The sequence below is a fragment of the Panthera tigris genome, chromosome C2 (assembly GCF_018350195.1).
Source record: "Panthera tigris isolate Pti1 chromosome C2, P.tigris_Pti1_mat1.1, whole genome shotgun sequence".
NCBI classification, from domain to species: Eukaryota; Metazoa; Chordata; class Mammalia; order Carnivora; family Felidae; genus Panthera; species Panthera tigris.
The window spans coordinates 12629983-12739113 of NC_056668.1; the positions used below are offsets into that span (position 1 = coordinate 12629983).

The following is a 109131-nucleotide window of genomic DNA, read 5'->3' on the forward strand; positions in this document are numbered from 1 at the left end:
TAGTGTATTATTATTTATTGAGCAGAAGACAGTGTTTGATTCCCATTTGAACCCCTGGGAATGTCTTCGTGATCAAATACACTTTTCCTTCTTAGACTATAATTAAAATGTTTTCCAACTTGTTCCTTTCAATAACAGTGCCCCTGGTCCCCTGGTGGGACCCTGGAATGGGTTTAATTAGCAGAATTTAGTTTTCCTTTTCCTGTGAACTGACTAGGACACTCTCCCCAATTCTGGTTTTTGACTATTCCCCTCTTCCCCCCACCTCTGATCCACTCTGTCAGTCTCCTCAGGCTTGGCTCACCTCCTCACCCTCTTCCTCTGCCTGGAAGTGTCCCTGTTCCCAACCCTCTGTGATGATACACCCGAGTTCTTGGGACCGGGCTTTCCTTCAAAATGGCAGCCAAATCTGACACCAGCTCTTCAAAGCTTCAAAGGTCTGGCACCGTAGATATAGATATAAATATACTTAGATAGATATTACTTTTGTGGTGATAAAACGCACATGACATAAAATTTAACGTCTTAACCATTTTGTAAGTGCAAAGTTCAGTGACATCAAGTACGTTCACATAGTTGTGAAACCGTCTCTCCCTCCATCTCCAGAACTCTCCATCTTGAAACCCTGAAACTCCATTCCCATTAAATACTAACTCCCCGTTCCCCGCCCCCCCCCCCCCCCCCGGGGCCTGACAATCACTATTCTACTTTCTGTCTTTAGGAGTTTGACTAATTCAGATGCTCATATAAGCAGAATCATACAGCATTTGTCCCTTTTGTGACTGGTCCATTTCACGTAGCAGTATGTCCTCAAGATTCATCCGTGCCTTAGCATGTGTCAGCATTTCCTTCTTTCTCATGGCTGAGGAACATTCCATCGTATGTATGTACTCCATTACCACCTCTAGTGACATCGTCTCTCCCCTAAAGAAGAAAAGGGGATGGTCGGTTTCCCCCTTGGTCAACAGCAGTAAAAACCCTTCAGCAAAAGTCTCAGGGAGGTGAGGGATTGGCCGGGGGGCCCAGGACTGTTGCACAGGCTCCGGGAAAGGAGAAAGCTGGAGCTTCAGGAGGTTCAATTACTGCTTGCCAGACAAAGAAATGCCACCAGGAACTGTCAATGGCGCCCTCTGTAGGCTAGAATCTTAATTTTTTTCTTCGTAATGGTGACAGGAGCCCATGAACTCCAAAAATAAATTTTTTTATTGTGGCAAAGTACACATCACACAACATTTACATTTTAGCCATTTTTAAAGGTATAGTTTAGTGGTATTAAGCACTATCACTTCTATCCACCTCCAGAACTTTTTCATTCTCCAAAACCGTGAGATACTATGCACGTTAAACACGAACTCCCCATTTTCCCTCTCCTCAGTCCTTGGCAATTCCCATTTTACTTTCTGTGCCTAATGCTTTGACGACTCTAGGTAGCCCATATGAGTGGAATCATACAATATTTGCCCTTTTGTGACTCGCTTATTTCACTTAGTATAGTGTCTTCAACGTTCATCCATGTTGTAGCAAATGTCGGAATTTCTCTTCTTTTTGATGTGGGCTAATATTCCATTGTATGGACATACCACATTTTGTTTATCCAGTCATCTATCCATGGAACTTAGGTGGCTTACACCACATTGGTTACTGTGAATAATGAACATGGGTATTAAAAAAAATGGTTTTAATTTAAATTATCGTTCCCAAGAAAAAGGGTAAAGCTACCAAAAGGAAAACAAACACAAGTCCATTGACAGGAATTCAGAATCAACAGAAGTGATTTCCAATTAAGGGTATAGAGCAGAGATTCCAGAACTTTTTCAGTTCATGGTGTCCTGAGTGTCTCAGTGATTTTGCGTAGAGCCTCTAGGTCAAAACAAACAAAAATCTGAACTGCTCTGTTTGTTAAGTAGCTAGATCCAAACTTAATAAGTATTTATGTTCCAACAATTAAGTAGTTGTTTGAAAAAAACACACATTTATTGAAAGAAAATGTTTTGTTTTTGTTTTCGAGAGAGAGTGAGCAGGGGAGAGGGGCAGAGGGAGAGAGGGAGAATTTTAAGCAGGCTCCACGCTCAGCACAGAGTTCGACGTGGGGCTTGATCCCACGATTGTGAGATCATGACCTGAGCTGAAATCAAGAGTCTTCCACTTAACCGACTGAGCCACCCAGGTGCCCTCCCCCCAAAAAAATCCATTTTTATTTTGTTCTTATCTAACCACCAATATTTGCTAGTGAGGTATGTGCACCTGTTGGGCATGTCACTAACTCTCCAACCTTGAAATCAGATTGGACACTGCCATCTTTATTTTCTGCCCTATGTTGTTTTTTCTCGGTACTTGCTTTTTATCAAAATTGGGCGCTTCACTGACTGAGCCACGCAGGTACCCCTAGCACCAAATTTAAATGGCTAAGTGGGACAAACAGTTCTGAGACTGTTCTCCCGTCACTGATTAATTTAGGGGTGGTACGTATTCAGGTTTGTATTCATTTAGCCTTCTGAATGTTCTGGGCAGACTTGGTGACCTTGCCAGTTCCGGCAGCCTTCTTGGCCACTGCTTTGATGGCACCCACATCACCGTCTCTCTCATGTCAGGAACAGCAAAATAACGCAAAGGAGGGTAGTCAGAGAAGCTCTCAACACACATGCATTTGTCAGCAATAATATCAACAATGGCTGCATCAACTGATTTCAAGACTTTGGAGCCATCTTCCAGCTTTTTCCCTGAACAGCCATCAATCACCTTCAGCTCAGCACATTCACAAAGTAGTGGGAGCTACGCGACCATCCAGCACAGGTGTGTAGCCAGCACTGATTTGGCCTCGATGGTTCAGGATAGTCACTTGGGTCACACCACCAGCTGCTTAGATTGGTGGGTCATTTTTGCTGTCATCAGTGAGGTTGCCATGATGAACATTTTTGACAGACACGTCCTTGGCATTGAAGTCCCTGTTGTCCCCGGGAAGAGCTCCTGGCAGAGCTTCATGGCACATTTCAACGCACTTGACTTCAGTTGTAATGTTGACTGGAGCAAAGGTGACCGACCACCATCTCAGGTTCGAGAACACCAGACTCCACTAGGTCCACGGGGACAGTACCAGCACCTCCAATTTTGTGGACATCCTGGAGGGGCAGACAAAAGAGCTTGCCAGTTGGATGAGTTGTGGCAGACGCAATACAGAATTTCCGGCAGCGTGGTTCCACGGGCATTGCCATCTTTGGGGGTGACTTTCCACCCCTCGAACCAAGGCATGTTAGCACTTGCCTCCGGCACATTGTCACCATTCCAACCAGAAATTGGCACCGAGGCTACCGTGTCAGGGTTATAGCCAACTTTTTAAATGTAGGTGCTGACTTCCTTAGCGATTTCCACATGCCTCTTCTGGCTGAAGAAATTCACCTTGTTAACACGGACAATTAGTTGCATCACGCCCAGTGTGTAAGCCTGAGGGCACGCTCTCAGATCTGCCCGTTCTTGGAGATACTGCTTCAAATTCACTGACACAGCAACAATCCCACAGTCAGCTCGAGATGTGCCACGATCACGTTTTTGATAAAGTCTCTGTGTCCTGGGACATCAACGCTGGTCACGTAATACTTGTCTCCAGTTTCTGTGGAGAGCTATCAGTGGTAATACCAACTCAGGTTCAGCTTTCAGTTTATCCAAGACCCAGGCACCTTGAAGGGCCTCTTTCCCATCTCAGCAACCTCCTTTTCAATTCTTCAACGATTCTTTGGTTGATCCCACCACATGTGTAGATCAGATGGCCAGTAGTGGTGGACTTGCCTGAATCTACACGTCCAATGATGACCCTGCTGATAGGAATCTTTCCCTTCCCACTTGGCTGAGATTCAGCGGTGGTTTTCACCACACCTCTGTTCTGGTGGCCAACCCGTGACAAAAAAGGGGTGTCATCGTCACCATGCACCAAGTTGCTATATATGCATAGGCATAGGTCTTTGTTTTGGATAAACTTTCTATGTTGGAATATTCTCGATTTACAGAAAAGTTGAAAAGAGAAGGATTCTGTATACTCTCACCCAGTTCCCTCTAATATCTGTATTTTTCACACTTCTACGATACGTTCGATAAAACTAAGAACCCACATGCGTACACTGGTATTAACTAAACTCCCGACTTTATTTGTAGTTCACCAGCTTTTCTCTCAGGGTCTTTTCTCTGTTCCAGATCCAGCCCAGGGTATCACAGTGCCTTTCGTTATCGTATCTCCTGAATCTCATCCGATCTGTGACAATTTCCAAATCTTTCCTTGTTTTGCATGGCTTTGACAGTTTGAAAGAGCACAGGTGATGTATTTTTTAGACTGTCCTTCAATTTAGATTTATTTGACATCTTTCATGTGACAGGGCTGGGTTATGGGTTTGGGGAAAGAGACTGCGAAGGTGATGTCCTTCTCATCATATCACAGCAAGGGGACAAGATAGCAACAGAACTTATCACTGGTGACGTTAGCCTTGATCACGCAGTTAAGGTAGTGTTTACCGTGTTTCTCCACAATAAAGCACCAATTTCCCTCTTTCCTAATCTAATCTTTGGAAGTTACTCAGTACGTCTACACTGGTGGAGGAGGAGGGAGAGTGTGAATTTCCATTTCTTGGAACAGGGAGTATCTACGTATATTATTTGGATTACTTGTATAAGAAAGATTTGTAAGGAAACTTGGTTTGTAAGGAAGATTTTCTCCCCAATTAATTTATTTTTGCAATCATTTTTATATCATTTTATATTATATCATTTTATATCATTTTATATTATATAGACTTACGTATACTTATTTTATACCTTAGGTGATAATCGAATACTATATTCATTATTTAGTCACTCATATTATTTTATTGGGAATTATTTCCGATTGGTTCCTGTGTCCCTCTGACATATTCCCTCTCCCTTGCTATTTTTTTTTTCTCCAGCATTTTGTACTTTATGGTACTACAAGATGCTCTAGGCTTATTTTATGTGTGTTCTGTCCCAACCTTAGAATCAGCCACTTCTCCAAGGAGTCATGGTTCCTTTTATTTGATAATGGTATTAAACCCCAAGTTCCGGGCACTGGGTATGCTAATTACTACCGGCCCCTTCAGTGAACAGAACTAAAAAATATATGCGTATGTACCAACCCAGGTAGAATGCACCCATATACTTATTTCAGTATCTATCCATCTCTGTTTACATTAAGCTAAACATGAGATCATACTGATGTCTCTAACTCTAATCCAGTCCTACAGGGTTCATTCTAGCCCAACCTTCTCGATTATAGGTAACTTTCCTTTCCAGTAGTGGGAAGCGTGGCCCACATCTTCTCCCATCCATTTACTGATTTCCTCAACCCCAGGATACATGAAAAGCAGTTTCAGAGTTGTTAACCCATATCGCCGTAACATGGGTCTGTTTTTGAGTCTATATTCTGTTCCACTGGGCTATTTGTCTAGTCTTCTACCATTCCCTGTAGAATTTGATTATTAAAACTTTGACATATGTCTTCATACATGATAAGGAAGATCTCCTTATTCTTTTTGGCTTAGCCATTCACAGACCTTTATCTTCCCGTACAAAGTCATCATGATTTTTTGAGTTTCCTAATTTTGATTGAAATGGCAATGGCTTTATAGTTTGATTTAGGAAGAGTTGACAAATTTGCAACATGAAGACTTTCTTCTACAAACACAGCATGTCTCTTTATTTAGTCAAATCTTTTACAATGTTCTCCTTAAACATGCTGTGCACTCTTTTTTAGTTTAATTCTGAGATAATTTACTGGTTTCCCCCACTCCCCTTCGTGAATGGTGTCTTGTTTTCTATTACATTTTTAAATTAGCTACTGCTAAAGTAGAGGTGACGATACTGATTTGGTAATTTAACCTCGTATCTGACAACCTTGTGAAACTCTAGTTACTATCTCTGTTGAATATTCTAACTAGATGACAGTTTTATCTCTTTTCATTCTTTCATCTTTTTTGTCTTACGTCATCTCATCACCCAAGATCTTTAGTAATAGACAGTAGCATAAACAGTGGGTATCCCTATCTTTCCTATTGTCCCCCGTCACAATTCAAGTGCGTCTACAGTTTTTCCATTACGCCTGATGATTGCTGCAGGCTTTGGGACATAGAGCCTTTATCAAGTTTTTTCTATTCCTAGTTTTATGTGAATTTAATAAATCATAGATTTTTTCAAAAAATAGATTTCAAAAAAGCCTTTTTTTTTCAAAACAATATGCCTTTTCCCATCTATTGAGATAATAACTTGTTTTTCTGCTTTAATCCATTGATGTGGTTAATGACAGACATGATATTAAACCATCCTTGTATTTCTTTTTTTTTTCAATTAAAAAAAATGTTTATTCATTTTTGAGAGACAGAGAGACAGTGTGAGCAGGGGAGGGGCAGAGAGAGAGAGGGAGACACAGAATCTGAAGCAGACTCCAGGCTCTGAGCTGTCAGCACGGAGCCTGAAGCAGGGCTCGAACCCACAAACCGTGAGATCATGACCTGAGCAGAAGGCAGATGCTTAACTGACTGAGCCACCCAGGTGTCCCTTGTTTTTTTAAGTATAGTGTTGGTTCAGGTTGGCTAATATGTTATTTACACATATGTATGTCCACAAGTGAGATTAGCCCATCATTTTCTCACTTTGTGTTACCCTTAGCTAGTTTTGTATTTAAGTTCTATTAGCCTCAAAAAAGACACTGGGATACTTTCCTTCTCTCTTGTTTTATGGAGCAAACTGAATAAGATAAAGATTATCTGTTTCCTAAAAGATTGGCAGAATTTACCTAAAAATTATCTGTACCTTGAGAAAGGCTTGATTATCATGTCATTTTATTTAATGATTGTTGGTCTATTCAAATTTTCTGGTCCCTTTTGTGCCAGTTTTGGTACGTTTGCTTTTTCTAGAAATGTATCCATTTCTTTCAGTTTTGAAAGTTTTGGGGATAGGTGTTTCTAATATTCTTTATTATTTAAAATCCTGCCAGTTTTGCTTACTTAATCTAAAAAACAAAAACAAATAGCTTTTGGTTTCTGGATATTCTTTAGGTTAGTGTTTGTTTTTTTTAAAATTCTCTTTGTAATTGATTTCTCTCCTCATCTTTGCTTCTTTTCCCTTCTTCTATCTTTGGGTTGTTTCTGTTGTACTTTTTCCAATTCTTCATTTGAACATGTATTATTAGCTCATTTGTTTTCAATTTTTCTTGACTTCTGACAAAAATATTTTAAGCTATAAATTTTCCTCTAAGAACTGTGTCCCGCAGATTTTGCTGTATAAAGTGTTCCTTTTGTTGCATTCCAAATCTTTCATGATTTTCCAGATGGTTTCCAAGGATTACTTAGATTTTTTCTCCCTCCCAGCCTTATGGGATTTAAAAAAAAAAAACACTATCTTCTTATTATCAAGGTTAAATTATTGCTTGGTGGCTAGAGAACATGGTCTGTAAATGTTGATTTTTTAAAAAATTTGTGGGGGCCTCTTTTGTGGCCTAGAACATGGTCAATTTTATGTCTTTCAATGTTATTTCAAAAGAACATATATTCTCTATTCATGGGTATAAAGTTCTATTACTAACTATCAACATGAATATATTGTTGTTACTCAAATTTTCTATATTTTCTAAAATTTCTGTGTAATGAGAAGACGGTAGGTAGACCAGTCTCCATAATACCCCTGAAATTATCATTTGATATTTTATTCTCTAAGTTGGGTGTGGATTTTGCTACATTTTGCTGTTCAAAGAATAGGGCCGTCAGTTCAATAACCTTGTATTTTGAGTGGTCTAGTCTAAGATTCTGGTCATTGACATAACACATGTTTATTGAGAACATGGCTCTTGTACCAGGATCAGTGCAGACTTCCTGAGTGGATTTGGAAGTATATTTTTAAAAATTGAGGGGCACCTGAATGTCTCAGTTGGTTAAGTGTCTGACTCTTGATCTTGACTCAGGTCATGATCTCACCAGTCATGAGATCGACTCCTGCACTGGGCTCTGTGCTGACAGTGCAGAGCTTGCTTGAGATTATCTCTCTCCGTTCTCTCTGCCCCTCCTCCCATTGGCGCCCACTCTCTCTCCAAATAAATAAATAAGTAAACTTTTTAAAAAAGGCAATAAAGGAAAATAGAGGAGGGTGAAAAGAAGGGGAGTGAAAGATGGATAGGAAGAGCCCACATGAAAGGAAAGTATGAGTCATGTGAGGTCTGGGCAGAGTTTCAGAAGAAACAGCAAGTGCAATAGCCCCATAAAGGATACCAGCTTAGAATGTCATGGGGGCAGTGGTGTTTATCTTTAACAGAGCAGAGTGTTCTTCGGGACAAATAAAGCCCTTTCTCTCCATGAAGTCCTTTAATATAGAAAGCCATGTCCCTACTTGGAAGTTTACTACTTGAAAGTTTGGTAAGCCTGATACATGAACGAGTGGGGTTAGGGATCTGGCATCAGTGACTCATGGCACTAGGCTGACTGAGTCTGAAGCATCCATCCACACACTTCTGAGCCACTTTAAGTTTTTACTTACTCATTTAAACCTCTACTTTACTGCAAAGCGTTTAATTCGGCTCTCAAGTCATTGACATCTTGCAAGAACGCAGAACTTTTTGTCCCCCGTCAAAGCAGTTTTTCATACACAATGTATCACTTTCTCAGCTCAGGACAGCCCCAAAGATTAGGTAGGGCTGGCTCTGCTGGCTCCATTTCAAGGACGGGAACTTGGATGTGGAAGCCGCTGCACTGTTCACGAAGGGTTTTCACAGAAGTTACGTCTCTCCTCGCACCTGCTTGGCCAGAAGGGCTCACGTCCTCCCATTAGTTTGGGGAAGTCTGGGATGGAAGCCAGTGTGGGGCGACATCCCACCAGACAAGTCTGGTTCGGGCTGTGAGACAAGGTGCGGTCAGAGTTAAGGGCACCTGCACGACCCTCGGCCCAGGTGCCAGAGGAAGACCTCCCGCTCAAGCCCGCCTGGCATTTAGCCAGGGGCGTCCACCCTCCCGGCCAACCCGAAGGCCGTTAAATAGGGAAAGCATCGAAGCCCGTTGTTTGACAAGAGAGTTCTTCTACCGGCAGGGTCAGGGCGCCCCAGGTCGAGAACTGATCGGACTGTGCGGCCGCTTAGCACCGGAGCTCGTGCCCCCAGGGAATGGAGAACCCGAGGGCTCCACCCGCCAAGACCCTCGAGAGAGCCGCTGGGGGCAGGAGGGCTCCTCCTCATTGTGGCAGGGCGGTGTCGGTTCGTCCTAAGTAGCGAGCGAGCCAGCGTGAACAACAGAAACAGGAGAAACCTTGGGGTTCAGCGCCTGCAGCACCTCCCCGAACCGGGTCTAGCTTCCCGGCCGCCCGCCCTGGTTCAGGCCCCGCCCCGCCACAGGCCACGCCCCTCCCGCCGGCCCCGTCGCGCAGGCCCGCCCCGACCTCCCACTGAGGCCCCGCCCCTTCCGCCGGTCCCGCCCCTTCCTGCGCACGTGTGGGCACCTGGCACGCCGAGGTTGTACTCCGCTGTCCGCGCGGCCTCTTGTCGGGTTTCCTGGTGTGTAGATCCCGGCGCGCCCCTCCCCTCTCGGCCATGGGGGTTCCCAAGAGGAAGGCCGCGGGCGGCCAGGACAGCACGGCTCTCCGCGCGGGCGCAGCCAAGCGGGCCCGCTCCGAAGAGCTCACGGGCGTGCGCTTCAAGGCTGAGCTGCGGGGTCCGCAGGGCGCGGAGCCGGGTGAGTGCGGGGCTGGCCGGGGCGGGGAGCGCGTGCGGGCGAGGCGGGTCGCGGCCGCGTGCCAGGCTCAGCCCTCCTCTGTGCACTGTTCGGTCCCGGAGTCTCAGAGCCGGGCCTTCCGGTTTGCAGACGGGAAACCGTGGCCCCGGTGCTCGGGCGTCCAGGGTCCCGGGCGGCCGGGGCCGCTGTAGGGCCGCGCGCTGCACTGTCTTGCCCTGGGCTGTCAGCTGGTGGAATCCGCCTTGCTCGGTCGTGACAGTTCTACGCGACTGCACGCCTCCTTTGGCCGGGCGGCATTCCTTAGCAACCTCTAAAACCTCTATTGCAATTGTCAGAGAAGCATATATGTATACTTGCCGAGTCCCAACTGTGAGTCAGCTCGGGGCCATTCATTGAGACAGTTTGCTGGTTCTGTGGCCGTCAGCGCTATTTTCAAGAGCTTTGAGCCCCCAACACTCACGCTGATCCGATGACATGTAATAAACTACCGCATGAAGCGTCCCAGGGACTGGTCAGTTGACCAATATGGAACTGGTCTAGTCACTGGACTAGTGACCAATACGGAACAGATTCTGTAATTTCACTTTCTGAAAAGTGTGATCACGCTTCACAACCTCTTGTAATCCATTGGAAAAGTATGTAGGTTAGGAGGAAAAAAATGCAATTGAATTTTTTAAAGAAATTTAAGGTGTTTATTTATTTTTGAGGGACAGAGAAACAGTGTGAGCAGGGGAGAGGCAGAAAGAGAGGAAGGCACAGAATCTGAAACAGGCTCCAGGCTCCGAGCTGTCAGCACAGAGCCCATCTTGGAGCTCAAACCCACTAACTGTGAGATCATGACCTGAGCCGGAGTCGGCCGCTTAAGTGACTGAGCCACTCCTGAGCCACCCAGGAGCCCCAACAATTGAATATGCTAGTATGTGAGAGCACTGGTAGTGTGTCAAAATAGAAGTGACAGCATTTCTCCCTGGTTAAAGAGATTATTAAGTTGATGGCCGGGATAGCCCCACTTAACAATTTGTCCTCCCATAAATTGTGTTTTTAAACATTTGATGCCTGCAACTGCCAGCCAGTGCTTTGAAGATGATACCTGCTTTAGCTCAGAGTGCTACATTTCAGTCATTCGTTCATTTCTGCGTTATTTACTAGGGGCTGTGATGTGCTAGAGATACAATGGTGAGTAAAAAATCAGACCTGGGCCTTGCCATTCTGGAGCACATGAATAGTGAGGTGGAGAAGGCAGGTGTCAATCAATATAATTACATATGAAGAGTTCCAAGTACCGGTCCTCCAAAGGAGGGGTACATAGGGCCTTCAGTCCTCAGACCTAATCTGGGGGCTCAAAGAGGTCTCCCCAGAGGGAGTGGCTTTTCAGCGGAGTTGTAGGTTGGGGTAGGAACAGGGACAGGAACCATTCTGGCAGAAGAAAGAGCATGCTTAGTTATTTGAAAGATTGTATTCATGTACGTGTTCACGGTTTTGCTCAGGCAGCTCCATGGCATTCAGGTGCTGCAGTTGAACAGGTCTCAGAAGGAAACTCGGGTTAGGGGCGCCTGGGTGGCTCAGGTGGTTAAGTGGCTGACTTCAGCTCAGGTCACGATCTCGCGGTCCGTGAGTTCGAGCCCCGCGTCGAGCTCTGGGCTGATGGCTCAGAGCCTGGAGCCTGCTTCCGATTCTGTGTCTCCCTCTCTCTCTGCCCCTCCCCCGTTCATGCTCTGTCTCTGTCTCAAAAATAAATAAAACGTTAAAAAAAAAAATTTAAAAGAAACTCGGGTTGACGGGCAGTGGGTACAGATGAGGTAGTTGGAAGATGCGGCGAAGCTGAAGTCAGTGGGTGAAAGTGTGAATCCGTTGTATGAGATTGTGTTGAATTTGTGTTTGAATCTGGTCTCTCTCTTGGATTCTGTCTCCCTTTTGATGTGTTCTCATAGCTTCCTGTGACGCGATCTCCTGACAGATCAGAGAAGTAGAATTGACAGATGTTGGGGGTTTTGATTTCATCCAGGCATTAGGAAAGGTTTTTTGTTGTTATTTTTGGGTTGTCTTTTTACGTAGCTTTATTGACACACGATTGACATAACTGATGTAAGTTTAAGATGTACGATGACAGGTGCCTGGGTGGCTCAGTCAGTTAAACATCCCACTCGTGGTTTTGGCTCAAGTCATGACCTCACGGTTCGTGAAATTGAGCCTGTGTCGGGCTCTGCGCTGACAGCGTGGAGCCTGCTTGGGATTCTCTCTCCCCCTCTTTATCTGCTCCTCCATCGCACGTGCTCTCTCCTTCTCTCTCAAAATAGAAAAACTTAAAAAGATGTACAGTGAGATGATGACACACATATACTGTGAAATGATTACCACAGTAAGCTTCAAGTATATACTACAGTACTGTTAATTACAGTCACCATGCTGTACATTAGATCCCCAGAACTTACTCATCTTACTCATTATTTTTTTTCTTTTAAGTAAACTCTGGCCGCAATGTGGGGCTCAGACTCTCCACCCCCAGATCAAGGGTTGCATGCTCTACCTCCTGAGCCAGCCGGGTGCCCCAGAATGTACTCATCTTTATAGCTGAAAGTTTGTACCCTTTGACTGACATCTCCCCATTTCTCCAACCCCCCCCCCCAATCCCTGCCCACCATTCTGCTCTCTGTTTGTATGAGTTTGGCTCTTTTAGGTTCCACCTATAAGTAGAACATACAGCGTTTGTCTTTCTCTGACTCACTTCACTCTGTGCCCTCAAAGGTCCATACGTGTTGCAAAAGGCAGAGTTCCTTCTCTCTTCTGGCTGAATAATAGTTCCTTGTATATACACTTAGCTACAGATCAGCTGCGCCACATTTTCTTTATCCGTTCTCTGATTTTACCCCCTTCATGGAGGTGAGTGTACAGCTTCGGGGTTAGATTGGTCTAGACCCAGAGGGTGCCCAGGAGTGGATCGATGTCAGCGGTGGGGAGGATCCCTGCCCCTAGAAGGCTTGGCTCTAAAGCTCTTCCTTTGAAAGTTGTTCCCCTTTACCTCGGTGGAGATAGAGAAAAGGCCATGTCAGAACTCTGGATGGCCCCGTCTCCGCATTGCTGCCGTGTTCTCCCTCCGGGTGAGCGGCACCTCCAGCCGCCTGGATGCTTATGCTGGAAATCTGCCTCTCGCAGCGGCGGCTGTGATTGTTGCTAAGGAGACCGTCCCTGTTAACGTTTGAACATTACTCTTATTTCAGCCTTGGAAGCATTTGTCGCTGCTGCCAAGAAGCTACCGAGGGAAGACGTGTATGATGTTGTGGAAGGGTACATAAAGATTTCGGTTGAATGTGCAGAGATTTTCCAGCTCCTGAGCGGGGAGAAGCGGCCGGAAAGTGAAGTATGTCATTCCTCACCTGGCTTGCTGAAGAGAAGACAAAGTTTACGCCACTATGGTGTTGAGCTTGATGGAGAGAAATGTGGTAGAAATTTCCAGAACATTATCACCTTCCTATAGAAGACTATGTTTTGTTCCTGTGTCATAGGAATACATCCAATTTTGCATCATGACTTTTTAAAGCATGTTAATGGAAAGTGCTAACTTCATGTTAGTGAGTGATACCAGAGGGAAGGACCATAGACCCTTAATCGCAATGCACTTGGTTTTGCCATGGTTTGTTTTTAAGCAATCTCTGCACCCAACCTGGGGCTCAGACTTGTGACCCCAAGATCAAGAGTCGCGTGCTCCACCAACTGAGCCAGCCAGGCGCCCCCTTGACATGGTTGGTTTGTTCTGACAAAAGGGAAATAGGTAGAAGCCGCATGTCATAATTGCACACACATATTGAGTCGAGACTTCTGATTCCAGAGAGGTTCAGAATTCGGGATATTTATGAACCTGTTGAAATCTCAGGGTTATTGCTGTAAGACTGTCGACCTGAATATCCCCAGAGCAGGGAGGTCCAGTCATGAGTAGAGATCACTCTTTTCATTTCATTTTGTGTAATTATAAGCCGGGAAGAGTTCTCCACTTAGCTGGACCGTGGGAGCAGGACTAATTCCAGAGCTGAGGGTCTGCCGAGCAGCCTGTGAAGCTGTCACCTTCCTGCCTTTGGCTCAGGACCCTGAGCAGGCCCGTCCTGCACGTTGAAGGTTTTAAATGACTGGCTAGGACAGGAGGAGCGTATGTATAGAGGAAAACAAGAAATGAGCTGATTCATAAGCATTTTAATTCTGTCTTTGCAGACGCTATTAATATTTCAAGTTTTTGAGGCCATACTATTGCGGACAGCGAGCGACCTTTCCCATTTTCATGTTGTGGGAACCAATATCGTGAAAAAGCTGCTGAACAGCCACATGAAGCTCATCTGTGAGTCCCTGTATGCCTCAGGCTACAGGTAAGTTGCCCGCTGTTATGTGACAAGACCAGCCGTGGGCTCGGTCTGCGTTCAGCTCTCTGGGAGTGCTCTTGACCTTTCCTTCCCTCGGAAAGCTCTGGCTCTGCCTCTCCTTCCCCTGGGGCCAGCCCCTCATGCCGTAGACTCCTACCACTCATCCTTGTCACGCCGGTGCTGCTGTTCTTTTTGCTGTTATGGGAATACTCTGGACATTCTTTATGTTTCCTGCCCTTCTGCCCTAGCAGCTCTTTGTGGTCACCGCAGTCTCCCTCCCTCTCTCTTTCAGGACCCTGTGGTCCAGAAGTGTCATCTCAGGGAGGCCTTGCTCCACTGTCCTCCATTTACTGTCACTTTCTGTCCTTTTAGCTGGCAGGCAGAAGTATCCATTTGCAGGTCTATTCGTGCAGCCAGACATTTGACGTAACATTCTAGGTCCGTCTGTTGACTGTCCACTTCCCTTTGCTGGAATGCAAGGTGCGTGTAGGCGGGTGCCTTGAGTGTCGTATGAGATGCTGTCTTCCAGCACCTCGAACGGGGCCTGGGGTGTGGTAGGCATGCAGTCAACCACGGGTTTTGGGGGGCAGGGGAACCGAAAGGCAGCTGAGAGCTTGCTTTTGGAGACACCCTCTCCGAAGACGTCTTCTGTGCCCTCGGTGGCGGGGATGAGCCGCGGGTCTCCCAGTTATGTGATGAGTTAGTGGGGAGAGACCTTGCCATCTTCTTTGTGTCTCACATTTTGTATTCTTGCATCCTCTTCAGACTCTGTTTTTAAGCTTTATTTGGAGATTGTGAAGTTTTGGTTTTGGGTTTTTTTGTTTTTGTTTTTGTTTTTTTAAGCATGCCTACTCATCTGTTTCCTTCCTTTTTCTGATTTGGGGACAGCAGACCGCACAGCCCAGAGTGCACTTGGCTTTGCAGTGACGTGGCTTTGTGCTTCTGCTCTTCCTCACGTGCCTGATGTTCCCACAGGATGGCTCGAGCCTGTCTCAACCTGATGGCCGCCATGGTGACCCAGGGTCCTGAGGCCGCCAGGGACGTCTGCAGCCATTTTGATTTGAATAAAAAGACCTTGTACACCCTGGCGACCAAGAGGGATTCAAAGGTGAGGAGCTCCCAGCGTCTTGTACCTCCCGTGTGTGTCCTTGCTCTCTGGAGGGCCATAGCAGTTTGTTTCTTGTCCTTTCTTCGACCTTGGTCTTCATGTGGGCGGAGTAGAAGGCCTGTATGTGCGGCAGAGCCTGGATGACAGGGACATCTGAGGACGGCTTCTCTGGGGGCTCAGCATCGCCGTGCCCTCCTGGCTCGTGAGGATGACATAGCTCGTGAGCGTCTTCACAGAGTAGACGGAATAACCTCCCACGTACCTCGTGGGGTGTCCCGGTCCTGATCCTATTCTGTCCATTTTGGAGAAAACCCTTGGAAGTTTCAACTAGGAAGTGGCATCATCAAGGAAGATACTTACGGCTTTTTAATGTTTCTTGTGCCTCCTGTTTGTACGTCTTATAAGGAGTAGGTGCTGGACTGTGCCAAAGAGAATGGAAGGGTGAATGGTTTTCAGGAGAGTTTTTTTTTTTTGTTTTTTTTTTTTTAAATGTTTATTTAGTTTTGAGAGAGAGGGAGACAGAGGAACTGAAGCGGGCTCTGTGCTGACAGCAGTGGGCCCAACGTGGGGCTCGAACTCACAATCCATGAGGTCATGGCCTGAGCCGAAGTCGGACATGCCCCTCAGGAGAGCTGTGTTTTTTAAAAAAAAAAAAAAAAAAAAAAAGTTCCCAGGCACCTGGGTGGCTCAGTCGGTTAACCGTCTGACTTCAGCTCAGGTTGCGATCTCACAGTTTGTGAGTTCGAGTCCCACGTCGGGCTCTGTGCTGACAGCTCGGAGCCTGGTACCTGCCTCGGATTCTGTGTCTCCCTCTCTCTCTGCCCCTCCCCCGCTCACATTCTGTCTGTCTGTCTCTCTCATAAACATGAAAAAAAAATAAGAGTTCCCTGGTGGCCCTAGAAGTTTCACTTGGGTTGAGAGAGGTTCTTGAGGAGAAAGCACAAGTTTGAGGACTCAGAAGCTGGAAAGAGTTGTGTGAGCCCTCCCTGCTGGCACGGCTGTGCCATCGACAGCTGGGGCTCCGTTCTCCACACCCCCATCCCGAGCACAGACGGCAGACCGACGGTCAGCAACCTGTCTGCCCAGGTGGAGGGCTACGTGAGCGTGATTTACTTCCGCACCTCGTTCTCTAACTCTTCAGGGATTCGGAGTTTCCGCACCTCCAGGTAATAGACTGAAGGTTAATCATAGTAACACCAAGTAACTTGTATGGCTTGGTGAGGTTGGGCCCCGTGTTGAGGGTTTTCCTGGAATTACAAACAAGGTGTTCCCTGAGGGAAAAAAAAAAAAATCCCGGGTCTTAGTGTCTCGCGGATTCTCTTTTTTTAGTACCGTGAATTATTCACATACTCTGTGTCAACAAATTCCGTTCATTGAGTGATGGCTCCCGACATTTAAATGCATCTCTAAAAAGAATCTGCGTGCCGTTTGCACATTAGGGCAGATGTCATGCTTCTTTGGTCTTACCTGGCAGTCAGCCTGTCAGTAATTACCCATCAGATTCCCTCCCTGCTTCCACTCCCTCTCTCTTGACCTCAACTAGCTCAGCCTCCTAAGTAAAATATGTCAGTGCCCAGACCACCCACCAAGACACGACTGGGGCGTCCCTGCCTGAACCCCGGCTGTAGGCCGCGCCCGCTTCACCTCGGGGTCTCGGCAACTTATTTTACGTTTCCTCGGTCTGTAAAATGAGAATTATCGTTAAGATGGGAGTGTTTTTACTTTGTGGCATACCTTAAATGTTTTGTTTTAGGAAATGGTTTTAGACGTTAATTTTTTTTTCCCCATATAGGGATGTCAGGGACATTAAAAAAGAGAGCAGCACAGAGAATCCCCACCTACCTGTCCTCCAGCTGCAGGCGCTGCCCCCTCTCCCACATGTTTGGTTGTTTCGGGACGGTCTAGTGCCGCAAATCCCACCCGGGAACCGCATTTCCCTGTAAAAATTTCAGCGTGTACCTTTAACAAAAAATGAGCTTTTAAAAAAAAAAAAAACCACACTACCATCACCACACCTAATACTGCTCACAATTCTTAGTATCAGTGAATGCCCAGTTCGGTCTCCGTTTTTCCCACTGTCTCAGAAATGTCTTTACGCTTTGTGATTCAGATCAGGATCCAGACAAGGGCCACCCATTGTGTTTGGTGGGTATGTTTCTTAAATTTCTTCCCTGGCTTTGAGTTTTCTCAAAGCCCCGCCCCCCAACCTTTTTCTCATGCCCTTCGGTTATTGAAGAAGCTGATAGATCTACAGATCTATTTTTTCTTAATGGGTGTGTTTTAGCATCTTGGAGGGAATTCTTAAAGCTTTGTGAAGAGAGTTATTTTTCATCCAGCCAAAGAAAGCACTGTTCAAATCCTTTGCCAGAGAGCAGTTTTACCAAATATGTTTTGGTCTATTTTAGACAGCGTTTTGCGGAACGAGCCGTAAAGAGCCCAGGATGCTTTCTTCCTAGGATAATAACGCTGTGAAGTCAGAGAGTAGGAATGGGGCATGTGGCCCTCTTGCCTCCGATGGAGCTTGCTGGGACGGAGGGCAATGGCCCAGGGGACAGTGAGGGGCTGTCTGGTCGGGGGCGTGAGCGGGAGGCAGGGCAGTGGCTGCTTGGAGGGGGTGTGCGCTGTGTCTAGGGTGATCTTGGTGTGTTCACAGTCAGGGGTCTGAAATTGGGGGCTGGCTGGGATATGCGAGATGGAGGCCAGGAGGTGAGGACCCACTTCCATATCAGTTCGAAATTCATTGCTGGGGGGACCCTTGAGGGGATCTAGTCCAGCTGCTGTGTACAAGCAGGATGGAAGGACCCAGAGTGGCACATAACTGCAACCGACCTTCCAGGGCCCTGACTCCCAGTACTTAAGTGGGCATCCCCCCCCACCCCCCCACCCCCCAAACTTGTAGAACCTTTCCAGCCAGCCAGCTAGCGGCACGTAGCTGCTAAAACTTACCAGGCAAGTTTTGGCATCTCACCGGCATTCTTGCGGAACACGAGACACACGTGGGTCGAGATAACAAGTTAACTGTGCTTGAGTTAGTTGATGTGTTTCTTTCAACGAGGCATCTAGATAATTCGGGAGCGGTGGCTCCTTTAAGCTTCCTGAGGACAGGGACGGTATCTTAGTCGTCTTTGAGTGGTCTCTCAGCCCGAGATTATGGCGTCTTGAATATAACTGCTGTTTGCACACCACTGAATTGTTGTGTTTTGAAGGCACTAAAGCATTGCAGGTACGCTGAGGAAAAGCAGCTCACTTTCAAGACCTTAGTGACCGTGGTACCCAAACTCTGTCTTGTGAGGAGGCCCACAGAGTCGTCCCCGGAATGGGGAGCATAGTTTTGAGCGCTTAGTGTATTTGGAATAAACCGGGATCGGCCTGAGAGGGTCTTGCTGAAATGCCGTGGGGCATGGATGGAAGTGGAGACCCAGTGAGGACAGCGAATGTGCAAGGCCTCCGTCTGGATGTTGCAGGGTAGGGGTCTGATGGCCTTTCTTTTCTCCCCAAGAAACAGACACCCGACACAACAAGACAGAATTAATTCAGTTCTCATGTAGAGGCCTAGGTGGTTCCAAGTGCGATCCTTGCAGATTGAGAAAAAGCAAGATGAAAATGCCGTGGCAGCTCGGAGAAGAAAGCACTTGTCCAGTCAGACGTAAAGTCGGGCACGAGGCAGTATGTTTGTACAATTATTTCCTGTTTTCCAGTTCCAGTACGTACTCACTTAGTAGCTGCATGTCCTTGAGTGAGTTTTTAAAGCCTGTTTCTTCATCTGTAAAATGGGTGTAGAAGGCGTCTCCACCTCAAGTTGTTCAGAGGAGTAAATGGAGTAACAGATGTGCAGCCTTTGACTTAGTGTCTGGTGTAGTGAGTGCTCAGTAAATGACACTGGCCTCTTCCTCCTCCTCCTCCTCCTCCTCCTCCTCCTCCTCCTCCTCCTCCTCCTCCTCCTCCTCCTCACCACCACCACCACCACCACCACCACCACCACCACCACCACCACCCTGCCACTACTAAACGGAATGGAACCATCTGGAAGGCGGACTTCTTAATCTTTGCGGGCATTCAGGGAACTAATTCTCCGTGGCATTAACTTATTTCCTGGCAACCAATTAGGGTACCTTTGGGATAACTCAAGTAGGGAGGAGGTGACAGTTGAAGCAGTGGAGGATCCCAGCGTATGAGCTGCTGCTGGTACAGCCGGTGAGCGATCCGCATGACTACTGGCGTGTGAACCCGATGAGGAGACACGCGTGTGTCTTAAAATTACCGGGAGGGAAAGCTGATCAGATGGCCCCCGCGACTTCCCCTGAAGTGTTGGCTACTGGTCATGGCCTGTGGGCCTCCTCGGGGACGCCCTCTGTCTTGGGTCGCGGCAGAATAGTGCAGATGTCAGTCCCAGGGAGGCCACGCAGGGTTGGTAACAGGGCAGCGTCTGGGCCGTGGTGTCTGGTGTGAATTTATAATACCTGATAAAACCCAGACAGCACCTCATTGGTGTCGGCAGAAGCAGAACCAGTCTTTCCATTGGCTCTGGATTTTCAAAAATGCGTATATTATTTCATTGGCAAGTGAAGTAGATGGTGTCTGGACAGGCTGGGAATCTCCTGCTCCATACCAAAGTGGTCCAGACACCCAAAATGTTTACGTTATGACCGGGAAGGGGACTCAGCCAAACTTTACCCATGCTTCTCTCTTTTTTTTTTTTTTTTTGATTTTTTTTATTAAAAAAGATTTTTTTTTTTTTGATCTTTATTTTTTGAGAGAGAGACAGCGTGTGAGCTGGGGAGGAGCAGAGAGAGATGGGAGACGCAGAATTCGAAGCAGGCTCCAGGCTCTAAGCTGTCAGCACAGAGCCTGACGTGGGGCTCGAACTCACAACCTGTGAGATCACGACCTGAGCTGAAATCAGACGCTTAACCGACTGAGCCACCCAGGTGCCCCTACCCATTCTTTTCTGTTTACAAACAGCTTGAAAGACAAGGAAAAGTAGAGCAGAAGATTGAGGGAGAAGAGCAGAGAAAAGGTTCCATGTTCCCATAGAGACATGACCATTGTTTTAGACTTTGAGCCTTCTGACGGCACAAGCCCCAAGGCCTCTGTGCCATTGGGACGGGAGGGGCGTGCGTGCCGCCAAGTCCCTGCTTCCTGCACATGACACGTGGTCTCCTTCGCCCCCCCAGGGTGTGCACGACGTCCGGCTGGCCTACATTCAGTTCGCCCTCTCCTTTCTGATCGCCGGCGATGACAGCACGATAGCACAGGTGCTGGAGTTGAAAGGTAGGTGCACCTCTTTGTCTCGTAGCAAAGCCTGGTGGCGATTGTGTTTTGGAAAATCTGCCGCAAAACATTTTTCCAGGTTGAACAGTCGCAACCTTTACGGCCGCAGCACACACTAGAATGTTGGACGCGTGTGCGGCGAAGCCGTGGTCGGTGCGGTTTTGATGTCGCTCGTGAGCACCGACAGAGGCATTCCTGTCAGGCTACCTGGAATGCTGGGCGACGTGCTGACAAAGGAGAGATGCAAACTTGAGACTCGCGTACGAACAAAGGAGGCTCTGTGGCTCCAGAACATGCACAGATACGTAGCCCTGGCTGCCCGGCCCTCCTTAGTAATTGACTTCGGAAAACTAAAGTTTAGTTACTTCGGTGGCCTTGCTGAGTGTTACCAGAATATCGGTAATGGAGCTTCAGAGAAGTCTAGCTGGACCACCTTCTGGTGGCTGTGGCCCGAGAGCCTGTTCGGGCCGCTTGCTCCTCATCGAGAGATTCAGTAAGACGGAGAACGATGGCACTAGAAGGAAGGCACTTCGCACGTAGCAGGTGTTCGGTGTGATACCAGGCTCTGTGCGCAGGTTCCACGTCCTTGCCAGAGCTCTGGGAGTCGGAGGAACAGCACGGTGCCTGTGGCCCGGGTGGCCGGGTCTCCAGTCCTTCTCTCACCTCCCCCAGGGTGGGAGCCTTAGAGCTGTCTCCGGACGACTGCCAGCGACCGTTTAAGAACAGGGTGGTGGGTGCCGGTCACTCCATACGGTGTCAGCCCTGGTCCACGCAGGTAGCCCCACGCAGGTAGCCCCATTGCCGGGGGAGGCGGTGCCACGGAGGAGACGCCTTCGTTGCACGGTGCAGCAGACAGGCCTTAACCGCTTGTGGCCGCTCCTGTGTGAGGTCTGCTGCTGCTGCTCCCAGGGCTAGGGTTTTTCCGAATTCCCGTGGTCGTCTGCGCCGTCCGGCCTTTATTAAAGGACGGCGGTTTGGGGTTACTTATGTGCGCTGCTGATGGGGCAGGGTTGTACTTCAGTTAATGTTTTTGCAGGGCACTTTGCAAAACTTGAAAAACGCGTCGAAACTTTAAAAATGTGTGATCCAGCAGCCATTCCACGTCTAGCCATTTATCCTAAGGGTAGAATTAAGGATGTGAGTAGAGGTTTTCTTAGTGGATAATTTTTTCACGTTCGCTGAAAATTGGACTCCTCCTAACTGTTGACCGTCAAGGGATTGATTGCACAAACAGGACTAATCGTAAGGTGGAACGCAGCTGTTAGAAATGACGTAGAAATATGCTTCCCGATGTCAGCCTTTTAAACAACATATGATGGGGTGTAGACTCAGTTATAAAACTCGAGTACCCCATTTTACTGAAAGATACATTTAACGGGATATGGATATATCAGAAGGTTAGCGGTTAACTAGTTACCTCTGGGTAGTGGAATTATGTTTGCTTTCAAATTTCATCCTTTTGGTTTGTTTGGTATTTTCTGATTTTTCTTCTTTTGAGAATGAATTTCCTTTGTAGAAAATATGTGTGTGCCCTTCGAGCACCTCTGGAGCAAGCAAAATTCTAATCGCTTTGATGTTTCTGCCCAGTGTCACCATTACGTTAGTCATGATACGGCATCGAGCTGTGGTAGCTGATTCCTTGGAGATCAAAAGCATGAAAAGAAAGCAGACAAACACATCATCCCGAATTCTACCACAGTCAATAAAATGATTTAAAATATAAATCTGGGGGCGCCTGGGTGGCTCAGTCGGTTGAGTGTCCAACTCTTGATTTCGTCTCCGTTGAAGACGGATCGAGTTCTACATCTGGCTCCGTGCTGAGCATGGGGTCTGCTTAAGATTCTCTTCCCCTCATTCCCTCTGCCCCTCTCCCTGCTAGCCCTCTCAACAAAAAAACATATATAGATAAAGATATAGGTATCAGCAAATCTAAGCAAAGAGAGAAATTCAGCAAAATTGTACGTACATTCTCTGTCAAATAGTCAATATGAAGAACAGTAAAACAGAACTACTGAACCTCTTTAATGGCTCTGTCATTGTTTTACCTTTAGATATTGATTTCCCATGTCATGAAGTGGTTTATTCCTACTGTGAACATGTATAATCGAAAAGGACAAAACCTTCAGAAAATAAAGGGAGCGAATGGCATTGTTTGCCGTGCCACTTTATGAAGTAATTTGTTCTCTCATCTGCTCTCGTGTTCAAAATATTTTTGAGTTTAATGCTTTGAACCTTTTCCTTTCAGAATTTATTCCTTGCATTTTTAGCTCGGGCATAAAGGAAGACAAGATTTCCACCGTCAATATTTTGTTGTCCACGCTGAAAACAAAGGTACGTGTTTGGTACTCAGTGTTGTTCTGCGGTTTGTCTTCCCCAGGGTGTGACAGGACCCTAGAGCCACAATGTCTTAGGGCACACAGGCTGGGGGATGGCAAACTGTTCCTTCGGGCTGCAGTTTTGTCACCCCAGGAGACATGCTGTTGCTTGCCCTTTCACGGGAAGCCACAGGGATAATTGGGAGCTGTAAGTTATGGCTGTTTTCATTTACACACCCGGCAAAATGTGACTATGTATCGCCTTATATATTCTGCCTTTTACAAGCATCTTGTAGAAACTTTAAAACTGGCTGAACGAATCACTGACTTTAATACAGAAGCAACTTAAATGCTCAGTTAGAAAAACTCTACGACTCTGCCAACACAAAAAGTCGTTAAAAGCCATGAACTGGCAATCCATATAAAAATGGCTGATTAGCATAGTATTTAAAACTGTGGTTCTCAGCTGGGGGTGGTTTTGCCCCCTCCACTGTAGACATTTGGCAGTGTTGGAAACGTTTCTGGTTGTCATAACCGGGGAAGTAACAACTGGCACCCAGTGGGTAGAGACCAGGCCCAGCGTCCTGCCCGCACAGGTCCGTCCCCTGCAGCAGTTATTTGGGCCAGAATGTCAGGGTGCTGAGAAGCCCTGATTTAAAGTAACACAGGTCATGAGGTACAGGTTTTTTTCACCAACCAAATTAGCACTGACCTTTTAAAACAATGCCGTTCAGTGCTGGCAAAAGTACCTTTGAGTCGGGTGCTTTTGTGGAGGCAGTGTTCTAGCAGGTCTGGCGGTGTGCGTTAGAGGTCTTCAACATGTTCCCAGACTTGGGAACCTCAGAACCACCCAGGACACCCTGGGAGGCACCGGGAGTGGGTTTGAGGGGAGCTGAGGCCTTGTGCCACAATTCCGAGTGCATAATCAGGGACGCAGGCAGGACTCGGCGCAAGGAAGCAGACGATAGAGTGCAAACAACCTCACTTTGCACCCCCTGGGGGACGGTGACATAAATTATGGTCGCTAGAATGATAGCCTTCCAAAATGGTGTTCTAAAGGAGTTTTTAATAATGTGGGAAAAGTTCATACTATTTAAAAGTAGGCAGAAAACTATATATAATCTCACAGAGACAAAAACAAAACACAACACAACAGTGATACACATACATCTTCTGTGTTGCGGGATGGAGGGATGAAAGGAAGTATACCAGATGCTAACTGTATCCTAGGACGGTTCAGATACCGATGAATTTTGTTTTTCTCTTTATGTTTTTCCTTTTTCTGGTCAAATATTTTGCCGTGGGCCCGCAGGATTTTGGTAATGATGAAAAACAATACACACTGTTGTGAAAATCGAGCTCCTTGAAATTCGTGTGTTTTATTGTTTTCAGGTAGTTCACAATAAAAATATCACAAAAACCCAGAAGGTGCGTTTCTTTACGGGGCAGTTGTTGAACCATATAGCAGCTCTCTACAGCTGGAATGGGATTGTTGACGTGAACCTGGAACATGGCAAGGTACAGTCCTGTTGGGTTTGAGTGGACCTCACTGTCAGTGTGTGAGCCTCACAGCTGGAGACTGGGAGCGTACCCCCTAAAGTCCCTCCATTCGATCTGTTTCTCTTGGCTCGTGGTTATATTGATTCTCCGCTTAGATGAAATATGATCTTTTTAAAGTTTTGGTTTTTTCGTTTTTTTTTTTTATAAGATTGTTTCTATTCTCTGAGGTATTTTGATATTAGACTTTTTTTTTTCTCCCTTGAAGGGAAAACCGTTGCTCCTTTTAGCTGAGTGACATGCTGGTTTTCCCTGCTGGGCTTGCCTAGTAGACGCATAGTATTGACCCAGGCTCTCTCCTCCTCTCATTTACCTCTTCTTTTCCTTCTTTCCATCCTGTTCACACCAGCTCTTAGAGTTTCAAGGCCCGTTGCTTTTACTTCCAAGTGTCTAGGAAAACCCCAATTTCCTCACCTACTGACATGTGTAATTTATTTTGTAATAGTTCCTCAAACGTTGAATTAGAACAGTTGCTTTCCAGTTGACCCAAGGCCAGTGTACATTTTAATCCTCATTTTGATTTTCTTCAGGGTGTTTCGGAACATGGACTTGGCCAGAGTAGTGAAGGCTCAGACTTCCTGTGAACTTTATAGTAATTTACCTCTCAAGAGCCCTGTGTTTTATGTCCTTTTATCTTTGTGACTGGCCTATGTCCTCTTGTTTTGAACATGTTTTGTATGCCCTATTATCAGGAAGCCTCGGGGGCTTAATAAAAACACTCCCAAATGTGGAATTTTATTCAAAAGACCAAGAGAAATTAAGTCATTCTTAAGCTTGTTTAAAACTACAGGTTTAAACTTGCCCCTCTTAAGAGTATTTTTTAATCTTTTTTTTTTAATGTGTCTGCTTTATAGGTGAGGACATTCAAATTCAGGGAGGTCAGTAATGCTCTCACTACTGGTTACATTCTGGTGTCCAGCCAGAAGCTGTCCAGGAGCCTGTTAAGAGTTGCCTCATTAGAATAAAAAATGTTCCTACCACGTAGAACATTCCAGGGGATTTTGGAGCCTTGTGTGAGAATTGGTGTTACCCCCATCACACAAGAAATTACTGGGGTCCTAGGGGCTCTCCGCCAGGAGCTGGGGTTGAAGACCAAATACAGTTGACCCCTGAACTATGCAGGGGCTGGGAGGGCCGACCCCCCTGCAGTCAAAATCTGTGTATAACTTTTAACTCCCCAGCATCTTAACTACTGGGGCACCTGGGTGGCTCAGTAGTTAAGCACCCAACTCTTGATTTCAGCTTGGTTATGATCTGGTGTTCATGAGTTCGAGCCCTGCTTCGGACTCTGTGCTGATAGTGCAGAGGCTGCTTGGGATATTCAGTCTCCCCCTCTCTCTGTCTCTCTCTCTCTCAAAAAATAAATAAATAAACATTAAAAAAGAAAAAAACACTTGGGGTGCCTGGGTGACTCAGTCAGTTAAGCATCTGACTTCAGCTCAGGTCATGATCTCACAGTTGGTGGGTTTGAGCCCCGTGTCGGGCTCTGTGCTGATAGTTCAGAAACCTGGAGTCTGCTTTGGAGCCTGTGTCTCCCTCTCTCTCTCTGCCACTCCCCTACTCGCTGTCTTTCTGTCTCTCAAAATAAATAAACATTAAGAAAAAAAAATTTTTTTAACTCTATTAATAGCCTACTGTTGACTGGAAGACTTATGCGTAGCAAAAACAGTTGATTAACACATATTTTGTATGTCATATGTATTGTAAACTGTATCCTTACAATAACGTAAGCTGGAGAAAAGTAAATGTTATTAAGGAAATCATAAGAGAATACATTTATAGTACTGTACTGCATTCATGGGGAAAAAAAGTACACATAAGCAGATCTGTGCAGTTCAAACCTGTGTTGTTCAAAGGTCAGCTGTATTTCTTTGTTTCTTTTTTTTTTTAATATATGAAATTTATTGTCAAATTGGTTTCCATACAACACCCAGTGCTCATCCCAAAAGATGCCCTCTTCAGTGCCCATCAACCTACCCTCCCCTCCCTCCCACCCCCCATCAACCCTCAGTTTGTTCTCAGTTTTTAACAGTCTCTTATGCTTTGGCTCTCTCCCACTCTAACCTCTATTTTTTTTTCCTTCCCCTCCCCCATGGGTTTCTGTTAAGTTTCTCAGGATCCACATAAGAGTGAAAACATATGGTATCTGTCTTTCTCTGTATGGCTTATTTCACTTAGCATCACACTCTCCCGTTCCATCCACGTTGCTACAAAGGGCCATATTTCGTTCTTTCTCATTGCCACGTAGTACTCCATTGTGTGTATAAACCACAATTTCTGTATCCATTCATCAGTTGATGGACATTTAGGCTCTTTCCATAATTTGGCTATTGTTGAAAGGGCTGCTGTAAACATTGGGGTACAAGTGCCCCTATGCATCAGTACTCCTGTATCCCTTGGGTAAATTCCTAGCAGTGCTACTGCTGGGTCATAGGGTAAGTCTATTTTTAATTTTTTTGAGGAACCTCCACACTGTTTTCCAGAGTGGCTGCACCAGTTTGAATTCCCACCAACAGTGCAAGAGGGTTCCCGTTTCTCCACATCCTCTCCAGCATCTATAGTCTCCTGATTTGTTCATTTTAGCCACTCTGACTGGCGTGAGGTGGTATCTCAGTGTGGCTTTGATTTGTATTTCCCTGATGAGGAGCGACGTTGAGCATCTTTTCATGTGTCTGTTGGCCATCCGGATGTCTTCTTGAGAGAAGTGTCTATTCATGTTTTCTGCCCATTTCTTCACTGGATTATTTGTTTTTTGGGTGTGGAGTTTGGTGAGCTCTTTATAGATTTTGGATACTAGCCCTTTGTCCGATACGTCATTTGCAAATATCTTTTCCCATTCCGTTGGTTGCCTTTTAGTTTTGTTGAGTGTTTCCTTTGTTGTGCAGAAGCTTTTTATCTTCACGAGATTCCAATAGTTCATTTTTGCTTTTAATTCCCTTGCCTTTGGAGATGTGTCAAGTAAGAAATTGCTGTGGCTGGGGCGCCTGGGTGGCTCAGTCGGTTAAGCGGCCGACTTCGGCTCAGGTCACGATCTCGCGGTCCGTGAGTTCGAGCCCCGCGTCGGGCTCTGGGCTGATGGCTCGGAGCCTGGAGCCTGCTTCCGATTCTGTGTCTCCCTCTCTCTCTGCCCCTCCCCCGTTCATGCTCTGTCTCTCTCTGTCTCAAAAATAGATAAAACGTTAAAAAAAATTAAAAAAAAAAAAATTGCTGTGGCTGAGGTCAGAGAGGTCTTTTCCTGCTTTCTCCTCTAGTGTTTTGATGGTTTCCTGTCTCACATTCAGGTCCTTTACCCATTTTGAGTTTATTTTTGTGAATGGTGTAAGAAAGTGGTCTAGTTTCATTCTTCTGCATGTTGCTGTCCAGTTCTCCCAGCACCATTTGTTAAAGAGACTGTCTTTTTTCCGTTGGATATTCTTTCCTGCTTTGTCAAAGATGATTTGGCCATACTTTTGTGGGTCTAGTTCTGGGGTTTCTATTCTATTCCATTGGTCTATGTGTCCGCTTTTGTGCCATGTATTTATTTCTTATATCACAATATCAATCACAACGCAAAAGCAAATAGAAGCTTAGGAAAATGATTTTCTAATTGAAGTGTATGCTGTAAAGAGAGACTCTTTTTTTTTTTTTTAATTTATTTCTGAGAGACAGAGAGCACGTGCACTTGCTTGTGTAAGTGGAGGAAGGGGCAGAGAGAGAGGGAGGCACAGAATCCAAAGCAGGCTCCAGGCTCTGAGCTGTCAGCACAGAGCCCGATGTGGGGCTCACACCCACAAACCGTGAGATCTTGACCTGAGCCAAAGTCAGATGCTTACCCGACTGAACCACCCAGGTGCCCCAAGAGAGATTCTTTAATGATGGGGGTACGGATACTGATCTGCTCCGTATTTGCTAACGCAGTGGGGAGTTCCACTATGTGATCCATGGTTTGCCCTTACATAAAATGGTGTAATCATCTCTACCCTGCCAGACTCATAGGCCTGCCATAAAAATTAAATGAGAACCCTTACTGTGGAGTGCTTGAAAACAATGAGACATGACTTAAAGTGTCCCCTTATCTGTTTTTTCTTGTTCCAGCAACTCCCTGTTTGTTCAGTGTTAAAAATAAATATTTTCTTTTTAAATTCAGCTTATTTAAACTAAAACAAAAACAGTTCACCCATTTTTTTTCACTCCCCCCAACCTCTACCTCTGGCAACCACCAGTCTCTTCTCTGTATCTATGAGCTTTTTTTTTTTTTTTTTTAAATTTATTATTCAGTTTATTCTTTTTATATTCCACATATGAGAGTATTTTTGTCTTGTCTTGATTGGTGTTTCTGTTCTTTGGGGTTTTTTTTGAATGATACCAAGCATGTAAGATGTTTTCTAAGTCATCATCAGGCACGTGGTATCGCCCAGTTTTTACTCTGTAGATGTTACCGAGGCTCATGAACTTGAGATTTTCATTGAATTTTAAAAAACTCTTGTAGACTTCTTCTGAGGACGCAGGGAAGATCCTGGTGAGGGAGCTTGTTCACACCTTCCTGATGGATCTTTGCTGTTCGCTCAAGCATGGGATTAATTTTTACGACGCATCTTTCGGTACCATCGGCAGGTAAAGTGGCACATTTGAGAAGCGCGGGCCTGTGTTCCGTCACGTACATGACTTCCAGCGGAAGTCTGTCGAATAACGGAATTGTGGTGGTTTACAACTAGAATTTTAGACATGACCTCACTCGTTACAGGGACGAATATTTGGAAGCCCAGAGACTCCCTGCTCATCACGTGCCCTTAGGGCACAGGGCTCAGGGTAGCCGCTGACTTAGGCACCCAGTAGGAGGTGTCTCACCCAGGGGGTGCTGCGGGTTTCACTCGAGACTGTGGCGTCGGCTGGGTCCGAGGAAAGTCTTACGGCCACCTTGCCAGAGAGGGTAGGCCCCTTCGCAGGCCTCTACACAGGCCGGAGGCGGGAGACACCGCTCTCCCAGTTTTGCAGGTGAGGGAAATGGGCACAGAGAAGTTGGGTCACTCAGCGTGTGTCAGAGTTCTTCTTTACACCCAGGGAATCTGGGGGCCCCTGGCTGACTGACACTTGATTTCAGCTCAGTCATGATCTCACAGGGGACCGAGCCCCATGTTGTGCACTGAGCTAACAGTGCTGAGCCTGCTTGGGATTCTCTCCCTCCCTCCCTCCCTCCCTCCCTCCCTCCTTCCCTCTCTCTCTCTCTCTCTCTCTGCCTTCCTCCTCCTCCTCCTCCTCCTCCTCCTCCTCCTCCTTCTCCTTCTCCTTCTCCACCACCTTCTTCTTCTCTCTCTCTTTCTTTCTCTCCCAAAATAAACTTTAAACCCAGGGAATTTGGTTCCAAGTCTGTCCTCATAACAGCTAAATAGTCCTTCCTCTCCTCAAAGTTGCTGATGTGCTGGGTTTTCAAAATTTTGTTTCATGTTGCACATTTATGGCAATGTTTCATCAGTAAGGAAACATAAAGTCCCTACCTGATGGTTTAGATGATATTCTTTTAGGTTTTCTCTTTTAGTCTAGCGGTAAACACATATCCATGTTACTATTTTTAATAACCAAACTACTCTAATGTTAGATTTATCAACCTGCTTTTCTTCCCTGCTGATGGCAAAAATATTAGGTATATTTTCTGTTCATTGTGAATACCCTCATTTTTAAAAATTTTTTTATTTTACCACTGTGGCACTTTTATCATAAGGATCTGGATGGTTTGGTTTAGTTTCTACCAGTTAGGAAATGACTGATTCCTTCAGAATGGGATAACACTGTGGAAATTTTTCTCCCTGCTTGTAACTTGTTTTGATTCTGAGATTATTATGACTTAATTTGCCACATTATTTCTTTTTCTTTCAACTTTGTTTCAGCGATAGTGTAACTTTGCTCTCATCAGGGAAAACAAGCTCACCTTCCTGGTAACATGTAACAGCAGACTTTTATCGTCTAGTATGATGTAACACCATGCTTAAAACACATTTTTTTCCCCCTAAGTAAGTAAGACCCATAAAATAGGTCATTTGATGAGTGTATTTGAATCAGCTTGTGGGTCTGGGTCTGTTCGAATAAGCTGTGGTTTATGTCAGTTTTTGAAGCCAGGGACAAAAGACAAATGTTTGCGCCTAGGGGAGAGGAAGGGAATTTTGTTTGTGGGGGCGTTAATGGAAAGTTTTGAGAAAATCGACATGTGCGGTTCCCCAGCAGAGGTGAGGCTTGCTCCCTCCCTCCCTCCCTCCCTCCCTCCATTCATTCAGGTGTCTGTGCACATGTCACCATATCCAGGAGGCCTTCCCCAGCAGCCCTTTTCTGAAATAGCCCTTCCACTGTCCCTGTCCTTTTGCCTTGCTCTTGACTATGACTTATCATCACCTTGCACATTTATCTATTTGTTTGTTCATTATGTGATAGATGATAATGTGAACAGAGGCTGGTCTGTTTGGGATCCCCAGTGTCTAGGACAGTGCCGGGCACCCAGTGGGTGTGTGAAAGCCGCCAGGCATTATAGTTGGTAAACTTCTTCTCTAAGGGAAGAAGTAAGTATTGGAGGCGTGGTGTGCGGTCTGTATTGTGACCTCTCAGCTGTGACATTGTAGTGCCGGAGCAGACATGGACATAAACAAATGGGTGTAACTGTGTTCCGATAAAGCTTTATTTACAAAGATAGATAGTGGGCCGCAGTTTGCCAACCCCTGGTGTGGAGGTTGAGAGAACAAATTCTGGGGTCAGCTCTGAGACCTTGACAAGTGCTACTGCTCTCTGCCTCTGTTGCCTCATCTGTAAAATGGAAATAAAGTTGGCATCCACTTCAGGGGGAAGTAGAGCATGGGAACTGCCTAGAGAAGTGCCCAGCCCACGTTGTACACTGTGGAAATACGTTACTTTATTGCATTGTCCGTTAAAGTAATGTGGGTGTTTATAGTATTTTTAGTGCACTTTGTAGTATTCAACGTGTTTGTTTGACAGCAAAAACTGTTTTGTTCGTGAAATTTTCATATTAGGAATTTTAAACTTTTTTTTTTTAAGTTTATTTATTTTGAATAGAGACAGAGCACGAGCAGAGGAGGGGCAGAGAGAGAGACAGACAGACAGACAGACAGACTCCTAAGCAGGCTCCACACCGTCAGTACAGAGCCCAGTCGGGCCTCAAACCCGCGAGACCAGGAGATCATGACCTGAGCTGAAACCAAGAGTTGATTGCTCAACCGACTGAGTCACCCCAGGCGCCCCAAGAATTTTAAGTTTTTGAAAAGATAGCTTTCTGATCAAAATTCCACTCTAATTCAATTTTTGAAAAATGTTTTATTATAGGTAAAGCTGTCATAATGCATCTTAATTTTAGTCAATTCACAAGGGGACACAGAACAGTGAGGATTCTGGAAGCCGTCAGTGTGGCATGCTAGTGATACATTCTGGGATGTTTTGGATTTGGTGACTTCCCAGGAACAGGCAGCTCTGAAAAGTCATCCTCCCTTAGAAGGATCTGGGGGTAACCCTAGAGTACCGTGGGCTTGGCTGTGTAGATCCTGGGCTAGCTCCTTCCTTTATGCAAGGTTTAATGTCTACAGGTTTTCCTGATTCTTATTTTTATGGTCTTTTGAAAACTCACTTAGGGACAAGTTTTGAGTATTTTCATACAGTAGATTTTTTTTTTTTTTTCTACGTTAGCTTCTTGCAGCAGCTCAGTGAAGGCATAGGAATTTGAAATACGTTAGAAACGGAGGAGGCAGAAAACCTGTGGAAAGACTTGGAGCCATTTTGTCGAGTTTTAGAAATAATTTATGGCACTGTGGACTGTGGGGCAGTTCATTCGCCCTTCTCGTAAAAGTCTTTTCAAAAGGTAAATGCATTCTCTGTTTTTTTATACCTAATGCTTACACGTCTATTTATTTACATACATGCCTTTTCGTGTGCAGTTGGAGGAAAGAGGTCAGGAAAATCCCACGGGGAAATTAGGGGAGTGGATTCCTCCCTGAGGGTTTGGCCCTTTCTTTACATTAGCCTTGACTTCTGGGTAGACTGGTAGGTGGCCAGGGTGGAGACAGAGAGTGGGTTTCTTCCTTCTCTTTAAAAGTCAAACGGAGGAGTGCCTGGGTGGCTCAGTCTGTTGAGTGTCAGACCCTCGATTTCAGCTCAGGTCATGATCTCAGGGTCATGGGATCAAGCCCTGTGTTAGCCCTGTGCTCAGCATAGAGCCTGCTTGGGTCTGTCTCTCTCTCTCTCTGTCTCTCTCTCTCTGTCTCTCTCTCTCTCCCTCCCTCCCTTCTGCCCCTACCCCCCGCTCCCCAAATAAATAAAATAAAAGTCAGATGGAACTCAAGGGAGCCAAGGAGAGGTTGGAGACAGGAGAGACTTTTTCAGCTACTCAGAAATAGAGGAGAGAGATTCAAGCCCTTTCTTGGGGAGCTGGAACCCCACAGGCCATGAAAACACCCCACTTAGTGTCACGAGGGAAATTCAAAGGTGAAATTTGCCGGTCGCCGTGTTTCAACTGTGTTTCCTGAGGGCAATTTCGAGGAGCTGCCGTTCTGACCCTGAGCTCTCAGTTTAAGTTTATTTATTTTGAATAGAGGCTTGTTTTTATTCTGAGATTATTATGAATGAATCATGAATTATGAATTATCTTAGTGTGCTGTGGAAATTCCCTGCCGACCCTTGTCTCTCTCTCTCTGGCAGAGGCGGGAACCTGACCCTCCTGCACTTACTGTTGGGTTTGAAAACTGCAGCAGACGACGAGCTGGTGGCCGAGCTGGTGGTGAACATCCTCAAAGTGTGCCCGGACTTGCTGAACAAGTACTTCAAGGAAGTAACATTTTCCTTTCTGCCAAGAGCGAAGTCCACTTGGTCAAATAACATCAAACTACTGAACAAGGTGAAACCCCCGGGGCTCTGGCCTGTGTCAGGGGCCGGGAGAGGGAGAGGGGGAGTGACGAGCCGACGGACCGCAGGAAGGACGGAGAACTCGTCCAGCCATTCTGCAGGGGCGACGTCAGCTCACGTGGGGCTGGCGTCCCGGTCCTCTGAGGACATCCTGCTCTTCGCTGAGCAGAACTTCGAGGTGGACGCCTTTTGCATCTGTTAAGACAAATGCGTCTCCTTCGTCCAGATTTTGCTTAGAGGGAGATCTCGGTGAATTTTGGCACGTTGAGGCTGACGTGAGCGAAAGGTGTGAAATGGAGAACCGCGTTTAAAGACCGCCGTCTTAAGTACTTAGAACGACGTAGGACACGCTGTGAAACGATGCTGTGTCTGTCTGGGTGCCGGCGTGCGAATGTCCTGATCAGAGTCCGCCCTCCTTCGCCCGCCACCGCGGACGTGCCTGCTGCACGTTCTTTCGCAGCGCTGCCTGGCTCGGGGCGCGCCGTCCGACTCGCGGTCTGGTGGTGAAATAGCGAGGGTTGCGGTCTCGTGCCTCCGCTAGGCAGGCGCGGGTTACCTGCCAGACAAGCTCTCGCCCACGCTGGCTTCGTTCTCCTTGAGCGCGTGCGGTCCCCACGTGGATCTTGGGGCGAGAAGGAGGCCGTTCGCCCCTTACGTTGGGGAGGGGCGGCCCGTGGCCACCCCCTCCCCCGCTGGGGGCTGCTCTGGTTCCGCCCTCCCCGGGGAGGGATGGGGGGGCAGGTGCGCGGCCTTTGCCGGCCTGGGTGCGAGCCCTCGCGTCACTGCTTCCTAGCCGGGTGCCCCCGGGGGAAGTTACGGGATCTTACTGAGATCCAGCTTTGTCATCCACGAACGCTTTTTACTGTTAGTGTCCAAGGTCCCTACCCTAAAGGGTCGTCATGAAGTGTTAAAAAGATGACACAGTGTGTCAGGTGCCACAGCCGGTGAGTAGTGCTTAGATTGGATTGTAGCGCTGGATTGTTACTTCCAGCGGTGACTTCCTCGCCATCAGAGGTTTTAAGAGGCTCCCCAGGCCGCAGGCAGAGCTCTGCTTTGAAGGTCACGGCCTTCAGGCCTCGTGACCTGACTTTTCTCTGACAAGTAGAGTTGGGGGTTGACCGTCCGGAGCTTGTTCCTTGGCAGTCCCCGGATGTCCGTCACTAGGACTGCTGCATTGGACTGGCTTCGCTGTGGGGTACCTACAGTTGGCCTGGTTTGCAACGAAACCTGTAGCAGCTCATGCTCTCGTCTCTTTGTCGTAGATCTATGAAGCCCAGCCAGACGTTTCCAGGGCCTTTGAGACCAGAGAGTTCATCCCCTTGCCTCGGCTCCTGGCAATGGTGATGGTGACCACCGTGCCCCTGGTGTGCAATAAGACGATGTTCACCCAGGCGTTAAATGTAAGTGGTCAGCTTTCTTCTAGAACTTTCTGTTCACTGCACTGGCCATGCTGGGGATTGTTCCGAGAACGCCTGCCTGGATTCAGCGGCTGGTATTTTGTCAGTGAGCCTCAGGCTTTCCATGTTTCCACTCACCTGGACAAGGGCCCCTGGAGCCCAAGGCATGTTCCGGCCAGGGGACCTTCCTGCTCCAGCACAGCCAGGACCATGGACCCCTGCATGGCTCTGCGCTCGCCTGAGGGTGGGAGCCTGTTAGACTCAGAGGAAGGGAAGTGTGTTCAGCTACAGCCCAGTGTCACGTATGAAAGTGTTAGCTCAGTGTTTGTGGAAGGGGTAGGACTGAAATTTGCCTGGCAAATCCTGTCTCTTGTGGTTTAAGTGAAGAAGCATTAAGGTTTCTGGGGAACATTTACTTTGAGGATGAGCTGTGTCGGGCATTTTGACAGGACATATGCACGGAGAAGTGAAATTCTGTATCATTCGTGATGGCAGTCCCTGAGTCCCTCCAGAAGCCACCTTCTCAGGGACTCCTGTGTCTCCCACCACAGCACCGTGGCCTCAAGCGAACGGCTGTGAGCTGTCGGCACACGTGGGTCCCGTGCCCTGCCAGCCCCTCCTAAACCCAGCTTCCTCAGCACTCAGCTGGGAAGGCCGAGTGTCCCCACGCTTCTAGCAGGCTGGGTTGTGGTGTGGACACAGCGGGACCAGGGTCAGCCAGGGTGGGCCGCACAGGCAGGAGGTGGCCCCGGCAGCGAGGGGGCGGTCAGCACAGAGTGGTGAGGACCCCCTAGGATATGTAGCCGGGCTCAGCATTGTTTTTAAAAATGCTTATTTTGAGAGAGAGAGGGAGAGCGTGTGAGCAGGGGAGGGCAGAGAGAGAGGGAGAGAGAGTCCCAAGCAGGCTCCACACTCAGCATGAAGCCCATTGTGGGGCTCGATCCCATGACCGTGAGGTCGGGACCTGAGCTGAAATCAGAAGTCAGATGCTTAACCGGCTGAGCTACCCAGGTGCCCTGGGGCTCAGCATTTTCGATGCCTGTCCAGGGTTTGTGCTGGCAGTGGGCTGTGGGCGAGGAGCAGGGAGGCCAGAACGAAAGGCCTTTTGTTCTGGTTGCCAAATCATAACAGTCAAAATTGGGACCCTGCTCTCTTGCCCATCTGTCTGGTGGGGGAGACAAAGTGTTTTATCTCAAGGGGCTTTCAGGGAAACAGCTGAAAGGCATGTGTCTAATGCAGTGCTACTTTAGCACACGTACGAAATGAACCCCCAGCTCGCTGGAACGCTGAGGGAATGGGGCGTTGTAGTTGTTAAACTGAAAGCCCATCGGGTAGCCGTTTTGTGTCTCCCTGCCCCTCACTCTGCTGTGGCCCAGCTGGCTTGCCCCAGCCCGTCCTGCCCCTGGGGTGCCCCTGGGCCTGAGTTGGTCGGGGCCGGGCCTGAGACGGCATCTCCCGGGGGTACCCTCGTTCTGGTAATCGCCCCGGTTCTTGAATTCTGTTCAACCTCTGCAGCGAGTGAGGATTCGGAAGTCTCCTGGCTGTCCTTATGAAGGTACCTGAGCCCATGTTTGGGGGCTGCACGCTTCCCAAGCCTGGAGGTGGTTTTTCCTACTAAGTGTGTGGTGCCTTTTCTTGTCACCTGCGCGCCTGACAGCGAGTGCTAGTTGGGGCTGGGTGGGTGCTGGTGAGATTGTGGCTGTTCTTGATGTGGATAATCCACATGAGGTCAGTGGCTGTCGGAAAAGACTTACCAAACACAGTGAAACAAAATTGAGAGTAACTCTCAGACTCTAGTAGCCACCTCTTCAGCAGGTGCTGAGGTCAGATCTGTGGCAGGTCAAGGGGGCAGGGTCCCCAGGCCACCTCTTCTCACGGCGTCGAGGGTACCCAACTCACGCAGCCTTCCCTGGGAGTGACCCCCGGAGAGGCCAGAGCCAGCCACACCCGGGGCTTGGGAGATCTGTGTCCATAGTGCAGCCTACAGACGTGTGGATTTAGCTCTTTTTCTTCCCAGTTGGACAGCATATCAGTGAAGCACACAGCCTTGTCCCTTGTTTCCGTCATTTTGAAAAGAGCATTAAAAACGATCGAGCACTGCCTGAATAAAGAGACGTGGCAGGAATCAGGCGTGTACACGGCCGCGGCGATAGAAGAGTTCGTGCGCCTCTTCAGAGAAGCCCTGAGCAAGGTAGGCGCGGGAGCCGGGTTTGGCCTTTCCGGGGAAGTTTCCGGGGCTTTCCTTACAGCTGTCACAGGTAAGCACGCCAGGTGGAAGAGGCAGCTCCGGGAGCACAGAGGGCAGGTGCGAAACGAAACGTAGCGTAGGGGTCGGGGTGCTCCTCGCTAGAAGCTGACGTGCTCTCTCACTGCCGCACGCACGAGGGCCAGGGCCAGGGCGAGGGGGTGGCTTGGGAGGCCTGTTCTGGTGAGTGAGGAAGGGCAGTCATCTGCAGACGGGGTACCTGCCCCAGAGGAGCCGAGGTCATGATGGATGCGGCCCCCGGCCCGTCGTCGGACATGTGTCTTCGTTTCTAGTGTTTGGCTCAGGTGAAGGAGGCCTCGGAGCTTTGTTACAATTATCAGCGCTTGTGTTTTCAACCACGTCCTTGTTGTACACAGTCGTGGGGATTACAGCGCAAAGCAGAGCTCACAGAGGGCGCCGGCCTGTTCTCCCTCCACGTCCCGTCTCGTACACACTCACACCACGTGTGCTCGTGTCCTCCCTTTGTGTTTAGCTTCTCTTTAGTGGATTCATTTCATCTGCGTCTCTCTCTTGTTTAACGTGACTGTCTTTTCCCTTTCAGGTCTTACCAGACCTGAACACCATCGTGTGGGTCTGGCAGTCACTTCGAAAGCAGGAGACAAAACAGGATGATGAGAAAGGAAAGAAAAGGGGCATCCAGACTCCTACTGCCTGCGTGGCTCCCCAGTGCGGTGAGGGCTGGTTGGGGCCCTGCTCTTTGCAGACAGAGGTGACACAGGCAGCCAGGGACCCCTCCAGCCTACAGGGGCTTTGGAGGCATCTGTTGCAAATGTGCCCAGGCTTTACATAAGCACCGTGACTCTCTAAAGACTTGAGCGATGGGCACCGTGTGCTCTGGCCTTTCCATGGGGGCCTCTCTTTGGCTGTGCAGGCAGAGGTGGGCTTCACGGTCCTCCTCTCTCCCCCCCCCCCCCCCAGTAACGAGATACATTGATTCAGACCTTGCTGTTGGCCTGCCGGGCAGTGGGCTTTGTACCTTCTGTCTATATCCTGTTTAGTCCCCGTTGTTCACACGAAGGCGCTGACACACAGAGAGACAGTCGCTTTAACCTGTCCAAGGTTACGGCCCCCAAATGAGGACTTACACCCAGTCTGTTTGAACGGGCTCGACTGTTCCCACGTAGACTCTGTAGGGATCCGTCCGCAGCCTCTGCCTGTGGCCGTTGACCGCATACCACCTGCTGACTAAGAACAGAGACCGACTGTGTTTCCTGATTTAAGGTGTTTTATCTTGGTTCAGATGATGCGGAAACCATTCTTCTGAAGGCTGTTCTGCTCCAGGTCATATGCCTGTACCAGAAGGTGGTCCCACACGTGGTCCTGCAGTACAACTTCGACTTCAGCAAGCTCCTGAAAGGTGCGTCTCGGGACGGCGGGGGCCCCTCTGCTCTTTCTGCCAGCGGGGATGAAGGAAACGCTCGCGAACCGGAGCTGAGCCCCCGGAGCTGAGGCCCGGGAGGCCGGTGGGCAGTTTGGCTGTGCACACGATCCACCTGACTGGTTATTTTTATTTGCACTAATGTTTTTTAAATCGCCAGTTGTCCTTAAGTAAATATCGGATGAACATTTGGCAGCAGTGGGCACAGCAGGGAGAAGCCAGGCTGCCAGAGGTTTCTGCCTTAGATAAGTGACAAATCAGATTGTGTGCATTAACGCTAAAGCCCCTCTTCAAAGGAGCAGGGGTGCAGAAATGAGAGCCCCTTAGAAGGGATGTCCCGTTCCCGCAGAGGCACTTTGGACGTAGTTACTCACGGTTTACCCAGTGAGTCAGGTTCAAACCACATCTTGTAAAAGTAACGTTACGCTTGTCTGGTCACGTTTCCTTGATGGAAAAGTGTGTCTAATAACTTCATAATTGGGCCCACGGAGGAAAACTTGCAGAAGCGTCATTCCTGGGGTTTATATAAGCTATTGGGACGGTTCCACTGAAAAGCTATAATTAACTTCTTAATCGTTGGAAGGCGAAAGGTTCTTTTTGCTGTGAGAGTACAAAATTTACTAGCACTGTGTCATTCCCAAGCAAAGGGAAATCCAGAAATCAGGCCAGCGGATGAGGACGCGGTCTTGGGCTCGCGTGGCCACAGTCTGTTCACAAAACGTCTGCGGTCTGGGGAGCAAGGCGGCGCCTCTCGCCCGAGACGATGTTAATGAGAGACTGCACCCAGGAGGCAGCGAGAGGTGTGGGCCTCACGCTGTAGGGAGAGGTCACTTCAGGCCAAGGGGCTGTTCTGGGCAAGTGGAGTTAGGGCTTATTGCTGAAGATTTGGATAGACCACAGGAGGGGAGGTTGTGCCAGGTGGGGCGCGTCTGGGCAGAGGAGAGGAGAGAGCCCCCAAGCCCCCTTCTTATTTCTACAGCTGGAGCTCCTCATCTGGCCCCCGTGGCCAGGGGCGGCCTTGCTGGGCGCCCCCCTGCACATGACTTCTGGTCTGTTTGCCTCTTTCTGCCACAGGAGTCATCTCCGAGCAGGGCCTTCGAGAGGAGGTGCCTCCCATTCTGCAGCACCACATCCTGAAGGTGGCTCTGGAGCTGCCCGCCAGCAAGTTCTTGTGGTTAAAGGCACAGGTAGGAAGCGGGCAGCTTCTGCGTCCGTTAACTAACTCCCGGGCATGTTTTGGCCTGGAAGTTTCTAACTGGATCAGAACCCGACAGTTGGTTATACAGAAGACATGCACGGTTTCCCTCTTAGACGCATCTAGAGCAGAGGCCAGGTTCCGATTCATGAACCAGGAGGCCTGTGAGTGTGTTTGCTTTTGCAAAATAGGATGTTGAGTGTGTCCTTACTGAAACAATATTGTTGGTGGGTATTGGGAGGGGTTTTGTTTTGTTTTGTTTGTTTTACCTTGATTACTTTATATTTTGTTTGTCATTTTAAAACCTTTTCAGAAATAGATACATTTTGAAATACAAAATAACTCCTCTTCGTTTGTCCTCATCCTGGAAGAACTTAAGACAGAGATGGAAATAGATACCAAGCCGGGAGAGGACCGAGGCTGGTGCAAAAACCAGTAAAGATTGCTGGAATTTTTTTCTGCCTGTCATAACGTCTTCTAGGACCTTCTGGAGAATATAATGCTGACTCATGAAGGCAACTCAGGCTGCAGCAGACACTTACCTGTGTGTTTAGGGACAGGACGCTCTATCATTTCTATCCAAGGAGGAAAAAATGACCAGGCAAAATTAAGCACTAAGTGTGTTTCTTAGTAGCTCTGATGGTGATTTTTTTCAGCGACTTAGATCTTATTTAAAATTTTATGGAACCACGGTGCCTGGGTGGCTCAGTTAAGTGTCTGACTTCGGCTCAGGTTATGATCTCACGGTTTGTGGGTTCAAGCCCCACACGGGGCTCTGTGCTGACAGCTCAGAGCCTGGAGCCAGCTTCGGATTCTGTGTCTCCCTCTCTCTCTGCCCTTCCCCCACTCATTCTCTCTCTCTTCTTCTCTCTCTCTCTCTCTCTCTCTCTCTCTCTCTCTCTCTCTGAAAACTAAATTAAAAAAAGGTTTTTTTAAATTTTATAGAACCAGTAGCATAGAAAAGTATGTAGGTATTTTTACATGGCATATTTCCAGAAAAGCGTGAGAATGTGGGAGCACTGGCATCTGTGCATGTTCCCCCAGGTCCTCTCCTGAGGTTCACCTGTGTCGTAGTTGAGGGTTGACACGTGTGCCCTGTGCATCCGCGCCTTTACCACCACTTAAAGAGGCAGCCGGGGCACAGAGTAGTACGGACACCCTTGCGGTGTGCCGGCTGTAACTGGAGGGTCCAGGGTTGGCCGTGGGCAGTGTTGCCCACGGCCCTGCTCTCAGCCTCTGTACCCACCATGAGGCCATTGCCACAGACCCCAGAGAGATGACCAGCCCGGGGAGCCATTGAGTTTTTTACTGCAGCTGAACAGGGCCAGTGGGATCCTGGTGATTCATTTGGGAAGTGAACAGAGGGAGGCCTCTTAACTTTGAAAGAACTGGTGTAAAAAATATTAATTTATATTCTGTGCCCCACCTTCTGCTTATAAGATGAAGTCTGCTGGGCTTTATGAACACCAGCACTTCCCATGTTCAGGGTCACCCTCATTGCCGGGGGCTGCAGGGACGCCAGCCAAACACAGCCTCGGTGGCATTTGGGCGGGGGATCTGGAGCTCCATGAACTCTGAGACGTATGTTCAAAGCTCACAAGCCTTTGTGAGAAGCTAAATTACGTATAAGGGATCGACTGTGTCGGCACCCGCATCTTGCTGAAATGCAGCAAATACAATTACCCAGCTGCTGTTGGGGCTTTGGTTGAGCACCTGGCCTCTGAGCCTCCTCGTGTAAAATCCCAGCCGTGTTGCCGAGTTGTAGTTAAAATGAGATAAGAGGCCTGGAGCCATACTGGGCTCCGTGTGTATCCGTGACCTGTGTAATGTTTATCATCTGTTACTGTTCAAACTCCAGGAAGGCCCAGAGGCAGAAATTATCGGAGGAGAACGATCTGTGTTTTACTTGCTGATGAAAATGTTCGTGACCAGTAGCCATCTACAGCTCAAGTCATCCACCAAACTTCTGATCACAAAGGTGAACGTTCCCTACCCATTCCTAGTTCTGGGAAGCGTTTTCACAGTCTTCGTTACAGAAGGTGCTTTGTAAACAGCTGTCGAATTCAGGAAGCTTCAGGGCTTCTGCAAATTTAAAACTCGGAGGTTTTAAGGCAGTTTTAATTTATCATGTCTAAACTTAGCTACGATCCCGAGTGGAGAACATGGGCTCTGAAGTCTTGTTCCTGGATTTGACTCCCAGTCCTACTTCTTCCTGGATGGCATTAGGCAGATGACCCAACCTCTCTGAACGTTGTCTTCCCAGATGAACGGGAAGGATGAAACGGTGGGGTTGCAAAGGAGGGCGCACGTGAGATCCAGCAGTAGATCAGGCCCGGCGCGTGGTAGGCTCGGTAACGTGTCCGGTTTCCGGCCCTCCGGGGAACTGTTGAATGGGCGGTGCCTTTCCGCACCTGTCCAGACTCCGCCTTCTCCAGGGGCTCAGCCTTTCTGACCTCCTTCGTCACCCGCAGCGCAGGTATCCTCACAGTCGCTGGAAGGGAACGGGGAGTTGGGCTGTTAGCTTCTCTTTCTCACACGCGATCCTCGCTCTATAGGGCCACTGCCCCCCGGTCTGGACGTCACCGTAGGAAATCTCGTTTCCGCCACCCAGCAAATGTCTTGGGTGCTACAGATGCAACAGACTGCACGTTCATTGTTTGCGGGGTGCAGGGATTTTATCTTTGCAGCGTTGATATAACCTCCTCACCTGAGCTGCTTGAAGAGCACGAACATCTCAGCCTTGACCTTTACAAGCTGCCGTTTCCCTGTAGGCGTGCACTTGACCCAGGCCTGATTTCGTGTTCGCTTAGTGCACGTAGGCGGGCTTGGCACCGTCGGGTCACTCTTCGGTGCGCTGTTGGGGCTCGTGCCGTGGGAGTCTGTGCCACCAAGCCATTTGGGGACATCATTTAATGGTGTTGGCTCAAGGTCCTGCCTCTTCACACATTCCATTCTCTTAGAAACACCGCTGCTTCTTGTCCCGGGTCTGCGGCTCGGGGGGCCGCACTGAGGTGACGTGACATGACTGGTTTGTTACCTTGGAGAACGTCACGCAAGCTGACGGTTGGGGGCTGTGAGGGGCCGAGTCATGCTCGTTTACCTGGTTGTGGAAATCCAGCTATAAAAATCAGCCTCTGAAGCAGCAGCTGGGTTTTGTTTTGTTTTTTTAATGTTTTTATTGTTTAGGAGTTGAAGGAAAGGAGTAAGCAGCAAGACCAAGGATTATGTGGTCTTTAAAAGAGCTCAGAATGGTCTCTTTTCCTCGTTTCCCTCAAGTCTGGGAGTGCTGTTGTGAAAGAGTGGCTTTTGGAGTAAAACTGCAGATGAGACTTTGACCCCGTCTGTGCTGTGCTGCTTTGTCTCCACGGGGCGCTGGCTCCGTCCTGACGCCCTGCCCCGGGTCTGCTTCCTGACAGATTCTTCGGGACACGGGGGTGTTTGAGCACACCTGGAAGGAGCTGGAGCTGTGGCTGGAGCACTTACATGACACCGTGGAAGAGAAGAGAGAAACCGTGATTCAGTTTTTGGAACGCGTAAGCACCTATTTCCAGTGTGAAGGAGCCTGTTAGTAAATGTGCCACGTGGTCTTTAGCGTGACGAAGGCATTTTTGGTGCACCGGTGCCAGTGCCAGAAGCCCTGTGTTTCTGGCTTCCTTCCTAATTCCTGCTGAGATGTCAGAATCTGCTCCGTTTTAGAATCTGTAAAATGGGACTCTATTACTGTGTACCGTGTAATTTCCTTTTGGGGATTTGTTTTTGCACCAAGAGAATAGTGGTGTGCTTAGAGCAATATTCAAAGCGGTGGTTTAAACCAAAAGGAAATTTTTTTTAATTCTGTAACAAAAAGTTAAAAAGAAACTTGGCAGAAAAATTGTTCTTATTGGGGACTATTAACATTTTAGCTCTTCCCTTTGTATTACTGGTGACTTTTTTTTTGGCTTTTTTTTTCCCATTTCATTTGTGACCACCTAAGTGTTTTCTGCTTGGCTCTTCAACACCCAGGTTTTACTGACGTTGGTGGCGAATCCCTATTCCTACACAGACAAAGCATCTGACTTTGTCCAGGAAGCCAGCACACTGCAGGCCGCGGGGACGAAGCAGGAGGCTGATGATGTCAGCATTCCGGTCTCCCACATCGATGGTAGGCGCCACTGCCTCTTGGCTCCTCGGGCTTCTGAAGCTCCAGCCGCCGTGGCAGATCAGTGATGAAAATGAGAATTGCGTTCATATCTTACACCAAGTGCAGGTGTCGGTTTCTTTGAGTTAAAGATCAGCCTACTCCAGAAATGAAAATTGCCTTCTTTGCTCGTCAAAGGGGGAGTAGGCACAGAGCCTATTTGCTGGGTTATTTTTGTTTGTGTAGTGTTTACTCTGTGCCAGGTGCTGATCCTAGCTCTTTACAGATCTAACTCCTGGAACCACATAAGCCGCCCTAAGTGGCAGATGTCATCATCCTCATTTTATACAGTGGTAATGCAGCCGAGGCCCAGAAAGATTAGGGAATTAACTCAAGCTCACACAGCTAGTACATAGCAGACTCAGGATTTGAAATCCAGACCTGGACTCTGGTCTGTGCTGCAGCCCCTGACCCTATTTTGCTTCACCGATTTTGACTCGTTCACCTGAATATCCAGGTTAAGGTTTTGGGGCTTCTTAGGGTCACTTGAGGAAACTTCAGATTATTATCACATGAGCTAAACATCCTGTGTTTCGTCTGGCAGAGATCTTAAGATTTGATAGATGATGTCCTTGTGTGTTTAGAATCAAACTTCATATTAAATCTTTTCCCCCCAGAGATGTTTGGCTTTTATGCCTCCTTTTTTTCTCAGACATTCCCTTGTGTATCCCTTCCTGTGGAGCTCTTTGCAGTGGGGTCCTTCGGTGTCTCTGGCCTTAGTTGGACTGTCCTTTTTCTGTCTCAGATGTTCTTGACATGGTGGACGTCCTGGTGGAGGACAGCGAAGGCTTAGATGAGGAAATTGGATTCTTACTGAACGAAGACATGATCCTGCTCACGTTCCCCTTCAGTGCGGTGGTCCCTGCGGCCCTGGAAGCTAGGAATAAGTTGCTCCTTGGGACGGAAAGTGAAACAGGTACCCGTGTATAGTTGGGATATTCTGGGTGCATCCAGCTGGGTCTTTGTGGGGTAGGAGGTGTGATTCCAGAGGCTCTGGGAGTAATTGCTGAGAACCCAAGGTAGCAAGGTTCAGACCCACTGAGTGATAGCCACCTGGCCTTTAGAGCTAAGCACGTTGGGATAAGAATCTAGAGGCTAGTGGACTTCTGGGAAATTGGCCATTTAAGGGATAAGTCCATAATAATGCATTTTTTGTATGGCTGCACAGACACCTGTTGTAACACTGATGTTTTCTCTTCAAAGTTTATTCTTGCCCTCACCATGCTAGGGTGTGAGTCCTTCATACTTGTTGGAAGTTACTGGAACTTAGAGCCAAGGAAATACTCATAGATCACAACGGTGTAATTAGTCAGGGTTGCTCAGGCTTTGCTGCGGTAACAAATAAGGCCCAACTTACAGTGGTTTAATGGGCAAAGGTCTCTCTTTGGACCTTGTCATAGTTCAGTACAGGTGTGGTTGCTCTCTTGGGTGACTGTCCTCAAGGAGGCAGCTCAGGGATCCAGGCCACTCCCATCTTGTAGCTGCACCATCTCAACATACGGCTTCCAAGGTCACTGTGGAAGAGGAAGACGAGTGCGCAGTTAAGCAGAGGCTGTTCTGGCCAGGCCTGGAAGTGGCTGAATCAGCCACATGGTCCCAGCCTGACCACAGGGGGAAGCCCATGTGCCAAGGACCAAGAGATGGGTTAGTGAGCACCAAGCAAGTCTTGGCCCCAGATGGCTTTTGTGTCACTTCTTCTGTGCCTGGGTCTCCACTCCCAGGCCTTGGGAACTGAAGCCTGACTGTGCGTCACACGTTCAGTGAAACGGAGCCTGGTGTGCCGTGCAGTGATAGCCTCTGCCCTCCAGTGTGTTTGTGTGACCCCTTGTGGAAGTGGCGCGTGTTTTTCTGGATCTTGAATACCTGTGGGAATCGGTGATATCGACGGGTCACGGAAGGGTTCCGGCGGGCCACCCACACAAGTCTCATTTCTTTGCAGGAGAGAGCATCGTGGCTTATATGACGGCGGTGCTGACAGACCTCCTCCACACCCAGAGGGACCCGCTGGCTCTGTGTCTGCTGCTTCAGGCTTATGACAAGTTGGAGCCTCCGGTGCCACCCTGCTGCCACCAGCTCTCTCGGTTCCACACGTACTACAGCCGCTGGATCCCAGAGCCAGTCCGCGAGGCCTTGGTGAGCCACGGCGTGACCGCCCCCGTGGAAACCCGGCCTTTCCCTGGAAAACCCCGCAACAGCTTCCGTGGGCCGCACCTGCTGTGCCCCAACGGCGTAGTCTTACCGCTGTGCAGCCTGCAGGGAGAAACCTGTTAGCCTTGTGCTTTCCCCGGGTGGGAGAGGAAGCCCCGTGGCCTCACTGCTGCTTAGCTGGTGTGACGGGGGCACAGATGGCTCAGTGGTGCAGCAGAATTGCAGTTTCCGCTGGCTGCGGGATTGCCTAGTCACCGTGCCAGCTTTGGGGCGGGAGGGAGGTTGCTTTTTCTGGTCTCCTCACCGAGTGATGTGGCGTGCCTGGGTCCTAGCCTCCTTTAGCGGGCCTCAGCCTGCCCCTGGGCTCCGCGTGCTCCGCTGGGCGAGGGGGCCGCTGGTGGCCCCCGGCAGTCTCCAGTCTGTGAAGACTGGGAAAATGGAAGCAAAGAAAGAACGTTCTTTACGTGGGGGCTACCTACCTGTAACGGGGTCCTGCTCATCTGGCTCCAGCACCAGAGTATATACAAATGTTGGGGGCTGGGGGTGGGAGAGGTTAACTTTGTGGTGTGCCTTTTGTGTATTCATTCACAAGTGTTAGCTGTTTGTGAAAAAGCAGGCGGCTGGGGACCTCTTTGTCTTGTGATAACTTGTGGCAGATGCTTCTGTTGAGGGCACATTTCCCGTTCGTCAGGGCCTGGTACCAAGGGTACTACGTGTAATTCAAGGCATTTAATCCTTACGGCACCTCTGGGAGGAGGGTTAGGACCTGCTGTGCTCATTACACATATGGGGAAACTGAGGCATAGGCATTCCACCACTAGGCAGCAGTGGTGGGGGAGGGGGGGTGGTCAGGATTCGGCTCAGGCAGTCCTGCCCGGCCGCTGCTACCTTCCCCTGCAGGCTCAGCTGTGGTTCAGAATTGGATGTAGCCGTTCAGAGCTTAGCAGGTCAGTGCTGTGTCTCACGGGTACTCGAAGGAAGGTGTCCACTCTCTGGTGGGTAGGTCACAGCAGTGCTTCTCACCCTGGAGGGGACATCGGTCCCCTGGCGGCTTGTTCAGACATGGTCACTGAGCCCCACCCTGAGTGGGTTTGGCTAAGCGTGTCCGCAGCAGGCCTGGAGATTGGCCTTTCTCACCCGGTCCCGGGCGACCCTGCTGATTGGTCCAGGGACCCCACCCGGAGACCTGCTGTGTCTCCAGGCCTTGTGACCTGGTTTTGTTGGCTTTAGAAAGCGGAGTGTTTGTGGAGATACGGTAATAAAAGGCACGTGGGGTCAGTAACGAAGGCAGTTTGGCAGTTATTGTAGAAGGAATTAACAACTTCAGGTTGAGGTAGAGTTCCAGAAATTTCTTTTCATTCTGTCCACTGACTTGTTTTTTTCCCAACAAGATAGTCCGACCAAGGCTCCTGGCAAGGGCCTTTGGAAGGCAAAGAGCTTGCTGAGCTGGCTCCTTTACAGGATTTGCAGTGATTAGTCACAGTGACTCCTCAGAGTCAAGTGAGCGCCCCTCATGGCTCCGGCCCGCGGCGTCTGTTCTCGGTGTGTGAGCACCTTCCTGATCCAGTGCCTTCGTGTTCACGCACTCTGGGAACGGATGTGTGACTGAAAACATTGGGCTTAACTTCTTCCTTAAATAAAATGCCGGGCAGTCACATATTTTTAAGTTTGAGGACACAATTGTGAAACATCCCCTTGTCATGAACGCCACCCTGTACCTTTTTTAGCAGACCGTGCACCCTGTTCATCTGTGGTGGTTTTTCTTTCCTTCTGTCCTGGCTTTTGCTGCCTTCCCAAGCCCTTTCAGACGCCGGGCAGTCTCGCCCCCCAGGGTCCTCCGGCCTCCTCCTTCTCCGCCCTGTTGCAGACGGCCTACGAGAGCGAGGGCGCGCTCCTGGACGAGCAGGTTCAGGCGCGGCTGCGGGCCACCCTCCCGCACCTCCCGATGCACCAGGTCCTGCGCTCGGCGAAGCACCTGCTGCTCTACATCAGGAGCACCGTGGAGACCTTCGGCCAGGTGAGCGCTGCCCGCTCCCCCCCGGGCCCACAGCCCCTGCGTGCTCCCACGTCTCTGCCTGCAGGGTGGCCGCCTGTCATTCGAGTCCAGACCCAGCGACCGTGTCGATAGAGTATTGGAGTCTCGCCGTCACCCCATTGCACACAAGGGGACTTAGCGATGTGACACACGCAGGGCCACGGAGGTTCCTCCCCGCCCCCGCCGCTTCCCCACAGCTGGGAGCCTGGGCTGCTGGTTCACCGCCCCTCTGTGCCGGGCTGCTCCCCCTCCCGGAGCAGACGTGCAGAGGCGGCTGCGGCACCCGTTTTCTGCGGGCCTCACTTGCAGATTCTGGACCTTCAGCAGGCGCAGACAGCATGGCCGACCTCTGTTGCTGGGGCAGCTGTCAGTCGGGCCAGGGCCCCTCCCACGGCAGACTGGACCGGTGCGCGGCCAGATGCTGCCTCTCTCAGAAGCGTTAGTTTACTAGTTCGTTGGTGAGCTTTTTGTCTCCAGTGTGGTTTACAGAGTTTTAGTTGGCGTTTTCCTCATCTTGGTCAAAATAAACCCGGTTCCTTCATGAAGGTTGAGGGCGCCCTTCTTCCTGAGAAAGGACCTTGAGGTTGTTGGGGTTTTGTAAGGACCGGCCGCGCCGGCCTGCCTCTTTCCTCAGTCCTTGTTTCTGGGAACACGGCACCTTCTGGTCGCGGAGGGACTCGGTCACTGTCGCGGCGACTGGGAGCCCTTCCCTGGCCTGAGCTCTCGTGTGTGTGGCTCTCATCCTCACAGCTGGGCCGAAGCGCAGGGCCCCCCGTCCTGCAGCTCCTCCTGGACCTCCTCAGGCGCCTGGTCATCCACTGTGCGCGGCTGGACGCGCAGAACCGGCAGAAACGCGAGGCCGCCCAGGCCGAATCCGACCTCTTTTTGGACATGGAGTCCGTGGCCTCGCTGGAGCTGGCCAGCGACAAGGTACCGCTGCCCTCCTTCCGTGGGTCTCCTTCCTGTTAGCCTTCTCCTGTAGAGTCTCGGACCCTGGCTTTCCCTCTGCTTCTGGCCCTAGACAAGTACGTGTTCATCGCAGGTAAACGAGGAAATGCAGCGTAGAGGAGACGCCGCAAGCCATCCGTGACCCCCACACCCACAGATGAGCATGGTGCCAGTGGGCGTTTCTCTTTCCAGTCGGTTCCCTGCTCCCGCTCCCCCTCCCTGCAACTTGTTTCCCCTCTCCTTACACCGGGAGACGTGAACATCTTGAGAAACCCAGGAGGAATGTTTTTCTTTTGAACAGTTGCAGCCTGTGCCGAATAAAGGCTGGGCAGTGGGTGCGGCTCGTCCCAGCAAATACACGCTGGGAACTTGCAGCTCGGAGAAGGGGCCTTTGTCCTGCTGTTAACCTTGTGCGGCCTCCGTGGGGCTGGGGCCAGGGTGAACCCTTCTCTCTCAGTCTGCATCTCACCTGCAAACAAGTTTCTCATCTCACAGTCTAACGACGGCCTCCTTCCTTTGATCTCCAGGTTGACTTCCCGGGAGGTGGCTGGGGCGGCAGGACCACCTATGAGCCATTTGACAGGGGCAGGGCGGTGCTAACATGAAATCACGCTTTTCTGTTTTTTGTGTGTGTTTTTTTTTTTTTTTAATGTTTATTTTATTTTTGAGACAGCGAGAGACAGCATGAACGGGGGAGGGTCAGAGAGAGAGGGAGACACAGAATCTGAAACAGGCTCCAGGCTCTGAGCTGTCAGCACAGAGCCCGATGTGGGGCTCGAACTCATGGACTGCGAGATCATGACCTGAGCCGAAGTCGGCCGCTTAACCGATTGAGCCACCCAGGCGCCCCTATGTTTATTTATTTTTGAGACAGAGAGAGTAGCAGAGTGTGAGCAGGGGAGGGGCAGAGAAAGAGGGAGACACAGAATCCTAAGCAGGCTCCAGGTTCCGAGCAGTCAGCACAGAGCCCGACACGGGGCTTGAACTCACGGACTGCGAGATCATGACCTGAGCCGAAGTCGGATGCTTAACCGACTGAGCCACCCAGGTGCCCCACGCTTTTCCGTTTTTAACGGGCGCAGCTCTGTTGGAAGGTGTGATGGGTTCCTCTTTCCTTCCTTGATGAGTAAAGGAGGAAGGACAGCGTCTTCCCGTCCTCGGGGACTGTTGTTGGGACTTTGTTGGCTAGGAACCCTGTTCCGCGAGGCTGCTTACAAAGATCATTCCCTAACCCGGCCAGGTTGCTCACTGCTTTGTGCTCGGTGGTTTAAACCCAGTGCTGGGTCCGAGCGAGTTCCCCAGGGCTCACTCAAGGCTCAGCCTCCTGGAACGTGACCTTTAGTTCCAGACCGTGGTCTTGCAGCTGTGTCCCCATCTGCTGTTCCAGGCGCGGGGTCTCTCCCAAACCGTGATCACGCCGCTCCGGTTGACGGGAGATCCCCACGTCCCCCCAGTCAGATTGATGCTGGAGGGCGGGGCTGCTGAGCGGAGTCCAGATGACTGGCCTTCATCACATTTCGGCTTTCCTACACAGCCCGTCCCCTGTCCAGAGGGACTGGAGAGCAGTTTCGCTGTGCAGTAAATTCACTCAAGCTGAACTCCTCAGACACGTGCCGGTGTGGGTGGGGCCCCCGCCAAGTCACGGTCGAGCCGTCACAGTCGCCCCGGGGAGGGGGTGTGCTGTAGTCGGGTTACAGCTGCGATGGGCTCAGATTGGGGTGCTGCGGGGCACCCCCGAGAAGGGCATCAGAACTCGGGCCGGGGGATGGGGTGGCTTAGGAATGCTCCTCCCTGCCCTTCATCCTACTCCCCGCTGGCCCTGGGCCGCGAGTGAGGTCTGTGCCTTGTTGCCGTATTTCAGACGCTGGAGGAGGTGCTGGTGGCCATCCTCAGACATCCCACGCTGGAGGGCTGGTACCTGGCCCTGGAGCGACGGGCCCTCCCTCCGCACGCCCTCAGCCCCATCCTCGTGAAGCTCCTGGCGGCCCAGCTCAGTGCGGGGGTCCTGCAGCTGCTGCTGGCGAGCGCCCCGATCCTCCGGAGCATCCGTCAGCTGGGCCTCCTGGCCGGGTACTCGGAGGCCATCACCCGGAGCGTGTTGAACGAGCTGCAGAACAGGAGGGCGGGCCGGGCCACGTCTCGGGCAGAGACCCTCCCGCAGCTGGAGGCCCTGCGGGAGCTGCATCCGTACATGGAGGGCGCCCAGCTCCGTGAGGTCACCCTGGCTTTGCTGAGCCTGCCCGAGGCCCAGCTGGTGGCCCCGGGACCCCTGAAGTCCCCCGGGAAGGAGAGACACCTGAACGCTCTCGGCAAGACCCTGGTCCAGCTGTTGACCCGCAGCCCCCAGGACCAGCTGCAGAGCAGCGAGCTCCTTTGGGCCTCTGAGTTTGTGAAAGGCCTGGGGGCTTTGCTCCCCACGTTGGCCGTGGACGAGCTGGACGCCGTGTTTCTCCACACTCTACGGAGAGAGCCCGTGCTGGTCCCCGTGGTCGGGGTCGACGTGCTGGACTACTGCCTGGCCCGGCGGACGCAGGCGGCCCTGAGCACCGCCGCCCTGCTCGTGCGGCTGAGCTCCACCCACCTGCTGCGGTTTGAGCTGTGGTGCGGGCGGCCCGGCTCGGGACTCTGCCTCCAGGAAGGCCTCGACGACTTCCTCCCCCTCGTCCACGTGTACCTCCGGTGCAGGACGTGGGGATGCTTCACACGTCCGGCGGGAGGTACGGGAACCGGTGACGTCGGGCAGCTGGAGGCGTCAAGTCCGAGGATGGGGAGGTGGGAGCGGCAGATCCGTTGCCGCGCCTGGAACGTCCACGTTTAGGCTGTGGTGTAGTTCTGTTGCTCCTTCAGCCGCTGACTGACCTGCCTCTGGACACTGAGAAAGCGGGGAGATTCTTGCTCGCCACCCCTCCCCTGTCTGGGCCTGTGGCTTGAGGTGCCGCCCCCACACTCCTGCCCACCCTGAGCTCCCCACAGGAAGGGGGCCCGGGTGGGTCCAGGAGGGAGCCGCACCGGGGCCAGAGGAGGCGTTCGGGATGGCCGTCCTTGTCCCACCCCGTTGTCCCCCGCCCCCAAAGCGTCCATGAATTTACCTGGAGTCCGGGCAGCTCGGGCTCAGCCCTTTCGCTCCACCCGTAGTAGAGTTTCAGGCGAGTCAGCGGTTCTTGGTGCACCGCTGCTCACGTGCCTCTCCAGCTCCCGTGTCCTCGAGGCACGAACCCCGAGCGAGTTCAGGGCTTTGGTACTCACGCGCTCGTTACCAGCATCGAGCCAGGCGCTGCGCTCGGGGCCCAGCGTCAGAGCGTTGACTGACCAGGTGACCTGTGTGTTGTGCTGGTCGGCGTCTAACCTGCTGGCCCTTGTGTTTGCCGCTTTGCACGGCATCAGCACTCCCGCGCTGGCCGACATCAAGGTGCGAGCGTGACCTCTCCCCGTCACAAGATGCCTCAGGGTTAGCCACGGGCTCCGTGAGCTGCTGCACGCTAACTCCAGCACAGCGTGGTGTGTGACTGTCCTTTTTGTCTCTGCCTAGTGTCCTCTGCTGTCATTCCCGTCTTGAGGAAAGCTCTGTGGAGGCAGCTACAGACCAGGCTTCTCAGTGCGGATGGGCCCCCAGGGTCTGGGCTGCATCACGAGGTCCTGGCCCAGCTGGTCCCGTTTGCAAGAGCCAAGGACCTTGGTATCCTCATGGACCGTTTGCCTAGCCTGCTTCAGACCCCAGGCAGGCACGAGAGGTATGAAGGCTTAGATTGTCTGACGGCCGTTCCTCTCCCCGCTTCACTTTTCCCTGTAGTTTTTACATAAACTAGTGAGAAATGGCTTCCCTGCTCGTTCGGGGACAAGGCACTTCCTACAAGAAGTCTGCCTCCAGCCATCCTGCCTGGAGCGAGCGCGTCTCCATAAGCGAATGGTTGGTTCTGATTCCCTGAGAGCGGAGGTTCTTATCTAGGGCTGATTTTGCCACCTCCAGGGGACCGTTGCCAACATCTGACGTTTTTTTATCATCGTGATGTGAGTGAGGGGTAGTTGCTTCCGGCATCTAGAGGGTGGAGGCCAGGGGTACTGCTAAATACCTTACACGTAGGACGGTCCCGTCTTCTCCTCCGCGAGAAAGAAGAATCTGGCTCAGGATGTCAGTAGTGCTGACTTTGAGATAGTCTCATTTAGGTGAAGCCCGGACAATGTTACCTTTTTTTCTGGTGCGCTGATATTGTTTCCCCTAATTGTAAAAACGCTGGTACCTCTGTGACGCTGGAGCAAGGAGGCGGGGCGGCCTGTGATTCCTGTCTTTGGGTGTCGTAGGGGCAGGGGACTCGGGGCACCAGTCCCAGGTGCCCAGTGTGATGGTGGTAACACATAAGCTGGAGGGATGTAGGCCATCCCTCTGACTTCGTGCCTTTTGTCTGTTGCAGCTGGAGCGTGGCCGACTCCGTGTCTGCAGTCCTGGACGGGTCGGCAGAAGAGCTGCGTGCCTGGAGGAGGACCCTGTTGGCGTCCTGTGTAAAATGGCTGGTCGTGTCTTTCAGTGGTGACCAGCAAGGCCAGGACGGCACCCAGGATCAGGAGAGGCAGATGCTGCTGAGATTCAGTGAGCTGTTGGTAGGCGTCTTTCCTTTTCTTAGGGACCCTGGCTACATTTTTAAGGGAAGGAGTGAAATAGACCAAGGTGGACAGATGGATCCCAGGCTACGTGGCTTGAATGGAAAGTAGAGGGAGACGAGCCGGGCCGGGCCGTGTCTGGGAGGCAGAGCAGCAGGTGACAGGCAGCCCTGAAACGGTGGGCCTCCTTGTACCAGCCACGGATGTTGGATCTTTTCAGGCACTTTTTTGTTTCTACTGAGATGGTCGTGTGGTCTTATTTTTCGTTTACTCTGTTAAGATGACTTTCATAAATTGATTTCAGTCATTAACCCAACTTTACCAGGATATATGTATATGGTTATAACGTATTATGGCTTTTCCATATTACTGGATTTGACATACTAATGTTTTATTAACAATTTTTTCGTGCATGTTGGGTATTTGTAATTTTATCTTCTAGCAGTGTCTTTCTTTGGTTTTAGGAACAGGTAACACAGCTCTCAGAATGAGTTGGGAAGAATTTCAGTGGGCATAAAAATCTAGATTTTATGTATTTTTTAGGCTTTTTGAAAGAGTGGCTTTAGTGTTTTCTGGTATGCATAGGTTTTGATAAGAAATCTGTCATTCTTATCTTTGTTTCCTCCCCCTTAGGATTTTTTTATTAGTATTTTTTTTTAAAGCAATTTGATCATGGTGTACCTTAGTGTAGTTTTCTTTAAGATTTTTATGCTTGAGGTTCATGGAGTTTCTTGGCTCTGTGAGCCCAGGGCTATCATAAAATTTGGAAATATTCAGCTCTTATTTTTGGCCATTATTCCCTCCTGTTGAAGTGTACTTTTTAAAAAAAATTATTTTTTGGTACAGAAATAATATCCTGAAGCGAAGGCATTATTTCTCAATGCATGATGTCAAATTGTGTTAAAACTCCTAGAGTCTGTGACTAGTGTTAAAACCCTGCACCTAAAATTTAAAAAGTAATCCTCAGGAAAATAACCCCAAGTGACAGTTGTGTGATAAATGTTTATAGGTCATAGATCAAACAGTGTGCTTATGTTGTATTAAGAGACCTTGTAACCTGTGTTTCAGTCTTAATTCGTTGTTACAGGTTTATGCATTCGAGGCTCACGGGAGCCCAAATATGGCAGTGCAAGGAGGGAGGAAGGGACATCCCTGATATCTAGAGAGAGCTGAGCGTAGAGGAGGGTGCTGGGCTCCCCCACCACAGGTGAGAGTGGACCCTCCTGTGCGGCCCCATGGTCAGCCCCCCACCCAGCAGGCCGGCTTGATAGCCGATGAAGATTTGTGTTCTTCAGGCATGCCTTCTTCCTCCCCCACCTTTCTTTCTCTCTTCTTTTTCCCTCTTTTTTTTTTTTTTTTTTTTTTTTAGAAGTCACGCACTATTCTTTTAATTTTTTTTTTTTTTCCAACATTTTTTATTTATTTTTGGGACAGAGAGAGACAGAGCATGAACGGGGGAGGGGCAGAGAGAGAGGGAGACACAGAATCGGAAACAGGCTCCAGGCTCCGAGCCATCAGCCCAGAGCCTGACGCGGGGCTCGAACTCACGGACCGCGAGATCGTGACCTGGCTGAAGTCGGACGCTTAACCGACTGCGCCATCCAGGCGCCCCCTTCTTTTTCCCTCTTTAATAGATGTAACGTTTTTAGAATGGTTTTAGGTTCACAGCAGTGTTAAGCAGCCAGTACAGAGTTCCCATGTGTTCCCTGCCCCTAGGCACACACAGCCTGCCCCACTGTCAGCGCGCCTCACCAGCCCCCCCTTTTAAAAAGCAATTTTTTTTTTAACGTTTATTTGTTTTTGAGAGCGTGCGAGCTGGGGACGGGCAGAGAGAGAGGGAGACACAGAATCCAAAGCAGGCTCCAGTTCCAGGCTGTCAGCACAGAGCCAGATGTGGGGCTCTCATGAACCGTGAGATCATGACCTGAGCCAAAGGTGGGTGCTTAACCGACTGAGCCACCCAGACCAGCCCTTTTTGTTTTTGTTTTTTTTTAACTGAGGAATAATTTTCATGTTGTGAAATACAGGCTCTTAAGTAGAGTTTAATGTTGACAAACGTACCTACGATTGTGCCCACACTCCTGCCGAAGCTTTTCATCGTCCCAGAAAGTTCCTTCCCTCGAGAGCATGCACCCCTCTGATTTAACACTGTACCGTACTTGGAGATTTCTCTACGTCAGTGACTGCAGACCTGCATTGGCTCGACTAGCGGTACAAAGGTCTCCCCTGCAGATACGTGCTGTCCTGTCTTTAAGGAGCCGTGTGTGGCCGGACCTGTGTGTGGTGCCGTCATCTAGTACCTTCTGAAATGGAGGACAAAGGGAAAAATAACATGACTGTTAAGAAATTTTTTTCTACTTGTTTCATGATCGTAGACAAGTAGCTCTTGACAGAACTACTAGCAGAAATAATAAAACAATTAAAAAAATTAAAGTCAGAAGCAACCACATGCTTTTGTAGATTGCTTGGGTGTATTCCGTATTTGCCGAATGACTCTAATTTAATTTCTGTATTCTTTAAGTTAATTGAAGGGGCGCCTGGGTGGCTCAGTCAGTTAAGCATCTGACTCTTGTTTCAGCTCATGTCATGATCTCGTCGTGAGTTCAAGCCCTGCGTCGGGCTTGGGACTGACAACACGGAGCCTGCTTGGAATTCTCTCTCTCTCTGTCTCTCTCTCTCTCTCTCTCTCTGCCCCCACCCCCACCCTCGCTTTCATACGTGTGTGCACTTGCACGTGCGTGCTCTCTCTCCCTCTTTCAAAATAAACTTAAAAAATATGTATGTAAACAAAAACGAAAGGACAGTCTCCCCTGTATATCTCTTGCTTGTTTTATTCACAGAATTTCCTTAATGAAGTGGATCCTGGAGATTGGCAGAAATTTGTGAAGACCGGACTCAAGTAAGACGATTTCATTTTCTCGGTGCGATCCGGTAAGGGTGTGAGTGCACGCCGCAGGGCCAGCCTGGGAGCTTGTTGGCACCGTGTCTGTGACGGAACAGGCCCTGTTCCGTTGGCAGAGATAACGAGGTATACTGTGGAGAGGCTGAATGCTTTGCCCGTTGACGTGGAGTCTGCCTCTGTAGATGATGAGAGAAGCGGCCTAGAACAAATGAAATCCTCAGGGCACCTGGGTGGCTCGGCCGGTTAAGCGTCAGACTTTGGCTCAGGTCACGATCTCACGGTCCAGTTCGTGAGTTCGAGCCCCACGTCGGGCTCTGTGCTGACAGCTCAGAGCCCGGAGCCTGCTTCGGATTCTGTGTCATCCTCTCTCTCTCTGCCTCACTCCCGCCCGTGCTTTGTCTTCCTCTCTAAAATAAAGTAAACATTAAAAAAATTTTTTTTTTTTAAATGAAATGTTTTTTTAGAAACCAGAAATGTGCAGAGGATAACACAGCAGCACCCAGATTTAATAAGTACCGACCACTTCCTGTATTTGTCCCGATTTATTCTCTTCCCTCCCCCGAAAGCGTACTTCTGAGGTCAGGCTCTGTCATGGCCGTGACGGTTTTGGTACTTTGGTTGCACGCCGGCAGGTCTCTAAACAGTAATGGTATTACTTAGTTTGCTTAGCATTCTGTACACGTTCACGTTGTGTGTCCTTTGTCTTTTTGGCACCCGAGTGTTTTTGAGTTACCCTTGCTGCTACACAGAGTCCTAAGCCCATTTGCTTATACTGCGGGGTGGGGTACAGAATTCTGTCTTAAGACCACACCACTGTCGATGTAGCCAGTCCCCGGCTGGCGGACGTCTTCCTCCCTCCCTCCCTCCCTCCCGTTCCTGCCCCGAAGGATGCCTTTCTTAGCGCCCTGTGCCGGCTTGTCTCAGGGTGGGGCACTCGCTGTCTGTTAGTGTGGGCACAGCTTCAGTTTCACCAGAATTTTAACGTGCTGTCCAAAGTTTCTGAGCCACCCTAGCATGGTGTTTCCTCACATCCTCACTAGCACTTGATATGGTCAGACTCTAGTTTTTAGCAAGCGGATGACCGTGAAACAGTGTTTTGTTGTACCTGTAATTTTCATTTCCCTGGTTATTCACCAACTTGGAGCAGAGGAAAATACAATACCTGAGAGGAGAGAAAGATGTGAAGGTGGGTTACAGGTTAATGACAGCCATGGATTACCATCACAACATGGTGACATTTTGTTCGGTCTTCAGTTAGTTTGTATTTCTAGAATGCCCACTATATGCTAAGTGATTCTCAACATCATTCACATATGACTAAAAAGCTGTCCTTTTTTAGAGCACGATGCTTTCATTCCTTCAGGGGATTCTGAGGGATTTAAAACAGAGGGCCTCTGAGCCACTGGACGGGCATATTGAGTAGCTGGAAGGATGGAAGGAACAGGGGGAGGTTGACCTGGCAAGGTGGGCTGGGCAGCGAGCATCATCTCTATTCAGGGTTGGCTGTTCCTGGGTCTCCTGACTTTTGAACTAAACAGGAAGTTCGTGTGGTGTTTGCACTATCAGGAAAATAAATGCACCCCAGCCCTGATTCAGAAGTACCCCCTGTGATGGGTGGGTGGCTGGGGGGGGGGTGATAAAGCAAGTATAATGGAGCGACAGCAGTAGAATCGAGATGGGGATATGGATGTGCACCGTAGACTTCCCATCTTTGTGGTGTGTTAGAGATTTTTAAAAAAAAATTTTAACGTTTATTCATTTTTGAGAGACAGAGCAGGAGAAGGGGAGGGGCAGAGAGAGAGGGCGACAGAATGACAAGCAGGCTCCAGGCTCTGAGCTGTCAGCACAGAGCCCGACGTGGGGCTCAAAGCCACAAACTGTGAGATCATGACCTGAGCCGAAGTTGGATGCTTAACCGACTGAGCCACCCAGGCGCCCCTAGAGATGTTTCTTAATAAAACATCAAAAGTTTTTTCTTGTCTCTTGTGAAATGAAACTCCCCTTTATGAAGCTCTTTCCCCCTTTGATTCTTGCCTCCTAGATTTCGGTATCAGGACCACATGTTTTTAAAGGCCCTCCATGCTGCCATACAACGCCTGTACCTTCCGGAAAACCCCGTGTGCACGCAGCTCACCCAGCTTCCGGCGATCCACATGATGCTCACGCAGCATTCTCTGTTTTTGCCGACTCTACTCAAGTCTGAAGAAGAGGAAAACCCAGACAGTCAAGTAAAAGGTGACCCCTCACCCCACCCTCTCATCTCACATAGATTTTATTTCCTAATTTCGTGGAGCTCGCTGTGCACCAGAGTTTAGCACCTGTGTGTTTCCGGAGCTGAGGAGCATTACCAATATGGCATTAGGCTATTTTGTTTCTATCAAATCCAAGCTGAAGCAGTGTTCCCTCTGACTTCGGGTCAAGCAGCAAGCACAGACCTTTCTTCAAAGTCTGTTATTACAGAAGTCACGTTTAAGGTCTTACTGCCGTATCGCAGGCCCATGTTATAATCTGGGAAGTAGGGGAAGTTAGATGGGTGTCTGCCCTGGGAGGAATTGTTTGCTTGTATGAGATGCTTTCATGAAAAGATTGAAACTTTCATTGAGGGTGAAGGGTTCGAACGTCCCTGTTAACAGTTCCCTACCAGGAAGGTCTCTGAAAGCCCAGGTTCTGAAGCTTTGCCCCTAGTTCAGTGGCATTTATTTTAGCCCCTGTGACCCTGAGTTTCGTGTAGGCTGTGGGAGAGGTCAGACGAGATGGTGTGAAGGGCTCTGTCCTCTTGAAGCCACGCTCTGCTTAGAGACAACATGCCCAACCAGGAGAAATCACCGTGGGGTCGGTCTGTAATAAAGTGCTAAGCTGACGAAACCATCACCCAGGTTACTGGTGTGGGTAGTAGGAAAAGCAGAAAGGCCCCACCCTTTAGTTAGGCAGGAGTAGGGATGTGTTAGAGATTTTGCTAATGTAACCATGGAGGAAAGTGCTTAGGTTTTAAAATCTTTGGTGGGATGGGGAGTGAAGAGGGTGATGGCGGCTTGTCAAAGACCTGGGAAGAGAGACCATTGTGAAGACGTGTTTTTTTATCTTAAACAAAAGCAAAAGACGATCGAGGCACAGTCCAAAGACCAGTATTGTTCAGAGAAGGATATTCGAGTCACTTAAATGTTCCCTGAAATGCTTCCTCCTCTGCTTTTCTTCTGTGTGCACATCCCCCCGCACTGTTGTGCATTTCAGTGTTCTTTTCTTCCAGAAGCGCTGGTGGATCTGATGTCAGTGGTGGTAAAGCTGTGTCCCTCTGTCTGTGAAAGCAGTCACTTTTCAGTGCTCCTTGGGGCCTATGGCGCCACTCTCAGTGTCCTGGGTAAGGGTGTGAGGAGTGGGTGGTATGGCCAGAGAGTGTGTGGGGACGGGGCGATATGATCGTGCGGTGTGTGGGACCAGGTAGGGAGTGTGTGAGGGGACCAGGCAGGCGATATGACCGGGGAGCGTGTGGGGACTGGGCCATGTGACAAGGAGTGTGAGGTGACCAGGGATTGTGAGGAGACCAGGTGGAATGACCAGGGAGTGAGAGGGGACCAGGCGGTGTGACCAGAGTGTGTGGGGACCAGGCCATGTGACCAGGGAGTGTGAGGGGACAGGACAGGTGGTATAACCAGGGAGAATGAGGGCACCAGGCCATATGAGCAGGGAGTGCATGGGGACCAGACAGTGTTCTAAAGTGGAAGGAGCATGTGAGGGTTTCAGTTTTCTAAATGGACTTTGATTTGACTTCTAGACCAGAAGATTCTGCTTCTCCTCCGGGCGTATGAACAGAACGACCTCAGCCTTGTGAACTTCAGGTGAGCATTGGGCCTGGGGGTGTGAGCAGCAGGCTTTGAAGGGGCCACCCCAAAACTGGGGCCGTTGCGCACAGCAGGCTCCCCGGATCTTCTCTCATGTGTTTTGTTTTTTTTTTCTAATTTTTTTTTTATGTTTATTCATATTTTTTGAAAGACAGAGAGAGACCCAGCACAAGCAGGGGTGGGGCGGAGAGGGAGGGGGACACAGAATCCGAAGCAGGCTCCAGGCTCTGAGCTGTCAGCACAGAGCCCGATGCGGGGCTCGAACCCATGAACCGTGAGCTCATGACCTAAGCCAAAGTCAGACGCTTAACCGACTGAGCCACCCAGGCGCCCCTCATACGTTTTTGATTCTCGGGGGAAGGGTGAGATGGATGGGGCTCCCCTAACACACACCGGTTCTCATGAAAACTCGGCCTCATGCTCCAAGGTTCGCCTGTTGGCAGGGCTGCGTTGGCGGGGCCACCCTCCTGACTGTCACAGACCTGCCCCCAAACTCACTTCGAGCTGGAGCATCTAGTTTGGCTGATTTTTCTCACGCTTTACTTCAGATGGGGGTGACTTTGACAAGGCGCTGCTGGGGAGAGGAGTGGGGGGCTGACTGGATGTTAATCCACTCTCCCTGTGTCTCTCGGTGCACACGGGTGCTCGTCTGTCTCTGGACTGTCTCTGTCCCTGTGTGTTTGTCTCATTCTGTGTCTGCCTCTCTGTCTGTCCCTCCCGAGTCCCCAGGGGCTGCGTCCTTGGGCGGCACAGCTTTGGCCTGAGGGGCCAAGATTGGTGCCTTCCCCTGTGGGCCATGCCCCACTCAGGGTCAAGGTTAACAGGGGACTTTTGTCCAATGAGCTGCTCATGGAAAGCATCTTAGATTCTCTGTGCTGCCCTCGCATAGTCTTTTCTCCTTATCATTTAGGGCCCGCTCCCTAACATCTGCTCAGTATGTACATGAAGAAGAGCCTGGTGTGTTAAGGCAGGAAGTGAGTGAACTGGGCCAAGATAAATAGTTCGGGAGGAACTCTGCGGAGGGGAGAAAAAGATAATTTTCATGGTGGAATACTTTTTTTTAAAGTATTCTATGGCATACTTCATATATATATATATTTATTCTCTTTTGAAAGACAGAGGGAGATAGAGGGCGAGCAGGGGAGGGGCAGAGAGAGGGGGAGACACAAAATCCGAAGCAGCGTCCACGCTCTGACCTGTCAGCACAAAGCCTGACACAGGGCTCGAACCCATGAACCTGAAGATCATGACCTGAGCCAAAGTTAGACTCAACCAACTGAGCCACCCAGGTGCCCTCCCCCGCTGCCCCCCCCCTTTTTGATTTAAAGATAAAAGCAGTATTAGCTGAGAAGCCACCCAACCCCCACAGGAGGAAAAACAAAAACAAAAAAACCGTTTCTATCTCTTAAGAATGCCCAGGTCATGAATAAACATTCTTTTCCTTCCCCTAACGAACTGGCCTCACCTACTGCTTTGGAATTGGTGCCGCGTCAGCTGTACCCTTTCTGGAATAAATAAATGGTCCTCGTGTACGTAAGGGAGAGGAGAGCAAAGGGAAGAAAGAGCCGTTTTAGTCTCACTTGGGCCTCAGAACACCTTCTGTCTTCGAGAGTGAAGGAAGTTGAATGGGCTTCCCGAGGAGGACGGGTCAGAGCTGGTTATGGGAGCCGCCGGCTCTCAGCCCAGGAGAGGGGAGGTGGTGCTCGCACAACTCTGTGCGGCAAAGTAACAGAAGAGTCTCCTCAGAGCCAACGTGAATGTCACATCCGTCCCTGGAGGAGCAGGCCCGAGCTAGGGAGCCACACAGGAGCCCTGAGGACGTTCGGCGGACGGATCTCATGCCAGTAAATGGTGCCCGTTCGATGTGCGTATCCAGTCTGTTAGCTGCTTGCCTGTTTACTCACCAGGGAACAGCCTCGCAAAGAAGGTTATTTATTTATGTGTTAAATGTTTGTTTATATTTTGAGAGAGAGAGAAAGAGCATGAACGGGGGAGAGGCAGAGGGAGAGAGAGAACCCCAAGCAGGCTCCACACTGTCACTGCAGAGCCCGACTTAGGGCTCAAACTCACGAGGGACCATGAGAACAAGACCTGAGCCAAAATAAAGAGTCAGGACACTCAACCAATGAAGTCACCCAGGCGCCCCAGACTATTTATTTTTTGACTTGAATGACTGTCGTTGATCTGCACAGAAATGAGCGTGTATCGAGAATTCAAAGATAGGTTCATTGAGCCCTTGCCAGGGCTGGGTGCTGGGTCAGCACTGTTGAGAATACCTAGAGGAATAAGACACAGTCTTGCTGTCTGTTGAGGGGGTCAGATTGTTGTAAGTGTAACTCCTTTTGATTGGCCTTTGGTGGTGAAGGCCGGCGGTTATGGCACGTGAGGGCACCCTGTCCCTAGGGGAACCGGGGAATGCTTCGTGACAGGGTTGGCATTGGAGGGATTTGATGGAGCTGAAGTTGGTGGCGGAGCCTGGGGACACTATGTGGAGGGAACAGTGTCTCAATGGCTGTGAGTCGGGAAAGTCATACATTTCTGGGCACGGTGAGGTCAGCTTCTGTGCATCACAGGATATGTGTAGGGACAAGGTGGTGGGAAAGCTAGACAGGCTGGTTGGTAAGGGTTTTAAATATCAGACTGAAATAATATCATTTCCATCCAGGCAACGAGATAGCTGATAGACATTTTGGGACAGAGACATGGCCCTCCTCTGAGCTGGGCTTTCAGGGAGCATCCTCTAACAGTGGGGAGGTGGGGAGGAGGTAGTGGGGAGGGAGGAAGGAGGAAGGCGAGGTGGTTTCTTGGGGGCAGCTGTAATGGGTGTTGGTGGCATAAAAGGTCGAGGTGTTTATATAAAAGACTTGAGGCAGGGACAGCCAGAAGGCTGTTCGTGCAGACCTGCTCTACTCGCGGCCACCTGTGAACAGGAGAGGGTTTGAATCGGTAAAGCGTCATCAGGCAGCCACGATTCTGCTGCTGTGACCCAGGACGGACTCAAGCCAGACCCCCCCAGTTTTGCCTTCCAGCTGTGCCACTAACCCGCTGGGCAATTAACTAGCTGAGCAACTTTCTTAACCCTCTTGGTGTCTCTTCCCCCATTTGCAAAATGGGAGTAGCAACAGTACCTACCTTATGGGGTTGTTACACAGGTAAGCGAATTAATGGGTGTGGGGGGTTTAGAGTAAGTGGCACATCATAAGCTCCATACAGGTGTCATTGTCCCCCCCCACCCCCCCCCACACACACCCTCTTCATTGCTGACATCTCCACCACCCCTCTTCCCCCTGTGTCATGATGGAAATGAAATGATACATGCTCTGGACAATGCCTGGAGTGTGCTGGCTGCTGGACCAAGCTACCCATGACGGTCATTGTCATCAGCATCGATTCTGCTCCTGTGGGGCCCTGTGACCAGTGTGCTCTCCCTTGTCCCACTCCAGAGTGCTGCTGTGGGGCCCAGTGGCTGTGGAGCATCACAAGACGTGCCGGAGTCTGGGCAAGTCGCTGTGGCAGCAGCCGAGCGTCGGCGACATCCTCCGCCTGCTGGATCGGGACCGGATGATGAAGACCATCCTCCACTTCCCCCAGAACCGGAGGCTGCTGCCCCCTGAGGTGCAGGGGGCCCCCAGGGCAGAGCTGTTGGGGAACGCTCCCGGCAGCCACGGGTGCCATTGTGCTTGCCTGGCAGCTGTGAGTGCCGTGGTGCTTGCTCCTTTGAGGGTTCTGTTTGCACCCTCTACTTTGGCACACTGTGCATCCTGTGACATGCCGTGCTGTTTCTCTTAGGGTTTGTTAACATCAAGTTAAGTAAAATCCCAACTGTACTCAAAGCTACCAAGACAGGACCCCCATTGGCCCGTCACTTAGCTTCGACAGTTATGAGCACTGGCTGTGCGTATTTCATTTGTAACTTCCCCCGTAAGAAAGGCTAACTCGAAGCAGAGCCAACGATATCCATTTCATGCAGAAGCAGTTTTTTTACGGAGCCATTTTATTTTATGCTTTTGAATATTCACAATAATTGGAACTCTAGATACAGTGGGTGAGCATTCACATGTTATTACGTTTAAGAGGCCAAACCACACATCTTTTTGTTTCGGGCTATTTCAGGATGGACAGGAACTGATCTTCAAAGACAGGAGCACAGTGGATCTAGATGGCCTTTATGACCCCTGCTTTCTCCTGCATCTCTTCAGTGAATTGACCAGGCCAGGTAACTGCAGCCTTCTCTGGTGCGCAGCTGGAGGAGCGGGCTTCTTTTCTAAACAAAAATTTTTTTTAATGTGTATTTATTTTTGAGAGCGAGAGAGCGAGCGAGCATGAGCGGGGGAGGGGCAGAGAGAGCGGGAGACACAGAATCCCAAGCAGGCTCCAGGCTCTGAGCCATCAGCACAGATCCCGATGCAGGGCTGGAACTCACAAATTGTGAGATCATGGCCTGAGCTGAAGTCGGACACTCAATCTACTGAGCCACCCAGGTGCCCCCGGAGGAGCGGGTCTCTCATGGTAGTCCCCACCGTGATAATTGAGGATTGTAATTAATCCCAGGAGGATCCTTATCTGCCTTCTCACCTTTTCAGGAAAGTAACAGTGAATGTTTTGAATATAGTGATTTGAAAAAAAAAAATTATAATTTTAAAATTTGGGAGCGTCCCTTCACGCTTGATCTTTTTCTAACTCTGTAGCAAGAGGCTTTTCTGAATTCTCACTAGGTAGTGATCCAGTACCACCAGATTTTATCCTTGAGAATGAGTGAGAGCCTGCGGAGGTTGGCTTTTTCTTGGCTTAAGTATATTTTTGAAATTGTATTTTGTGTCTAGTAGCCTGAGGATGGGAGTCTTCATGAGTGAACGGGAGGGAGGAGGCAGACCGCAGACATACGCACACGTACCCACTAGGGCGGACGGGTCTGATTCCCAGGTCAGGCAGCTCTGTTGGTTTGGGACATTTCGTCAGCGACAAGCGTGTCATATCCCATTGTGGTTTTAATGTGCATTTTCCTAGTGGCTGATGATTGATGTCCAGCGTCTTGTGGTTCATTTGCCATCTATACGCGTCCTCTTTGTTGAAATGTCAGGTCATGTCTTTTGCTCATTTTCTTTTTTTTAAAAAAAGTTTTTTTTTAATGTTTTTATTTATTTTTGAGACAGAGAGAGAGACAGAGCATGAGCAGGGGAGGGGCAGAGAGAGAGGGAGACACAGAATCCGAAACAGGCTCCAGGCTCCGAGCTGTCAGCACAGAGCCCGACGCGGGGCTCGAACTCACAGACCGTGAGATCGTGACCTGAGCCAAAGTCAGATGCTTAACTGACTGAGTCACGCAGGTGCCCCTCTTTTGCCCATTTTCTAATAGGATTTTTTTTTTTTTTTTTTTTTTTTACTGTTGAGTTTTGAGGGTTCTTTATATATTCTAGATACTCATCCTTCATTGCATATGCGGTTTACAAATATTTTCTCCCAATCCGTAGCTTACCTTTTCATCCTCTTCACAAAGTCTTTGACAGAGCCAAAGTTTTTTGTTCTGGCCAAGTCCAATCTAGCAGTTTTCCTATTTATGGATCACACTTGTATTGGTATTCCTGGCTGGAGAGGCTAGAGTGGCCCATGACTGCTCTTCACTGGGCCTCCCCCTGACAAGCCTCTGATGCCCAGTAGGGGGCAGGAGGGGCCTCTGGTTACTGCCTCCCTCCCCCTATTTCCATCTAGGCCTCCTCCGACAGACGCCAATCCGGCAGGGGACTTGGGGCTCTGTGTCACAGCCTGGCAGGCTGAAGGCCGGGCTCCGCACTTGCCTTCACTGGCGCGGGTGGGAGCCAGCCCCGCGGCTTTCTGTGAGGTGTTTGGCTGAAGCAGAGCAGTTACTTATTACCTGAGTTTTCTGTCTGGCTAGGCTGCTTCTTTTCTAGTCTTTTGTCTAGAGACTAGAAAGAGTAGGCTTTTGTTCAGGTATTGTCTGTGACTGTTGATTTTCGGAGTTGTTGGCTTCTTCAGCTCGAAGTCTGGGACACCAGAAGCAGAAAGAAAACACAGGGAACTCACCTGAGGTCCCCCAGCCGGTCAGCTTCCTTTCCACCTTTTAGAGTCATCTTAACATCTGTCCAGTATATTTGAGTTGTACTTACTAGTAAAAGTAGAGAAAATATCATCAACTCCATCATCCCAGAATCATACATCTAATGTAAGTAATTTTTACCATTAGATGTCATATTCACAGTTCAAAAGTCAGGTGGTACCAAAGGGTGTGCGGTGAAACTCTCCTTCCCCGCCCCCGACCTCTCACCATTGTTTCCTCCTAGTGGGGACACGTTACCTGTTCCTCGCATGCGTTTCTGGGCCCAGCTTGCTTCTTTAAGACCTGTCATGACTCTAGCTGGGCCTGCGCAGAGGGCCGCCCAGGGACAGGCGTGGTGTGCGGGTAGAGGCGCACGGTCCCCGTCTCTGCTCTTCGCCGTGGCCGGCGTGATGCCAGCAGGGACCCCAGGCTCCTTCCTGCTGAACTTAACATCCACGTGGATTTAGGTACACTAGGAGACCATGTCTCCTTATTCGTGCCGTTCTGTTCGTTTTTCAGCTTGAAGTTGTCTTTTTATGGGGCGCCTGGGTGGCTCAGTTGGTTAAGTGACTTCGGCTCAGGTCGCGATCTCACAGTTCGTGGGTTCGAGCCCCGTGTCAGGCTCTGTGCCGACAGCTCAGAGCCTGGAGCCTGCTTCGGATTCTGTGTCTTCCTCTCTCTCTCTGCCCCTCCTCTGTTTGCGCTCTGTTTTTCTCTCTCTCTCAAAAAATAAACATTAAAAAAAAAAAAAAAGATTTAAAGGTGTCTTTTTATGCTCCAGCGTGAACAGATTGGTGCTGCCTTTCCTAACAACAGGATGACAGGGCTGGGTCTCCTCAGGGCTTTCCCACTGGTGGCCCCTGGGGTTGCTGTAGTGCCCTGGCCTCCGGAGGTGTGGTGTTCTGTGGCTGAGCTAGATTTCATCTGCTGGAGAGCCAGGCATTTCAGGTCCGCCGCAGATCGCCGTAATGGCAAGCAGGTATCTTAACCGTCCCGGTGACTTCGCAGCAGATTAACCTAGGCACATGGACCAGCGTGCAGCCTGGAAGCTCTCCTTCCCCCACCCCTGCCCTGGCAGCACTGATGAGGTCTGTTTCTCATCAAATGTGAAAATAGATTTTCCACAGTCTGCAAATATGAGGTAACTTGAGTGGATTACAACAAATCATTTAGTCGGTTGCTTGGTCTCTTAATAGAGCTTTTAAGAGACAGAAGGCAGAGGCTTGGACGACACTAATAGAAAAGTACTAAAAATAGGACACAGTGTTTTTCTCGGAATCTTGAAGATTGCCCTTTTTGGGTCGGGAGGACAGTGTCTGGGAGGCCTTTTGTGAAGAGAGCTAATTAGGAAGTGGGCTTTTAAGTTAGGGAAATCTCCAAACACAGCCTATTTTAAGTTCTATTGGCATGATACAGGTAGGAAGATTTGCAAAACATGCCTGCCCTAAAAAGGATTTGTGGTAGCTTAAAATACCAGTTGCACTAAAGTCATTCACAGTAAAGCAGAAAATTTTGAAAAGTATAGAGGTGGATAGAGATACGAAAGTATGAAAATATTAAAAGAAACAAACAAAAATTAGGTCATTAAATTTTGCTCAGGAATACTTATCGTCCAGAACAAAAAGTAGAAACGTAATGTTTTAAATAAATTTTGTCGTCTGATAAAAGGAAGCATACCAGTTTGTAGGGAAATTTCTAGCAGTAAAACGGTAAGTTGAACAGAACAGAAATCTATGAACAGCATATGGCCAATGTAGGCTAGGTTTATTGTTGTTGAATTAAATCATGAATCTATTTTTCATATTCTTTTTAACACGTGTTTTTCTCTTTGCTTTTGCTCTGGTGAAGCAAGCATGAAGAATGTTTTGTTTTGTTTTTTAACTTTTTTTTTAATGTTTATTTATATCTGAGAGAGAGAGCACGCGAGCAGGGGAGGGGTGGAGAGAGAGAGAGAAGGAGACACAGAATCCTAGGCAGGCTCCAGGCTCGGAGCTGTCAGCACAGAGCCCGACGTGGGGCTCGAACCCACAAACTGTGAGATCGTGACCTGAGCCAAAATCGGACGCTTAACCGACTGAGCCACCCAGGCGCTCCATCACAAAGAATGTTTTAAATGAACTTTAATTGAAGTGTGATGTAGAGAAACGACCACAAATCCTATGTGTTTGGTGGGAGTTTTGGTGAAATCACCAGCTGGATCAAGGAGCAGAACATAGTGGGCAGCTCTCCCTAGTCAGTATCCCTTCCTCCCCAACAGGAGCCAGGGCCCTGTATTTGAACTTTATGCATTATGTGTTCTCTTGTCTCAGCTCCGTTTACCCCACATTATGCTCGTGAGTCCTTCGTACCGTGTGTAGCACAGAAAGCTCTCGACAAAATGTTGTTACTTCCTGCAGTGACACCTGGGTCCGAGTGTTGCTAACGTCTTGCGATCCTAAATTGGGCATGTGATTAGTTTTTAAGCGTGACTGCCAGACTTCAGAGAAACTACAGTCTCACTTCTCCCGTTCAGCCTTTTGCTAAAAAGGGGAACCTGTTTTCTTAACCTTACTGCTTCCCTGCTTTGAGTCCTTGGCTGAGAAACAGGGTCAGCCAGGGCTGTTAGCAATGACAGTGACAGATGCTTTTTCCACAGTGAATTCTTGCCCTCAACAGAACTGGACTGAGATCTTCAGCTCCTAAATCACGTGTGCCGCCAAACGGGGAGGCCGGTGTGCAGCTCTCTGAGCCTCGTCACCAGACCACGGGGACACAGGCCCCGTGGACTCCTCTCTCACCTGCCAGGCCGCCCTGGAGGGAAGTGGTGTAGAAGGAGGCGTCAGGAGGAGCCTGGCAGCTCCATAATACCACCACTGAAGCCCACAAAAGAGGGGCTGCTGTTTATTTTAATCCTGGAGAACCATGCTGGTTGAGCCTGGTTGAATCTTTAATCTTCAGGTAGCATCTGAAGATCTGTTACCGCAAGGCCAAATTGCTGTTCGCGAGGGCCCTGAAACAGAGTGGTGGTGTTTATGACCGTTTTTTTAATAGCCTATTATACTTTCTGCACCCCCATGGCAGCTTTTTTCCTTAAATGTTACAAAGCCAGGACTTCATGAAACAGCAGATGACCACCGACGTGAAATTGACTTTTCCTCATGGACACGTGGAAAGTCCATTTGTCTTAGAGAATGTCGCTGATTACTAAAAATACCCTAGCCAGCTGAGTACTAGCTGTTTTTAGTGAGCGTGATATTAAATGTTTAGACTGTTCTCGGTCTCAAATATATTCCATTTATGTGTGTTGGTTATGGAGGTGTGTAGCTGTATCTTACCACATCTCGTCTTTCCCGAAACAGTATGCTATCCCACAGTTGGATGGTTTTTTTTTAAGCTTTTTGAGTTTTCCTTCCTCATCAAAACTAGTCACTTATTAGAAATGATAAAATTTAGTCTGTACACTCTTGGAGCCCAAGAGGCTTCCCATTATTCTTTTTTCATCCTTTTACTTGTAATCTGCATGTTGGTATTAAAAGTGGTTTCCTGTTGACACATGGATTTGGGCTCTGCCTTTTTGAAATCCAGTCTGACCATCTCTGCCTTTTAGTTGGAATGTGTACACCCTTTACATTTAGTGTGATTATTGGTCCGATTCTGTGTTGTTTTCTTTGTTGGCTTTTAGCTACAGTGCACGTGTGTGTGTGTGTGTGTGTGTGTGTGTGTGTGTGTGTGTGTGTTAGGGTGTGTAGTACTCCCCTTCAGTTTATTGCAGTTCACTTTCAAGTGGGATTATATACCACTCTGTGGATAGTAGAAGCACCGTACAACAGTATTAATCCATCCCTGCCCCTCCTGGCTTTCCATGCTGTTCTTACCATACGTTTTACTCCTGTGTGCTGTGACACCCACAATATGTTGTTGTTTTTGCTTCAGATTGTCGGTTACCTTTTAAAGAGATTTAAATGTCTTATATTTATCATTTTACAGTTGCCCTTTCTGGTTCTCTTCATTCCTCTGTGTAGACTCAGATTCCTATCTCTTTCCTTCTGCCTGAAGTACTTCCTTTAAGAATTCTTGTAGTTTCAGGGGCGCCTGGGTGGCTCAGTCGGTTAAGCGTCCAACTTTGGCTCAGGTCATGATCTCACAGTCTGTAAATTCAGGCCTCACATCGGGCTCTGTGTTGATACTGGAGACTGCTTCAGATTTTGTGTCTCCCTCTCTTTCTGCCCCTCCCCCCTCACAAAAAGTTAAAAAAAAAGAGCTCTTGTAGTTGAGGGGTACCTGGGTGACTCAGTCAGTTGGGTGTCTGACTCTTAATCTCGGCTCAAGTCATGATCTCATGGTTTGTGAAATTAAATCCCTGATAGCACAGAGCCCGCTTGGGATTCTCTCTCCCTCTTTCTGCCCCTCCCCTGCTTGTACTCTTTCTCTCTCTCACACAATAAATAAAATTAATAAAAAAGAGGGGCACCTGGATGACTCAGTCAGTTGAGTGTCTGACTTTTTGATTTTCGGCTTAGGTCATGATCCCAACATTGTGGAATCGGGCTCTCTCTACAATGAGCATGGGACCTGTTTAAGATTCTCTCTGTCTCTCCTGCCCCGATTGCGCAGTCTGTCTGTCTGTCTGTCTCTCTCAAAAAAGAATTCTGGTCATTCATGTCTGCTAATCAGTTCTTTCAGGTTTTTCATAGGAAAAAAACCTTAACTTTTAAAAGGTTTTCATGGGGTATAAAATTCTAGACTGACAGGTTTTTTTTCTTACCGTACTTGAAAGATGATGCCACCTGATTTTTGGATTGCATTGTTTCTAACAAGCAACCAACCGTCGTTCCTACTTTTGTTTCTGTATATGTTGTGTGACTGCTTTGAAGATTTTCTTATTGGTTTCAAGCAGTTTAATTATGTGCTTTCGTGTGACTTTCTTTATGTTTCTTGTAGTTGGGGTGTTCAGTGAGCTTGGCTCTGTAGGTTTATAGTTCTTGTCAAATTTGGAAAAACTTTGGCCATTGTTTCTTCAAACTTTTCAGGACTTCAACTACACATATATTAGCTCACTTGAAAATGATCCCACAGCTCACTGATGTTCTGTTCCTGGTGTAAAATTTTTTTTCTCTGTGTGTTTCAATTTGGATCATTTCTGTTGCTGTCTTAGAGTTCATTAATCTCTTTTTCTGTGATGTCTAATCTGTTAATAATCTCCTTCAGGGCATTTTTCATCTCTGACATTTTAATTTTCATCTTTGGAACCTTGGTTTGGGTTTTTATAGTTTCCATGTGTCTAGTTAACATTTTCAGTATTGTCTCTAGCTCCTTGTACACGTAGAATATAGTTATATTAGTTACACTAGAATTCTAGTTCTGTTACCTTTGTCCTATCTGAGTCATCTTCAAATGGTGGATTTTTCTAATGGGCTATATTCCTTCTTGTTTGAATGTCTGATAATTTTTTAGTGTAAAGCAGACACTGTGAATTTTACCTTATTTGGTGCTGGATATTTTTTATTTTTTTAAGTTTATTGATTTATTTTGAGAATACGCACGCACACATGCACGGAAGCTGGGGAGGCACAGAGAGAGAGAGGGAAAGAGGAATTCGAGCGGGGCTCAAACTCATAAACTGAGATCTTGACCCGAGCTGAAATCAAGAATCAGATGCTTTACCAACTGAGCCGCTCAGGCGCCCTGCTGCTGGATATGTTCGTATTCCTGTGAATGTTCTTGAGCTTTGTTCTAGGACACGTTTGAGCTGCTTAGACATGATTTGATCCTTCCAGCCTTGCTTTGAATCTCTGTTAGGTAGGACCAAAGCAGCATTTTAGTCCAGGACAGACAGACTTCACCTCACCACTGAAGAAACACCCTGCTAAGCAGTGTGCCCTCTCCCGGTGAATGTGAGGGTTTCACCCGGGCTGGTGGGACAGGACCCATGTCCAGGCAGGTGTGAGCCTGGGGTTGTCTTTGGTCCTCAGCCTCGGTAGCTTCCTCGTACACTCTTGCCGGGGCGGGGCACTCGGCCAAAGAGCCTGGTGCTCTCTCCGTGGAACTCTCTTCTCTGGGACTCTCCCTTGTGACATCTGGCCGCCTTGGCCTCCCAGGCCTCCTGCTCCATCTCTCACACAACCCCGAGCTCTCCAGTCTCAGCCTAGAAGCCTCCAGGCTGCGAGCTGGGACTCTCGGAAGGTTCATCCTGTTCATTTTCACTCTTGGAGATTGCTCTCCTTTATCGCCTCATGTCCAGTGTCTTGCAAATCCTTGTTTTACTTGTTCAGTCTGGTTTTTTAGTTGCTTCAGGTGGACAGGGGAATCCGGTTTCTGCCACTTTTGGCTGGAAGTGGAAATCCTGGTTCTCCCTTGAGGCGGCATAAACATTGAGAAAGAGGAAGGGGACCGTGCGGAAGCATCCACGCAGCCATTGGTTGCCCTTCGCGGGGCGGTGGGGGGAGGCAGTGCTGGTGGAAGTTACAAGGAGCTGTGCTACTTCTGAGGGACAAGGACACTTTATGGTTTAAAGTGAATTCACCTTTGGGCAACCACTCATTGGGGGACCATCGCGTGCCCATGCGTGTAGCTGTTTGGATTACAGTACAGAGGAGTAGCTGATTGGTAGTTTTTCTCTTACTGTTCATGCTCAACGTTTTTAAATTGCCAAAATTACCCTTTTAAAAGTCTCACTTTGGGAAAAGAAGAAAAAAAAAGACTTGGCTTTTTAAAAACATCATTAGTGGTGTATCTTTTATCAATAGATAGTATATTCCAAGATTGCACATTTCACTTGGTTTGTGGGTGTTCTTTTCACTTGGTTTGTATTTAGTGCCTCATTTAACCACATCACCGGTGCCTCAGCCTAAAGAACATCTGCATGGGTGATGATCATGACCAAACCCTGCGTCATCATTTTTAAACATGGTGACCCATCTCTGTCCCAAGGTTTTTCTTCACAGGTTTTATCTTCTAACTTATGACAGTATTTATGTTGTAAAAGGGCCTGGGTCTTTCTTAAAGAGGGTTTAAAGCGTCCTGAATTTTGTTATTGGTAACCAAGCCCTTTAAGTTGTGGTCCTTGGGGTCCCCTTGTATATCTGACCTTCCTGCTTGGTCACATTTCCTGACGTGATTATGGGTTTTTACAAGGCCTCACATCTAACAGATGGATATCAGCTAGCAAACTCTTTAGACTCTAACTTTTGCTCAGTGTGGTGAGCCTCTCTTCTATGAGATTTTCGTGGTTTGCTTAAAGAAAGGACTAGGGTTGCAGAATGCATATAAGTTAATCCTTCATAGAATTGTTGGGCCGGGTCAGACTGGTTTGCACTGGCTGAATTTCCCAGCTTCCCTGCCTTTGGTATTTTCCTTAGCGGTGTTTGTAGCTAGGAACTCAGATGCTGCAGACTGAACAAGGTGGAAACGGGGAGCTGGTTTTCTCTGCTGGCTCCGCGGTCGTGTCCCCCAGGTCACCAGCATGCTCTGATCTCATGTCTCGGGTCTGAATGGCACCTCCGTTCTTCTCTGGCTCGTTGAATGTTGTGAGAAGTAATGAAATAGTCCTGATTGGGATTTATAAGCATTTTAGAAGTTGAAAGTATAGCTTCTTGTCATAAAAGGGAAGACAGGCTTTTGTCCAACTTCAGCAGAAGCTAAGGGGGGCTGGAGAGACCTGTATTTCTTGTATCTAGCTAGCACTTGTTGCTGATGTCGGCAAAATGCAAAAGGAAATTTAATTGTCCGTGTTGCACAAGCATTGTGATCGTGTGTGTGTGTGTGTGTGTGTATTTAATGCTCTATTTTATTTCCCATAGAATTTGTGGTAGATTGTCGAAAATTTTTGGACTCCAATTCTCTGGGCCTAACCGTCGCGGCTCTCAGCAGCTATGACCCTCAGATGCGAGCTGCGGCCTACTACGTCCTGGCGGCCTACTACTCGCAGCTGGAGGGGGCACGGTTCCGAGAGCAGCCCCAGGTGAGTGCGCTTCAGGGAGCCGGTTCTCCGCCGCATCCGGTAGAAGGCCTTTTGCGTAACACAGAAGCGTGTTGTCGGGAGCCTTCTGATAAGGAACCGAGGTCCGTTCCCCTTCAGGGAGTGATGATGCTGGGGGTTGCCTCTGCTTCTCAACTCCGGGGAGATTGAGAAAGCTCTCCCCTTTCGACAGTCTTCTTGTGCGGAGGTGGGCAGAGCGGTTCGGTTTCTTTGGCCTGGGCTGTGGCTGAGACAGCTGTTACCCAGGACGCACTGAGGCTCAAAAGCGTGTGCCCCAAGGTGGCGGGGAACCGGAGCAGACTGGGTTGTTGGGGTGTGAAGCCAGGGTTCTCTCCACCTGTGTGCACCTCCCTGGCTCCTCAAGGGACAGCAGAAGCACTCTTAAGATGGCAGTGAGCAGGGACGTTGCCTTTATATGCGTCCCGGGATGTGAGGAGCAGGCCACCCGGCAAAGCTGTGGTTTAAGCTGCACGAGCCAAGGCTGATCACAGCTGTTCTGAAAATTCTTTTTTTTTTCTCCCCTTCTTCTTTCCTGGTTTTAAGCTACTTTACCTGTTGGATGTAGTCCGGAATGGGATCCGAACTCAGAACATGAGACTCACCTTTACCTTGACTCTCTTCATTGCCAAAGCAGCCCTGCAGATTTTGAAACCAGGTACTGCTGGTAGGACTAGGTTGGGGTGAGGTTGAAATGTCGAGACTGATCACGTCCACTTGTCGGCGTCAGTCCCGCAGGCGTGGTCCGTCACATGTGTGAGAAGGGACGTGTCCGGGTCATCCAGTGGCACGGTCGTATTCAAATGGGGAAGCAGTCCCCCGCCTGAAGCCCCCATGGTCACATAGCTTGTCCGAGGCCCCACAATTCATCTGTAGTCAATTCAGCTGTTAGAATTCAGATCTAGTGTTCGTTTACTCTTGCATATTTTTTCTTCTCCTTAGAAATTACTGGAGGAAAGCGAGTAATTGGTCATTTGTAGACTCTAAAGAAAAAGACTGTTCCAAGAAAATATCTTAGCAGAGGCCATGGTGGTTGGTCTTGGCCTTCTGTCCAGTGCAGCCTCTCAGACCTCATGTCAGGGTCAGGGGCATAAGCAGCAGTGGGCACGGGGTGGCTCCGAGGACCCAGGCGTCTGGACAGGTTGGAGGTGGCGATCAAGGGGGAGGAAGCATCTGTCCCCATCGGCCTCGTTGCATTCCAGAGCCAAGTGCCCCGGGGGTGTCTGAGCCTCCTGTGCTGTGACAGTGACCTTCATTTGGAGGCTGACGGGGCTGGGTGTCAGCCACCTGTGTAACCAGGTTCCACTCTGCGTACCAGCTGGTTGGAGCTTGCACAGTGGGCTGCTGGCTGGGGAGGGGCAGCTCGCGGTCTCGGAACTGTGAGCCAAAGTCTGCACGCAGCACAGAACTAAGGTGCCTTATTGCAGCCTGATTCTCGGGAGCTGCTAACCTGGATAAGGATGCAAAAGCTCCCCGGGGGGAAGGGATTGATGTCTGCCCCCCCAGATCCCGTTCCCCAACTCCAGCAGAGCACGAGGGTCCCGCTGGTGCCTGCTGGAAGCCACTGTCTGCCTTTGTCCTCAGAGGAACACATGTACCTGAAGATCAGCAAGTTCCTGCTGTCACACGAGTACTTGAATATGAACAAGGTTCCAGGCTTCTACCAGTTCTTCTTCAGCTCAGACTTTGAGGTAATGCTTCTCGAGTCCCCGGGGGCCCCCAGAAGACTCCTCTTTTGGACTTGCAGCCACTGCTGTCCTGTCATCCTCGCCTTGCTTGGCACAGTTGGTGGCATGGCTGCGCGAGCCGTGTTGGAGCAAGAAGATCACGTGGTCTTGCTCGTAGAAATGCTTTTCACTCCACGCGTTAAGTTTTAGGTGGCTTCTCACACCTTAAAAAACTTCTGAGGCCTAAGCTGTGTGGCGTTCTCGTATTTTCTTGGCGAATGGCCGGGTTAAGCATTAAATGTGCTTTTGTAGGACACCTGCTCGAGTGGACATAGTGCGGTGTGTGAACTTGACCCGCTCCTTTCCTTCTGATCTGAAGGAACCGAATCGGCTGTTGAGGGATTCTGATCACATAATCAGAAATAGACAGACTGTTTGCTGCCGTGGCTGCTTCCGTTGCCACCACTTGAAAATGGTGGGGTCGGAAGAGCCGTCTTTCACTTGCATAACAGTAGTTTCCCGTTTCTCCTGGGTCACAGCAAAAGACAGAACAGGAATGGGTGTTCGGGATCCTGCGGCAGGGGATGCGGGACAAACACTGCTACGAGCTCTACGCCCGGCGAGGGGTCTTCCACACCATCCTGGCCTTCTTCAGCAGCCCCCTGTGTGACGACGAGGCACAGGTAGGCGGGCCCCGCGGTCTGTTTGAGAACGAAAGGTCCGTGCTTTTGCTCACGCTTTTATCTGGAAGTCAGACCCGTGTGAATTCTAATCCCAGCCTGGATGTGACCAACCCACTCGTGTGACATTAAGCTGACTTCCCACGAGGGGAAAGGCTGGCACTCGCTGCTCCCGTTCCCTGTTGAAATGCTGTTCCTTGTGGCTCCTCTCCCGTGCCCTCGCCTGGTGGTGAGGTCTGTGCAGAGGGCAGAGCCAAAACAGCGATCATGAACCTTTGGAGCTGACTACGAAACCTGGCAACAAATTACCCCCATAAATGACTGACGTGCTTTTGCGGAGACCTTCTTGAGCCACCAGTATTTCACTAAATGCACAGAAGCTCGAAACTCAGCTAGGAAACAAGAGTCGGGAGTTGAAGCCGATAGTCTTGCAACCAGGGAGGGAATCCCTTCAACCGAGAGCTTGTGTGTGTATGTGTGTGTGTGTGTGTCATTCCCCTCAATGCCCTGGGTGGCTGGAGGGAGTAAGTAGGGAGAGTTTTCAGTATCTGGATTAACTTCCAGCCCCGTCAGCTTTTGTGTCTGACCGGATATAAAACCTGTATAAATAGGAGCAAGTCAGAAGCAAGAAACACGCTGGAAGAAACTTGAGTCTGGGTATGATAGTTATTTCTCCCGACGAGGGAGAATGAGAAGATACCCACTTCACAGCTCCAGGGGCGGCCCCATTCTTATGTCCTCCCTTCCAGATGCTAAAACTGAAGGGACAAAATGGGCCGCCAGCTGTTTGGGCTAGAAATGGGTCCACATCCCCTGCCAGGCTCACACTGGGCCATGTGCTTTCCGAGCCGTGTCTTTGTGCCTGTGGGTTGGTTCCTTACGATGGGTTAGCAGGGGCGGTCAGCCCCAGTGCCTGGCACTTGCCGTGGACGTCTGTGTCCTCTGGCCGGCCATGGCCACCACTCTTACAGACGTGGCAGAGCCAGCCTCTTGTGTGGCCAGCGCCCAGAAATGGATACGACATACCGTTAACGTTGTTTAAGTTGTTCCTTTCACCAGGTAAGTTCAGTTCCCCTACTGAGAAATAACTCTTCATTTTGGGTTTTCAGATTTGGATTCTGGAAATTCTACAGAACGCTGCCCGGGATGCCCAGTCTGCCTACGAGATCCTACGGGACTATAGCCTTTTAACGTGGGTTTTACACATCCTTGAGAGCAAGTAAGCGCCTCATGTGTGAGCGGTGTGTCGAGTGGGGAGAAGGTGGGGTGGAGACCGTGGTGTTCACTGCTGGCTTTAGTGGTGACTGGAAACGTGCCGAACAGTCCGTCCCGTCTAGCGGTCGCCCACCAGGAAGGAGAATCGGGGCCCCACCCTGGGTTGCAGCATTTGGAGGGCAGGCTCCCCGTTTTCACGTGGATGCTGTGACTTTAGGGGCTGCGGTGGGGGTGAGCAGAAGGAATCGCTGCGAGAAGGAATAGTCTGCCACCCACCACCAGGCGCTGCCACTGTGGGCATAAGTGTGTCCCGAGGTGCCCCCCACCCTTGCTCCAGCAGAGGTCGCTGAGAGGAGAGGATATGGCAGCGAGCGTTCCGTATTTGGTTTCAGGTTTCTGGAGACCCAGCTCCTGTCCAACATAATCTCCTTGCTGCACACACTGTGGGTGACCAACCTGGGGGACAAGGGAGTGGAGTCTGAGGGCCTGCCTCCTCACAAGCCAGGGTCCCAGGAGCCCCCGAAGCTGCTCGCCCTGCACCTGGTCAACGAGTTCCTGTATGTTCTCATTGTGCTCACAAAGCACCTGAGGTAAGCCCCTGCCCGCCAGGCGTGACCGTGTCACCCGTGGACATCACCACTCAGTGGTCCCCTTGGTCACAGCTTCACAGGGCTGAGCCACACGGCTGCTGTCAGTTGTGGGTGACGTTAGGAAACCTCTTAGCTGTTTCTGCTTTTCTACTTCAACTTTATGAGGCTCCTTTCAAGACAGCGAGAACTTAACACTCTAAACACCTAAAACCTGTCATACCAGATGGCTTTTAGCAGACAAACAACTCCCTTGATATTTTGATTCAAGCACTCGTGTATTTTGTAGAAAGAACGTATTTTCCATCACCTTAAAGCGTGTTCCCAGACTTGCTTCTGCTTCGTTAGCCTGCACAGATTCACTTATCCCAGAATCTTCTTGAAAATTTCAGTATTTTCATATGACCTCTTAGAAGAATCCCCCTGATTTCCTCAGAGAGCTACACTCTCCTCAGATCCCACCGTCTTAGAGAAAATAGAGTCTGTGCACTCAGAGTTCTGACTTAGGAACAGGGGTGTGCTAACTGGAACCAGAAGATTGATCACAAATAGATTATAATCTCAGAGTGAAAACTTTCTTGATAGAGGACAGGGCATTTGGTCTTAGGTTGTTTTGAATTAAGTTGTTAAGTCAGTGCCGACAGACCTGTTTCTTATTTCGGGGTCGTTGAAAGACAGGTTGGTTTTTGAGAACCGATGGCAATTTGAAATAATTCTAAAATCGTGTGGAGCAGGTGCTATCGTATTTTAAATTCCCTGGGGTTCAGAACGTATTTCTTACCGGTGCCCATCGTCGGGTTGGACCACGGATGGGGCTGAGTCTGAGAGGCCGTGAGGCACAGGGAGCCCACTGTCCCACAGTGTTGTGTCAGGTGGCTGGTGCCCAGACGCTCACACTCTCTCCACCTCACTCTCCCTGGTCAGCCATGGTTTCCCAGAGATTTCTGTTCCTCCAGCATGGAGGTCGGACTCCGGTCTCCACTGTGCCTCCCCTGCCGTGGCTTGCTCTCTCCTGTTCGTTGTGCTGGTTCCATGCTCCCTGTGTGTCGTAAAGGCACACTCCGGCGGCGGGTGGGCCATTTGACCCTCTGGGCGTTGCCCAGCCACCCCCGTCCTGGGCTTTGGGACGAGGAGGCAGCTTGGGCTCAGTCTGCGACGTTGGCTCCCGACAGGCCGACCTTGGCCCCCGCCCAGCTGACCAGCTTCTTCGGGGCGCTCGAGTCCGTGCTGAGGTACCGGGCCACCGTCGTGCAGGCCTTCAAGGACATGAACCGCTTCACAGTGAACGAGACAGTGCTGTCCACCAAGGATGTCCTCGTCCTCCTGCACAAGTGGAGCCTCATCGAGAGAGATGCCAAGCTCCAGGACGACCTGAGAGCAGCCATTGAGAAATACGAAGTCAAGGAGCTGCTGAGTGAGTGTCGGGACCCGACTGGCGTTCCCCAGACTGTGCCCAGCTCCCCACAGAGCACCCAGCGGTTTGCCTCTCTGAGCAGCGTTTCCAAAGCTGTCGGGGCTTAGGAACAGGGCACACCTGTCCTCGTAGCCCTGCAGAGGTTGCTGGGGAGGCCTGGCTTTGAGCTCTGGCTCTGCCACAGCCGGTGCTCGCCATGAGGGGGAGGGGCGGTGGTGAGGATGAAGCGGGTTCATCGTGATGGCAGCGGGGACCGTCACAGGCCCACGTGCACTCGCCGCGCTCCAGGCGTAGGAACGTGTCCTGTTGGGGCCGAGCCCTCGGGGCCTGTAGGCCGCCCTTGCGGCACCCGCCCTCCACCTGGAGCTGCGTGGGGACGGGAGCGTCGGTCTCACTGCCTTCCTCTCCGTGTACAACAGAAATGTGCAAGGATAAGAACAAGCCCGCCGTGCCAGCCCGAGCTAAAGGCCCGCGGGGCCGAAAGAGGAGGCCTGGGGAGGCGGAGGAGACGACCGACCCTGAGCTGCAGGCGTCCACCTTGGAGACGTGCAAGGGCCTCCTGAGGTCCATACTGACCCACTGGGGGCCCGCGTTCCCCGGCCCTGACTGCGCTCGGGGCCCCGTGGACGGGGCTGCCCCTGAGAGCGAGGCCCCGGGCCTCGCGTGCGCCGCCGCCTCCCTGGCGGTCGGCTGGGTGCTGCGGTCGGTGGCCGAGCGCCCGCCCGGCAGGGCAGAGGCTTTGGGACTCCTTGGCTGGCTGAAGAGCCACATCTTGCCACAGCCGGTGGTCGTGGCAGAGCTTCTCGGGGACCGTGCTGTGAGGAGTAGCATCTTCAGGCTGTACAGCCAGTCCTGCAGCGCCGAGCAGCTGACGGGCCCCGCGCAGAGCGTGGCCTGCCTCTTCAACACGGTCATGCTGCAGCTGGCGGCCCAGGGCCCGGCGGGGAGCGCCTTCCGCCCGGCGGTCGAGACCCTCTGCCTCTCGTCTCTGAAGGAGAAGGACGAAGCCACTCGAGGTGAGGCTGGTTCGCTCGTCAGAGGCTGAAGGAATGCACTAATGGGTGCGGGGTCCGGAGCAACTCCCGGTCCTTGGAGCCTGTCGGGGACCCTTGATGAAGTATGGATGGGGCCCAACCTAAACCCAGTTTGCCATGGGGCCGTGAGCGGGCAGGGAGGAAGCCTCTGCTCTCTGGTCAAGTGCCAGTGACGATTGTGTTTGCAGTGGAGAAGTAAGTGCCCCTCAGAACCGCTGCACAGCAGCGGCTTTGCTACATTTCAGCCATTAACTCAAGTGAAGATTACGCTTCACAGCAGTGCGGATGGATGCCTGGGTACAGATGCGTGTGTGTGTGTGTGTGTGTGTATTTGCATATATGTGCACAAGCACGAAAATACGCACACAGTTTATGTGCTTGGCACTTAGCAGGTGCTTAGTGAGGGATTAAGTGCAGGAATGAATGAATGAACCAGCAGCAAAGGCTTAAAAGGCTAAGGAGAACAGAGGGAGGCTGACCATGTGCACGTGGCCTCCTCCATCTGAGAGGGTTGTTCCTTTCACGGAGGGATGTAAGGGGACCAGGAAAGAGAGATGGGCCAGCAGCCGAGGCAGGTGAACTCACCCTGGGAGTGACCTCTTCTCTCATCTGGATGCCGTCAGGGAGTTGAGTCTGTGCCTGGGAAACCCTGTCCTCTGGCCCATGCTATTGACGAAATGGCGTGAAGGGATCCTTGGAACCTCTTCTCAAACCACGGTTCTGGTTCTCAGCACGGGTGGTCAGGACCAAGAAGAAAGTTGGCTTGTAGTAACTTTTTTTCACGTTCCACACACATTGATCAAATAGAAAGATGAATTTTTTTAAAAGAAAAAAGATTAACCCCAAATTTAAGCAAAATTAATTTGTTTTGAACACCTGCTCACCTCCTGTTGCCAGAGGCATGTGGCACCGTTTACTTGGGTACCGAGCAAAGCTCCCATGTCCCCAGGCGTGTGGGTGGGGTGACTTGTTTTCCAGCGGAGTAGCTTTGTGTCCTGATGGCCTTGTTGCCCTCTTCCTCAGCCACCGCAGCGTTCCTGGTGTCTCTGTACATTAAGGACGTCTGGCTGGGGGCTCAGCGGCCAGACACCCTCCTAACCCACATCCAGATGATCCGTGACGCCACAGAGGACGCGCCAAAGGGTGACAAGGAGGCTGTCGTCATGCTCTGCAAGGACATGGCCGCCTTGGTCCCCAACGCTTGACGCCCTGCCCTCCGGCGCCTTCTGGCACCAAGTTCTAGAAGGTTAGTTGAGTCGAGGGTTTCCGTGGAAAGCCCGTATAATGACAAGTTCTGTCAGTGTTAACTCCGTTTCCTGACAGGCGAAGTTGGCTTTGTTTAACTCAACGGTGAATGATAAGCTCCGGGGACTGCGTGCACAAAGCGGTCAAAGCCCAAGCAGGCCTGGGTGCTTCCGGCCCACAGGCCCATTCAGTGTTCACACGGGGAGGACCCTTCCTCTTGGCTTCAGTGCTCTTCAAAGAAAATACCTCAAGTTGAGGTAACGCTTCTGAGCACTGAAGGGATTTGTGGATATTAAAGCTAAAGGGTCCAAGAATAGAAGGCGTCAGATAAAGGAGCATGAGGAGAGGTGCTTCAGCTTTTCTTTCCGGTGAAGTCTTACACAGATGTGTACAACTTCTTGAGTGTTAATTATTTTAGTAAATAAAAGGGTATTATGCTAAATCCTTACAGTATAAAAGCGATTTGATCTCTGTCTTGGGAAGAAAGCCTGTATTTTTTTTTTTTAATTGTTTCAAAGGGAGGATTTGGGATTCTATAACTTGTTAATAAACGTCTATTTTTGTTACGCTTTTGTGTTTTGCTTATGGATGGTAATAGGCCGTTTCATTTCACAGCAGCCTGCGTCGTAGAGGGTCAGCACCTGACTCTTAACCTTCCTATAGCAATTGGCACAGCGGCTGGCGAACCCAGTGGAGTTGTGGAGCCTGGACGCTTGGAGCTCGGTGTGTGCCTGCGTCCCTCCCGCACGCCGTGGCCCCCGGTTGTTTTTAACGACCTCAGGTTTTAACCAAGATACGAGTGACACCTGTCTGCCTCCAGTCCCTTTACCACGTATGGGCTCATTGTCTAGAAAGCAGGGGGTGGACCCTCCCCTCTGCCCACCCCCCCGCCCCCTGACACAACACTCGCAACAGCGTTTTCTGAGAACATTCCCATGTCAGAATCCTGCTCTTAGGTTCAAGTTAGAAGAGCCCCGTGTTCTTTCTCGCCCTTTTTCTGCGTCTCTGGAGCTCGTGAGCCTCCCCTCCCTCGTCTCCCTTTCTAGCCCACCACCCCCGAGTAAGGCGAGGCTGAGTCTGCCGTCAACTTGGGGAATTAACCGTCAGCCCGCGTCGGCGGCAGTGGGCTGTATGGGCTTTGTACTTGGGCGCCGTCTCCCTGCCAGAGCCAGGCTGTCGGGCGCTGGAGGACTGAGTCCGTCAGAGGGCTCACACCAGAGGTCCCATAAAGTCACCCAGATGGGACCCATCCTCCCAGCCCAAAGACATTCTGTGGCAGGATTCTGATGCAGACCCCCTCCCCTTGGGCTTTGTCTTTTAAAGGCTTCGGGGGGGGGGGGGGGTCGGGAGTGTGACCGCAGTCAGCTGGCCTGGCAGGTGTGCGCCACCCTGTCTGGGAAAGAGTGGGAGTCAGTGGGGGATGGGAAGGAACTTCCCAGGCCCTCCCTGGGTGTCCTGAAGAAGGTTCCAATCAGCTTAGAACTCAGGGTTGCTAAATACTACGGCAGTTAGTAGTTGAAGCTAAAAAGTGGCCCAGTGAAGATGAGCGAGCAAATTTTTTTTTAATTTATATGTGTTTTATTTTTTTGACCTTCCCAAAGTGCATAAGGAGTAAGTATGCTGGTGAAATGCACTAAAAATCTGCAACATCTGGGGCTACTTCCCCGTGCTAGCCGGGCTGCTGCAGGCCCTGGATGATGCATGCCAGTGCCCCCTCGTATAGCGTATCTTGAGCCAGTCACGCTTCCTGCTACACGTAAGCAGGCTTTTCGAAGGCACTTGTGGGTCCGGGTTGGTTTGAGTTCACCAGGCGTTTGCTGACGTCCAGGCTACAGTTGAGAGGTTCTGTCTCCCGGGAGGGGTCCCCCCTCCTCGTCCCTGTTGTCAGCTGCTGCCGTGGGGGGGTCCCCATCGAGACCCGGCTCCCAGAAGAGAGCAGGGTGGATCTGCGGGGCAGGTGGGGCAGGGCGGAGGGGCTGCCGGCTGCAGCTGCCGCTCAGGGCAGGATGCTCTGCTGCCTGGCTCCTTGCCCGAGCCCGGGGGAGCCTGTGGGGTGCCTCCGGACGCAGAGCGGGAGGTTGAGGCCGCGACTCCAGGGGCGTGTTGGGTGGTGGTGGGCGTTGTTCCTGTGGACAAAGCAGATGGGAGGCAGGCATCAAAGCTGGCGAGAGAACTTACTGGATGCTTTCCTGTTACACCCTGCTGCCGGCCCAAAGCCCGTAGAGAAGGCACGCGGGGCAAGGGCACCTCGGCCAGGGGAGCAGACCCTGGGGGCGGGTCAGCCGGCTCACAAAGGTCACCCCTGTGCAGAAATGGAAGATGACAGGCAGTGCTTGACGGTGACCCAGACCCTACGTTGACGACTAGTTCTCTCTGAGGTCACGTCTCCCTCATGTGTCCGTTCACGACGGGGAGCGGGCAGGCCGGCCTTCCGTCCGTCCACAGGTTTGAGTGTAGAGCTCAGGTACCTGTGCCTCCAGCCAACTTGTATCTCAGCCAGGAATCTGCTCTCTGGATGCCTCTCCTGAGCGCCAGGGGCAGTGGGCACGGCCGCCTGACGTGAGCTGGCCCGCCCCGTCCCGCCTGCCCTCCGTCTCATCATTGATGGGGGACCGTGATCGCCTCTTAGGTGTCATCAGGGTGACGTGAGGTGATGCGTGGCCGGAGAACTAGTTTCAACTAGTTGCAATCCTGACATGAATGCGGAGGCTCAGAGAGGGGGCCTGAAGGAGCAGAGCCCTCCTTTCACATGATGCCGGCAGACTTGTTTTTTTTTTTTGAGGCTTGAAAGAGCACCTCCTCAGGGAGCAACCCTGCGTCTGTCTCCCAGATCTTACTGAAGACCCAGGTGGCTCCCTTGAGCCCTCCCTGTCTGTTACAGTGTCTGGAGGGTGCTTTCTCTGGTGCCGGGGAACAGCATCATCCATTTGCCCTGTAAAGTTGCAGCCCTGAAGACACCCGGGACCCCTCAGCCTCGGCCGCCTGTGTGCCCACTGGGCCGGAAGCTTTCTCTTGCAAACCGTCCCTGGCACAGGGCTGGCCACGAGCCACCTCAGAAAGCTGGTTTCGTTCATTTATCCCCCAGGTACCTCTTGGGGCTATAAATCTGCCCAAATTTCACGTGAGTGGTAAAAACTAGAAGAAAAGGACGGAGGTCTGCCTTTGCTCAGAAGCTGGCCCGGCCTCCCCCCGTGACCAGAGGGAACCGGAAGTGACTTGGTGAGTCACCCCTGGCAGGGCAGGGTGGAGGAGGGAGACGGAGCCCCCTTGAAGCTGGTCCGGGCGTGCACAGATGGGCAGGTCCTCCCTGAGCCAGCGGCGGGACGCACCCAGGTGGCCAGGCTGCCCTCTCGTTTTTCAGGGCCTTCCCGCTGCCTGCCCCCTCCTCTCAGAGCAGCTCTGCTCATCTGCCTGCTGCTCAGCATCCTGTGCCGGCTCCCGGTCTCCACTCCCCAAGACTGCCTGGCCCATGATGGTGTCCGGCCCCAGTCTTCGCCCGGGATCGCTCTGCTACCTGGCCCCACGTTTCAGGGGAGTTTGGGCAGCCCTGGTCCCATCAGCTAAGGCAGAGATAGGCAGTCCCTTGTTATAGGGTCCCTTGTTAGGACAGTCATTTTAGACCGCAGTAGCCGTTGGGGGCAGATTAAGCCAGAAGAGGAAATCGGATGTGGTAAGCCAGTTGTCTAGCACAGGAATTAACATCTAATGAGCTAGGGTCGCCTGGGTGGCTCAGTCCGTTGAGCATCTGATTTCAGCTCAGGTCATGATGTCACCGTTCGTGAGTTCGAGCCGCACGTTGGGCTCCCTGCTGTCAGCCCAGAGCTGGCTTTGGATCCTCTGTCTCCCTCTCTCTGCCCCTCCCCCGCTCGCTCCCTTGCTCGCTCTCAAATATAAATAAACATTTTCAAAAAATGTGTAACGAGCTAGGTTAATTACTAGCTAATTCTTGGGGCTCCTAGATCTTACCGAATTTAACCCCTAAGGCACATAGTAGGTATTCAATAGCACATGGTGGTCATAGATGCCTAAGTTTGGGTCCCATTTTCCTGGTGAGTTGTTTGGCAAGACCTAACTGGCGTGTGGGGTCATTTAGGCTCTATTTTCTCTAACAACTTCATTGAGATACACACAGTAAAGTTCACCCATTTAAAACCTAAAACTCCAGATCTTCAGTATATTCCCAGAGTTACACAACCATCAACACAATCTGCTTTAGAATATTCTAGATGTTTCATAGCAATGGAATCAGTCATACAATACAGGCCCTTTTGTGTCTAGCTTCTATCCCTCAGCACAGTGACTCTGAAGTTCATGCGTGTTGCAGAAGGAATCGGTGATTTATTCCTTTTTGTGGCCACATAACATTCCGCTGCGTGGACGTGCGGCCGCTCGCTGTTTAGCCACGTGACTTACCTGTACACGTGCCCCCCCCCCCCCCCCCGCACCCTTACTCACCTCACCTGCGAGGACCCTGACCAGGACATGTAGAGCAGGATGAGGAAGAGAAGCATGACGAAAAATGCCAGGCTCACCCAGAAGGCAATGACAATCAGATCTGCGGGAGGGAGAGTGCATCTCAACGTCACTGTGACACCACCAGAAGCCCAAGGCGAGGGGACGTGAGGGCCCCCGAGCAGCGTGGAAATAGGGCCCCGAGTGTTGGCATCCTCTCGTCTTCCGGCCTCTCAGCAGTGACCACCGGGAAGGTTTTTCCACTGACAAGAACCTTGGGAAGGAACAGGCCGGCAGGGAAGCGGCCTTTTCCCAGAGCAACTAGCTTCAAGGTCTGTTAGGGTGACCGTTGAGGGAAAAGCAGTGAATGAAGGTGGGTGGCACCCCGTGGATTTGCTTTTTCAGCTGCTGCTGCTGTTCCCCTCCTTCCCTTTCTCCCTCAGAGGGGGAAGCAGGGGCCGTGGGCCACTCATGTGACAGCCAACCTCCCCTCTGCTGTGAGGGCCGCAGGGGACTGTGGGGACCGCTCCGTTAGAGGCCGCTTCAGAGACCCCTTCGGAGTCTAGATTGTGGTGCTGCAGTGCTCCTGTGGCGGGCAAGGCAGAGTTTTTCCCCCGGGCCTCCCTGGCCCCTTTCTTTCAGGGGAAAGCACCCACTCAAGCCAGGCTCTGCCAGGGGCTGATGAGGATTCAGACGGGACCAAGCTAGCACACTGGAAATCGCTGCTGATGTGGGAAACTAAGGCAAAAGAAAAGCTAAATTCCCTTACTGCCTACAGCCCATTGATAAGTCCTTGAGGCAGACAGACTGACCTTCCTCTCAGAACTCAGTTGCCTGGATGATGACCCTTCGCTAAGGGGCAGAAGGTAACCTTAGCTTAACATTATCCTGACCCCCAGGATCCTGTAAGTGTCCTTTCACATAGAAAAATTCCTTTGGAAACTTCTTTTATCTCAACTCCCCCCCCCCCCGGCCCCCCCCCAAGATATATGTTGGCAATCATACTCCAAGCTTATGGCCCCCTGATATACATCTGAAGGGTCCCAGGACTGAGTTTCTACTAAACACTAATGACCTTTTCCTAACAACAGCTAAGGCCTCAAGGTCCTGAAAACCTTGTTTCCAAAATACCTTAGAGACTTAGGTTATCCCTAACGCCCTCCCAACCTGAGGGTGTATAATCAGTCACTCGCCACAACCCCACTGCAGCTCTTTCTGCCCCAAAGTCCTGGCCCCTGTGGTCAAATAAAACCACCCTTTTGTGGGGCACGTGGGTGGCCCAGTAGGTTAAGCGTCCGACCCTGGATCTCGGCTCAGGTCATCATCTCACGGTTCAGTTTGTGGCATCGAGACCCGCATTGGGCTCTGAGCTGACAGCACGGAGCCTGCTTGGGATTCTCTCTCTCTGCCCCTTCCCCACTCACACCTTCTCTCTCTCTCTCTCTCTCTCTCTCTCTCAAACATTAGAATACACCCTTTTTGCACCCAAGACATCTAAAGAATTCTATCCTTGCCGTTGACTCTGAACCCCAACGCTTCAAACCACATCAGCAGCCGCCTCTGCCCTGCACGCCCCTCCCCCAACACGCTCCTCTGAACTCCAGTAGTACTTCCGATGATACACCTGCCTGCTCCATATTGTATTCTGTTAAACAAAAATGTTTATGAATAGGTAAACAAATGAGGAAATGAACAAACTGAATGAATGAACGAATGAACGAATAATGGGGTATTAGAGATTTGTGCATCACCTCCACGAATATGGAAGTAGAGGCCCCAGGGGTAAGTAATGGTACCTGGAGTAAGGGGTGTCCCCTGTCCTCTCCACGGCCCAAGACAGGTAGAAGGAGAAACTGAAGGCCTGTCGATCTTAGACCTTAACAGCATCCAAAAAACAGTCCCAAGGAAAAGATGCCGTACTTGCCAAAGGAATCGAGCTCCCACTGCCTTGTAACAAGGCATCAGTAGCTTGGCCTTCACGCTCCAGAAAGACCAGGACAGCAAAGACCCCCAGGCTCCCACATGCTCTCTCCTGTCTGTCCTTGAGCTGAGAAACTGACGGGGGTGCCCCTGAGCGCCGACCAGGCTAAGGAGGCGTGTGGGCTCCTGGGAACTAGGGAGCGAGGTTGTTACTGTCTGTCCTAAACTGAAGGACTTTTGGGAGGAGCCTCGGAGTTTCTCAGCATTCCGTGACTGCTCACCGCACATTATTCTATAACACCTGCTGCAGCCCCACTGGCCAGTCAACATTTATTTTATAACTACCGCAAAGTATGACAGTATAAATGCTTTCAGAAGTTTGGGGTTTATTCCGTAAGGGTGTTTTATTTTTTTTATTTATTATTATTTTTTTTACATTTATTTATTTATTTTTGAGAGACAGAGCACAAACGGGGGATGGGCAGAGAGAGAAGGAGACACAGAATCCCAAGCAGGCTCCAGGCTCTGAGCTGTCAGCACAGAGCCCGACGCGGGGCTCGAACTCGCAAACCGCAAGATCATGACCTGAGCCGAGTCGGATGCTCAACCGACTGAGCCACCCAGCCACCCCAGGGGTGTTTTAGATTTAGGCAGACCCCACTGCTCTTTCTCCTTCATAAAGAGAACATAAGGTTGGAGATCTTCAGCGCCTATATGAGTGCCGTCGGGGCCTCTAAGAAAACAGCTTCAGAAGTTTGGCAGCTGAGACCCACCCCCACCCGCCTCCCCTTCTCCTGGGCTCACACTTGTCCGCTTGGCCCTTGGTCATTATCCCCACATACTGAGCAGAAAATGAAGCGACACCTTTCGCAGAACACAGTGTCTTCAGAGAAGTGAAATTGGAATTTTTTTCAGACCAGAAAGGCGATCAGCAGCTACTCACCACTTCCTGTACTAAATTCTCTTTCGTTATGGTCCTGTTGAAAAGGGTGGCCAAAAAAATAAGAGTTCTTGTTCCTCTCCCTGCTGAAGGTTCAGCCTTAGTGCTCGGACAGAACATGTTGTTCCCGGACAAGAGCTGTCATTCCCCAGTGTTGGAATTGTTTAAACATCACTGAGCTTGTTTTTACAACAAGGAGCACCAGGCTGGCTTGACAACAATACTAGTCCAGCCGTGGAAAACTTCCCTTCCCTTTCCTTCCCCTCCCCTTCTCTTTCCCTTCCCTTTTTCTCCCCTCCCCTCATTTACTTCCTTTTTCTCCTCTCCCTGTCCCTTCCTTCCTTCCCTCCTTCCCTTCTCTTTTTCTTTCTTTCTTTCTTTCTTTCTTTCTTTCTTTCTTTCTTTCTTTTTCTTTCTTTCTTTCTTTCTTTCTTTCTTTCTTTCTTTCTTTCTTTCTTTCTTTCTTTCTTTCTCTCTTTTTCTTTCTTTTTCTTTCTTTTCTTTCTTTCTTTTTCTTTCTTTTCTTTCTTTCTTTTTCTTTCTTTTCTTTCTTTTCTTTCTTTCTTTCTTTCTTTCTCTCTCTCTCTCTCTCTCTCTTTCTTTTTCTTTCTCTCTCTCTCTCTCTCCCTCCCTCTCTCCCTTCCTTTCTTCCTTCCACCACACTGGCAGAATGAGGGGACTTAGGCATCCACAATTAACTGACAAGAAGAGGCTCTGATGGCATGGTGGGGCATCACACTGGGGAATTTCTCATCCCACCTTGGAGCTGACAGCTTAACCTGATCCAAGTACTTCCTACTCATAGCAGGCACCTCAGTCTCGTTAGATTTTGTTAACTGCTAAACCTCAGCTTTAACATTCCTTCAAACACTACTAACATTTGGGTCCCAGAGTCCTGGTTAGAGATTAACTCCAAGATCTTTCCCTTCTTTGGAAAAACAATGGGGTTAAGGGCCTGAGCTCTGGAAGTGGGTAGTTTTGAATTCAAAATCTGACTTGGCCATTTTCTAACCATGGGGTCTCAGGCAGTCTGGGATTTTTACATCTCTAAATCTGTCTTCCCATCTGTTAAAGGGGGATGTTAGTGTGTGTTATGTAGACTGTTAGGTGAATTAAATAACATACCATGTGTATGTAATGCACATAGCACAGTTCCTTGTTTAATGGTTTTGAAATGATAGGTAAATAGAACTAAAATTATTATTTCTGTTAAGAGGGTAGTGTGGCAAGTGATATCTCTGTGATTCAAGCTCCACTAAAATCAAGTGGATACCAGTAAAGGTAATTGTGGTATATAGACTGCTGGTTGTCAATCCTAATGTTTGCTCTCAGGTGCTTTCATAGTCATAGAAGCCCTACCTTTTGCTGCCTGGAATAAAGACTACATTTCCCAGATGCCCTTTCAGCTAGATGTGGTCATGTGACAAGGTTCTGGCCAATGAGCTGTGAGTAGGGAGTTACTAGGAGTCCTCCTGCAGAGACTAATAGATTTCTCATGACCTTGTATCCCTTTGCATTTCCTTACTCCATTTTGCTGGCCAGAACATGGATGTGATGATGAGGGACATGTCTGGGGGATGGCAGAGCAATGAGCTGGAAGGAAGGTGCTTTCTGAGGATCTCATGGACCAGACCCACAATGCTGTCCTGCAGACTTTTAGGTGAAAGAGAAATTAACCTCTGTTTTGTCCGGTACTCCGTTAATTGTAACCAGTTTTCCTTATTGAGTCAGTAGAAGGAGCCAGCTTTTTAAACGAGCATATCAAAACTTACAAATCCAAATGAATGCTGACATTCAAAATAATCATCCTCTCTCTATCATAGAGTCATATACATTTTTCTAAAATACGTGTCTTGGGACACCTGGGTGGCTCAGTGGGTTGAGCAACCGACTTCAGCTCAGGTCATGATCTCGCAGTTTGTGAGTTCAAGCCCCGCGTCGGGCTCTGTGCTGACAGCTCAGAGCCTGGAGCCTGCTTCTGATTCTGTGTCTCCCCCTCTTTCTACCCCTGCCCTGCTCACGCTCTGTGTCTCTCTGTCTCTCAAGAATAAACATTAAAAAAAAATAAATAAAATACATGTCTTGATTAAACATTTATAAACACTTATCAAACATTCATAAACACTTCTAAATTATTCTTTTGGAATTACTCTCAAGGACACACACACACACACACACACACACACACACGCCAGTTTTGCTACTTTGTAAAATCATATTTCCTTTTCAACACCCAGGTGGTATCAGTCAGCTCCATCCATTCACCTGATTAGTTTATGGGTGATTCCTAACTATTTCCCAAAAGCAAATCCACCCTCGAAAGATATACATAGTTTCACTGTGGACGTTCCATAGAATATACTGTCACTACCAAAGTCAGTTCCAAAAGAAGAGTCCCAGCAGTTTTTGAACAATAATAATATCATTCAAGTGTAGCGCCTTCAGTTGGGGCTACCTTGATGGGAAAATCGTTACGAAAACAATCTCATATCTCTGTTTAAAAATCACTTTTTAAAAAATGTTTAATGTTTATTTTTGAAAGAGAGAGAGAGACACACAGAGTGTGCTCAGGGGAGGGACAGAGGGAGAGGGAGACACAGAATCTGAAGCAGGCTCCAGGCTCTGAGCTGTCAGCACAGAACCCACTGTGGGGCTTGAACTCACGAACCCTGAGATCGTGACCTGAGCCGAAGTCGGACGCTTAATCAACTAAGCCACCCAGGCACCTCTAAAAATCACTTTCACTGCTTATATCATGCCCATAACTGACCATTTGAAGAAGATTTAGAAGTCTCGGTGAAAGTTGTAACATGAAATTGATTGCTCCGAATGCCAGAAGAGAGTTCTATGTAAGTTGTTTGCTCAGTCTTTTCACTGAGCTCTCTGCCTTGTGTTCACAAGAGATTGGTTGGTGGCCTGTTTCTGTTCTTCCTCTCCCAGCTGATAGGGCAACAGGTGAACAGACTGCCTGATTATCGAAGGTGCCAGAGCTGGTGCATCAGTGGAAGTCCATACGGGCTATGACAAATTTTTTCCTAAGCCATAATTAAAGGAAGAAGACATATTGACCCAAGAAGTAAATAACACAGTGTGAAAGCCAGACCCTACCCAAGGGAAATCAGTCCATCTTGCTACTCCGTGCAAGGGAGCATTCGAGCGAGATTCATCGCATTAGAATAATGTGTGTGGTCGTTGTGAGATTGCTATATGGGACTGGTTTTCTCCTAAGCTTAGCCTCTGAAAAGGGGACAGATAGAAAAGCAAACATCTAATTAATTCAAGCAGAGGCCCAGGAAACAGATTTGCATGCCCCACCTTTCTGACAGCATTGGAGAGATTCTTAACCTTTCCCCGAAACAGAAGTCACATCTGTAAAGTCACAAGGGTGAAAATCCTTGTGAAGTCCCTGTAACAAAATCATACCAGATTTCAAGCTAACCCTGGGAAAGAGGAACCCAGATTCCTCAAGTCAGCGCTGAATTCGCCATTATATATATACGTATATATACACGTATATATATATATACATAATATATACGTATATATATACATATACACGTATATATACATAATATATACGTATATATATACATATACGTGTGTGTGTGTATATATATATATATATATATATACACACACACACGTATATACATATATATATATATATATATATATATATATATATATATCTCCCTAGGTATTTCCAATGATCTGTCCATCCATGATGGAATAAACTCCAGTATATGGGCATGAACACAAAAGTCTTAAAATCCCTCCTGCTTATTAGGTATTTTCCCTCCTGTGTCACCTCCTTCCCTACTTGGCACAGGAGTGAAACTCAGCCTTCCAAGGTTCAAGCGGCTGCCCCAGGCGATCTTCCAGAAGCTTTGCCTTTGTCTCACCTTAAAGCATCCCTAGCTCCTGGCTCCAGTCCCAGCACATCTTTCTGTCTTTGATGTGAACCTCTGCACAAGTGAAGCTTTCTGATCTGTGTTTGACTGGGTTGGAGATCCAGCCCAGAGGAACTGGCGAGGAGAGAAAGGTGCATTTGTCAGCAAAGAGGCTCGCCTGCTCTCTGCGGTGTGACCTCTGTCCTTCCTCACCCGGACTCACGCTTACCTTGCCCCACCTTCAAAGCCAGGTCAACAGAGCCTCCCTGAGACACCCTGACACCGCCTTCTGCTGACCATTACAGATCACAAGAGTGACATCGTCATAGCAGCAGCACAGCGTGCGGGTGATGGACATTTCTACTTTTGCATTTTGGGTTTTTTTTTTTTTTAAGTGAACTTCTTTGAATTCAAATACCGTGGACACACAACAGGGGAAGAAAGTTTTTTTCTTCCCAAGTCCACTGCTTGTAATAGCAAAATCCTGGAACCACTCTCAGTGTTCAAAACCGCACATTTTTAGAACGTCGTGCATTTATTTACAAAACTTTGTGAGAGAATCTTTCACAACACAGGAAAACAACATATTGTGAAGTCAATAAGGGCAAAGTATAAAAAAGCATACACAGCCAGATCCTACCTGAAATCTACAGGGGAGACGGGATGTTCACAGTGGACTCTGTAGAAAGGCGGTGCTATGGATCGAATGTGTCCCCCCACCTCCCGATGCGGAAGCCCTGATCTCCAGACTGGTGGTAGTCGGAGGTGAGGCCTTTGACAGGTGATTAGGTTTAGAGGAGATCATGGGGGTGGGACACCATGCTGGGATTAGTGTCCTTATAATAAAAGGAAGACTCTCTCTCTCCCTCTTTCTCTCTCTCTTTCCCTCTCTCTCTCCCACTTCCCCCACTCTCACCCCCTCCCACTTCCCCCCTCCCTCCCCCACTCTCTCCCTCCTCTCTCTCTCTCTCTCTCTCTCTCCCATTTCCCCCTCCTCCTCTCCCCCAGCCCCTCTCCATTCACATCCACCAAGGAAAGGCCATGTGAGCCCAACAGCAAGAAAGGACGTCCTCACCAGACAGTGACTCTTCTGCCACCTTGACCTTGGACTCCCAGCCTCCAGCACGGTGAGAAATGAATATCTGTTGAAGCTCCGCAGCCTATGATACTTTGTTACAGCTGCCTGAGTAGACTAAAATAGGCATTGACTACTTGAAATCTGGTTTGGGTTTGCTTACCTCCGAGGGATTTCCTTTAGAGACGGTAGATGGTCCCCCACAGCCCTCACCCTGTCTAGGAGGGCAGCCGGTGCCCTGCCCTCCAGTGGAACTGCGGAGAGGCCGCTCAAGGGCACTCTGCACGTGTCCTTTGCAGTTAGTGGGGCACAGTGGACTGGAGTCTGGTGATGTGTGCTCGAGAGCATCTTAAAAGCAAGGGACTGGGCCATCAGTGTCAGAGTGGAAGGAGCCAGCCTCCGGCCGTTGAGGGGCAAAGCTGTGTCCCCGAGGGCCTCAGGGGAGGGTGCGGGCTGAGTGCCAGCCCAGAGCTGGCCCAAAGGCTCACGTGCATGAGCACGGCCTGAAGGGGAGTCGGGCCTCTCACAGAGCGGGTCCAGGCGGAAGTTGGCCTCAGAGCACAGGGTCCCGAGGATCGTCCTACGAGGCCAGCAGGAGAGAGCACTGCCTGTGGCGGGAGATCTCTTGCAAAGCCGCCGCCAGGAGAGAAGGAGCCAGCTTGCATCAAGGACGCCCCCGCCTGGATCACTGCCAGTCAAGCTGGAGGGCAGGGAGGCCAGTGGGGAGGCCAGTGCAAGAGTTCAGCCAAGAAGTAACGACGGCTACAGAGGAGAATCGCTTCCCCACCCTCAGGTCATGGGGCCGGTGACCGTCATCCCAGGGAATGCACAAAGGACACCCGCCACATGGGCTGGTATAAGGAGGGGCGGCGAAATCGACAGGAGCAGAGTCCCGAGCCAAGTAGCGGGCCCCCCTTTGTGGACACGGCTGACGTACATCGATGTCCTCCTCACCCTCCAGGGCCGCCTGTGCGGGTGTGTCTGTTGTGCTGACCGGCTGCCGTCCGAATCAGAATCTGAGCCGCCTCACTGGCAAACCCCCTCGCCCTTTCTGCCTCTCACCCCACGCCATCCCTGACGCTCCAGCGAAGATGTGTTGCCAAATAGGATGGGGCAGGTGGCTGGGGAGGAGGAGCTTGCTGAGGAAAGAAGGAGGAAGCGCTCCTGCCCCCAAGCCAGGGAAAGAGGAAGTTCTCGCTTTGAATGAAGTTTGAAGGCGGTTTGGTTTTAAGTATTTTTGAAATTGATTTCATCGGCTTAGATCTTTGTTTGGGTAACTAGACTGGCCGGTAGACATTTTTTGGTTTAAGTTTGTTCATTCATTTTGAGAGAGAGCGAGAATGACAACGAGCCGGGAGGGGCAGAGAGAGGGGGACGGAGGATCTGAAGCAGCCCTACACTGACAGCAGAGAGCCCGACGCTGGGCTGGAACTCACGAACCCTGAGATCCTGGCCTGAGCGGAAGTCAGACGCTCAACCGAGCGAGCCACCCAGGTGCCCTGACAGACACATTTTTTTAAAATTTAAGAGTAAGGGGCACTCAGTCGGTTAAGCGTCCGACTTCCGCTCAGGTCACGATCTCACAGTTCATGGGTTCGAGCCCCACGTCGAGCTCTGTGCTGACAGCTCAGAGCCTGGAGCCTGTTTCGGATTCTGTGTCTCCCTCTCTCTCTCTCTGCCCCTCCCCCACTCAAGCTCTGTCTCTGTCTCTCTTTCTCAAAAATTAAAAAACAAAACAAAACAGAAAAACAAAAACAACAACAAAAAAGAGTGAGCATGAGACCTACTCCAGGGAAAGAGCCAGCACCACTAAGTAGGTTTGCACGAGCGGTCAGAGAAAGAGGAGAGCAGCATTCTGACTGCGCGCCATGAACTTGCTGTTTCCGTGCCGCAGCGTGATGGGTGCGTTTACGCAGATGCGGGAGAAAAAAGACATTGCGACTGGAAGGACGTTGTGACAGGCCAGGCCCAGTCAGGAGGTAGAAATCACACAGCAGGTGAAACGGGAAGTCTAATATGAAAAATTATTCAGAAGGATTAAAGAGTGTAAGATACGAGGAGACTCTACAAGGTATGCTGGGGCTGAGGACGGAGGGAGGGGGGACCCAGGTGCGTTTGCTCAGGCTGTGCTATGGTCAGAAGGCTTGTGTTCCCTTAAACTCCTACGTCAAATCTTCATGCCCCAGGGGATGGTATTTGGTGGTGGGGCCTCTGGGAGGTGCTTGAGTCATAAGGGCGGAACCCCCATGAATGAGGTTAGTGCCTGTATAAAGAAGGCTCCGGACAGATTGCCTCACCCCTTCCATCATGTGGGGACCCGGCAAGAAGATGCCAGCTATGAACCAGGAAGGGGCCCCTCACCCCCATGCGACCGTGCTGGTGCCTTCGTGTTGGACTTCCCAGCCTGCGGAACCACGAGAAATAGATGTTTCTGGTTTATAGGCCACCCGGTCTGAGGTGTTTTGTTATATTAGCCTGAACAGACAGACTAAGACAGTGGCTTAAGGAACAGAAACTTATTTTCTGACTTTAAAGGCCCCATCTCCAAATATAGTCACATTCTTTTAAAAAAAATGTTTAATGTTTATTTATGTTTGAGAGAGAGAGAGATGAATCATGAGCAGGGGAGGGGCAGAGAGAGGGAGACACAGAATCTGAAGCAGGCTCCAGGCCCTGGGCTGTCAGCACAGAGCCCGACACGGGGCTCAAATCCATGAACCATGAGATCATGACCTGAGCGGAAGTCGGACACTTAACCAACTGAGCCAGCCAGGTGCCCCTACAGTCACATTCTTAAGTACGGGAGGTTAGGACTTCAACATAGGAATTTGGTGGGGGAGGCGGGGGGACCCAGTCCAGCCCATAACCCCAAGGAAGGACATACTTGAGAGAGGTTCAGACCTCCCTGGGGATGCAGTTTGGTTACCGGATAGCAGAGATGTTGGCTGGTTTAGCCAGGCCTAGCTGGTTTGGAGCTGCTGGATGAACCATAGACAACCCAGATGACCAACAACCGTAGTGGGGTCCCCCCCATCTGGGCTTGCAACTCTTCCCCCGACCCACCGGCCCAGATTGCCCCGGGGCATTGGTTTTTCCGTCAAGATGGCTGCTGAGAGGTTCTTGCCACCGCGAGGCCCAGTCTCAGCGGGACCACGTTCTGGGCCAGTGACCGGGGCTGTTGGCCCTGCGCGTCCTCACACCCTCACTGCCGACCTCCCAGCCCCAGCATGGCCGTCCTGCTGCGCCCCTGCCAGGGCCCCCTCCTGCGAAAACTTCACTCCCGGCTCACTCTTAAGGAATTCCATCGTTGATCACAGAATTACAGTAAACTGATAACTGACACAGGTGCGCATCATGAAAATGACCAGTATGTACAAGAGCTGCGTACCTCACAGCAGGTGATCTGTTCATTCTGCAGAGACTTCTCGTGTGCCTGAGATGTGCCAGGCACTGCCTGGGAGCTGGGGGTGGGGAGCAAGACAGGGAAGGGTTCCTGCTCCGCTGGAACAGTCTGGTGGGAATCTGCCCACTAATCGTGCCAAGTGTCCTGGGACGAGTCCTAAGGGATCAGAGCCTGGAATTTAAGTCCCAGCTCTGCAAATATTTTACTAGGTGACCTTGAGGAAATCACTTGGCTCCTCTGGGCCCCGAGACCCCCACATACTTTTATTCCCATGTCTGGGATACCATAGCACGCTCATTTATTTAGGCAGGCCCCTCCTTCCTAGACTGTCACCTCCTAAGGGTGGAGATCTTTCCAATGTTATGCTTCCAGATCTTTCCCAGATCTTTTTTGCATTTTTGCAAGATTTGGTTGTTGAGTGAATCGCGAGCAAAAGCAAGAAGGTGGGTCAGGAATGGTGTGTTTCTAGTATGGTGTGGAAGTGGGGCTAGCTGAGATGAATGAAACACAGAATGGACAGCACCGAGTTTCAGAGGACTACTAAGACAAAAAGGGGAGCTTAGACTCTGAGAGGGCAGGGGCAGGGAACAGCGCAATGGGCACATGGTTGTGCCTGGAGTCCCTCCTACACAGTAACACCATGGAGAGTTGCACAGGTTGTGCACTGCTCAAGGAATTCCACCTGGATAGGTGTGATTAACTGTGTCCCCAGAATAGGAGCCTTTTTCTGATTTCCCTATGATCTGGGGGTAGTGGCAGCGTTGTTCCTGTCTGTGGGACTGGAGGGAGAAGAGGGGAGTTAAGATGACCATCCGATGTGCCTCAGTTCCCCAAGATGCATCCATGGGACAGTCCTGTGCCAACCTAGGGGCTTGGTCACCCTAAGGAGAGTGAAACTAGGGAAAGAAGGAAAGAGGTTGAGAGAGATGACAGTGGAGCTGGAGAGACACAGAAACGAAGGGGAGGAAGGAGGCGAGCGAGCAGGGTGACTTTTCCGAAGCAGCTGTTTCGGATGACGGTGGATGCCGGGAACCCGAGAAGGGGAAAGTGCTCACGAGTTTGAGAAGTTTGGCAACCGGAGGTGAGAGAGAGGGACTTTTGGCCGATGGTCCAAGAGGGCAGCGGGGATGCAGATCCGTGTGTGTTTCAGACACGGATGAGGAAGCCGGTGGAAAGAAGCTGGAGGAGGAAAAGTTCCCCCGGGCTCTGCTGAGGGGCTGTGGGGACACGTGACGGCATCTTGACGAAGTAACGAGTGGACACCCCGCGTGGGACTCCCGGGCCGGTTCACCTGCGCACATCCATCACCCCTGTGACCAGGTCTCTGCCACGTCCTGCTGTGGCGACTGTTCTGACTCCACACCACGCACTCCCAGTCCTCATCTGGTGACCCTCTTGGTTTACGCTCCGTGATGGTTAATTTCGTGCATCAGCTTGACTAGGCGAAGGGATGCCCAGATGGCTGGTAAGACACGATTTTTGATGTGTTCGTGAGGGTGTTTCTAGAAAAGATTAGCATCGATTCGGTAGGCTGAGTAAGGAGATCTGCCCTCACCAGTGTGGGTGGGCATCGGCCGAGCCGATGGGGGCTCGGATGGAACAAAAAGGCAAAGGAAGGGCAAATTCTTGCTCTGTCTCCTTGCACTGGGCTATTTTCTCCTGCCTCTGGACACTGGTTCTTGGGCCTTTGGACTCCAGGACTCGAACCATCAGCTCCTGTAGTTGTCAATCACCACCGGCTTTCCTGGGTTCCCAGGCTTCCAGGAGGCAGATGGTGGGACTCGTCAGCCTCCCTAACTGCATGAGCCAGTCCCTATAACCAGTCTCCTCTTATCCTCATCGACGTACCTCCTATTGGTTCTGTTTTTCTGGAGAACGCTGACTGATACGATCGCTATGCCGTGGGAGTTTACACCTCTGGTGTCAGGTGACTATCAACCTCCGGGTTGTTTTTGTGGTCTTAGCTACCTGCCGTACATTTCTTTCTGCCACAGAAAGCTCTGTAAACTGGCCAAGGGGCCTGCCTCCCAAGAGGGTCCTGGTCAGAGTGAAGACTCCGTGAAATAAGCCACACGAAAGGGCAAACGGCATATGATTCCCCTTCGGTCACGTACTGTCTTTGTCCGTTCAGGCTGCTGTAACAAATCATATACACTGGGCGGTTTAAATCACGGGCATTTATTCTCTCACGGTTCTAGGGGCCGGAAGTCCAAGATCAGGGTGTTGGTGGGTTCCGTTCCAGGCGAGAGCTCGCTTCCTGCTTATGTCCTCACGTGAACGAGGGAGAGAGAACGAGCACTCTTGTTTCTTCTCAAAAAGGTACGAATTCCACGGTGGGCCCCCGGCTTGATGACTTGGTCTAACCCTCATCACCTCCCAAAGGCCCCGCCTCCAAATGTTATCCCACTGGGGATTCACGTTTCACGTGAGTTTGGTGGGGTGGGACCCCAGACTCAGTCCGTGGCAGATGGTCAGAACAGTCAGATTCATAGGGACAGAGAGCAGGAAGGTGGTTATCGGAGACGGGGCGGGGGGGGGGGGGAGTGGGCAGAAGGAAAGGGGGAGCTGGTGTGTAACGGGTACTGAGTTCAGTTTGGGGAAGATGGAAGCAGTTCTGGAGATGGGTGGTGACATGATGTGAAGGCACTTACTGCCGCCAAACTGTGCCCTTAAAATGGCTTAAATGGTCACTTTTGTGTTGTGCACGTTTTCCCTCAATTAGTAATAATATAAAAAAGAGGGTCCTTGTCAACATGAGCTAAATGTTTAAAACCCTGCCAAACTGCCCAGAGCGTGGGCTTGTTGTCCCCAGCCTCCCAGCAGGCTCAGGGTCCTCGTCCTTCCCAGCCGCGCTCGTCCATCCACTGGAGAGGGTGGCCCCTTGCCACCAGCTGGGCTCTGCCTGGTAGTCACAGGCCCGGGGAGGAGAGAGGTCACTGAAGGCAGGTCTCAGTTTCCCCTCAGGAGTTATCACAGACGGCATGTATTTGTGCGTGCAGGCACATTCTGTGTTTTGAAGACACAGAAAAACCCTAAGGCGGCCAGGCACCAAAATGCTAACACTGGTTTTTTTTTTTTTCTGAATGGTAAAGTGCAGTAATTTACTGTCTGAGTCTTTTACGATGAGCATATTAACCTTTACGACTTGCATTTTAGAAATTCGAGGGGCACCTGGGTGACTCGGTCAGTTAAGCATCCGATTCTTGATCTCAGCCCAGGTCACGATCTCATGGTCACGGGATGGAGTCCCTCGTTGGGCTCTGCACTGACAGCGCGGAGCCTGCTGGGGATTCTCTCTCTGCCTCTCTCTCTCTCTCTCTCTCTCGCTCTCTCTCTCTCTCTCTCTCTCCGCCCCTCCCCCACCCAGGCACGCGTGCCCTCTCTCTTTCTCTCAGGATAGATAAACGTTCTTGAAAAGTTTGAATGATAAAATGTTCCAAATTCATAGAAATACACAGAGCATGTATCCACCAAGTATTTCCTCCAGATCCTTTTTTTAAAAAAGGATATTAAAAGGGGTGCCTGGGTGGCTCAGTCGGTTGAGCGTCCGACTTCGGCTCAGGTCATGATCTCGCGGTCCGTGAGTTCGAGCCCCGCGTCGGGCTCTGTGCTGACCGCTCAGAGCCTGGACCCTGTTTCGGATTCTGTGTCTCCCTCCCTCTCTGGCCCTCCCCCGTTCATGCTCTGTCTCTCTCTGTCTCAAAAATAAATAAACGTTAAAAAAAAAAAAAAAAGGATATTAAAATGTTAAGGTCATCATCCACGTGTGGCAATACAAATTTCTCCACTTCCTACCCCGACACACTGAGTATCAGTGTTTCCATGTTTGCGCATTGAGTGAGTGTGAAATGGAACCTCGGTGTCCTTCCCAGGGCGCCCCCTGAGTACTTGTGAAGGTGAGCGTTTTCTCACGTTCCTCGGCCCTTTGCGTTTCCTCTTCTGTTAACTGTGCTCTCGTATCATTTGCCCATATTTCTATTGTTTTTTTTTCTTGTTGATTGATGGGTTGTTGTTGACTTATGAAATAAGAAAATGGCTTCCATTTCAAGGGGCAAAAAGGATATTTCCCAGGTAGTTTCCAAAATACAAGGGAATACACCAGATATCCCCCTGCCTCAGAGCCTTTGTCTTCGGAGTTCCTGTGGCCTGGAAGGCTCCTCCCAGAGACGGCTTCAGGGCTTGGTCTCTCACCTGCTCACAGGACATCCTTGGGGGGCCTTTACCAACCGCCCGATTCCTCTTAGGGCCCCACCTCTCCCTGGCTAGCCTTCCTGTTTTATTTTGCCACCTGCCATACTTTTTCTTGTTTGTGGTGGGTGGAAGGCTGCTTTGAGTTTTCAACACTTTTCTCGCTGCAAGATAGGTTCTAGTTCCCTCCTCTTGAATCTGGCCTGGCCTTAGTAACTTGTTTGCCCCAAGTCACAGAGCTAGAAAGTGGCAGAGCTCAGATGTGAACTCCTGCCAGGTGGCGCAGGGCTCCACGCGCCCGGCCTCTGATCCGTGTGTCACTGCCTCCCGGCCGGTCCCCAAACACAAGCTAGACATCTACCCATCCGGGACAGAAACACCCTGGGGGAGTATTTTTGTCTAGCCTCAAACTCCTTTTCCAGAGAAGGTGGAGATTAAATTCAGAGAACACATGAAGGCTGAGATACAAACAGAAATCAAGGAAGCCAGAAGGAGTACCTCTCTCCGTGGGTGTCAAAGACTCCTGACATCTAGGCTGTCTGGGGGACCCAGTGACTGGCCTCCCCCCGGGACAGTTTCCTCACTGAGATGGTCTATATTGCATTTGGGAGTTTGGGAAGGCGTTGCTTTTTTTAAAGTTTATTTATTTATTATTTTGAGAGAGAGAGAGAGAGAGAGAGAGAGGTAGAGAACAAGTGAGGGAGGGGCAGAGAGAGAGAGAGAGGAAGAGAGAGAGTATTCCAGGCAGGCTCTGCACTGTCAGCAAGGAGCCCAATGGGGGGCTCGAATTCACAAACCGTGAGATCATGACCTGAGCCAAAGTCGGACAATCCACTGACTGAGCCGCCCAGGCGCCCCAGGAAGGAGTTTCCTCATTTGTATGCCCAGCAGGCTATGAACTTTCTATCTCTAGCTCATGTGTGCAAGAAAAAGTATTTCTTTTAAAACCTCACACACAGCTTAGAGAACATCAATCACTTTCTCCAGAAATGGACGTTGTTTGTGGGTAATTACACAGGGCAGGAGGTTGAGACTGTAGGTTCGAAGACTTTGAATGAGCAAAGAGGGCTCCCACTCAGAGCAGGGGAGAGGGCTTTGGAGCCCAGGTGGTGACCAAGCGGGATGTCTGGTGTACAAAAGGATGGGGGTGTCTGAAGCTAACAGCATTTTATTTAATTCAGGTTAAAAAAATTTTTTGAGAGAGAGAAAGAGAGCACACGTGTGCGTGCACATCCTAAGGAGTGGGGGAGGAGCAGAGAGGGAGAGAGAGAGAATCCCTCCAGGCTCCAGGCCCAGTGCAGAGTTGAGGGGCTCGATCTCACAAACCACTGAGATCATGACCAGAGCCTAAATCAAGAGTCTGACGCTTAACTGACTGAGCCACCCCGGCGCCCCTAATTCGTGTGAACTTAAAAACAACCTTCCCGAATACAGATTTACATTTTGCCCAGACCAATATGGATCCTGAAGGTCTGAACTTCTGACCATACATATCAGTGGGCTTCTGTTTCAACCCTGCCACTTTCTCCCTGTTACTGTGAGCTGTCTGTGCAAAAATCTGCTTTTTGATTCGTGAGTCTATACCCCGCATCAGGAAACACACACCAAACCTATCGTCCCCCGCAAAAGCTTTGCTACCAGGCTGGGGACGCAGCCAACATGGATGGGTACCCGGACTCCTGGAAGCTGTAAATGAAAATGGAAACAGGTACACTTCCTAACAAGACATTCTAGACAACTTTCTCCAAGGGCTCTGCCGGGGACCTGCTACCTTTTATTACCGATGACATCCAAATGGATTTCAGTTTTGAGCTGATGCGTGAACAAGTGACCTTGCTTTTCACAGGAAGAGCATCGTGTTCCTTCTAGTGACTGCACTTACTTCTTGACAGATTATGTGATCAAAGGGCAGGAAATAGCCAAGGAGGGGCTAGGCGTCCGACTTCGGCTCGGGTCATGATCTCACAGTCCGTGAGTTCGAGCCCCGCGTCGGGCTCTGTGCTGACAGCTCGGAGCCCGGAGCCTGCTTCCGATTCTATGTCTCCCTCTCTCTCTGCCCCTCCCCTGCTCATGCTCTGTCTCTCTCTGTCTCAAGAATAAAAATAAAAATAAAATAAAGAAATAGCCAAGGAGCCCAAGACTTGAGGATGGCAGAGCCCTGAGACTTTTTTTGGTTTGGTTTGCTTTTTCATACTCATTCCCTCAGCTAACTTGTTATCTTGACCGAGTAGCTGGAATAATCAGAGAAGATTGTTCACAAAGCACCAACTTACCCAAGGGATAGAGACTGGGAGAGAGAGGAGCAAAAAAAGCATGTTGGTTTGCTCTGGTGGTCCTTCCTGAGACCATGAAGAGTAAAATCACTTGGTATTTAAAAAATTTTTTAACGTTTATTTATTTTTGAGAGACAGAGAGATAGAGCGCGAGCAGGGGAGGGGCAGAGAGAGAGGGAGACACAGAATCGGAAGCAGGCTCCAGGCTCCGAGCTGTCCGCACAGAGCCCGACACAGGGCTTGAACTGACGAACTGCGAGATCACGACCTGAGCAGAAGTCAGTCGCTTAACTGACTGAGCCACCCGGGCGCCCCAATCAATTGGTGTTTTCATGGAAACCAGTGAGTCATATATCTTAGGGGTGGACACAGTAACCTCCCCCAAATCTGCACAGAGTGAGAGAAAATGCGAAATCTGCAATTTGAAGAAATTTCACCTAGCTTACAGGAACCCAAGCAAATCACACTCTAACAAAAAAAAGTCTGTCTTAAAAGCATATTCTGGGGTGCCTGGGTGGCTCACTTGGTTAAGCATCAGACTCTTGATTTTGGCTCAGGTCACGATCACACGGTTTGTGAGACTGAGCCCCAAGTCAGGCTCTGAGCTAACATCACAGATGGAGCCTTCTTGGGATTCTCTCTCTCTTTCTCTTTCTCTGCCCCTCCTTGCTTGTGCTCTGTCTCTCTCTCAAAGTAAATAAATAAACTTAAAAAAAAAAAAAACATATTCTAGGGGTGCCTGGGTGGCTCAGTTGGGCAAGTATCCAACTTCAGCTCAGGTCGTGATCACAGTTCATGGGTTCGAGCCCCGCATCGGGCTCTGGGCTGACAGCTCAGAGCCTGGAGCCTGCTTGGGCATTCTGTGTCTTCCTCCCTCTCTCTCCTTCTCTCCTGCTCTCACTGTCTCTCTCTCTCTCTCTCTCTCTGTCAAAAATAAGTAAACATTAAAAATAAAAAATTAAAAAAATAAAAGCATATTCTGCTCCCAAATCATCCTAGTTTCTTAGGAGGTTAGTTCCAAACCTCTTACAGAAGATGACAGATAAGATTCTGCCCCCGTTTACTTATATCTCTGAGGGTCAGGGTTAGGGTCGTGTTTGGGCTCATCTGTGACATCTGTTGGGAGTAGGAAGTGGCCAGAGAAAGTCTTTCGGGCCGACCCCCAGCCTCTGCCTGGCTGGCTCCCCCAGTCGAGGACTCACATTTGTTGGCTTTCAGCTTCCTCTCGTCCACGGGAATGAGGTCCACGTAGTCCAAGTAGTATTCGTAGCTGTCGTACAGGGTGGAGGCGTTGGTCTGGTTGGCCATGTCCGCGGCGCTGGGAGGGGGCGCATCCGGACCTAGTCAGAGCCCTCGGAGAGACCGGCCGACTGATTTCTGTAAAGTCATCCAAGTGTGTCTGTGGGTCTCGGGGCTCAAGGCCTGCCCACTTACTTATCGGAGCCGTTTAGCCGGGAGAAAGGCCAGGGGGCTGTGCTTGACATCTCCGCCCACACGTAGAACTTTCCGCCCTGCTCCTCCTTGACGAAAGTCCAAGACAAACAGAGCCACAAGGCAGGAAACCGGGTTTCCAGCGCGGCTCTGGCTTGCCCCTCCGGGTGAGAACGGGAAAAGGGATACCTGGGCCCCTTGGAAGACAAGATGCCGAACAGGGGCTAGGAAGGCCACTCGCCGTTTGCTTTCCTGCTTAAAAAGTTAATAAAACCCAAATGAAAGGCTGGTGGTGCCCTTGATGTACATTAGGGCGGTTCTTGGTGCTGTTGGGCAATCAGCAAGTCACTGGTTCGGATTTAGTATCTGAGGGCAGGAATTGAGTGATGGCAGCCCTTGAACTCGTAGCCTCTCTCATGCACACAGAGCCAATTAATTGCACCAAAAGAGCCCTCTTGTCCAATTGAGTACACCTTCCAGCTTTTGTTTGCTTGTTTTTTTGTTTTTTTGTTTTTTTTTTAAATTTTTTTTTTAACATTTATTTATTTTTGAGACAGAGAGAGACAGAGCATGAACGGGGGAGGGGCAGAGAGAGAGGGAGACACAGAATCGGAAGCAGGCTCCAGGCTCTGAGCCATCAGCCCAGAGCCTGACGTGGGGCTCGAACTCACGGACCGCGAGATCGTGACCTGAGCCGAAGTCGGACGCTTAACCGACTGAGCCACCCAGGTGCCCCTGTTTGCTTGTTTTTTAATGTTTATTTGTTTTTGAGAGGGAGGGAGGGAGAGAGAGAGAGAGAGAGAGCGAGCAGGGTAGGGGCAGAGAGAGGGGGAGGCACAGAATCCAAAGCAGGCTCCAGGCCCTGAGCTGTCCGCACAGAGCCTGACGTGGGGCTCAAACTCACAGCCCGCAAGATCATGACTTGAGCCAAAGTCAGACGCTCAACTGACTGAGTCACCCAGGCGCCCCCCCCCCCCCCCCCCCCGCCTTCCGCCTTTTATTGAAGTCCCAAAGAACCAACCAGTCAGCTGCATTTGTTCTGACTGCCTAGGTCGTTTGCTTGGGCCAGAATCAATCCCACACGGATCCAGCTCTTAGGCAATAGGGCCTGAGGGTTCACCCAGCCCGTGGCTAACAAGTGTGAGGGGGTTTCTTCTGGGTTTCTGAAGGGAAGGGCTCTAAGTTACCACTCATTTTTCTAAGAGCCCCGGACACAATCAAGAGGAATACTCCAAATATTTGGAATGAGCAAGACTGACTGTGACAGGAGCCAGAGAGTGTAGCCTCCAGAGAATCAGTGAGGAAGTCCAAATTCCCAGAATGACGGGGCCTTTCCCTCCAAGATGCCAGCTGTTTGTTGTTTCCGGTCTACATTCCAGAGCCAAGCTGGGCATCAATAGTGTGCAGCTACCCATCTGTGTTTGCTGAGGACTTTACCGTTCCCCCAGCACGCTACCCCCGACACGACACTAAAAACTTCTGCAGGGACGATAGGGTTGGTTGTCCGACTTTATTTAAGGGTGTGTCGAAACAGAAAAACAGTTATGCCACCGGCTCTTCCTCAGCTTGGGTTGTACGTGTTTTGATACTTTTTTGAGCAGTTTGGCGTGTATCTGTTCATGTCACTGTCGTTTTTTAATTTTCTCATTCTAGAAGGTCGGAAGGTTGGAGTCAAGAGGGTTGGCAAGATTGGCAGGTGGAGTGGACGCAGAGTGTGAGGGTAGCCGAGTCAGGTGGGAGTGGTTGCCCTTCTCTCTGCCAGTCCCCAAAGCCTGCTACCTCCTGCTTCCTTCAAGTGTAGTTCCCCAGGGCCCCAAACGACCTCTGGACGTGCCGGGCCCCAGTGCCCCTCCCTGCTCTCCACTCCAATCACATGTATTTGTCATTGCCACCACCCTTTAAAAAATTGTTTTAAATTGAGGTATAACTTAAAGTAAATTGAATGCATAAATCTTACAGAGCTTGACGAATATCACATACACCCCCCACACACACATACACTCACACACACGACCATCACATCAAGATATAGAGCATTCCTGGGGCGCCTGGGTGGCTCAGTCAGTGAAATCTCCAAGTCTCGATTTCGGCTCAGGTCATGATCTCACATTCATGAGTTCAAGCCCCGTGCTGGGCCCTGTGCTGGCAGTGCAGAGCCTCCTTGGGATTCTCTCCCTCTCTCTCTGCCCCTCCCCTGCTTGTGCTCTCCTTCTCTCGCTCTCTCAAAATAAATAAATAAACATTAAAAACCTTCCACTACCCCCCGCCCAGACCAAGGAAACCACTGTACTGACTTCGATGGTCAGATAGTTTTGCCCAATTTTGAACCTCAACTAAATCTAATCATACAATAATACAGTATGTATCCTTTTGTGTCTGGTTCTTTTATTCAACAAATGGTTACCTGTGCAGTCATTTGTTATTTCTTTTCCATATGGTATTCCATTGTATGAATATTCCATAATTTATTTCTCCATTTTTGTATTGATGAACATTTACATTGCTTCCTGGTTTTGGCTATTATGAATAAAAATGGACTGAGAACATTTTTTTTCCCATGTATTTGGTGGACATAAGCACTAGTTTCTCTTGAGTATATATCAGAAGTGGAATTGATAGCTTTACTAGGTACAGCTAAATAGTCTTCAAAAGCATCAGTACTGGGGCACCTGGAGGGCTCAGTCGGTTAAGTGTCCGACTTCAGCTCAGGTCATGATCTCACCCTTGGTGAGTTTGAGCCCCGCGTCGGGCTCTGTGCTAACAGCTCGGAGCCTGGAGCCTGCTTCGAATTCTGTGTCTCCCTCTCTCTCTGCCCTTCTCCTGCTCACACTCTGTATGTCTGTCTCTGAAAAATAAACACTAAAAAAAAAAAAAAAAGCATCAGTACCAATTTACATCCCCACAAGTAATAAATATATGTCATCTTGCAAGAAGAGCTACAATTCTTTTCCTTGTATACACTGAGACTTTGTATCTCCTCCCATCGAAAACACAAAGCATATTTCTCCATCCTTCAAATGTGGGCTGACCTTGTGACTTGTTTTGGCTTTGACTAATACAACTATTAAGAAATTGTATGAGACGCTCCAGGCCAGGGCCTTCGGAAGCCTTCCACGTGTCCACTTTCCCGTGCCCCTGCCCAGTTACTGTGTGAATAAGCTCAAGTTAGCATGCTGGGTGATCAGAGACACGTCGCCCAGTCAATAGCCAATTGACCCTTCGGAGCAGAGCACCCTCTCTGACCAGCAGCTAACTGCGGACCCATGACGGAGCACAGCAAAAACCCAATGACCGCCTTGCTGAGCTCATCTTCAGAACTGTGAGATTTTGAGCTAATTGAGGTGTTGTTTCTTTAAGCCACTCATTTTGGAGTGATTTGTTACACAGAAAAACGTAACTGATAAAACACGAGAGTTTCTGTGTTCCACCTCATCACCAACATTAGCATTGTCAATCCTTTTCATGCTTAGCTATTTTAGTAAGGTCTACCACATTTTAAAATTCACTTCTGGACACATCCTAGCTTCCCTAGCTATCTTTTAAAGTTTTTGAAGACAGAGCCCATGCTTTATTCAGTAGCTATGATATCAGTATTTGTTGATAGTCTCAATCATACTAAAAGCTTTCCATGAGATAAACAAAAACTTAT

The 109131-nt window shown here is 49.8% G+C and overlaps 2 protein-coding genes and 1 pseudogene across 6 annotated transcripts; 1 reads left to right on the forward strand and 2 right to left on the reverse strand.

Annotated features, from left to right (window-relative positions):
• Window positions 1-2482: 2482 nt before the first annotated feature.
• LOC122230625 lies at window positions 2483-9567 on the reverse strand (annotated as a pseudogene).
• Window positions 9520-94318, forward strand: URB1 (URB1 ribosome biogenesis homolog). Of its 5 annotated transcripts, XR_006222088.1 has the most exons (41): window positions 9520-9707; window positions 12926-13065; window positions 13911-14062; window positions 15032-15164; window positions 20339-20435; window positions 22681-22766; window positions 24143-24268; window positions 28776-28900; window positions 32975-33170; window positions 34441-34578; window positions 36593-36766; window positions 37383-37512; window positions 38082-38198; window positions 39294-39406; window positions 41273-41392; window positions 42831-42947; window positions 43417-43555; window positions 44337-44507; window positions 45531-45724; window positions 47538-47756; window positions 48525-48704; window positions 50584-51439; window positions 52252-52453; window positions 53132-53318; window positions 56159-56217; window positions 58262-58455; window positions 59468-59578; window positions 59993-60056; window positions 63503-63674; window positions 64173-64275; window positions 73893-74053; window positions 74615-74726; window positions 75653-75759; window positions 76275-76418; window positions 77525-77634; window positions 78023-78220; window positions 79390-79631; window positions 80051-80647; window positions 81689-81911; window positions 84996-85129; window positions 94121-94318. XR_006222088.1 is itself a non-coding variant. In XM_042998668.1 (40 exons), exons 1-39 carry the CDS (start codon window positions 9566-9568, stop codon window positions 81868-81870), a joined length of 6810 nt encoding a protein of 2269 aa, XP_042854602.1. In that variant the 5' UTR covers window positions 9520-9565; the 3' UTR covers window positions 81871-81911; window positions 81989-82476. The 5 variants fall into 5 exon arrangements, 4 of the variants coding, with proteins under 4 accessions (XP_042854602.1, XP_042854601.1, XP_042854603.1 ...); XM_042998668.1 differs by lacking the exons at window positions 84996-85129; window positions 94121-94318 and adding an exon at window positions 81989-82476; XM_042998667.1 differs by lacking the exons at window positions 84996-85129; window positions 94121-94318 and having other exon boundaries at window positions 81689-82476.
• Window positions 83822-105481, reverse strand: LOC102953038 (melanocortin 2 receptor accessory protein). Its single transcript, XM_007090417.3, has 3 exons — window positions 105254-105481; window positions 86366-86465; window positions 83822-84036 (listed from the first exon to the last, which is right to left on the reverse strand). The coding sequence occupies exons 1-3, from the start codon at window positions 105357-105359 to the stop codon at window positions 83907-83909; spliced, it is 336 nt and encodes a 111-aa protein (XP_007090479.2). The 5' UTR covers window positions 105360-105481; the 3' UTR covers window positions 83822-83906.
• Window positions 105482-109131: the final 3650 nt, after the last annotated feature.

Coding starts and splice junctions, on each gene's coding strand:
- LOC102953038 (XM_007090417.3), bottom strand. CDS start 105,359: ATGGCCAACCAGACCAACGCCTCCACCCTGTACGACAGCTACGAATAC. Junction 86,466..105,253: donor GAAGCTGAAAGCCAACAAAT/GTGAGTCCTCGA, acceptor TCCCTCCCGCAG/ATCTGATTGTCATTGCCTTC. Junction 84,037..86,365: donor TCAGGGTCCTCGCAGGTGAG/GTGAGTAAGGGT, acceptor CTTTGTCCACAG/GAACAACGCCCACCACCACC.
- URB1 (XM_042998667.1), top strand. CDS start 9,566: ATGGGGGTTCCCAAGAGGAAGGCCGCGGGCGGCCAGGACAGCACGGCT. Junction 37,513..38,081: donor CTGCGTGGCTCCCCAGTGCG/GTGAGGGCTGGT, acceptor ATCTTGGTTCAG/ATGATGCGGAAACCATTCTT. Junction 38,199..39,293: donor CTTCAGCAAGCTCCTGAAAG/GTGCGTCTCGGG, acceptor TTTCTGCCACAG/GAGTCATCTCCGAGCAGGGC.